This window comes from Prionailurus viverrinus, unplaced genomic scaffold (assembly GCF_022837055.1).
Source record: "Prionailurus viverrinus isolate Anna unplaced genomic scaffold, UM_Priviv_1.0 scaffold_40, whole genome shotgun sequence".
Lineage (NCBI taxonomy): Eukaryota > Metazoa > Chordata > Mammalia > Carnivora > Felidae > Prionailurus > Prionailurus viverrinus.
In genome coordinates, this window is record NW_025927608.1 from 3732527 (window position 1) to 3870498 (window position 137972).

Here is a 137972-nt window from a genome sequence, read left to right on the forward strand (position 1 = left end):
GTGCATAGCACGGCCATCCAGGAGTGACAGGCGGGTGCCGACATGGGCCTCCCATCCACCCCGGGGTAGCCACGCAGAGGAAGTGACCTCCCTGGAAATCTAGTATAATATGTACCCGTGTTTCAAACGCACGTTCCTTAACCCAGAAATACCACTTTCAGGAATGTGGCCGCAGGGAGGGAAATGTATACACAAAGATATTAACTGCAGTGTTATTTCCAAAAACTACGAACGGAAAAACAGCAGAAATGCCTAAGCATGAAGAATCTGTTCATCAAATTCACGGTAACATGAAAACTTGTCCCCACACACTGTGAAGTGAAGGGAGCGAGCGAGATGGAGATTTTAAATAGCCTGTGTTTGCGGAAGCCCATTTCGGTAAATATATTAGCGTAGAAAAAAGTCAAGAAAATTAGCGAAAAAAAGAACACAAAGAACGGTGGAAGAGTTGTCCTTTTATTTTCCATGTTCATGTTTGACAAAGAGCCTTACTACATCTACCATCAGACAGAATAACACGGTTATCGTCCCCGGCTGGGGAGTGAAGGCGAGAAGCCCTTGTGTCCGCACGCGGGTGCCTGGCAGAACCGACCCGTGGGCCCCAGCGCTAGAGCAGCAAACCCTCCCGGCCAGACCTCCATTTCCAAAAACGCTTCCGAGTCCACATACTTACTTCTGCATTTCCTTTAGGTGACGTGGAAGCTGTGCTTTTTTTTTTTTTTTAATTTTTTTTTCAACGTTTATTTATTTTTGGGGGGACAGAGAGAGACAAAGCATGAACGGGGGAGGGGCAGAGAGAGAGGGAGACACAGAATCGGAAACAGGCTCCAGGCTCTGAGCCATCAGCCCAGAGCCTGACACGGGGCTCGAACTCACGGACCGCGAGATCGTGACCTGGCTGAAGTCGGACGCTTAACCGACTGCGCCACCCAGGCGCCCCAAAGCTGTGCTTTTTTAACACAGTGCCAGAAAAGCAAAGCTTCTCCAAATGCTACACCTACCCGCTCACCACTCGCAGGGCATACGTGTGTGCACACAGACGCACACATACAGCAGCACCCAGAAGCTCCCACGCACACAGCGGAGGGCGCACGCAGGCCCCAGGAGTCCTTGGGCACCCAGGCCCGAAGCCGGGCGGACCCACAGACCAGCCAGACCCACAGACCACCCATCGCAAGCGACGCGCAAGCTGACTTCGTGCAAAGTGCAATAGAAAACTTGCGGGGAGGACTTCGCGGGGGTCTGGCCAGGCCGAAGTCCCTGTCATCTGCTAGCCATTTCTATGTGGGGCCATCAAACCTGCCAAAATGCTCCTTAATGCTCCTTCATGCGTCCTCGTCTACAGAGACGTGTCCCCAGACTCAGGGGAAGGTGTTTCCCCCCCCCCCCCCCGGGGGCACACTGAGCGCGCTGTGGGAGAGGAGCACTGGAGGCCTGAATGCCAGGGCACAGGGGCTGTGGTCTGTGGATCCCTGCGTCCCCAGCGGCCCAGCGGCCCAGGCTGGGGGCTCAGTGAGCGCTGCCAGGACAGGTGTGCATGAGGGAATGAACGAATGAATGGGTGGATGAATGAATGAACACCTCCAAAGGCGATCTGCGGTCCAGCCGGGTCACATCACCAGCGAGCTCACTCACACGCAGGCTCTCAGACCCTGCCCGCAAGGAGGGCCCGTATTTTAACAAGACCCCTGGCGATTCCGGTGCCCACGACAGAATCGCTGGGTCTGCCACATGCTGGTGGGTGTCTAACTTTGCTGCACATTAAAACCACCCGGGAGAGCACGTAAACCACTCACAGCCTTTTGTGGCTGCTTGTCACACACCCCAGGTGATTCCTGTGTGCAGTCTCAGGTGCCTTAGGGTCTCTGTCACAGTGGCTGCCCTGCAGGCCCAACCTGGGCTCTGGCCCACCTGAGAGGTCCTGCCCCATCTTAGGATAAAAGCCCCACCCCCCAACCCAGGGACTACCCCCTCGGCTGTACACAGACCCTGGGGACAGACGACGCATTTCAAACCCCAGCTCTGCCCTCAGAGCCTCATTTTCCCCAACTGGACGACAGAGCTGGTGGGGGTGGGGCCACCTACCCCACAGGGTGGCCGAAGGGTTAAACGACTTGACCTATCTGTGGAGTGCCCTGACCAGACTGCCCCTTCCCTGGAGTTTTGTGGGCCTCAGTATCAACAGGCCCAACGAAGGAGTTTAGATGAGAGCTGGGGTTAAGAACCTCACTCCTGGAAACTGCTTCCCCAAAGAGGGCGAGAAAGTAGCAAAGGCGGTCACAGCGGAGGGTCCCTCTGGGGAAAATGAAGACTGAACCGGGAGGCTTAGCCATCTCGCCTCTTTTGTTTTTATTATTCGTGAAGAGAACGGGCTCCTTGCAGAGTCCGCGCGCGAGGAGCGTGGATGCTAAGAGGGCGCATTAAGGTTAACACGGTCTCGCTCCCCAGCGCTTTCTCTGGAGGAGGGCAGGCCGGAGCCTGGTGCCCAGGACCGCGCGCGACGTCTCCTCTGCGCGGAGTCGGCGGGCCTCCTCCCCACGGCTACCTGATTCCTGGGCCCCTTCCCTGCGCCAGCCCAGGGCGGTGTGAGCGTGTGTGTGAGCGTGTGAGCGTGTGTGTGAGCGTGTGAGCGTGTGTGTATGTGTGTGCGCGCGCGCGCGCGCCGGCGGGGAGGGGTGCTCGCAGGTTCGGTGCTGTAAGATGGTGTTCCTCCCTCCTTCCTTCCTTCCTTCCCTCCCTCCCTCCCTCCTTCCTTCCCTCCCTCTTCAGGGCCGCGCGGCAGCCCTCCGCCGCCGCCAGCGCGCTGGGCCGGGCCGGGCGCCCCCCTGGGTCCCTCTGCGGCAGCCGGCGGTGCGCGCTCCCCGCCCCGGCGCCCCTCTCGCCCGGCGGACCGCGCGCCCTGCCGGTGCAGCATGCGGGCGCGGTGACGTTCCCGGATAAATGCCGTGTAACTGTGTAGGCGAATGGGAGCTAAAAATAAGAACGGAAAATCTATCATTAAGGTATCATTGCGCCAGCGCAGCTATTTGAAGGCTCCCATGGTCCCCGGCGCCTGCGTTTGAAGCCCGCCTTTAGGCTTTGGGGGGGTATTTGCAGAAAACTCCCGGCGGCGGCTCGCCAGCTAGACCTCGGGGGCGCAGGGGAGGGGGGTGGCGCCGGTAAATATGGCAACGCGCAAAATGAAACAAAATAAAATGAGCGCTCACCTAACCCCTCCCCCACCGCACCCCCTGTGCCGTCCTCAGGTCGCTGGGGAAGCTGCCGGGAGTGCGGCTGGACCCTGAAATGAATGTGACCCGGCCGTTTACGCAAAGAATAGGACCGAAAGCTCCTTCAGAGCTATTTCGCCAACCACCACCCTCTTCCATGCACATCGGATTAGAAAAATAAAGTACCGGGAGGGAGCCTTTGGAAGAGAAAATGAAAACTGGGACTTAACCCCGGGTCGCCAGTGCGCCGCGGTGGGGCGCAGAGAGGCAGACTCCCAGGATGGCAAGCCTCCGGGGTTCCATGGGGTTAAACGAAAATTGATCTGATTTGGTTTTCAGCACCCGAAGGGGTGCAGGGGAGACCGCGGGGACAGGGGCAGGGTTTGCGCGTGTGCTTGTGTGTGCGTCCGCGTCCGGGGAGGGGGAGGGGGCGCCAAGGTGCAGCCTGCGCGCCGCTCTGCGCCTCGGCGGGCTGCGTGCGTGTCTCTGTCCGCGCTGCTCACACGGGCTCTTCGAGGGATCGGCGTCACATGACTCCGCCTGCCCCTCGCCCGCGCGCAGCTCGCCAGTCCCTCAGTTTGCCTGGCGCCGGGGGAGGGTCGGGCGGCCTCTCCGGGGCCCGGGGGCGCCGCGGGGCGGAGAAGAAGTTCCGGCGGGGAATGGTACATCTCTCTTCCAGAAGCCGCGGCCCGGCGCCAGCTCCCGGAGTGTAGATATTTGGGGGGAGGGGAGAGCGACCAGGAGCGAGCGAGCGAGCGCCGGAGAGAGGCAGCGCGCCGCGCGCACGGACGGGGGGCCGCGGGGTGTCGCGCGGAGAAGATGTAAGCGCGTGGGGTCTCGCTGGCCTCCGAGCACCATGCAGAAGGGGATCCGGCTGAACGATGGCCACGTCGCGTCCCTGGGACTGCTGGCGCGCAAGGACGGCACGCGCAAAGGCTACCTGAGCAAGCGGAGTTCGGACAACACAAAATGGCAAACCAAGTGGTTCGCGCTGCTGCAGAACCTTCTCTTCTACTTCGAGAGCGACTCGAGCTCGCGGCCCTCGGGGCTCTACCTGCTGGAGGGCTGCGTCTGCGACCGCGCGCCCTCCCCCAAGCCTGCGCTCTCGGCCAAGGAGCCGCTGGAGAAACAGGTGAGGCCGCCGCCGCGTCTGACCTCCCAGCGCCCCCGCCGCGGCCACCCTCGGCACCCCGGGGCCTTCCGCCGGCCTGCGGCGCCCGAACTTTGGTCCCTCCCCTCTGGGCGCCTTCGGTGCGAGCGGAGGCTGGGCCCTGGCGGGCGGGTGACCCCGCGGCGGGCAGAGGGGGCAGGGACTGCGGGCAGGGAGTAGGCGCGGGCTGCGGCTGCCCTTCACCCGGAGAGCTCCGTGGGAGGCGGGGACACAGGGGCCGAGACGCGGAGGCGCTGGGGGGCGACGGGGTGCGGGAGGAGACGGGGTTCCGGAGGACCGGGGATAGACGATGAATGAGGACCGACATCGAGCCAGAAATGGTGCTCCCCACCCCCACTGCCACCCCGCGGCCCCCGACAGCTCCGACAGTCTGCTCCAGGCCTGGAGAGGGCGAGACGGAGGCGTCCGAGCGCCTGGATCCCCTGCTCCACCGCCGCTCGGAGTGGAGAGCCCGCCCTAGCTCTGCCGAGTTGGGGGGTGCGGGCCGCTGGGGTTGTTCGGTGCCATCGGGCGCGATGAGCTCCCGGCCGGCCCCAGGCCCGAGCACCAGACCCGGGTGTGCCAGGAACCCCCTCTGGCGCGCGGGGACCAGGGCCAGGGTTGCTGCGGAGGCCGCGGGACAGGCGGGCGCTGCTCTCCTCCCCCTCCCGCTGCGACTCCGCCACCGCCGCAGTCCCGCTGCCCTCGCGTTTCCAGAGCTGCAGGACTACGGGGCCGGGCCTGGATTTGCCGAGGGCCAGGGCGGGGTGGGGGTGCGCCTCTGGCGTGGAGGGAAGGAGGAGCGACCGAGAGCGAGGGCAATTTTTAAGCTCGATGCGCTCTCCAGAGGCGACTGCTCCGTTTCCATGCCTCTGGGAAGGGAAAGTCAAAGATAGTGGTTCCTAAAATGTCATCGCTGGAAGGGACCCGAGATCCGTGGGGGCTCCAACCAGCTAGCTGTTGCCTGGAGGAGGACGCTGAGGCCCACAGGGAGAAATTTACTTGTCCAGTGTCATACCACCAGTCGGCCGCTCAGGCTCAGGAAAGAGCACTGGGGTCTCAAAGCCACTGCTGCATGGAGACCAGTGGTGATGGAAGTGGCCCAAGTGTCGGGAATAAAAACCCTGCTCGAACCGGCCCACCGTGTTGTGGGGACGGGTCTGAGCCTGGCGTCTGCAATACGCCCCTTCCTTCCTTGCCCTTGTCTGCTGGCGTTGGATGATTTCTGGGGACTGGGAAATGTGGACAAGAATATTCGAGGGCCCATCTCTGGGGACGGCAGGCCACACGGCAGGGAGAGGCTCGCCGATGGCAAAGCTGAGCAGAAAGCAGGCAGCTCCTGGGCTCCAAGCACAGACGGGGCCTAGAGGACTCACCTGGGAGAGCCAGACCCAGGCTGGGCCAAAGACGCCGCTCTCAGCCCTCGATAGGCTGTCTTCACGGGCCTTCCGGAACATTGCCAACCTTTGCCAGCCCAAGTCCACCTGCGCCTGCCGGCAGCCTGCAGCCCCAGGCCCAGCTGGAGCCCACCTGCATCCCCCACACCAGAGCAGAGTGCTGGACAGGGGGGTGGGGGAAGCTGACTGGCTGTGAGGCTCCCAGCCTCTGTTCTCAGCCCTCGGAAGCCGGAGGCAGGCCTGAGACTGAATCTCCACGCCACGACCCCAGCGGACATGCTCAACTTCTCTGAGCCTCTGTTTTGTAATCTAGCTAATGGAGATAATAGCACCTACTTTTCTGAGATTTCTAGAACGCGGGCAAATCACGTATATGAAAGCATGCTCACAACACGTTTTAGCTGGATCTAAATAAATTGTAGTCGGATCTCCATTACCCACTTGGGCAGGGAATAAAGGCCAGACACAGAATGTTAAAGCTGAAAGGCAGCTCAGAGAGAGTTCACACATAGCCAAACGGGACCAGAGAGTGGGGGGTCACCTATCCCCACAGAGTAAGTCAGGGCAGAATCAGACCTAGAATTCATCCCGTGTCTAAGAATTCCTGAAAAGGAGATCTTGTGTTGATCCCAAATCAGTCTTGGCTCAGGTAACGAATCATGCTAGCAGCAGATTTTGGACGGGACAGGAGTGCAAAACCCAGAGATGATATGCTCACATGTTAAGGGCTGTGTCCCCAGAATGCCACCGATCGGGCATCCCCAGATGTGTTCAGAGAGCGGGCTCGTGGCGTGAGAAGATTAGGAGGTGACGATCTGATGCGGCCCAGCTCAGGTGCAGATTCCGTTAGGGACATGTGCTTTGGTCTCAGGCACTTGCGTTAGATGTCCCTTCTGTCCCGCTCCGGAGCGGGAAAAGTCCACTCGCCTTCTCTGGCCTGTGCGTGTTTATGAGAATTTGTAACGTTTCGGTTCTAAATTTCAGAGTAAAACCGATAGTCTCAGCAGCTGACCTGTATCTCTCATCGGGTTGGGTGCCCCATGGCACCCCCTGGGGCCCCAGCGTGCGAGCCTGGCTCCGAGCCAATCCCGTCACCGGGCCTGCCTGGCATTTGGGCCCACAGGAAGCCCGGACTCGGAACCGGCTGGGCGTGTGGTGGGGTGCCCTGGTCAGGGCCTCGGAGGTGCCCAGGCTGACCGGACCGGCCGGTATCTGTGAAGCCGCCGTGTTACCAGGATGTCTTTGTGTTGGGTCGAAGCAGGTGGCTTCCCCCCGGACAGGCAGGAATGCGTCAGGAACAGAGCACATAGTAGGTGCACAGGGAGTGCCTATAGAGCCGAACTCGGGGTCTCTCGTGTTAATTCAACGCTTCGTGCCCTGGGGCCTGCCGCGTGCTAGTGTCGCTGTGTCGAGGGCCTAGGAAGCTGGATGGTCACGGCCCCAGACCCTAAATACGGGCACTCGCCTGGTGCAGATTCTCCAGCAGGACGGAATGCAGGTGCTCTGGGAGCCCAGACCCCAGCACCAGGCTCAGCCTCGGGGGATGCCCTGGCCTCTGGCTGCTTCCGTGCGGGTCTGACCGCACCTCATGCAGCCCCGGTGTGCTGGAGCCCTGACCTGGGACCCCACACCTCATGAAGGCGGACTGGCACGGCCGCCGTCACCTCCTGCCCCTGCTCACTCAGTGCTGACTTCCTCTCCTCCCAACCCCGATGCCCTGGACTTCGGGTTTGGAATCAGCCTCCCTACAGGCTGACTCTTGGTGTGGGAGCCGTGCTCTGGCCTTGAGCGCCCCACCCTCGTGCTGAGCCCCCTGAAATACAGCTTCCGGCCTCAGCTTCTCACCAGGCAACCCTGCCCATCCAACCCCAGCCCCTTCCTCGCCCCACCGACCACAGGGGGTCCAGCTGCGGACCCCAGGCTCTTCCCGATTCACTTAGGACAGACGGGAAGGGACACAGACCCCTTCCACGGGAACCTCAGCACTGATGTGGGTGGAGGCTCCAGAGGCCGGGGGGGGGGGGGGGGGAGCCCAGAGCACCGATTGTCCCCCCTCCCCCCAACCGGGTGCCTTTCCCCGGAGATAAGGTGGAGCCCCATTGCCGCTCCTCACGGGACGTGTTCCTGGTCGGCCTGGAGCGTTCACATCAACAACTGTCCTGAAGCTGCAAGCGTGCCCGATTTACAGATGAGGAAACTGGCTGGCGGTGCCACCGGCAAGGCGGGGGCCGAGCTGAGACTCCTCGGGCTCTCCCGGTCCGCAGCTACGGCACCGTCTTCGCCACGAAGCTTGCCCTCCCGTTGCTCTAGCACATTCAGCTTCTCGGCCAATCAGAAAACTGCAAACCTGGAGGGAGGGGGTGAGGTTGTGCCGGAAGCAGCCCCCTGAGACGCAGAACCGGGGCTCGGGCTGCGGACGCTGGCACCTGCAGAAGGGACCACGGCGCTCCCCCCCCCCCCCCCGAGACCCGGCAGGTGTGGGGCCCCAGGGTTAACTGTGTGGGGTGCCCGTTCCATCCCCCCTACGTCTCTAGAGCTGAAACGAGGTTGAAGAGGCTCGGTAATTATACCTTAACTGGGACAAGGAAATGCCAGGTCACTGCTCGTCTGCTTGGTGACAGTGGGGTGATGGGACCGGACCAGAGGACACACAGCTGCACTAAAATACACTACCATTTGGGGCGCCTGGGTGGCGCAGTCGGTTAAGCGTCCGACTTCAGCCAGGTCACGATCTCGCGGTCCGTGAGTTCACGATCTCGCGAGATCTCGCGTGATCTCGCGTGAGTTCGAGCCCCGCGTCGGGCTCGGGCTGATGGCTCAGAGCCTGGAGCCTGTTTCCGAGTCTGTGTCTCCCTCTCTCTCTGCCCCTCCCCCGTTCATGCTCTGTCTCTCTCTGTCCCAAAAATAAATAAACGTTGAAAAAAAAATTTAAAAAAAAAAAAATAATAAAATAAAATACACTACCATTTGTGTAACAAACATTCGGGCTCGAGGCGCCAGACCAGGGCTCAGTCCTGCGGCTACAGAGAAAAATAAAGCTTAATGTTGGTCTTCAAAGAGCTCGCGGTGGGGTGGGGAGCCCTCCCCGGGCTCACTCCCATAGTTACGGCCAAGTGTTGGGAGCTCTCCCTCCCCTGCTTCGTGCCCAGCTGGGGTCACCGAACACCCTCACTCACGCTGTCCCCCTCACCCCCCCTCCACACAGCCCCCACCAGGGTGGTCTAACCGCATGTCAGGTCGCGGCACCAACCTGTGAGGCCATCAGTGGCTTCCGTTGCCTTTAGGAAAAAATGCGAACTCCCAGCCATGACCCGGGACACCCTCGGGACCCAGCCTCTGCCCCCACCCCAGCCCTGTCCTACCGTCCACATTTTGCCCTCCACACCTTGCACCAGCCTCTGCTTTCCTGCCTTAGCAGATACTTCCTCCGCCTGGAATGACCTCCCAGCCCAGGCCCTTCAGTGACCAAGTCCTGCCTCCGAGGTCTCAGCGTAGAAGCCACCTCCTTAGGGTTCTCTCACCACACACCGGGGCTTTCCTCCATCCACGCCATTGTCACGGTCTGCAAAGACCGTGTGTTTGGCGGGTGGTTTGTGAGTGGACACCACCCCCAGAACGCAGGTGCAGGAGATCGGGGGACACCCCCCCCCAGAACACAGGTGCAGGAGATCGGGGCCAGCCAGGGCAGAGCCCGATGGGGCTGTCGTAGCTAGTAGTTGGGGGGCTTGCTGAACCCCGGGCAGCAGCCGGGTCTTTACAACAGACACTGTTGACAGACACTGAGGTGCCCCTGGCAGGACCTGCGGTCCAGCTGGACAGGGTGGAACCTGACGTCCGACTGCCGACCTCAGTCTCCCCAGCAGAGGGAGACGTGAGAGGGGAGCAGACCCGGGGTGGGGGGTGGTGGAGGATGATGGCGAGTCCATCCCTGGAGGCCAAGGGTCAAATGTGAGGTGACCCCAGGTGTGGGGAGGCTACTCACAGAGACAGAGGCCGCCAGGCAAGCAGGTAGGCGCCGACGGGCTGGACTGCTAGAAGGGAGCGCTCGGAGGGTCTGGCTGGACCGACACGCGCCCGGCCTGGCCCGTCCGCTGTCCCTGCCCCCTCCGCAAAGGCAGCCGGCACCGTGGACGCCGACTTGCCGGGGTGCCCGCACCCACAGCTCAGTTCCTGACGCTTCCAAGAGAGTTCTGTCACTGCACCCTTGTGGAAGGAGGACCGGGGCCCGGAGCGTTTGCCAAGGTCCGAGAGCGGAGGTCGGGTTTGAGCCTCCCGTCCACCCGGTGACTGTGACGCAACACACAGGCCCCTCTCCTTGGCCCCTAACCTACGGCTTCCCTGCCATCCGAGGAGCCCTGGGGCTTCTGCAGGGACCCTCGGTGACCACCATCAGGGCCGTGGAGTGGGGGCCGCAGCCCTCATCAGAGGGAGCAGCCCCACTTTTAACCACTGTCCGTAGTAGGGGCCCACGTGAGACGTCATCTTTACTAGTGGCTTCAGGAAGTTTCATCTTCACCCAAAGGCAGCGCTCTGCAGCCTGAGCTCTCGCGTAGAGTGAAGGTGGACTCGGCCGCAGGTGACCTTGTCGCCGAGTGCTTCGCGACGCTAGACCAGTGAGCACAGGAGAGTGGGGAACGCGGTTCGCGGAGCACCTCTGATCTGTGCCGGGCACCAGGGTGCGGTTTCACGTCCGGCCCCTGCTGAGTCCTCTCAGCAGCCACTGCTAACCCATTCTCGAGACGACAAAACCGAGGCTCAGAGACGTCAGGGACTCCCTCGGGATTACAGAGAGCGTGCGGCAGAGCCGGCAGGCGGACCCGGGCCCCTCCTCGCCCGCCTGCCTCCGGGACCTGAGCCCTCCGCCACGCTCAGCACACAGGCCTGGGCCGGGGGCGGTGGTGGAGTTTACCATCCTCTGCCAAGAAAAAGAATCAGCAGCAAGTGAAAATATGTCACTGTCGCTCCGGTGACTTCTACGAAGCAGCTTCTGTTTCTGCTTGGGTGGGAGCCTCGCAATTCGAATCCCATGAGCGTCAAGGCCAAGACAGGCATCCACATCCCACGGTCCGGTCTCCCCGGAACCCGTGGGAGCCTGGAGCCGGCGCCCATGTGCACACAGCCAAGAACAGGACTCAGCCCCCTGAAGTGTATGCGGGAGCACCGGGGACACGTGGACCCGGGAGGGGCCCAGACGCCTCCGCGTGGGCACCTGTGGTGCAGTGGGCATGCCCACCCCCTCCCCAGAGAGGGGCACACGGCCCCTCAGATGCAGAGCCCGGTCGTCAGCTCGCTCACTGAGGACGAGCCACCCCGCCCAGGCAGGGAGGCAGCATTAGGTGGTAGCCACGGGCTTCGAGCCACGCAGACCGGCGTTCCTGCGGGTTCTGCCCCCTCGTAGCTGGGGGGTGGTCACGCTCCCTGAGCCCCGGCCTGCCTGCTTGTGAGGTGGAGGCCGTGGTGGAGCCTCCCTCGACCCCCTGCTCCGAGGCTTCAACCAGTGGCTCTTTGAAAAGCGCTGGCACAGCCCAGTGGGTCTCGTCAGTAAGCGGTGGCTGCTGCGGCTTCGGGTTCCGCCTGCGTGACCAGCCTCTCACTCAGTGGAGCAGCGACCCCGGAGCCTGGCGGCTCTGACGGGCTTGCAGCCAATGACAGCAGGCCCTGAGCCCGGATATTAAGATGGGTGGTAATTCTTCATCCGGAGAACCTGGGCCCTTCTGGAAAGGTCTCGGCAAGTCTGTCCCCGGCGCGGGGACGGGGAGCGATGCCCCCAGGAGCTCATTCCGTCCCTGCTGGCCACCCCAGCCCCGTCCGTCTTGCCCCCTGCATGTCTCACACCCACCCACTTGGCGTCTGCCTCCCCCCAGCTCTGGTCCAGGCTGCCGTCCCCCCTCACCGGGACGTGGGGGTGGCCTCCGGGCCATGCACTAGTCAGGACGGGCCGCGCTCAGCTGCTGTAACAACCGCCATCTGCGTGAACGCGGGAACGTGTGTCTCTTGTCGGTGCCTCTCCCGCCCCATGCACCTGGCGCCGTGATCACTGGGGGCCCAGGCTGATGGAGATTCGTGCTGACACCTGCCTCCGTGGCCACCCTCCCCCCAGGAGTGACCCGCTCTGGCCTCAGCTCAGTGGACGAGGCCAGTCACGTGGCTTCAGCCCAGTGGCAGCAGGCAAGTGCCGGCCTCCTGTGCCTGCGGGCCGAGCTCCGGTGTCCCCGCCGTCTGCCTCCAGCCGCTGTGTCCCGCAGGCCATCTGCCTGGGTGCAGCCAGAGCATCTGCGACACGCAGTTCCCCCTCACACACATTCCCAGCAGCGGGGGGAAGGCCAGGCGCCTCACGGCGGGTGTAACGGCAGGAGGCAGAAGCCGGGCTCAGCCCAGTGGGTTCACACTTGCAGGGGCAGGTCCGGGCCAGGCCTCCCCTTTTCCTGATGCTCAGTGACCGTCATCCCTAGGCAGGTGCCAGGAGAAGCACTTTGGCCACCGGGTTTCCCCTGAAGTAATGAGGAAGAGAATTCTAGAAGCAGAAGTGGCATTCTGTTCCGCAGAGTTGCTGGTGCCTCTTGGGAGCCAGGCCTGTGCTGCCCGGGGCCAGGAGGACGGGACAGAAGGAAGGGCCTGCCCTGGAGGGGCTCGCCGTCCAGCGAGGAGCCCCCCCCCGTGAGGAGCCCCCCCCCCCCCCGCCTCCGGTAGACAGAGGCAGCACAGGGGGGCCAGTGCCGGTGCAAAGCAGAGCCCGGGGCTGTGGGAGCCCAGCCGGGGGGCAGCAGGGCAGCTCGGGCAGGAAGGGACCCGTGGGACATCGCATGGGGGCCGTAGGGGCCCGCTGAGGCCCGTGTGCCCAGCTACTGAGCCGGCCCTTCCCCCCAAGAAGTTTCCCACCGGGTTCCTGACGGAGGCCGACGCCACACTGGAGCCTGTTCCTGAATTCGGCAAACGTCCTGAGATCTGGTCGGTGGCAGGGCCAGGCCGGGACGGGTCTGCGGGGGGGTGGCGATGGACTGAAAGATGTTCGTGCCGGACCAGCCACGCAGGACCTCCGTGGCCCTGGCTCCTCGGGCAGGAGTAGCTTCAGATAGAGACCACCCGGCAGTAGAGGCTCGTCGAGGCTGACACGGGTCCCAGGCCTCGGGCTGAGCACCGCCTAGTTCAAGGCTGACTCTGAGGGGGGCCGGCCCTGTAGCCACTCATCCCCGTTCTGGCCAGGCCGGCAGTGAGCCATGAGGTGTCGGCAGCAGCGGGGCTCAGTCCCGGCCGGGGAGGGCCGCAGGGACACACAGCCCAAGCCCCATGGGAGGCGGGAGCTGGATGGGGCCTGAGACAGACATGTGGCCCGGGGACGGGGCAGAGCCCGGTGCGGTAACCAGGCCCTGGGAGGATTCCAGCTGGAGACCTCCGAGGCCCCTCGGGGCAGGGGCAGGATCCAGACCCCTCTCGAGCCGTATGGGACGGGGCGGGGCATCAGGAGCGGGACAGCTGGTCGGTCCAAGGAGTGACGCGGGAGCACCGCCGGCCCGGGGAGGCCAGTCCTTCCAGCGAGCAGGCCCGCTCGGGAAAGCTGTACTAGTGGAGTGCCATGTGGCGGGCACGAGACTGGCGTGGCTGGGGCAGCAGCCAGCATTTGAGGAGCGAGTTCTGTGCTGCAGAAGCAGTGGGGGCGGGGGGAAGCCGAGGACACTCCGGGGTGACCTGGCCCGGGTGGGACGGGACCCTTCCCTGCAGGGGCCGGGGAACAGGGCGGCCTCCCTGGGAAGTCTGACCGTGAGAGGTATGGAAGGGACCTGAGGGGGAGCCTGGATTGACGGCCCTTATGCAGCGGTGGGGGGGGGGGGGGGGGGGGATCCAGGCCAGGGCATGTCCACACACGCACACACACATGTGCACGAGAACATTCGGGGTTCTCCGGCACAGCCCCCTCTGGACCGGGAAAAGCAGCATCCAGCAGAGAGGTCCGGCCGAGGCCCGGGGCCAGCTGGACCACAATCCCGAAGGAGGAGCGGGAGGGAAGAGCCAGGGCCTGTTGGGGGACAGGGCAGCAGAGTTGAGCAGGAGCGGTGCCTCCGTCGCTCAGCTAGAAGCAGGGGGCAAGCAGTGGGTCTGGGCTCTGGCCAAGCAGGATGGAGACCGGGGCCAGGGGGAGCACAGGGGGCCGTTCAGGGGTCCACGTGGGCGGAGCTGAAGCCTCGAAGCAGGGCGTGGCACGGGATGGGGGAAGGCACAGCCTCCGGAGATTCCAGAGTGAGACCCTTGCTGGCCAGCTGAATATCAGGAATGAGAAGAGATGGGAAGTGGAGTGTTGCACGGGCCGCCAGCCATTGCCTGCTCGACCTTGGCACAGCTGCGACCCCTGGGTTCGTGACCCCCAAGCCTCTCGAGTACGCACTCGCGCAGGGGGGGTTTGGGGTCAGGGTGGGCATTTATTGTTTTGAAACAACAGTTGTGGGCTCTCAGGGCTCTGGAGGCCAGCGGTCTGAAGTTGGGGCCGTGCTCCCTCGGACGTCCCAGGGAAGAACTTCCCCGAACTCCTCCAGCTTCTGATGGCTTCTGGCAACCCCCGCTGCTCCTTGACCCACAGACGCAGCTCTCTGACCTCTGCCCGTCTCTTCACTTGGCTTTCTCCCTGTGTGTCTTTGCCCAGCTGTCAGCGCAGAGCCCGACGCGGGGCTCGAACTCAAACCGTGAGACCATGACCTGAGGCGAAGCCAGACACTTAACCGACTGAGCCGCCCAGGCGCCCCAAGACCTTATTGTCAAATAAGGTCACAGTCACAGATTCCAGGGGGTTTTGGAGGCTGCTGTTGCACAGCTCGCGAACGCACACGCGCGTGTGTTTCCTGGGAACTTGCCACCAGTAGTTTGATTAGACCCCCCGCTTAGACTTGCAAAGGATTTGATTGGTTCGAAACCCGTTATGAAGCACTTTTATGAACCACGAACTCTCACATTATCTCTGTGAGGTGGGCGATAACCTTCCCCGTTTTGTGAAAGAGAAAACGATCTGATAGATCTTCAGAATCTGAAAACCAAAGGGTTCCGTGGTGGCGTAAGTTCCAGGAAATATCCTTCGTCGCAGGACTGCGCGGGGCCTTTACGATGTGAGTAGGCCTCCGGGGGTCCCCGAGAACCAAGGACTTCCATCGTGAAAGGCCAGTGCACCCCCCTCACGGCCAGCCCCGCTGCCCAAGCCTGGGGAGCACAGTGTCACCCGCCTTGTGGCTTTGCTGTTAATTAATAAGCCTGGCTTCTGTGCCACGCTGACAGATGTGTGACAGATGTGTTCAGTCACCCATTCAGCAAATGGAGGCTGCTCCGTGCCAAGGCCAAGGCACAATGCCGAGCTCCAGGGGCATGTCTTGGTCAGGAATCGTTTAGCGGAAACGGGAGCTTGTTCAGATCAGCTTAAGCAAAGGGAAGGACTTTGTTGGAAGAGCCGCGGTGGTGCCGCATGGAGCCTCGGAGAAAACCTGTGTGCGGCCTCCGTGGCCTGGACCGGGAACACGCCTCTGCCCCGCCCCCTCGCTACCCAGTCCCCGTCCCTGCTTCTCTCTGAGACACTTGTTTCCTTCTGTGCCTTCTCTCTGGCTCTTGGTGGTCACCAGGCACAGCTCCTCAGCTGCCTCTCCACGTCGCCGTTGCAAACACCTGACACCCTGGGTGTGACCGCTGGGGCACCTGCCCACGGCCGCCCCAGGGCTGCGCTCCCGGTGGGCGAGGGGCGGGCAGCGGGGAAGTGCTTCTGCCCGGGCATTGCCCCCTCGGGGTTCCCAGCACTGGGTGGACATCGAGACTAGCCGCCCCAAGCCCATCCCCCTGCCCGGACCCTCTGCCCCTGGTCCTGCTTTAACAGGTCTCAGGAGGGGCCTGAGTGTGCGGGGCCCAGAATGAGCCTCTCCGCTCTCCCGGAAAGACCACTACCAAGCCATCACAGGGGTGCCCGGGGGGCTCAGTTGGTTAAGCGGCCAACTTGATTTCAGCTCAAGTCATGATCTCTTGGTTCGTGAGTTTGAGTCCGGGTCGGGCTCCACGCTGATGGTGCAGAGTCTGCTTGGGAGTCCCTCTCTCTCTCTCTCTCTTTCTCTGCTCCTTCCCCTCTCTCTCTCTCAAAAATAAACAAACTTAAAAAAAAAAAAAAAGACAAGCCCTCACAGTGCAAGCTGATAATGGCTTTGCGGGGGGAGAAGAGGGATTGTGGGAGCGCCTGGCAGTGCAGAATGAGCAGGAAAGAGACGAGCTAAGCTCTGGGTCCAAAGAGCAGCAGGCCTTCTGAAGGCCTTTCACGTTTGTCATCGATAGCCGTGAGGTGACCAGTGTGCGGGCAGAGAGTGAACGCGGGAGAACTTTGTTTCCCACGATGGATACCACCTGTGTGCCCCTGTGGCGCCTGTGTCCCCGTGAGAGAGAAGAGGCTGCCCGGTGTCCCCCTGGCTCTGAGGACCGCCAGACGCGCCCGGCCCTGCCATCTGGGGGGGGTGACCCTCCGTCCTGCTTGGCCCAGGACTCCCGTGGTCGGCACTGGAGGTCTGTCCTTCGGGAGCCCCTTGGTCGGGGGCAGCGTGGGGCAGTGGTCACCCTGCCCGCCAGCTGGGCGTCCTGGACGGTGGAGAAAGCAGGAGGCGGGGGCCCTGCCAGCCACCCCACCCCCAGCTGCCGGGGGCTCCTGTCTGCTCAGCCGCCCTGGATGGTAGAAGCTTGTGACCCGAGCCTGAGGACCCCAGGAACACCGTGCCAGGGCAGGACGTGCCTGCCACCAGCAGACAGTGGGAGCCGTTGGGTGGGCAAAGCCCCTGGACGTGGTAAGGCCCCTGAAAGAATCCTGGAGCTGTTGTAACGGTCTGGCTTTGAGGCTCAGAGTGTTTCTGGATCCATCGCAACCTTCAAGTCAAGGTGCCCACCTCTTCAGGTCTAGGGACGCTCTGGTCTGTCCTGGATGTGGAGGCCCCCGCGTGGACTTCTGGGCCCTTCCCTGCAGCCCTGGACGCTCCCGGGGTCGCTCATCGAGCCTGCTTCCGTAACAAGGTCAAGTGTGGTCCAGTGGGAGGTTCGCCTCCATGGCACCTGTGGGTCTGTTCCGGCAACTCCCGTGAGACCTGTTAAGATTCTGTACAGAATCCTCCTCCCAGAGGAGGCCCCAGCTTTGTGTCTGGGTTTATCCCATATCCTCGATGACGTGTAACGTGTGAGTACTGACCCCTCCCCACACGGCGTCCCTGGGAAGCCACACGTGTGGCCCTGCATCGCACCGGAAAGCTTTGGGGTGTCCCCACCGCTGATTCCAGAACGATGCTGCTGTTCTCTAGAGGGATCCGTCCCACGTGGTCACCACACTCGTGGTAGGTGTGACGCGGGTCCTGCCCTGTGGTCATGTTGAGGCCCACGTATTATTCTGGTTGAGTTCAGACTTTGGGAAGCCCCAGAGTGGTCCTGCTTGGTCGGGCACCACTCTGAGTGTGCCTGACGTGTGGTCCTGGTCACGTCCCAGTGGGCCCCTGGCCCCAGTACGTGTGCCGTCCACCCTGCAACTCTGTGGGGCCCACCTCTGGCCTCCGCTCGGCCTTGTCTCTCTGGGGAGGCCCAGGGGTGGTTCAAGCTGTCAGGGCCGACCTGAGGTCTGTCTGAGCTTGGATCTGACACCATCTGAGGCTGTGGGACCATCTTAAGAGCTCCTGTGGTCCCCGGGGTCACTGTTCCTCCCTAGAAAAGGCTGATGTTGGCAGTGTTTATCCAGAACCCCAGAAACACCCAGCTCCCTTCTAGACTGCCAGCCGCGTGAAGTCCTCAGGTAGTTGGGGATAGGACATCCTGGTCCTGGAAGACTCCGGTGAGCTGGGCTGGTCCCACTGACGCCGTGGATCCTGGGACCTGAGCCAGAGCAGGTCGGCGAACCCTCCTCCCTCGCCCAGCCCGTGCCCTAACCGCAGACCATACTGCTCCGGGATCCGGAAAGCCTGTCCCAAACCCACCTGAACGAGCCAGAAAGGAGCTGAGGGAGCAGAGAGTGAGGCAGAGGCAGAGCGCATGGGTCCAGACTTCTGCACCAGGAGGAGAGAAACGGGGAGCCCCTGATCTGACTGCAGCCTGTCACCAGCCTGAGAGGGAGGAACTGACCAAGAGGGGAGCTGTGCGGGGTGCTCCTTCCTGCAGCCCCGGCCAGCCGACCTCACCTTCCCTGCGGAAGGAGGCCGAGAGGTGTGGGAGAGGGACCTGGGGAGGGTGGAGACCCAAGGGGCAGGAACCGACCCAGCGAGAAAGGGGCAGAGAGGTGCACGGATAGGACAATAGAGGCGGAGAAACGGAGAGAAGATCACAGAACAGCAGGGAGGTGATGGCTTCCCAGCCCCGCGAGCGACGAGGCGGGCTCCTCCTGGAACATGCCGGCGGGACGCAGCCCGGCTCCCTGTCCAGGCTGCTGCGGTGGAACCGGGATGGGCCCCCAGACCACCCACCCCCACCCCCGGCACCTCTGGTGACCACCAGTCCGTTCTCTACTTTTCTGGGAGTTTGGTTTGGCTTGGTTGGTTTTTTAGGTTCCGCTTTTCTTTATCCGTTCATCCTTTGATGGACACCGACGTGGCTTCCGTGTCTTGCCCACCGTACATGACGTTGCCGTGAATGTGGGGGTGCGGGTGGGTTTTGGAATCAGCGACTTTGTCTCCTTCCGATAAGTACTCGGAAGTGCAGTTGCCGGATGGTAGGGTCGTTGTTTCTCCAACCCGAGGACCCTCCACACCGTTCTCCGCGGCGGCCGCACCGGTCTGCGTTCCCACCCACGGTGCGCGAGCGCTCCCTTTCTGCGCGTCCTCGCCAACACCTGTTGTTCCCTGTGTTGTTGATGTTCGCCATTCTGACAGGTGTGAGGTGGTATCCCCTTGTGGTTTTGGTTTGCGTTTCCCCGCTGACGAGTGACATGGAGCATCTCTTCGTGGATCTGTTGGCCGTGTGTGTCGTCTTTGGAGAAATGTCTATTCGGGTCCTCTGCCCATTTTTTAACTGGAATGTTGCGTTTTTTGTTATTGAGTTATATGAACTCTTTCCATATGTTTTATATCAGCTCTGTATCAGATATATGATTTGCAAATATCTGCTCCCATTCCGTAGGCTGCCTTTTTGTTTTGTTGGCGGTTTCCTTTGCCGTGCAGAAGCTTTTTTGTTTTGTTTTGTTTTGTTTTTGAGAGACAGAGAGAAAGAGAATGAGCAGGGGAGGGGCAGAGAGAGGGAGAGAGGGAATCTTAAGTAGGGTCTGTGCTGTTGGCACAGAGCCTGACACAGGGGACTCGATCCCACAAATGACAAGATCGTGACCTGAGCCGAAATCAAGAGTCTGACGCCTAACGGACGGAGCCCCAGGCGCCCATGTGCAGAAGCTTTTTATTGTGATGAAGTTCCATTCGTTTATTTATTTTTGCCTTTATTCCCGTTGCCTTTGGAGTCAGATCCAAAAACACTGCCGAGAGTGCAGTCAAGAGCTTCATGACTACATTTTCGTCTAGGATTTTTTCTTTTCTTTTTTTTTTTCCACGTTTTTTTTTAAAATTTATTTTTGGGACAGAGAGAGACAGAGCATGAACGGGGGAGGGGCAGAGAGAGAGGGAGACACAGAATCGGAAACAGGCTCCAGGCTCTGGGCTGTCAGCAGAGAGCCCAACGCGGGGCTCGAACTCACGGACCGCGAGATCGTGACCTGGCTGAAGTCGGACGCTTAACCGACTGCACCACCCAGGCGCCCCACGTCTAGGATTTTTATGGTTTCTGGTCTCACGTGTAGATCTTTAATCCATTTTGAGCTTATTTTTGTGTGTGGTGTAAGAAAGTGGTCCAGTGTCATTCTTTTGCACGTGGCCGTCCGGTTCTCCCAGAACCGTTTGGAGAGGCTTTTTCTCATTGCACATTCTGCCTCCTTTGTGGTAGATCAGTTGACCGCGTAAGCATGGGTTTCCTTCTGCTCCCTTCTGTTTCCATTGATCCGCGTGTCCGCCTTCATGCCGATAGCGTAGTGTTGGGAACACCACAGCTTTCTAATACAGTTTGGAATCAGCCAGCGTGATGCTCCCAGCTTCCTTTTTCTCAAGACCGCTTCGGCTACTTGTGATCTTTCGTGGTTCCACACGAATTTAAGGATTGGTTGTTCCGTTTCTGCGAAAAATGGCATCGCAGTTTTGAGAGGAATTGCATTGAATCTGTAGATTGCTTTGGGTATGTGGACATTTTAACAGTATTAAGTCTCCCATCCGAGAGCGCGGAACATCTTTCCATTTCCTTGTGTCGTCCTCAGTTTTTTTCTTCAGCGTTTTATACTTTCCAGAATATGGGTCTTCGCCTCTTTGGTCAGGTTTATTCCTGGGTATTTTGTTATTTTTGGTGCAATTGTAAATGGGGTTGTTTTCTTAATTTCTCTTTCTGCTGTTTTAATATCTCTGTGCAGAAATGCAACAGATTTCTGTACGTTGATTTTGTATCCTATGACTCTGCTGAGTTCATTTATCAGTTCTAGTAATTTTTTGGTGAAATCTTTAGTGTTTTCTAAATAGAGTATTATGTTATCTGCAAATAGTGAACGTTTTATATTTTTTCATATCAACTCGGATGCCTTTTACTTCTTTTCCTTGTGTGGTTGCTGAGGCTGAGACTTCCAACATCGTGTAGACTAAAAGTGGTGAGTGGACATCAGTCTCATTCCTGACCCTCGGGGAAAGCTTTTTTTCACCACTGAGGATGATGTTAGCTGCGGGTTTTCCACATGTGGCTTGTGTCATGTGGAGATATAGCCCCTCTAACCCTGCTTTGTTAAGAGTTTTTATCATAGATGGATATTGAATTTCTTCAAGTGTTTTTTCTACATCTATTGAGATGATCATGTAATTTCTATTCCTCATTTTGCTAACATGGTCTATCACACTGATTGACTTGTGGATGTCAAACCATCCTTGCATCCCTGGAATGAATCGCACTCAGTCGCAGTACATGATCCTTTCAATGTGTTGTTCACTCAGCTTGCTAATGTTTTGTTGTGGATTTTTGTATGTATGCTCATCAAGGATATTGCCTGTGACTTTCTTTTTTCGATGGCGTCCTTGTCTGCTTTTGGCATCAGGGTAATAATGCTGGCTTGGGAAAATGAGTTTGGAAGCATTCACGCCTCTTCAATTCTTTGGTAAGACTTGGAGAAGGATAGGTGTTAAAACCTCTTTGAATGTTTGGTGGAATGCACCAGTGAAGCCTTCTGGTCCCAACTTTTGCCTGTTGGGGGGTTTTGATTCCTGATTCAATCTCCTTCCTGTAACTGACCCATTCAGATTTTCTGTTTCTTCATGATTCAGTCTTAGAAGATTATGTTTCTCGTAATTTACACAATTTTCTAAGTTGTTGATTTGTTGGTGTCTAATTGTTCATAGTAGTCTCTTATGATCCCTCGTATTTCTTTGGTATCAGTTGTAACTTCCCTCTTTTGAAAGTTCCAGGTTTTATTTGAGTCCTCTCTCCTTTGTTCTTACTGAGTCTAAACGTTGATCAGTCTTATTTGTCTTTTCAAAGAACCAACTCTTCTTTTCATGGATCTTTGCTATTGTTTTTTTGGTCTCAATTTCGTTTATTTCTGCTCTGATCTTTATTTCCTTTCTCCTACAACTGCTGGGTTTTGTTACTCTTTTTCTAGTTCCTTTACGTGTAAAGTTAGATTGTTTACTTGAGCTTTTTCTTATTTCTTGCATCGCTACGAACTTCCCTCCCAAAACTGCTTTTGCTGGATCCTGTAGATTCTGATATGTTGCATTTTCGCTTCTATTCACCTCAAGGGTTTGTTTTTTTTTTTAATTTCTTCATTGAAACATTTGTCGTTCAGCATTGCGTTTAATCTCCACACGTTTGTGGTTTTTTCCCGTTTTCTTTTTGCAAGCGATTTCCAGTTTCGTACCATTATGGTCTGAGAAGATGCTTGACGTGATTTTAGTCTTAAATTCATTGACGCTTGTTTTGTGGCCTAACATATGGTCTCTCTTGGAGAATGTTCTGTGTGCACTTGACCAGAATGTGTGTTCCGCTGTTTGGGGACGGACTGTTCTGTGTAGAGCTATCAGATCCATTTGGTCTAATGTGTCCTTTAAGGCCACTGTTTCCTTGTTGATTTTCTGTCTGGATGATGTATCCATTGATCCAAGTGGGGTGTTCATGTTCCCTACTGTTAACTGCATTGCTGTGCATTTCTCTTTTTAAGTCTCTAGTATTTGCTTCATGTGTTTATGAAGCGTATGTTGCATACATAAATATTTAAAATGTTGTCTCTTCTTGCTGGATTGACCCGTTTATCATCAGTAATGCCCATCTGTGTCTGTAATTACGGGCTTTGTTTCCAAGTTTCTTCTGTCTTAGGTAAGTGTAGCTACCCCAGCTTTCTTTTGGTTTCCATTTGCGTGAAGCATCTCTTTCCATCCTTTCGTTTCCAGTCTTTGTGTCCTTACATCTGTCTGTCCTTACATGTTATAGAGAGCACATAGGTGGGTCTTTTTTTTTTTAATTGATTCAGCCACTCTGTGTCCTCTGATTGGAGAATTTAGTCCATTTTTGTTTGTGGTACTTACAGATAGGTATGTACCTGTTGCCATTTTGTTCATTATTTTCTGCACATCTCATATTTCCTCTCTGTTCCTTCTTCTCTTCTTGCTCCCTTCCCTTGTGGTCTGATGCCTTTCTATAGTGTTACATTATGTGGTTACCATGTGACCTACATACATCAGCCTACAGACACACCTTGGAGATGCTGCGTGTGCGGTTCCGGACCGTGGCGATAAAGTGAATGTTGCGATAAAGCGAGTCAAATGCATTTTTTGGTTTTCCAGGGCACGTTAAGGTTACGTCCACGCCGTCCTGTAGTTTTATTATTTCTTGGACATGTGCGATGGCACGATGTCTGAGAAAACAATGTGCTTACATAAATTTTGAAGTATTTCTAACCAATGTTAACTCTCTCCTGAGCTTTCAGTGAGTCATAATCGCAGATCCCCGTAATAAAATTAATAGTAGCGAACGAACTTGAAATACCGCAAGAATGACTAACAGGTGACACAGAGACCCAAGGTGAGCAAATGCCGTTGGGAGAATGGCACCACCGACGGACTTGTCTGATGTGGGCTTGTCGCAGACCTGTAGTGTGCAAGAGTGCAAAATGCAGTAAGCAGAGCACAGTGAAATGAGGTGTGCCCGTGTGTGTGTGTGTGTGTGTGTGTGTGTGTGCACCCCAGTCTAGTTTAAGTAGCTAGCAATTTAAGTTTGAACACATCCTAAAACTTAACATTTTTACACCCTCTCCCCCACGTGTTAGGCTTTTCATGTCACGTTTCACATCTTTTTTATTTTTACCCCTTCCCTCGTTGTTGTGGTTGTAGTTATTTTTACTGCTTTTGCCTTTAACCTTCATTCCAGCTTTGTAAGGGATTGAGCCGCTGTCTTTACTACACGTCTGCCTTTACGGTGAGATTTGCGCTCCCACGTGTGCTCTCATTCCCCGCTAGCACCCTTGCTTTTCAGCCCAAAGAAGTCCCCCGAGTGCCTCTTGCTCGGCCAGTTCCGCGGCGGTGAGCCCCTGTGGCTTCTGCCAGTGTGGAGAACGTTCTCTCCCCTCAGTTCTGAATGACGACCTTGCCGGCCGGCGTGTCCTTGGCGGAAGGTTTTTCCCTCGGCACGTCGACTATACCCCGCCACTCCCGCTGGCCTGCGAAGTTTCTGCTGAAAAATCTGTTCATAGTCTTGTGAGGTTTCCCTTGTACATAAGAAGCTGATTTTTCTTGCTGCTTTGAGGACCCTTTTTCTCTTTAACTTCTGACGTTTCTGTCATAGTGTGTCCCGGTATGGGGCTCCTTTGGTCACCTTCCTTCGGACTCTCTGGGCTTCCCGGACCCAGATGTGTGTTTCCTCCCCCAGGTCAGGGTCGTTCACAGCCGTTATGTCTTCAAATGACTTTTCTGTCCCTTTCTCTCTTCTTCCGGGCGGCTTACTACCCAAACACTGTCCCCCGCGTGTTATCCCCTGGGTCCCTGAGCAATCTTCCTGCTGCTCTTTTCCAGTGTGTGCCTGGCTTCCAGATGACCTGTCCTGTCTTCTGCTTCATCCGCCGTGTTGTTGAACCCCTCGTGTGTTGTCCAGAGTTACTGTATCCTTCTCTCCGTGACTCCTGTTTGGTGCCTTCTTGTGTTTTCTCTCTGTTGAGGCTCCCGCTGTGTCCCTCCACTCTTCCCCAAGATCAGTGAGCCTCTCCGGGACTGTTACTCTGAGCCCTCTATCAGGTAAATTAGCTGTCTTAGTCTCACGAAGGTTTTTTCACTGGAGTTTCATCTTGTTCTTTCTTTGGGAACATATTCCTCTGTGTTCTCATTTCGCCTGGCTCTCCGGGTTGGTTTCCATGTGTTAGGCAGAAGTGCTCTCTCCTCATCCTGAAGGGGCGGTCATGGGAAGCCCGGGGTGGGTGTCAGTCTGCTGTCTGCACAGTGCCCCAGGGAGGTGGCCTGCCAGGAACGTCTCTCCGATTGTTTCAGTCCCGTGGGGCCCAGAGCTGCAAGCCCCCCGGCCACCAGAGCCACACGTCCAGGGGACACCCCCGTGGAGACTGGGCACAGATCTGTGGTGGGGGCGTGGGGGCAGAACACGTCGGGGCAGAACACATCAAGCCTACCTGCTGGGTTCAGTGGAGTGGGGGCCACGGCCTCCCCTCACTTCAAAAACCCCCGGGCATTCCTAACTTCGGCTGTTCTCACCCCATCACCGAGATCTCTTCTCCCAACCTTGCTGCTACTGTGAGGTCTGCTTCCCCTGGAGAAGCGGCCCCGTCTCTCCATGCTGGCAGGGGAGGTGGAGAAGAGTGGGAAGTAGGCGGGCACAGGGACAGTTGTACCACCCACAGTGCCCACCCCGGGGTCTTGCCTTCCCCACCAGGGCCCGGACCCCTGAGAAATGCAGCCACGCCAGGCAGAATGGCTGGCACAGAGCAGGTGCTCAGGGGGCATATTGGCAGTATTATCGGGAATAGTTTTTAAAATTTTTTTGATGTTTATTTTTGAGAGGAGAGAGAGGGAGAGAGACAGAGCATGAGCAGGGGAGGGGCAGAGAGAGGGAGACACAGAATCTGAAGCAAGCTCCAGGCTCAGAGCTGTCAGCACAGAGCCCGACGCTGGGCTCAAACTCACGGACTGTGAGATCATGACCTGAGCCGAAGTCGGATGGATGGTCACCCAACTGAGCCACCCGGGCGCCCCTATCGTGAATATTAATAAGAGTAAGGGGATGAGGACCACAGACCGCAGGGTGCCTTGTGGAGACATCATCAGAGCCCTGGAGCGGGATGTCGCTTTCAGGTGTCTGTTCATCCTTTCCTTTTTCAGCCATTCGTCGGCACTTACTCGGTACCAGACTCTGTGTGGGGCTCCGGAGTACCCAGAGGAAGGTAGCCAACCCCGGCCCTGGCCTTGAGCAGTGCACGGCCCGTGAGTCAGTCAGGCGTGAGACCCCCTGGAAGGAGGGGCCTCGGGGGGACGTGATGCTCAGCGACAGAAGGACGGGGGCCTAGCAGACACCCCCACCCCGGCCAGGCCGAGATCCAGACAAGCACCTGGCGCTCTGTGTGTGTCGTGGCAGACACGAGGCCACACCTAGGGCCCCAGGCCACACCCGGGCCACACACCTGAGCGGGACAGAAGGGCGCCAGGCCAGAGCCTCCCCAGGGCCTCCCACGGGCTGTACGGGGAGACCGGGAGCCGGCCCAGGCCTGTCCTGAGCTCCAGGAAAGATGCAGAACACTCACCTCCAGCCGGGCTGTGCCCTCCTCCCCCCCACCCAGCAGATGGGCAGGCACATGTCCATGAGGACAGAGACATAGATGGTGCAGGTGTACAGGGAGGTCACGGAACTCAGAGACACAGACGGCCCAGCTCGTCCACCCAGCACCCCGCCCCCCATCGCGGATGAGAGCCCGAGCAGGACAGAGGAAGGGACCCAGCGGCCCCGAGCCGCACGGTGGGTCAGACTCCATGTCCGGTGCCCATTCTCTCCCAGGAGGCCACTTGTCCCTTAACTTGGGGCGTGTCCCTCCCAACCCTGGAGAGAATGCCAGGTGACGGGGGAGCCCTGGACTGCGGCCCTGCGCCCCCCTGCGGGAGCCACATCACACCTCCCACCGCAGCCCCTCCGAGGGAGGGCGATCAACGTGTCGCAGGCGCCTGCACACCCACGGGCCACCTTGGCCGCACCTGCCTGGGACGGGCCGCCTTCCCGGCACCACACGGCCGGCGGTTTACTGGGTCTGTCTGCGCGCGGCCTAGGCCCTCGTTCAGCCTTGCTCAGTTCTCCAGATTCCTTTCTTACTAGCATCTTCCCGGAACCTGGAGCTCACCAGCGTGGGGGCTTCGTTCTTTCCCAGCGGATTTTACTGCCTCTGTCCGCTTTGTGTCTCTGTCCCTGCCTCCCTTCTCCGTCTCCCTCCATCGCTGTCTCCACTCTGTCCCCATCCTTGTCTGTGTCCCCCGCCCCCCAGGCCCCACGTGGAGCACAGTCTGGTTCCTGAGCCGCCCAGAGTCAGGACTGGTGATGACTCAGGTGGCTGGGAGCAAGTTTACTGTCCCCTGGTGAGCACTGGCTGCTGGTCACCGGGGCCACATGGCCGCGTAAGCCAATGTCAGGGGGAAGGCTGGCGGGCACACGGGACCGCACTGCTCTCCCGTCCCCTGGGCCACTTACTCTGCAGCCGGGGCCGCAGAAGCATCGCCGGCCGAGAGCAGCCGTGTCCCGGAGGGGGCCTCGGGCAAGCCCCGCTCCCTGTGACATGGGGGCGGTGTGCTTTACTCCAGGGGCTGTGGTCCAGGGAGGCCGTGCTCTCCGCTGGCTCTCCCTCCTCCAGCTGAGGCTCCCAGGCTGCCCACGCAGCAGGCCCTTCGGCCTCTGCCCTGAAAGCACCCCGGGCCTGCTTGTTAGGAGACACGGTGAAGATTCTGGGCTGTGCCCGCCCCTGAGGCCCCCACGCCCAGCCCTCCACCGGCCGCTGCTCGGTCACTCAGGGTCTAGACAGGGTCTCCAAAGACAAGACGCACGGGACCCGTGTTAGGAGACTGGCCACGGCCACGCGGCTTCACCCGGAGCAGGGGTGACAGAGGCGAGGCCTCGCAGAGGCGGAGTACATGAGGGGTGCGGTAGACCCTTGCTGTGGAGGTGACGGGACAGCGTGGGGAGGAAGTCTCTGGGGACAGACCCTCCTCCGAGGGGCAGAGAGTTGAGCGTCCGCGTGGCTCCAGAGGCGTCTGTGGTGGCCTGGGTTCAGGCCCGGGAGCTTCCTCGCGGCTAACTCCCTGCTGAGGGGGGTGGCGGGGGTCACGGTACCCAGGCTGGCAAGCGGCCGAGTGTTCTCAAAGCTGGGCCGATCGGGAAGAGGCCTCTGTTAAGGGAGAGGGGCCTCAGCCAAACCCCTCACTGCCCGCAGCTCTGGGGGCCCGGCTCCCGGGGCTTTGCCAACCCGGCCCCTCCCTGGGCAGGTCCACAACCACCCCCCCCCCCCAGCGGCTTGGTGGGGAAGGAGACCACTCTTGCCCTGGGAACAGGGCCTGGTCCCATCGGTGGGCCCATCCAGCTCCAGGACATCCCCCCTGGGGACCCAAGGAGACCCACCCTGTCCGTCCCCTGTTTCTGAGTTAGGACCCGAGTCTCACCCGCCTATAAGCTCCGTAGCTTTTCCGTCTCTACACCCAGTGCCAGTCCCCAGCTTGTGTGTCCTCCTGGCTTTTCTGCTTTCCAGCTGTGTGGCCTTGAGCAAGTGGCTTGAGTTCTCTGTGCCTCAGGTTCACCCCCCTTGGTGAGTGTGGGACTCCGTGAGATCGTGGGGGGACAACCTGGGGGTGCTCACCGTCTCTCGAGAACCACCCGCGGCTGCCTTCCTTCTTCACCTGCTTCTCCCTGGGGGCAGGTGGGGGGCGTGCCCACCCTTCCGAATTCAGTTATTCGAGGCTGCAGCTGACAGTTCCTTCCACAGCCCCAGTTGTCTGTTTCCTAGGAAACAAGTGAGAGACATGGAGTGTGCAACAACACGCACACACACACGCACGCGCACAGGCACGCACGCACAGGCACACCCTGGCTGCCACCCAGACTGACCCTTAACAGAAATACAGGAAATGTCAGCAGAGGCTAAAAATAGTTTGCGCACCGCACCTTGGTTGCGTGTCCCCCCCCAGCCCGACCCCCCAAACCTGCCCCTTATCCTGCCCCTCCCCCTCTGTGGCCCCCCCCACCTCTAGTCGCTCCAGCCAAAGACCTGAGTGTTGTCCTGAGGACGTCCTCCCAGCCTGTCCCCCTGCTGGGCACCGCCACCGGGACCCTGCCGCCTGCCCCCCTTGCCTCCGGCATCCCTGTTCCTGCCGCCCCTCCCGCCCCAGCACACCAGGTGCAGACGTCTGTGCCGTCCCCGCACTCCGCGTCTAGCGACCGTCACTCCTGGACCAGGGCCCCAGCGCTGGGCAGCCCTCCTGCTGTCTCTCGACTGATCAAGGGGTGGCTTTCTCTGCCCCGACAGCCCCTTGTCACCTCCATACGGCAGTGAGTGTGGCTGTGGCAGTTGTGCTCGCGAGGGTCCCGGGCATTGTTCTGGGGGTTCACGCACTTTAGCTTGTCCAACAACATAACAGACATGCGTCCGCTGTTGGTTCCTCCGCTTCCCAGGAGCCCAGGGACGGGCCGCGAGCTTGATTCGCCTCCAAGTCCCCTACACCCGACAGAGGTGCTTCCTGGGGCCGCTCCTGTCTGTCCACCGCTATAACCCCAGCACCAGAAGAGTGCTCAGTACACTTCCGTGCAGTGAACCGAGGCACGCTGCACCCAGCGGGCACCCACTTCCCGGGGGATGCTCTCGTGGGTTTCCTCTGCCGTCCTCCCAGCATACCTGGCGGTTGAAAAGTGGCTTTTCTGCAGTTTGTTGGCAAACGGGACTTTGGGGGCCCCGCTTGCTTCTCACAATATCCAAAGCATGGGCTCTGTTAACATCATGAGTCTGGGCCCGGCTGATGTGGCAGCAGGCACTTTGCGAAACAGCTAGACTGATAGCAGCAGACGCGGCTGCTTCTGTGGACACCTGGTAATCAGAGATATCTTCTTCTCGGTGCAGCATTATTTCACGGTCAACTTCAGCCACGAGAACCAGAAAGCCCTGGAGCTGAGGACAGAGGACGCCAAGGATTGTGACGAGTGGGTGGCAGCCATCGCTCATGCCAGGTATGTCTCGCCCGCCCCACGGTCCTGGCAGAAGAGGCTGAGCCCAGGGGCCCCGTCTAGAGCAAACCCAGGCCCTGGAGTGGGAGGGCGCGGAAAGGAGGGGCACAGAGAAGGAGCCGTAAGGGAAGGCCTCTTGGGAGGGGGCGCCCTCAGAGCCCCAAGGCTCCGGGTCTGTAGCTCCCTCGGGTGCCCCAGGAGCCAGATGGGGACAAAAGCAAAGGGCTCTAGTATATGCTGCAGAGAAAGTGGGGCTCCACGCTGGATTGAATCTTTTGGGTCCTGGAGAGGTGACAGGCTTGTAGTCTGGGGTGTGGCTCCACAGCCGACAGTCCCCTGGCAGAGCTGAGTACTATCCGAGGGCAGGGACACCCGGATTCACCCCTCCCAACAGGTGATTTTTATGGCTCAGTAGAGAGAGGTGTGTTTCTGCGTCTGTCTGCCTGTTACATGCAAGGTCCTGAAGGCAGAGACCAAAAGCGATCCAACATCCCCAAGACTTATAGAGGCCTGAGCAAGTGCTCAGCAAGGTAGATTGGAAGAAGGCAGGGATGAACGAATGGATAGAGGGTGGATGGGAGATTGGATGTTGAGTTTGTGAAAGATGAATGGAGGGTGGATGGGTGATTAGCAGATGTGTTTACAGTATGAGTGATGGTGGATCCATAGACAGTTGTGGGTGGATGGGTGGGTGGTGGGTGGATGGATGGATAGATGGGTAGATGTAAGGATGATTGGATGGACGGATGGATGGATGGATGGATGGACGGTGGGTGGGTAGAGGGATGATTGGGTAGGTGGGTGGGTATATGAGTGGGTGGATGGATATGTGGATGGATGGGTGGATGGATGGTGGGTGGGTGGATGGATAGATGAGTGGATGGAAGGATGGATAGGTGGGTAGATGTAAGGATGATTAGATGGACGGACGGATGGATGGATGGATGGACGGTGGGTGGGTGGAGGGGTGATTGGGTAGATGGGTGGGTATATGGGTGGATGGATGGATACGTGGATGGATGGATGGATGGATGGTGGGTGGGTGGATGGATAGATGAGTGGATGGAAGGATGGATAGGTGGGTAGATGTAAGGATGATTGGATGGATGGATGGATGGATGGATGGATGGACGGTGGGTGGGTGGAGGGGTGATTGGGTAGGTGGGTGGGTATATGGGTGGATGGATGGATACGTGGATGGATGGATGGATGGTGGGTGGGTGGGTGGATGGATAGATGAGTGGATGGAAGGATGGATAGGTGGGTAGATGTAAGAATGATTGGATGGATGGATGGATGGATGGATGGATGGACGGATGGTGGGTGGGTGGATGGATGAATGGGTAGGTGGGTGGGTATATGGGTGGGTGGATGGATGGATGGTGGGTGGGTGGATGGATAGATGAGTGGATGGAAGGATGGATAGGTGGGTAGATGTAAGGAAGATTGGATGGATGGATGGATGGATGGATGGATGGACGGTGGGTGGGTGGAGGGGTGATTGGGTAGGTGGGTGGGTATATGGGTGGATGGATGGATACCAGAGCCCTTCCTTGAGCTCTGGAACAAGTGAGCTGACCAGAAACCCTTTATTATGGCCACAGCATTGACGTTGACTTTGGGGTCAGGCCATCTCCAGCCCTGTCCTCAAGGAGTGTCCAGCAGTGGAGACCAGGTTCTCACACATGAACTTGTAGAGTCAGGCTCCGAGTGTGGTGCTGGGCAGACAGGTGTCCCCCAGGGATGTCATGGTTCAGTCAGGAAGACATTAGACACATTCACAACTAGCTCTGGTATCTGACAGCTGTGGTAGGGACCAGGCACCACGCAAAAGAGATGTTACTTCTATTTGCAGGGGTTGGAGGAAGCTGGAAATAGGGTGACACGTGACCTGAGCTGGAGGACTAGGGTCGTATCTAATGGGTTTAACTGTGAGGACTTTGGCCCCCAGCCCCATCGCCAAGACACTGTTGTAGGAGACTTCCAGAAACAGTAAAGAGACCGAGTGCGGGTGTTGGAAGGTGGACAGTCATACCCAGTCTTGGAGACCCAGCCGAAGTTTTTGGCTTTTACTCCGTGAACAGTGGGAGCTATGGAAGGTGTTACACCAGGGGAGTAACACGATTAGAGCTACGGATTTGAGTGGAAATTGCCAGTGTTGGGAAGGACGGATTCATGTGGGAAGAAGCCAGACTCAGGGGGGACGTTAGTCTCCCCGACACTGACCTGGAACCAAGAGCAGGGTTTCTAAGTGTTGAAGGGTTAGAGAATTCTGATTCGTTGTACATTCTGATGACCAGGATTACGCTGACTTAGAAAATCAATTAATATAGAAGTGTTTTGGAGACAGGGGGACACTGCTGTGTGTGGAGTCCGGCCTGGAAGAAACGACAGCCTGAGGTGGCAGGTGCCGGACCAGGGTGGGGCCCCATCATTCACACACACGGGCAGGCGTGGGAAATGGCTCAACCACTTTAGAGAATTGGAAGGCCATTGCCTAAAAATTAGCAACTTAGAAATTGTCAGGCCTGTTGTATGGCCAGCAATGCCACCTTCTGGTACTGGTCCGGGAGGAACAGAAGTGCCCACGAGAAGTCTCCCGTGCTAATGTCCTTAGCGGCTTTGTGCATCATGGTCCCCAGACTAGAAATAGCCGGGGTGTCCATCAGCAGACAGACATACAGACACGCCCTGGAGCATGCACGAGACGGAATACCGCTCCGCGTTGGAAAGGAAGCCACCACAAATCCGCGTAACAAAACAGATCAACGTCAAACTCAAAGGAAACAGAGCCAGACACAAAATAATACACACCGTGTGATTCCAGTTATGTGAGCTTCTAAATTTTTTTAATGTTTTTATTTATTTTTGAGAGACAGAGAGCTTGAGAAGGGGAGAGGCAGAAAGAGAGGGAGACACAGAATCAGAAGCAGGCTCCAGGCCCCGAGCTGTCAGGACAGAGCCCGACGTGGGGCTCAAACTCACGGACCGTGAGATCATGACCTGAGCCGAAGTCGATGCTCAACCAACTGAGCCCCCCAGGCACCCCAAGTTACGTGAACTCCTAAAACGGGCAGAGCTAACGTGTGGTGAAGGAATCTGGACAGTAGTTGGGGGTGGGGGGGTGGCTGGGAAGGGACGTGAGGGAACTTCCCGGGTGATGGGAACGTTCTTTTATCCCAGGTCAGGCACGCACTGATCAAAACCACTCAGACCTCGCACTTAGGGTCTGCGGTCTCCGTTCTATGCATGTTAAACCTCAAATTTTAATTATGCAGTCCCTTGGGGCGCCTGGGGGGCTCAGTCGGTTAAGTGTCCGACTTCAGCTCAGGTCACGATCTCGAGGCCCGTGAGTTCGAGCCCCGCGTCAGGCTCTGGGCTGATGGCTCGGAGCCTGGAGCCTGCTTCCGATTCTGTCTCCCTCTCTCTCTGCCCCTCCCCCGTTCATGCTCTGTCTCTCTGTGTCCCAAAAATAAATAAAAGTTCAAAAAAAAGAAAATTTTAAAATAAAAAAAAAAATAATAATTATGCAGTCCCAAATCTCTGACCTGCCTTTTCTGTGACCAGCAGAGAAAACTCCCTTTTAAATGGTTCAAGTGATTAGGTCAGGCCCACCTGGACACCCTCCCCATCTTCCCGCCAGCAGTGTCGTGTGTCGGTTAACGTGACCAAGGGAGAGGGGTAGTGGCCCATCCGATTTATGGGCCTGGGGCTTAGGAGGGCTTGCGCACCAGGCCTGACTTGCTTCTCTGCTGTGTAACTAGGGGGAGACTACAGACCCTGAGCCGTAGTTAGCTCCAAGTCTAATACATTGTGTGTGTGTGTGTGTGTGTGTGTGTGTGTGTGTGTGAGAGGGAGCCTGACGGCCTCCCGCAGCTATATCTGGTAGTAAGTGTTTCTGCCGGTATTTTGTTTATATTTTATTTGTTTACATAGCAGATACATTCTACACACAAAAATAAGCACTGGGACGTATGAACGGCATCCAGGGACACTGTGTACTCTCCTGCATATGTGACGTCCCAGCGTCGGGCGGGGGGGCCACCTCTGAGCTGTGCGCGAACAGCCGCATGTGGAATGTTACACCCGCGTGTGCATCACCCACAGGTCGGGAGGGGAGCTGTGTGCCGCCGACGGCCGCGCGGGCACGTGCAGACCCGCGTGGTCGGGGGCTGCAGACCTCGTCTAGCTCCAGCCTCCACGCTAAGTGACTGTCGTTTGGCGCGAGTCCCGTCCCTTCTCCGGGCCTCAGTTTCTTCGTTTATAAAATGAGACGGTTGGTCTTTCCTGCTTCCCGAGCCCCCTTGCAGCCCTGAGTCTGGGTCCGTAAGGACGGTGCTGCACAAAGAGACACTCAGTACCTCGTCTCTGGAGGAGGTGGGGGGAGGCGGGAATAAGGGAGGAAGGGAGGCAGAAGCCGCCCAGACAGTCCTGCAGATGAGACCTCGCTCGGCTCTGAAGCGGAATAACTCTTTGGATCGTGTCTCCCTGGAATGGGGAGGCCCCTCCGTGCTCCCGGCCCAATTCCCCTTGCGAGTAAAGTCGACTGAGCCTCTCGGGAAGTGGGAGAAACTTTAAAACCGAATATTCTGGCTAACGTTCATGCTTGGAGTGGAGGCACAGAATCATTGGAATCAAATAGTTCCGCAAACCAGAGACGCCCCTCACACAGCGTTTACCTTGAGACGGGGCGGGCCGGCGAGGGCGCAGCTGTGCTTTCTGGATCAGGGTGTCCCCCAGGCCCGCTGCCCCCTGCCCCCCAACACCCTCCCGCCTTCGGGCTCAGCTGAGGGAGCCTCCTCGGACACAGTCAGGGGACCAGGTGTGCCCCACCACCCCCGACACAGCCCGTTTTGCAGAGCTGTTCCCCACCCACGGCCTCTTGGGGTCCTCCTGTCTCTCGGGGCTTGTGGGGAAGCTGTCATTGTCCCATTTCGGTGTCAGAGCACCTGTGTGTGGCTCCTGAGTCGGTGACAGCAGCCAGCACCCACCCCGCCGAACAGCCACACCCAGGGCAGCCGGAAAGTCACATCAGAAGATGCCAGATGGAAAGGCGTCCCCTCGATTGGGCAAGTGGGAGCCAGCTGGTGACCCCCGAGAGGGACCCAGGTCCTGTGGGCGCTGGTGGCCGACCCAGGCCGGCCTGGGCTCGGAGCGAGGGCAGGAGAGACCGCGGGGACGATGGGGGAGGGCAGGCCACTCTTTCCACAAGCCTGCAGAGGTGGGAGGGGGCTTGGTCTGTGCTCCGTGTGGAGGACAAAGCCCATGGAACAGGGGCCGCTGCTACTACAGAGGGAAAGGCAGGGTCTGGGGCACGGACACTCGGGGTCCAGATGGGACTTGGGCTTGGGCAGGGATGCCAGGGGAGGGAGGAGCTGGGGACCCAGCACAGGAAGCAGGGAGGGGAAGATGGGGACCCAGCACAGGAAGGGGGAGGGGAAGATGGGGATGGGGCTTGGCGGGGGACCCAAGACCCCAGACCTTCTCTCGGAGTCGACGTCTGGCTTTCCAGTTCCCTGCCCTTCTGCCCTGTGAGGCTGCACCCCTTTCCTGGAATGGGGTCTCTCCCCAGCTCTGACACCTGCAGATGGCCGTGATTGTGCTGTGGGGAGTCAGGGAGAGCTGGCCCAGACGCAGGTGACCTGGCCCATGACCTTGGGTGTTCCAGGCTCCCCACCGCCCCTCCTGCCCCCGGTTGCGATGCTCCGCAAATGTGAGGTGACGCCTGTTAATCTGCACAAATGCTGGGCTGTCTCTTCCGCCCCCTGCTTATCCTTTGGGGGGCCCTCTGACCTGTCCCCACTAACTTTCCGGCTTTGTTGCCAATCACCCCCACACAAGCCTCCCGGCCAAGGCTGCCCTCGGATGGGCGCGTGCCCAGAGCACCGGGTTCGTCATCAGAGGCCTGGGCTGCGGGGACATAGTCCGGGTTGGAGACGGCATTTCAGCTGGACCCGGGGCTAGCCTAGAAAAGAGGACGGGGCTAGCACAGGGAGGGCAGGGGAGGTGGATTCCAGACAGGAGGTCTGTCCCGTGCAAAGGCCTAGAGCTCCTGGCGGGAGAGCGGGACCCGTCAGACCCAGAGGTTGGAGCGTGAGACGGGGGCTGGGGAGGAGGCGGCCAGGCCGGGGCCCCGGGCGCTGTGTCCTGAGTGTGGGGGGGAGGCCCCCCTTGGGCTGGATCTCTAGGGGTGCTGGGGGCTAACCTGCGGCGTCCATCTGTCCATAGCTACCGGACCCTGGCCACGGAGCACGAAGCGCTGATGCAGAAGTACCTGCACCTGCTGCAGATTGTGGAGACGGAGAAGACGGTGGCCACGCAGCTACGGCGGCAGATCGAGGATGGGGAGGTTGAGATCGAGCGGCTGAAGGCAGAGGTGACCGCTGGCTGGGCGCGGAGGGGGCCGGCGGGGGTCCAGGCCCCAGACCGGCACCTCAGAGCACCCTGGGCTCCTGCAGGTGGGGCGGGGCGGGGGGCGGCGGGCCGGTCTCCAGATGTAGACGCAGCAATGCAGGCGGCGCGGGAGGGGCGCGTGGCCGGATCTGGGTTCGGATCCCACCTCTGCCACTGAAAACGGGCAACTGGAGCAGGCGCCCTAGGCTCTGTGCCTCAGTTTCTTCATCTGTAAGGTGGGCGTTTCGCCAGCACCCAGCGAGGTTGTGCGGATGGTGCGAGGTCACGAGTGCATTGGGGGTACTACGCCGAGGACCACGCTGAGCACTCGGCGGGGGCACGGGCCCGGTCATCGGAGCGTGCGCTCCCGTGTCAGCACCACAGCAGCCCCTTCCCCTGCCCGTTGCGGGGAGCACTCTCATGGGGTCGTCGGGCAGCCGTCTGGAGGCTGCGCTGCTGCTGGACTGAGCCCACTAGGCTTTGATCCCGAGTGTCGTCTGCGAAGCAGTTTCTCGTCAGAAACACGGAACCGGGGCCTCCAGCATCGGAACCTGCGCTCCCACAGCCTCCCAAGCAAGCCCCTCTTGCGTGAAAGCGTGGGAGACACTCTTGGCCCTTAGACACCCTGCCAGCCGTCTGCCCACCCTAGAAGTATCTGACCCCTCACCCCACAGCACACTTGGAACCATTTGGCCCCATCGCACAAGAGCCGCGGACTCGGAGCGGAGGAGGGGACGTGAATGCACAGACTCTTGCAGCCAGAATCCGCTGCATAATTTCCAGGGCCCAGTGCAAAGGAAATAGGCAAGGCCGTGGCTAGGGCTGGGGGAGTCCGCCCCCATCCCACGGCCCACCACCCCAACCCAGGTGACCCCCAACTTCAGCCTCCACCTCCCCCAGCCTCTGCACCATAATGCACTATGTTCCCAGATTAGGGGGTCACCCACCTGGTGCACTGGCTGCTGTCTCCCTGAGACACCATGGGCCACGCCCTCTGCACCTGCACCCAGGCCCCTGCAGGTGGCACAGGGTCTCCAGTGTCCCCTGCTCCTGCCACCCGTTGCCTCCAGGGCACAGGGTAGCCATGGTCGTGGGTCCCAGGGTGCCAGGCTGTGGGGAGGGGGCAGCTGAGAACCTGTCCCGGGGAGGCAGGAACATACGTGAGCCGAGGCCCTAAGCACCTGGGGTGTGCTGCACTGTCCCATCTGATGTCACCATAAAGCACAGATTCCAGAAGGAAATTACTAAGAATTTCAAGATGGCAGCTGCACGGGTCCCACCGTGTGCCCGCGAAGCCAGCTCTGCCTGGGAAGTTCACAGACTGAAGGTCACCACTTCCGCCTTGGTGCTCGGCAGCCAAGCTGTCCGGTGCCCTTGGAAGTTGAAATTCAACGAAGTTTCAGGTTCAATATTCCTTTTCCCATCCTGCACCAGGCACCTGCAGAGGCGCCTTCTCAGTCCCTCCGTGACCAGCCACTCAAGGAACCAGGTGCAGAGACAAGTCACGTGCCTGAGCTCACATAGCTGGGACCAGGGCCCAGGGCCGCCTGTCCACTTGCCAGTGTGTCCACCCTGCCCGGAGCCCCTTCCCACATGGCTCTGGGATAGGAGCTGGTCCTGTGTCTCAGCACCTGGTTCGATCTGGGATCGGCCGCACCCTGGAGGCCACTCCCCGGAGCTCCCCAGCCTGGCACACATCCCCGAATTGGGGCTCCACCCAGTGAGGAACCAGAGGCCTGGCCCCAGTCCAATGTCACTAGATTCACAAGCAGGGGTGTCCAGGTGCCACTCACTCACTCACTGACATGTGCCTGCAGCCACCTGACCACGGCTGTGGCCTCGGCTCTTCCCCCAGGCCCCCTTTCCAGTCAGCCAGGACTCTGGCACCTCTTGGCCACGGCACATGCTGGTGCTCCTGTTGGAATGGCCCTGTCATCCCACCTGTCCTGCCTCATGGAATCCTACCCAGTCCAGCACCCCTCCCAGGGAACACCCCCTAGTCCAGCACCCCCTCCCAGGGAACACCCCCAGTCCAGCACCCCCTCCCAGGGAACACCCCCAGTCCAGCATACCCTCCCAAGGACCACCCCCAGTCCAGCACCCCTTCCCAAGGAACACCCCCAGTCCAGCACCCCTTCCCAAGGAACACCCCCAGTCCAGCACCTCCTCCCAGGGACCCCCTGGCTCACCACCCCTGCTCCCCGACATCCCCACACCCAACCTACTGGGGACTTGTAGGGCCAGGCTGTCTTTTGTCACTCTCCCTCACACCTGGCACATAGTAGGTGCTCAGTGAATAAATGTGCGTCACACTCCACTGGGCCCTGGAGGTATGGAAGTGTCCACCCCTGGGGTCTAACTGTGGTACCATGAAATCGGCATTGTGATAGAGCTTGCGGTGTGAACCAGGCAGAAAGTGAGTTATTTTACATCCAGAGAGAGTATGGGTCCATGTTGCATATGGTGTTAGAAGGATTTGCACACCAGAGAAGGCGAGGGTGCAAAGGGCGGGGTCCCCTCTGTGGCTGGGGAGCAGCAAGCAGGTCAGGTGTGTGTGTGTGTGTGTGTGTGTGTGTGTGTGTGTGTGTCAGAGGCAGCAGAGGCCCCACATGGTGCGAATTTGGAGCAGAGCTTCCTCTGCCCCCTAGTTTTCTGGGGCAAAACGTTCTTCTGAAGGGACTTTGAAAGAAAGGCCGTCCTGGTAAAGCTCTCAGGCTGTGGTCTCTCTGTGTCTCACGCACACGTCCTGCAGGTCAGGGGGATGCAGCCTGTTTGCAGGAAGTAGGCCGTGAGGGAGGCCGGAGGCACCGAGAAGCCGAGCGAGTGATGAGTGACCCCCCGGGAGGAAGACAGACCTCGGAACTTGAGAGCTGGAGGGATCTGAAGACGCTGAGCCCACAGAAGAGGAAGGGACTTAGCCAAGGTGGCTCCAAGGTCACCCGAGTGATGGAGTCCCAGCTCGGACTTGGCTCTCCTGGTTCCGGACCCCTGGCCTGCGTCTGCCAGAAACTTCCTCCTCCTGAGGAGCCGGGCCTGCAGGAAGGGTGTACGTTCACCCACCACGGTGTCGCCTGCGTGGCCCCAAGCCTCCAGGGTCCCCCTGACCTCCCACGGCCAAACAAACCCCGGCGCCCTGTCTTGCACGTCCCGAGGGCCTGCAGGGCCTCGCCTTCTCCTGGCCACCTCTTGGTTCCAGCCGGCTCCCCCGTCCACAGCAGCGGCCCAAAGGCAGCCCTCGGTGGCCACCACGCACCCCTGTCAGGGTGGCCCAAGTACCTCGGCGGCCACAACCCCTCATCGCGGGGGCTTCAAGCAGCGAGCGCTGCCCCTTCACGCACCCAGGGTCCAGCGTGGGCCCTGCTCCCGCGCTCTCACCAGAGTCGGGGCCACGGCCCACGGGCCCCGGGCTCATGCGTGGGAAGGGGAACACCTCACACTTCCGGGGACAGAGGTGCATCCCAGGACCACGCCCACCGTCGGGTGGCAGAGGACCGAGAAGCCCGGTCCTGCGTCGTCGAGCAGGAGACCCAGAGTCTAACGACTGCCCGACTGCTTCCCCCTTCGGTCCCCAAACCCCGATGCGGCTGGTGTGCAAAATACGGAACAGACTGTGCGAAAGGTTGGACACAGCGGCGGGGGAGGGGGGCTTCCACGGCCATCGAAAACCGCTCCCAAACAGGTAGAAGACACGGCTGCCCTCACAACCTCTGCCCTTCCGGTCACGGGGGTCTCTCACCCACCTCTCCCCTGCAGCTACCAAGCCCGTCGCCCGCCCCGTGGCGCGTGTGCACCGGCTCTTGCCAGCTTGCGGGAACTTGCTGTTTCACCTTCCAGAGGCACTCAGGCTGGTTTCCCGACTTTGGCAGCTTAAGACGGGCCACGGTGGGCGTGTTTCCCCCGTGGAACTTGGCACGTGCTGCCTGTCACAGCTTTTCTTTCAGAGAGCTGGTCATCAAACGTTTACCAGCACACCAGTGTCTCATTTTGTCTCGGGGCCAGCTACATAATTTGTGGGGCCCGAGGCAAAATGAAAACGTGGGGCCATCAGGAACTTCCAGACAGCGACAGCAGAGCCTTGAACCAAACCTGGGGCCCTTAGGGTCCGGGGCGCTGCACCGGTCACACACCGGGAAACCAGCCCTGAGGCCGTGCGCACTCCCCCCTCCAGCCCCGCAGCCGTGTTTCCCTGCAGATCACGCCCAGACAGAGCTCCGCACCGTGCTGTGTACCTCTGCTGGGTCTCTGGGCTCCCCGGAGCACCTGTCAGGCCACAGAGCTCTGAGGACCTTCTACGACAGAGGGGCATCTCTGGGATGCTCAGCTTGGCTCCGTTTCCTTGCTTCGGTAGCTGTCTTCCCTCCATTTATGGTTGGAAGTAAATTTGGAGCGCTAACATAGGGCCTGTGGGGCAGGGTAGGAGTTTAGAGGCTGTCGCCATATTTTACTAGCCCGGAGCACTCAGGATCCTGGAGTCTGACTCTGGAAGAAACCGCTGAGATCTTTGGTTCAGGGATTCGTTCGGAACCAGTCTTCCAAACAGACTTTGACGTGGACCCCCACCACGTGAGACGGGTCGGCGAGGACACCGCTCTGGGGGAGCAGGACAGTGCCGTGTGACCCCTCCCTGCACAGGCCCACCTCCCTGCCTGCAGGCTCGCTCCTCGCCTCCCCTGCTGCCCCGTGCCCTTGTTCACACCGCCCCCTCTGCTGGACGGGCTCCGTCCCATCGCCCTCCTGTCGGACTTCGACTTGTCCTTCAAAACCTCTTTTGGATGGCCCCTTGCTATTTCCCTGGTGAGACCCCCCCCCCCCCCCCACTGCAGGAGCTGCACGCCTCCGTTCTCACCTTGTCCTGTCGGACAGTGAGTGACCTCTGGGGGCGTCTGACCCCCTTGTTAGGCTGGGAGCCCCCAGGGGGATCTGACTCACCCACTTCCAGCTGTGTCTCACCAGAGCCCAGCACAGAGACATCCCCAGGACGTGCTGATGGGCTTGGCCCGGGAGGACCAAGATGGACGCCTGTGTGGCTTAGAAGAGGCCAGAGGGAGTCGAGAGGGGAAGAGAGCTGGGCTGTGCGGCAGCTGTTTGAAAAGCAAGAAATACAGAAATCGTTAGCAAAACCTTGGCTGTTTAGCAAAAAGCAACACCGTGGGCTCATTCCGCCGTCAGTTGCCGCGCTGACTAAATGCACTCTGCACCGAAGACCCCATCTTGGAGGCGCGGTGGGGCGGGCGCCGATGCTCAGGGCCCCAGAGTGTGTGGCAAGCGAGGGATTGCCCCCCCGACGGGCCAAGCAAGCCAGGCCGCAGGGTCGCAAGTGGGCAGGGCGAGCGAGACGCCGGCGTGAGCCCGGCCGGGCAGGAGCGGGGTGCGAGCCAGCGGGTTGGGGTAGGAGCCAAGGTGCCAGCTCTCTGTGGCCATCGCTGACGAGGGTCAGCCGAGCAGGCCCTGGGTGCCCACCAAGCCATCCCCAGAGGGACCGGCCCGGTGGGGAGAAAGGCTGCCTCTGTGGGCCCACTGGGGCCGCCAGCTCCTGGCAGGGAGAAGCCACTGCCCAAGACCCCTGCGGGGTCCCTGGGCTCGCGGTTCCCCAGAGTCCGCCCCCCAGGGCTTTCCAGTGCCTCTGTGAGCGACACAGCGCCTGACCTAATTGCGTCCATTTTTCGCCCTGGCCCCTGCGGAGGAGCCGTCCTGGAAAGCGTCTCTCCGAGAAGAGCACCATCAGTTTTAAGAACAGGCTACTTACACGCGTGCGTGCACACACACAGACGCACGTCACCGCTGTACAGAGAAAAGGGTACCGTGTGCAGACGGCCGCTGGGAAGCGATAATGTCGGGCCAGAGGTGGGGGTCTTGACCGGGCATCCCCATGTTTCTGAGCTAAGAGCCTGTGTGTGCGTGCGTGTGCGCGTGCGTGTGTCCTCAGCCCTCTGGCGTATGGATCAAAGAGTCCGCCTCTGCCAACGTGCAGATGTTTGCAGAGAGCTGACAACAAGCCGGGAGGGGTGGGGGGAGGGGGAACGAGAGGAAGAAGGGTCCGCGCCGGCCGGAATGCTCCTCGGATATTTTCAGCCACTCCGCAAGCAGAGGCTGGGGTAATTTTAGCAACCGGGGCGTGGAGAGGGGGTGACTGCTCCGTTTTGCTCCAAAAGTGCTCAGTTGTGAGAGCCCATTCATCCCGCGGCGCGGCTCGCGGCCTCGATGGGACAGAGCCACACGCCCTGCAGAGGGCGCTGTGGCCCGCAGCGTTTGTAGGTTCCCCTGCGCGGCTGCCCTGCGTTCCTGTGCCTGCCGTTTGTTTGGTGGCTGCCGGTCCGATTCCCTCGCGTGGACGTAGCCCGCAGGCGTGTGCTGAGCGCCGGGAGCGCTCTGATGAGAGTGGCAGGCAGAGACGGGGGATGCCAGCTCTTGAATGGGGGTCCACAGCCCCCGTGAAAGGCGCCCCGGAGTGGCGGGAAGGAGGCTGGAGGGGCTGGGTCCCCGAGGCACCCCCTGTCCCGGGCCCCGCCCCTCAGTTCTGTTCTTGCAGCTCTGCTGACATCGGCCGGCCGGATGGAGGTGCTGACGCACGATCCCCAAATCGGCCGGATGGAGGCTTTTTAGGGCAGCTCGGACGTTCCTTCCGCGGGGCTGTCCTGTGTTTCCAGGCCGGCAGTTTCCACAGAGGCTCCCGGTCGGAGAAGTGCTTCAGGGCTGCCAGGGGAGGGGACAGCCAGCGGCTTTGCCTCCGCCACCTGCTTTTCTCTGACGGCAGCAGGGTTTTGTCGGAAAAACCAAGGGGACCACCGAAGTGTCCGCTTATGCGTGAGTGCATTGCCAAGTTCGGTGTGCAGACAGCACGGAACCCTATCCAGCCTTAAAGAGGAAGAAGAAGGAAGGGGTCTGCTGACCCCTGCGGCAGCGTGGACGAACCCTGACGACGTCGCAGCAGGTGGACTAAGCCAGACGCAAAAGTTCTGTAGGGTTCCACTTCCACTCGTGACAGGAGGTCCCTAGAGGAGTCAAGTTCACGGAAGACAGGACCTAGACGGTGGGGCCAGAGGAGGGGGAAACATGGTTTAATGGGGTCAGAGTTTCAGTGTGGGAAGGTGGAAAGCCCTGGAGATGGACGGTGGGGACGGCGGCACACTGTGCTTCATGCCAGTGACCCCTGCACCTGAAACTGGTTTAAATAGTTGTTCTATGCTGTTTTGCCACAACAAAAATTCAGAAATAAAGGGGCTGGTGGTTTGGGCTGTGGGGAGGAGAATCACAGATTGAGGCCAAAGCTGCCACATTGCACTGGGGTGCCCGCTGCCCGGAGAGTGCGGGGGCCTCTCGCCAGGAGCTGGGGCCTGGGTGTGCAGGTGGGCAGCTGCACACAGAGCAGGGGACAGGAGCCCTCGGTGGGGTGGGGAGTGGCGGGGGCCCCCACTCACCACCGCGCCCTCGTCTCTTACAGATCGCGACTCTGCTCAGGGACAACGAACGCATCCAGTCCACCCAGACTGTCACCCCCAACGATGAGGACAGTGACATCAAGAAGATTAAGAAGGTGTGTACCGTGCTCTTTTGAGAGCTTCCCGGCCCTGCCCGGGGTGGGCACTGCCACCGACTGTCTTTCCACCCCCAGGGCCGGCCACCCCCTCCTCGGCCCCGGCCTTGGACTGGATGCACTCTATTTATAGGTGGGGAGGGCAGGTTCCAGAGCGGAGGGAGTGGGGGGGGGGGCGGGATGGGAACCCAGGCCGAGAGGCTGTCGGCCAGGAGCTTCTCCCACAACACGGGACAGCCTCCTAAGGCCACAGTCCCCTCCCCATGCAGAGCCTTCTCCTCATGGCTTTGGTCCCCAGCACCCCCCAGATTGGAAGTCCACGGGGCCCCAAAGCTGACCCTGCTGCTGTGATCTGTGGGAGCCCAGACGGCATGGGGACCCGCCCAGTGGCTCTGGGTACTGACCCAGCAGCCTGGGGCAGCCATGGGAGCAGGTGCAGGGGGAAGTGTGTGTGTTTGGGGTCTTCAACCCACACGGCGAGGGGGGCTTTTTTCTTTTTAGTTTGTTGCCAGTGCTTTAGAAGCTAAACGATCTGGATTTTGTTTCTCAAAAATAGAAGTAGCCAACATTCATTAAGCATTTTCTATGCGTCAGACCCTTCACGCAGAGCCCTCTAGGGTTTTGCCATCATCCGCATTTCACATGGGGGGCAGCTGAGGTGCAGAGAGGCAAAGCCATTTGCCCAAGTCACACAGCTGCTTGCGGGTGACATTGAAACTCCAGCCTCCAAGCTCCAGAGCTGCCACCTCTGTCCCCGGGACACACTGCTGCCCACGCAAGCCCCATTAGTCCCCACCAGCTAGCCTCCTGCGTCGTCGGCGGGACCTGCCAGGCCCCCTCAGGCACTGGGCTTTGCCACCAGGTCTGAGCCGAACCCCACCAGGCAGGGCTCCCCTTTGCTGAGGCTCCCCTGGGCTTCTCTGCCCGTTTGGAGAAGCATTCTGGGTGGAACATCTCCCTGTGCCTGCCGAAATCCCCCTCCCTCCATCTCCACCCTCCTGGAGCCTCAGGCGGGCCCCTCCCTCGTGGAGAGAGCCTCCGAGTCTAGAAGGGGGCAGTCCGGACTCAGGGCCGGCCGCCTCTCCAGGGCAGATGCCCCCCAGCCACACATCCACATCCTGACTGTCCGCGCACCTTTCCACTGAGGTTGTGATGAGCACCTGTGCCTGGCCCCCAACAGGCGGTCCCCAGGTCCCCAACCCTGCGGCAGGAGCCGGGTGGTGCCTGGCCTGGAGGCAGGTGCATCGGAAAACAGTCGTCTCCGTGGCCATGAGTCAAGGTCCTCTCCCAAGCTCTTGCCAAAGTGGCTGCGCCCAGCGGCCCAACTACACGCCCGCCAAGTATCTGTGCCCATCTCACCGCAGAGGCCAGAGGAGGGCTCCAGGCAGGCCCTGCTGAGGCCCCAAGCACCAGATTAACCAATCTGCCACATTCTGTTCAATTTGCCAATCACTCTCTATCCCGATGAGTGTTAATTGAGGTTTCTAGGCTTCCAGGCCAGTCGTTAGACGAGGTAAGGAGTGAGGGAGGCCCAACACGGCCTGGCAGACGTCTGCCCCCAGCCCCTCCCGTGACAGAGACTCAGGGCCACACGTCCCCTGCCTCTGAGGCGAGCTGGGGGTCTGGGGAACATGCAGAGGTCGGGGCGGGGCCTGGCACCTACATTTCCAGCAAAGCTCCTGGGGCAACACGTGGAGTCCAGGCGCCCCCTCCTTAGCCCCTTCATGCAGATGGGAAAGCGGCTTATGGGACCCGGTGACTCGCCCAGGGTCTCGCGGGCAGGCCAGGCCCTGGTCCCAGCTTACCTCCCTGCACACCCCACCGCGGAGGAGGCAGTGAGACGAGGCGCCCCACCCTGCCTTGCCCACCGATGGAGCCCCCCTGCCCTGGGGCCCTCGCGGTCGAGCCCCCCCCCCCCCGACAGACCCCAACACTGCCCCCCCCCCCGGACCCTCGCGGAAGAGCCTCCCCCCACGCCGGGTCCCTGGCGGCAAAGCCCCCCACTGACGGACCCCCAACCCTCCCTACCGGGGCCCTCGCGGCTGAGCCACCCCTGATGGCCCCCTCCCCCCCGGCCGTCCCCCAGGTCCAGAGCTTCCTGCGCGGCTGGCTGTGCAGGCGCAAGTGGAAGACCATCATCCAGGACTACATCCGCTCGCCGCACGCCGACAGCATGCGAAAGCGGAACCAGGTGGTGTTCAGCATGCTGGAGGCCGAGGCCGAGTACGTTCAGCAGCTGCACATCCTGGTCAACAACTTCCTGCGGCCGCTGCGCATGGCTGCCAGCTCCAAGAAGCCGCCCATCACGCACGACGACGTCAGCAGCATCTTCCTGAACAGGTGAGGCGGCCCCGGAGGCGGAGGGCCCCTGAGCCGCCGTCAGCCCGTCACCGTCACCGGCGGCGGAAGTCGCCCCGAAAAGCGTGGGCGCGGGGCGCGGGCGGGTGGAGGCACGCCGCCGGGACGGCGCGTCCGGAGACGCCTCTGATGGGCAGAGCCTGGGGGCGGGGTGCTGTCGGCATCGAGCGGGCACCTGCCGGGGCGCCGGACGCCTCCCCACGGCGCCCGCCAGGCCCTCGGCTAAGAATCGTTCGGCGCAGACCTCGGCAGAGCGGCCACCGAGCGCGTTTCGAATCGGCCTCCGGACGCGGCCGTAACTGCCTGGAGGCCGGGCTCCGAGCCAGCGGCCGTCTCTCCCGGAAGGGGACTCTGGCGCCCGCGTGGGGTTGGCGGCGCCCCGGGGGCGGGCCAGCAGCGGCTCTTGTGCCGTCAACCGCGTGGTCGGGGGAGTTTCTGGAGAAATGGTTTAGATGCACTTCTCAGTGGGTAGTAAAGTTGAGTGAAGGGGATAAAAACGGGGAAAAAAACCAGACCGCAGTTTATAAGCGATTACCGCCCCCCCCCCAGGAATTACAGCGGGTCGCCGTGTGGCCCCTAGATGTTCATACAGCTGTGACCCGCCCGAAATACGCCCGGCGCAGCTGTGTCACTGGCGGAAACCGGCTCTCCACGGGCGGTCAGGACCCGGGGTCCCCAGGGGCACAGGGCCCGTGGGGCGGCCAGGGTTGAGGGAGAGACGCAGATGGGGGTCAGAGGTCCAGCTGGAGAGGCCCAGAGTCACTGGAGTGGGTGGGCCTGAGGCCGAGGATGTGGCCGCAGCACCACAGCGGGGGCGGGAAAGAGACCATCCGGGAGGGGAACAGACTTCAGCCTCCTAAGACCTTCCAGAAACCGAGCCACTGGGCCTCACGAGGTTGCTTTTGAACCTGGTAATGTTGAACACGAGTTTTAAGCATTGCGTAAATGCTTCTGTTCATTTCTTGAGACAGAGAAAATCAGTTACTATCTTTTTGTGAAATCGGGTAACACTGCAAAACCTACAGCTGGATCTTTCAGGCGGGGTGGCTTTTGCCAGGTGTCCCGGGCAGCACGGCACGGTCCGCGGACACGCGCCGTGAGTGCCTGCGCGTCTCCATCTCGAGGTCTGGGGTGGAGCCCAGGGAGCTGCCTCTCCAGCAGGGTGACAGGTGCCGTGGGTCACGGGCCACGCTGCGGCGGGGAGCTTCAGGTAACTGCGGGTGGCTCGCTGTCCTGGAGGCTCCAGGAGGCACCAGGTGACCTCCCCGAACAACTCGGGGGGTTGGGGCGCACACCCCGAAATCCACATATGACTTTGGACTCCCCGAATCTTAACTACTAGGAGGCTGCCATTGACCCGAATTCTTGCTGGAAAAGTAGTCTATCTACGTGTATCTCGTACACCACACGTATCACATATCGTATCGTCACAACGAACAAGCTAGAGAAAAGAGGACAGTGTTGGGAACGTCACCAGGAAGAGAAAATACCTTTGCGGCCGGACCGTGTTTATCAGAGAAGTCGCACAAAGTGGGTCTGCAGCCCACGGGTCAGCCGGGCCTGGAGGCGTCGTTACATCCGTGTCTCTCGCGGTTTCGGCCCAGATTGCAAGTCTTTGGTGAGCGTTCATCACAATCACTGAGAGAAGGGTGTGCTTTGGTACTTCCTTCACCTTCCCGTGATTTTGTCACACTTCACCTGTCTTTAACGGCGCCCGTTTAGCCTGGAATCTTCCGTCAAGAGTATTCGCATCAGCTCGCAGCCTTTGTTCAGAAGTCGTTTGAAAAAAATATCCTATGGTTTTATAGTTTTATCATTTAATGACTGCACGGATCAGGCCGGGTGCCTTTACCTGAGAACAGACAGGAAGGAAGGAGCCCCCTCGTCTCCCGGTGCCAGGAGGTCCCTGCAGGCCCTGTGCCCCCCGGTCGGCAGCGGGCCCCAGGCTGACAGGCACTCGCCTTCCAAGTCTCACTGATCTGCTCCAAACAGCAGCAGCCTGATCAATTCCTAAGGCCTCCAGAGCGCCGACCTGATCGTCAGCAGGGGCTGGTGGAGGAGCATACGGGTGTCGGGGGGTCCAGTGAGAGGTCCGTACAGGGCACCCAGCACAGAGCCCCCGCTCAGGTTGCTCAGTGGGAGTTAGACGTCGAGGTCACAGTAAAGCCCCCCCATGACGCCCCTGCGGACAATGGAACCCACGTCGAACGGGGAGGGGGCACGTCCCCCCTCCTCCTGGAGGCCAGTGTCATTCTAGCACCCAAAACAGGCAAAGCCTCTCTCCCACCAGATCTCATAGATACAGAACATTCCAGGTTGAATCCAGAATTACATAAAAAGAACGGTACGTCATTACGCTGAGAAGGCAGGGCTGGTTCAATATTGAGTCGGTCAACGTAGTCTGTATTTCTGTACTGTTTTCAGTAGGAAAAACCAGTGAGCCTCGGGCCCCTGCCTCCCACCACAGCGCAGAGGTCGGTGTCTCACAGGCCAAGGGCAGAGGCCGCCCACTTACCAGAAGACATTTTGCGCGTCACTTTCTGCTGGAGTTTCAGGCTCAAATGCACAGCCCCGTTAGAACCCCGCTGCTGACTGGGTAGCGTCGTCGGCCGGAGCTTGGGAAGAGAGCGCCCCTGGGCACGCAGGTGGGCGATCGGGAGGATGCCGCAGAGCGGGGAGGGGCTCGCTGTGCCTCTCCGCCAGGGAGGAGAGATCTTTGACATGAAGTGTGCGGCGGGTTTGTTCAGCCAGACCACAAGCTTGCAGACTGGCGCTGTTTCTCCGTGGTGAAAGCCACGCCCGGCCCCCGGTGCCGGGCACCACAGGCGATGCCGGTGAGCAGGGGCATCCCACCAGGTGACAGATGGCTTGTCACCGAGGCTGCTGTGACTGGTGAGCAGGGCTGCCTGCAGTTCCGGGTCAAGGAGATTGGGGGGTCGGGGCGTGTGCACCATCAATGAGCCACATCTGCGTGGGAGGGTCGTGCTGGACAGAGGCAGCTAACTGGCCATGAATGGGCAGAGGGCAGGGTGGGGGTGCAGGGGCCAGGCCACGCCCACTTACCTTGCATCAGCCTTGGGTGAGTCACGCCTTCTGGGCTCCGGTGGGGCGCCGGGTACCAGGAGCTCTTCCCAGGTGTATCCTGCAGACAGGTCACTGCCTCTTCCTTGAACACGCCTCCTACCCTGTGTCCTGGACGGGTGTCTCCACTCTGCCTCCATGTCTTTCCTTGGCTCGCGTCCCCATATCCCTTGCCACCATCGGCTTGTGTCCCTGCTTATGTGTCCCCAGGGTCCTGTGCTGCCCTCGGTGGCAGCCATCACACTTAAATAATGACTTACTCCGTGTCTGAGTCCCGCTTGCTGTGGGTGAGTTCAGGGCCATAGCGTACAGCTGTACCAGCTACGCACTGCACAGCTCAAGGACACTATTCACGTGGACCAGGGATCAGCACACCTTTTCTGTAGAGGACCAGACAGATAGTTTAGACCGTGTGGGCCATGCGGTCTGTGCGGAAACTAGGCAGTCATGGGCGATCCACGAATGAATGGACGTGGCTGTGTTCCCCTAAGTCTCCGTTTATGGACACTAAACTGTGAGTGTCACGTATGTTCCCATACTGTGAGATACTATTTTGTTTCTTTCCAGACCACTTAAAAATGTAAAAATCCTCCTAAGCTTGAAGGCTATACAACAGAGAGTGGGCCACCCTTGGATGGAAAGGTTTTGTGTCGTAAAGTTGCCGCGTTCACCCAAGATACTCTGTAAATGCAACGTAATTCCAGCCAGTGCAGGATAGCAAGCCAGTCTTCAAGTTCAAATGAAGACGTACACACATATAAGTAACAGCATTTTATTTTATTTTTTTTTTTTAATTTTTTTTTCAACGTTTATTTATTTTTTGGGACAGAGAGAGACAGAGCATGAACGGGGGAGGGGCAGAGAGAGAGGGAGACACAGAATCGGAAACAGGCTCCAGGCTCTGAGCCATCAGCCCAGAGCCCGACGCGGGGCTCGAACTCACAGACCGCGAGATCGTGACCTGGCTGAAGTCGGACGCTTAACCGACTGCGCCATCCAGGCGCCCCTAAGTAACAGCATTTTAAAACAAGAACAATGAGGGGCGCCTGGGTGGCTCAGTCGGTTGGGAGTCTGACTTCGGCTCGGGTCACGATCTCGCGGTCCGTGAGTTCAAGCCCCGCGTCGGGCTCTCTGCTGACAGCCCGGAGCCTGTTTCCGATTCTGTGTTTCAGATTCTGTGTCTCTCTCTCTCTGCCCCTCCCCCGTTCATGCTCTGTCTCTCTCTGTCTCAAAAAAAAATACACGTTAAACAAAATTAGTAAGAGAAAAGAGTCATTGGACACGGCTGGGCCATTCCCAAAAGAAGGAATTCAGATGGCCGATACACAGGAAAAGTGTTTGCTGAACGTAACAAGGCTTTTTTTTAAAGCAAATCAAAGCACAATGAGATCATTTTGTTTTCCTGTCAGATGGGAAACGATGGTAATTTCTAGGTAATAAGATTACAGGTGAAATTCTCACAGTGTGTACTTTTAAAATGGATGCTTTGTCAGCTATATTTTTATAGTCCCAGCTTATGACGTTCCCAGCATGCTACTACAGCGGTCTGTGCAGTACTGGACATTCAGAAGGTGCGTTTCCTTTTCGGTGCAGCCTGAGCAGTTGTCGGCGGGAGGTGCCTGGGGGTGGCTCCCCCGAGGGTTGCTGTGGCAACTCCAGGTAGTCCAGAGCCCCCGGGCTCCCTCAAGATCCCCTGAAAGTCCCCTAACACCCACTCTTCTGTCTCAGATCAGACAGTCTTCCCTTCGTGCATTCTCACACACCCTTGGGTCAGTCTCTTGGTTTTGAACTGCCCGAAGGGTCTTCACATGTGGCCTGAAGGTTCTCGGAATTGGTATTTGTACACTCAACAGACTAGTTCAGGGGCCACAAAGAGACAGAAACCAGCCCTGTCAAAAGTCACTGTAGGGATTTGCCTAAAAATAAAAAATGACTTCAGACCAGGGTGTGGCCCCTGGCCGGAGATCCATGTGTTCCCACAGCTGGGGGTGTCTCTCATCGGGGGGTTCATGTGTCCACACACATTGGGGATGTCCCTGGTCGGGGATCCGTGTGTCCACACCTAGGTGTGTCCCTGGTTGGGGATCCATGTGTCCCCACATGTGGGGGTGTCCCTGGTCAGGGATCCGTGTGTCCATACCTGAGGGTGTCTCTGGTCGGGGATCCGTGTGTCCCCACACCTGGGGGCCATTCTCGTGGGACTTCAGGGAGATGACAGTCAGGTCTCCCTAATGACCACGCTCGGAATGAGAACTCAGGTGTCCTCTACGTGGATTCTTGATACGTTCCCCCGGTGCCACGTTTCCCTTCCAGTGTGTGTGTCTCGTGGGAATAATGGGGTCCTGGGCTTTGCTGCTCAGCCTGAAGGCGGTGTCTGTCTCTGTCCCCGACTCCCCCACCCCACCTGCCCCCGCTGTCTCTGCACTTCCCTCCCAGCCCTCCTTCTCCCCGCTGGGGTCACAGAGCCCCCTGCCTATCAGAGCCCCTCTGTACATGAGGGGTACCCCACGTTCTGCTCCCCACATCCCTGCGCCCCTCAGCACCCTCCACCCCGGAGCGAGACCCCAGGGCACGTGGTGCTGGGAGAGGGGACAGCTCCTGCACCAGCCCGCCCCCCCCCCCGGGGGAAAATACCCGGTGCCTGGAACAGCAGAACAAGGGGGCGGGGGCGAGAGGAGAGCACAGACACAGAGAACATTCCGGGGAGAGGGAAAGCGGGGCTCAGAGGCTCCGGCTGCCCCAACTCTTCCTCTCTGGGCCTCTGCTTTCCGGTCCAAGAATAGGGTGTACGACCTTAGCATCCTACGGGACTCCCCGTCTGGTTCAGCACAAGCCCCAGACGCTCTGGGGAGACCCTCCACGTCTCCCGGGGGGAGGGGGAGGGGAGGAATGGTTGGGGGGAGGGGCTGCAGGAGGAAGCAGGAGTCTGTCCCCGAGGAGACAAGCTGTGAGGACAGACTGGGCTGTGTTCTGGGGCCGGCTGCCTGCAGAGCCGTGGGCGGGGAGGGGGTGCCGGAGGGAAGCCAGGGCCAGTGTGGCTGCCTGGAGAGCACCAAGCTGCCAGCACAGCGCACATCCCCCGGCACGTCAGGGGGCGACGGAGCTGGTGCTTGGGGACACTGGGTCTTTTGCTCCCTTAACTTTGCCCCAGAGGGTGGTGGAGAGTGAGCGGTGACTGAGTGCCCCCCTCCCCACACTGAAATAGTCCCGTTAGTGGCAGGTGCGTCCCGTCGCACCTCCACGTTTTGTGTGAAAGACCTGAGGATCAGAGACGTTCGGCGTCTCGCTCGAGGTCACACAGCCAGGGAAGGGGCCTAGGCAGAGTGCAGCCCTGCTTCCTGTGGGTCTGAGGCCACAGCCTGTTCTGTACATCCCTCCGTGGCCTTTACTCCACCAGAGCCCCCGTGTGACTCTGGGCTCCTCCAGGGGGCGCTCCCAGCAGGTGAGAACTTGGGGGCACAGGGAGGCCGGGAGCCAGTGCAGCGTTCAGGCTCCCGGGGCGCGGCCCCCACTTGAGGCCGAAATTCTCGGGTTGCTTTTTAACAAGGGTCCTGGTGTTCGTCCCACACCGGGCCCCACAGGTGACGCTGTCCGTGCTGACGGTGTTTGCGCTGAGGTCTCAGGGGAGAAAGGGGCTCGCTTCCAGAGCCCCGCAGGGTCCTCGGGGGGCTGGCTTGGGGCGGGGGCGCGGCGCCCTGGAGGGGCAGGGACCACCCCCCCCCGGGGCGGGCCTCACCCCACGCTTTCCCCTTCCAGCGAGACCATCATGTTCCTGCACCAGATTTTCTACCAGGGCCTGAAGGCCCGCATCTCCAGCTGGCCCACGCTGGTCCTGGGTGAGTAGCTGGCCCTCGCCGGGGCCCCTGGCCACCCACCTCCCCCCAGGGCCCTCGCCGGGGCCGCCGTCCGGGCCGGTGGTGCTTCCGTCCTGGAGCAGCCCCCCCAGAAACCCACCGAAGCCCCCAGAGGGAGAAGAGAACACACGTGTTGGCAAAAACTGCATTTCTAGGAGGAAACGGCGTATTTTTAGGTACTTCTGTACTTTTCCCTTTCAAAAATAATATCTATATACCCATTTGAGAAAATTTGAGAATCTAGAAAAGAAGAAAAGGTTTAAAAATATCAATCATCGTTCTCCTTCCAAAGATAAGTGCTAGAAACATCTCAGTGTGTTTTCTTCCAGTTTTTTTTCTATGCAGAGATCTTGGGTTTTTCTCCCCCATCTTACATAATTGCAAACATACTGAATTTAGATTCTGAATCTTGCTGTTGTTTTATTTATTTTTATTTTTTTTATTGATTTATTTTGCCTAACTTCACAGCACCAGTGTTTCCTTACTTCGGAAGCATCCTTTTTGCTGGGTGCGTAATGCTTCGGTGCCCATTGCTGGCTCAGAAGTAATGATCTCTGCCAGTAACGACTTCTCCTCACTATCAGTTTCCGAAAGCAGAATTACTGACCCAAAGCTTCCCCGCCCTCGGGCCATGGACGCCTCTGACCGGGCAAGCGCTTTCTCTTGTGTTCTCAAGTCAGAGACCCCCACTGTCCCCAAGGTCAAAATCAGAGCGGCCTGGACAGACGGGGGCCACCCCTCCTGTCCTTCCCAGTCGAGGATGCCGTCCACTGGGCAGAGGAATGCCCCATCCAGCAGCCCCTGCCCAGAGTTTATGACCAGGACGCATGCTTTTCTTTCTTAACGGGGTTGAGCAGCGGTTTCGGCGGGTCTATCCCACCCGGCAAGTGTTGAGATCTAGGGAGAGCGGTTGGGCTTTGGGGGGCTGGGAGGGCAGGAGGCCGGCGGGGGACCCACCTCACCGAAGCGGGTCTGGAAAGACGGGAACGGAGGGACACGTGGAGGAAGGGACGGGCTCGGGTGGGTGTGTGGTGTGGCAGGAAGCCGTGGAACATGCGGTCAGGAGACCTGCTTCCACGTCTGCCACAGAGTCCCCGCGTGACCTCGGCCATCACTTGTGTCACAGGTGGGACAGGCTAGGAGGGAGGCCTCCTGGGAGCCCTCGTGTGACACGGTGAGGGAGCCAGGGCAGGGGGCAGTTACAGCGGAGGCTTCGGCCGACCCCACAGAAACTCCAGAGCTGGGGTGATTAGAGATGTCACAGACTGAGGCGGGGGCCCCCCCCCTTCACACCCCACCCGGGCCCGCCGTCGGGTCGAGCATGACTTGGGCGAGGCCGCGTCCCTCCGCAGAGAGCACTTCCAGGCAGGCCTCCCAGCTGGGAGCCGTCAGGGTGTGCCGCGTCCCGAAGGGGTGGGGGCCCCCGCTGCAGCCCGCTGCTGGCCCTCTGGCCCACGGGGGCCACGCCAGACCGGCCGTCTCCACGAGTCTGCGGTTCGGAGGTGGCCCCGGCGCCCCTCCGTCCGGCCCCGGATAGGGCGGCGGCACCCCGAGGCGGGACCCCCGGGCTGGGGTCTGAGCCGGGCCCCGGCCCCCCGCCCCCCGCTGAGCCCGCCTTCCCCGCAGCCGACCTGTTCGACATCCTGCTGCCCATGCTGAACATCTACCAGGAGTTCGTGCGGAACCACCAGTACAGCCTGCAGATCCTGGCCCACTGCAAACAGAACCGGGACTTCGACAAGCTGCTGAAGCACTACGAGGCCAAGCCAGACTGCGAGGAGAGGACGCTGGAGACCTTCCTCACCTACCCCATGTTCCAGGTGCGGGACGCCTTCCCCTCCTCCCCCGTGGTCCAGGTCACCTCCCCCATCTTCCAGGTGCTGGATACCTTCCTCACCTACCTCGTGGTCCAAGTGGTGCCTGGGGGATGTGGCCGAGTGCGGCCACAGTGAGGAGGGGGCCTGGCCCTGCAGGGCGTGGGGGCTGCCCGGGGCAGGCGATGGGGAGCTGGCCCTGACCCTGGCCGCGCCCCCCATCCAGCGCCGCAGAGCGGGCTCTCTGGGCGGGTGCAGGCCCTGGCACGGGGCCCGAGCCCGCCAGCCTCCGTGGGACGCTGCAAGGGACAGAGTGCAGCCAGTTCCCTCCCCAGCCCTGCTCCTGGGAGTCCTCCCAGCTGAGGGCCCTTCTTTCCTCCTCTCTCTGTCCTTCTGTGCTACTGCTCTGTGTCTCCCTGTCCCTGTCTCCCCATCCCTGCCTCTGCCCCCTGCCCCTTCCCGCCACAGATTCCCAGGTACATCCTGACGCTGCACGAGCTCCTGGCCCACACCCCTCATGAGCACGTGGAGCGGAACAGCCTGGACTATGCCAAATCCAAGCTGGAGGAGCTGTCCAGGTGAGCCGGGCTCTGGGCGCCCCCAGCAGGAACTTCCAGCCCCAGGTGGTAAAAGCTGGTGGTCAGGGTCAGGGTCAGGGTCAGGTCAGGGTTGGGAGGAAGGGGCTCAGCCTACGCCAGCGGGAGGCAGAGCCCCTCGAGCAGACTGACGGTTCGACGCTCGCGCCTGAGCGGGCACCGGGCAGGATGGCGTGGCCCGTGTGTGCCCGGCGTGGATGGTCCGGGGAAGGGCACCCACAGGGGCCGTTGGCTCTGTCCTCCAGCGTAAATGTGTCAGCCCCGTGGCTTCACGTGCCCGAGACTCTGGTCAGCGACCCCACACCTGGCCCTCCCCGCCCCTCCCCCTGCGCCCCATCTCCAAAGCCGGGGAGCCCGCCTTCTGCTCGGGCAGAAGCCAAGGGGCCAGTGTGGAGGAGCGGGCTGACCCCTCTCCCGGGACCCTGGGCGTCGGTCTCAGGCCAAACGCCTTGGCTCCCGTATGCCCCCTGCACCCAGGCAGGAGGTGATGGTGGCCGGTGGCAGATGGTGGCCGTGGGGGTGGGGGTGAGGCTCAGATTCCAGGTGCATTTTGAAGGCGGAACCAGCAGGTGTCTCTGGCGAGTTAGGCGCAGCCGTAAGGACTGGAGGCCGGGGCTTCCGGTGGCCAGGACGGAGACTGCGGGGGTGCGGTTTGGAGGGGAGTCCTTCCTGTTCCTTGGAATCTCCCTGGGGCTGGGCTGGACCTGAGACAGACGGATGGCACAGAGGCAGGCACAGGAGGGGGCAGGGCACTTGGGTCTGGGGGTCAGAGGTCGCCAGCTCAGAGACGGGCCTGTCAGGAGGCTGGTGAGACCACCAGAGATGAGGGCTGAGCCCCAGGGGCTGCACCACGTGGAGCCCAGACCGAAGGGGCCCTGAACCCTGCAAAGGAGGCTCGGCCCGCAGGGTGTGGAGCCCCCGTCCTGCCTGGGCCCCATCAACCACTCGTGCCCTGAGAGGCTTCCCCAGGCTGACGAGGGGCTGCCGGCCGGGCCACAGCTCCCACCTGGCCAGAGGGAGGACAGGCTGGTCCAGGGCGGGGTGAGGGTGTCCTCAGGGCGTGATTTCAGACAGACAAAACCACTGGGGAGTGGGCACCCCATCCTATCAAGTCCCAGGGAGCTGTCCCTGCACATTCCTCCCCCAGGAAAAGCCTTGGGGCCCCCGTGAGGCAGTGAGGCTCCTTGTCACTGCTGGGCACCCCGGCCTGTGCAGGCAGGGGTCCAGGGGGCACATGCAGGTCGAGGTGTTTGGCCCGAGACCCCGACTCCCTTCCCCCGGCGTCCTGAGCACTTGGCCGGCTCTTCCTCTGTCCCAGCCAGTGACCTGCACCTGGGCCCTGAGTGAGGCCCTAACCGCACAGGAGGGAGCTTTCCTGTCTCCATGGCAACAGACCTGTCACCCCCCACCCTGCCTGGGGCCCTGAGGAGAGCTTCCAACCCCCCTGAGCTGTGCTCACAGACCCCTCCCCAGGACTGGCCCTGCCCTCACTGGCTGGGCTCACAGAGAAGCAGGCACCACCTCCAGCCGTGTGCAGCCTGCGCCCGGACGCAGACCCCGGCCCTTCCCCAAGCGGCCCCTGCGCCCGGATGCAGACCCCGGCCCCGGGCTGGCACGGTCCGATCAGCTGCACCTCGCGTTTATCTGACGACAAAACCAGTTTCGCTACTTGGTTATCACCCCTTATTTTTCACTAAATACAGCCCTCTCCCAGGAGAATCCGCACCTTCAGCAAAAAAAAAAAAAAAAAAAAAAACAGGTTCCTGTTACCCTTGGCTGCTGAATCCCTTCCGGGGCGCCGGCACAGCCCCACCGGTCCCCCCCGGAGGAGGGCTGGGGCCTGGGCTCTGAGGACAGCATCGCGGGGACACCGAGGCCCAGGCCACATGCCCCGTCTGATAACCAGAAGATGAAACGGATAGAAATACGCGTTCAGGGACCTGTGGTCAGTGACCGCTGCCCTTTGCTGAAGTGCGGGCCGTGCGGCAGACGCAGGGTCAGCGCGTGGAGTGCATCATCCCCCGTCCTCGCCCCAGGGTCCTCCCCTCCGGCCGGCTCAGGACAGAGGCGTGGACTCACCACTCAGCACCGTGCAGCTTCCATGGGCCGCCCCTCCCGCTGTCTTGGGTTCGGACTTTGTAAACCACACGCACTGACCTTCCCTCTTGGCTTCCTAGTTGTGGAACCAGACAAAACGGGGCTTTGTGCCTCTTTTGGAGTACGTGGGCGCTTTTCCAAGACCCCTCCCCAAACTTACCCGTCACCTTCCTGACCCCCCCAGAAACTCACGGCCCCCTTTTCTGCCAAGCTTATTTAAAAGCAGGTAAATGGCGCCACCTCCTGGAGAGGATGGGTGCCACCGCGGTCAGAACAGGACAAAGAAGAGAGACACCCAGAGTCTCAGAATAATGGCCGGCTTGTCCTGCTTCCCTCCCCGATGGGCTGGAGCCTGTGGACTCAAGTCAGGCTTCCCCTGAGCCAGCTGGGTTGCTGGCACCCCAAAACTAAGTCCAGAACCCAAATAACATTAAGGAAACAACCATATAAAGAGCATTAAAGGAAAGACTAGCAAGTGCAAAGGCCCTGAGGCAGAGGTGAACATGGTTTGTCCTGTGGATGGAAATAAGGCCAGCAGGGGCACATGGGCCAGAACAGTGAACAAGGGACGTTTGCTATGCTCCCATCTTCCTCCACAGTCTGCCGTCTGTTCCACATGGGTCAGACTTTTAGATCAGACACACTTGCTTCCTAATTGTTAATCTCCATTTCCTTTTCTCTGAAATAAGAACATTTGCCTCCTTGGGTTTCCAGAAGAATAAAATGAGATCGTGCCTGTCGAGCGTCCTGCACACAGCGGGCACTTGATAAATGCATGCCCTCTCCCCCTTCGTGACTGCGGGCTCAGAGAATCCAGGGGCCGGGCTTTCCTGCTAGGACTGCCAAAGGCCTGGCCATTCCCTCCTTGTGCCTCTGACTTATTTCCTGTCCCTGCAGGATAATGCATGACGAAGTGAGCGAGACAGAGAACATCCGGAAAAACCTAGCCATCGAGCGCATGATTATCGAAGGCTGTGAAATCCTGCTGGACACCAGCCAGACTTTCGTGAGACAAGGTACGTCCCCTGTGCCCTGCCCTCCCCCGCCCCAGGCAGCCCCGGGGACACCTCCGAATGGCATGTCTGCTGAGTGTCTCGGGGCCGCCGGAGGCCTGTGGACGTCGTACCCACACCTGCAGACGCAGACACCGTTGGCCTCCGGGTTCCTTTTCGCCAGAGAGGAACACACTCCTTCCCAGGCGGCCCGGTCTGTCGTGTGTCCCCGTGAACACGGACACCACGTTCTGGGGAGAGTAGGGAGCAGAGGACAAGGGCAGGTGCGGACAGGCCTGAATCTAGCGTTCCCAGCCCCGAGGAAGGCGGTGTGGCTCAGTGCCCGTGTCCCCCGGGGACGGTCACGTTCACAGTGGCTCTCTTTCCTCGCCTGGGAGGTGCACCCCCACTGAGGGCTGGCGGGGCGGGGGGCTGGCTGCTGGTGCCAGGACGTTGGGGCCTCGGTGCTTCTGAGGGTTGTCCCATCCAGAGCCCACGTCCCGTGGGGACCGGCTTGTGCTCACCCGAGTCAGAGGTCCCTCTGTCCGGCCCTGGGCCTCTCTGGCCAGAGGGAGAGCTGCCCACACCTCCTGCAGCCTGGGCAGCTGGCACTGCAGGTGTCTCAGCTTGGAGTTTTACTCTAAGCCCCCCGTGTGACCCCCGTGCCCTTCCCCCGTCCACCCTGCCTGAGTTGGGCGGCACCGGGCCCACGCTGCGGTGGCCAAAGAACGGCCCCTCTTGGCACGGGCAGCGTCCCCGCAGACCAGGAATCTGCTCTGTTCCCCGAGCAAAGCGCTTCCTCCTCTCCCGTGGGGCTGTGCTGGGCCTGGAACCAGGCGGGGGGGGGGGGGGGGGGGGACCAGAAGCCGTTTCTCACTCGTTCATCACGCATCTTGCACCGTTGCCTGCCTCGTTCATGCCGGGCCAACGCTGGGCTCCAGGGACACCCAGAGAGCAGGCCGGTCCCCCCTCCAGAAGCGGACAGTGCAGGGGTTCCTGAGACAGACGCAGGACGGGGCTCCAGGCAGTGCCGGACGGGGCGGGAGGCAGGGTGAGGGGAGTCGGGCAGGCCTTCCTGGGAGGGAAGCACAAATAGGAGTTCACGAGGTGGAAAGGAGGGGCTTTCCCGCCAAGGAGCGGCACTCGGAGCCACAGGTAACAAGCTGAGCGAGGAGGGAGCACAGAAGAGTGCCGGGCAGGTGCCTGACGACAGCCCAGGGGGAGGAGGGGGAGGAGGGGGAGGAGGGACGTGTGGGGCGGGAGCAGGGGCAGCAGGGGGCTTCTTCCCCCGGATGGCCCTGCCCGGGAGTGGCCTCCCGCACACGGTGTCAGGGACGGGGCCGGCGTGCTGTGCCTGAGCAGTCGTGTCTGCCGTGGCCGCAGGGCCGTGCCTGGTGCTGACCCTTCTGCTCTAGAGCCGGCTCCCCACGTGTGCTGCCCCCACCCCCACCCAGCCCTGCATTCCCGCCCCGGGGGACCTGTCCTGGAGGCTCCTCCACTTGCCGGGGCCCCGGCAGGGGGCCGAGGGGTCCTGCAGGGACGGGCTGACGGGGCTGAGAGAGCGTCCGGGGTGCACCTGCTACCAGGACCCTTGACTCCCCCCTCCCGGCATCGTGACCCACCTGAGAGCTGGCCGGCGGCGGGCGTGGCTCTGGGAGGTGGGCTCAGGGTCTGCCCTCTACCCACAGGCTCCCTCATCCAGGTGCCCATGTCTGAGAAGGGCAAGATCACCAGGGGCCGCCTGGGGTCTCTGTCCCTGAAGAAAGAGGGCGAGCGACAGTGTTTCCTGTTCTCCAAGCATCTCATCATCTGCACCAGGGGCTCTGGCGGGAAACTGCACCTGACCAAGGTGAGGGCTGCGGGGGCTGCAGAGGCTCGTGGCGGGCACCACCACGGGGGCCCGGCTGACCCTGACCTGGGGCCCAGACGGCGGGCCGGGGATCGGACACATGAGAGTGCACACGTGTGTGCTGGTCTGACGAGCGGGTCGGAGAGAGCTGGACACAGCCGGGTTTTCTGCTGGAGAAATCATGGGGAACACGGGAGCGCGTGTCAGGACCCCCAGAGGAGTCCCCGACCGCTGGTGCCAGGGCAGAGGGCCCAGGGGTCTAGACAAACCGCTGAGAGGCGTGCGTGTGTGTGCGCGTGTGTGCGTGTGCATGCGTCTGCCAGTGTGTGTGCGTGTGTGCGTGTGAGGGGCCGGGTGGAGGACGGCACCTGCTGAGGCCGGAGCAGCGCCCAGAGCCTCCTCTCAGGAGGAGCTCGCACAGCGGCACGCGGGGCATCCCAGGCACGACGTGCCAGCAGGAGAGCAGACACGAAGGGCCGTCCTCGGGACCCCACGGCCCTGCAGGAGACCGCACGTGCTCTGCTGATCGGCCTGTCCCCAAAGCAAGGGGGAACGCTCGCTGGCAGGGGGATGCCGTGATCACGGAGGTGGTTTTCCCAGGGGGAGACTTACCCGCCACACGGATGTGCTGACCCTGCAATTTCCCCAAACGAGGGGAACTCGACAGTGTGGTCGTGGGGGACTGCACTCTGCCTCCCTGGGACAATTAAGTAGTCACAGAGGGCAAAGGTGACGGGGAATCAGCACCTTAAACGCCTCCTGCTCCTTCACAGACCACAGGGCCTTGGCTCATACTGTCCCCTTGTTTCTCCCCTGGAAGACCGCCTTCCTGTCCTTCGTGGCTACTCAGGTGCCACCTGCTGTCAGCCTGCACCCAGCTTGGCACATTGCTTATCTCACTGCCCCGAGTTTAGGACCTGGCCCCGACTCAGTCTCTCACACGCACGAGAGCCTGGAACAGCCCAGAACTGCCCCTGCCCGTCTCTCCCTCAGTTCCCTGTCTGCAAAGCAGGGGTGACCATCCTCACCAGAGGCCCTGCAGAGGCGCAAGCAGCTGGCGGTGGGGGCGCATCTTCCCGGTTGAGGCAGAGCACCTGTGAACCACGGTCTCCCAGCGAAGCGCGCTTCGGAGGGTCTTGAGTCCGAACACGCTGCGGCGGCCTAGAAAAGGCCGGAAGGTGCCCTCGATTAAGCCAGAGCCTCGGACAAGCCGCTCTTCCAGACCCGGGATGCCTGGCCCAGAACGCACAGAGACAACACGAGACGCTGTTACTGCGGGGAACGCACCGCTTATGTTGACACGTGCACAAATCGGCCTTTTGGCTCCATGAGGGGAAGTCCGCTTACGGTGAACGCTCCGGTTTCGACCGAATTCCGGGTCAGGGAGAGCTGTCCGTATTCATTAGCTCCAGAGTCTCGGCTGAGGATCTCTGTCGGGCTGGGGGGACGTTTCCTGCAGGCGGGGGGTCAGCGGGGCAGGTCGAACTGGAGACGCTGCCTGAAAGCACATGTCTTTCTTTGTCGTATCTTTGTTGGGGGTGTTTGTTCAGGCTTTTAAAGTTTTTCTCATAAGGAACACGGAGATGCTCGTCAAGTCCCAGCACCCGGTCCTGCCAGCAGGTGCCTCACCAGGCCTCGGTTAATCCATCTGCGCGATGGGGGTGAAAACGCGTCCCTCGGGGATGCCGTGAGCGTGAAGCAAGGGCGTGGCGTGGTGCCTGGGACACAGTACCTGCTCGGCGGGTAACCGTCGTCGTCGTCACTTTCAGTTACGTGGTCGTGAACTTGTAACGATACTCGCGGTAGCGAGCCCTGGCGTAAGCGTTACCGCGGGCCAGGCACTCCCCCAAGTGCGCACACTCAACTCCTGGAACGACCCGCCGAAGCCGATACGGTTACTTCCCCGATTTACGGATAAAGGACCTGGGGCGTCTAGAAGCCCGCAAGCGGCAGAGCGGGGTTTGGTCCCGGGCCGGCAGTCTGGCTCCAGAGTCTGTGTCCTTGAAGTACAGGCTCAAAGTCAAGCTGTAAAACTACCCTAAGGTCTTCCAGAAGGAAGAGCGCGTCAGAGCTAGGTGGGGCTTTACAGATGATCAAGCCCGGGGCTCGCCCGAGGCCACCGAGCAGCAAAGCGAGAAGCAGAACCCAGGATTGGGGACGCCCCGATGCCCCCTCCGGTCCCGCTGGCCCCCGGGCTGCCGTCCCTGCAAACACCTGCGTGGAGATTGAATGTGTGGCCAGCGTCTCTGTCGCCATCAGTTATTACGTTACTTACCCACTTACCCGCCCCGTGGGACGAATTACCCACATCCAAGGTCTCAGCTTCTGAGTGAGGAGGCCTGGAGCCCCCGGCTGGGCGGGTGGGGCCCGGGGTCTCTCGAGCTGGCGTCCAGGCTGAGCTCTCCCGCTGTACCAGCCTTCCTGCTGTGGCTCCCCCAGAACACGTGGTCCCAGGGACCCCTGCAGAGCAAGCAGGGGGCTGTGGCTCCCACAGGCGCACAGCATCTGAGACACAGGTGACCGAGTCCGGCCCGCACTTGGCAGGGAGGGGAGTGGACCTCAGCTCTGGGGGGGGCGTCGGCATCCTGCACCCGCGGCTGTGGTCCCTGTTCACCACGGTGCCGGGGCAGCTGATGCCCGGAGGTGCTCCCACTCTCAAGGACCCAGATGCCCCCGATAACGGGCAACCAGTAGGTTGCGACCCCAGCTCTAAGGGTCCGGGTGACCTCAGGCGTGATCCCCGTCTCCGATCTCGTCTCCTCATCTGTAAAATCAGAACGAGACATGTGCGGAGTCCGGTAAACCCGTGTCCAGGCTGCAGACGTGGAGTCTCAGCCCGGAATCGGGGATTCCGCAGCCCCCGCCCCACCCACCCTTGACCCTCGTCCCTGGAAAGCCCCCGAGACAGTCCCGCCTGATCTGCTTCGTGGGGGCCCCGATGCGAAGAGCACGTCCTTCCACGTGGGAACCAGAGTGCCCGCGCGGAACGTGACGCACACAGCCTCGCGCTTGTATGGCCGTGCCACGCCCCAGTCCCGGCCTTTCACCGGCCCGTGTCCTGGTGACTCGAGGTGGCCCTGCTGTCTTTCAGAACGGGGTCATCTCCCTCATCGACTGCACCTTGCTGGAGGACCCAGAGAGCACGGAGGAAGAAGGTAGGGCTGGGGGCCGCACGCGTGCCCGTGCGCACGGCCGCCCCCACAGACTCTCACCCACCCCAGACCCGCCATGTCGTGGGGAACGTCCCGCTCTTGAACCCAGGGAAGCCGGGCCCGCAGTGGGAGGGCCTTGGTCCGCTTCCCTGTTCCTCCCACACTCTTCGGGCCCCCTGAGTGGTTGGCACACCGTTCAGTCTGGGGTCACTGCACTCCACCGAGCATGTCCACGGGTGCCACGTACGGGTCCACTGAGCACCCCCACGCACAGGTCCTGGGCGCCACGCACGAGAGGCCGGAAGGCCCTGGGCCTGCTCTGTCCTCCAGTGGGAAGTGTGGGGACATGTGACACCAGCAGGGGGGGACACAAGGGGGGTTGCCCGGCTGTGGGGGGAGGGCTCTGTGGGATTTCCCTCCCCGGCTCCCTGGGGGACGGGGTCATTGTTTTCGGTTATGGGGTGGGGTCACTAGTGTCACTTGATTGGGCTAAGGTTGGTCCTCGTGTCCCTTCTTCACTGCCCCGCCCCGGGGCACAGGACCCTGTGTCTTCACCCTTCCCCAGACTGGGGTGCCCTGGAACAGGGCTGAGCCACCTTGGATCCTGGTCCGGGCCCGGGGCTCGGGCTGAGGGGTCTGCCAGGCGCCGGGAGCCTCGTCCACACACACTCAGGCCCGTGCCCCCGGTCAGCCCCGGTGGCAGGGCTCTGTGCCTTCCCTGCACGTCCACTGGAGCCAAGCCAGGCAACCCCCACGGGAAGCATAGGCTCAGTCTGTCTGGAGCGTCCTTTGCCGCAGAACCTTCTCCAGTTGTGGCCTCGGCTGGGCCACGGGAAAGCCCAGGCTTCAGTGCAGTGGTCAGGCCCCAAAGCCACTTTCCCTCCGGGGCCAAGGGAGGTAGAGGCCCTGCGCTGTGCAGCCCCCCTCAGCACCTTGCTCACAGGCAGGCACCCCGCTTCTCAGAGGACCCGCCAGCATCCCCTCTCCGCGTCACCACACGGAACAGGCTCCCCTGTGCCCAGCAGGAAACCCTGAAATCCTGGAGGGTCCCAACTGGAAGGGGCGGGGGCCCCAGAGACGCCACACAGTCTCTGGACGTGCGCGGGGGCGTCCGCGTCTGGGGCGGGAAGGGCGCCCCCCACGGCCGCGTAGCGACCGCAGGACAGAGCCGGGCTTCTGCGTCGTTCCACCAAGTGGTTCCCCGGTTCACGAGGGCACAGTGAAGGCATCCTAAACTGTGAGCTCGGTCTTCCAGCTCCCAAGACTTGAAGGAAGCTCCCAGGTGGAGAACAGTAACGAAAATGCAGAGAAGCCGCTTTGCTCTTGGGGAGGTCTACACTGAGCTCAGTGTCTGGTCGGGGCCGCGAAAGTGGCCCATCCAGCTGAAGTTCCCCATCCAGCCCCGCCTGGTACCACCCTGGGATGGCGGGAGGGCCCGGCCCCGAGGCCGTTCTTGTCCTGGCCTCGCTGCCGCCCTGCGGGGGGTCTCCAGGACGTTATCACTCGTGACCTCAGCTACCCCGAGATGTGACAAGGGCAGGGGGGTGCCCACGGCTCTGTTGCCGGACCGCCCACGTGTTGTAAGCTGCTTCTCAGCCCAGGTCCTTGCTTTGTCCGTCTCGAGGGGGCTCCCCTCCCTCCGGGAGTGCAGGGGAGAATGTCTGATACAGCAAGTGGCCAGGTGCCCACTCCCTCCACCACCACTGTCCTCCAGGGGGTAAGACAGACAGGGCCTTGTCAGAGGTTTCCCGACTCAGAGAGACCCCACTCATGCTGACTCTGTGTTTTGCCAACCGGAAGCCAAAGGGTCCAGCCAAGACATAGACCACTTGGATTTTAAGATCGGAGTGGAGCCCAAGGATTCCCCGCCTTTCACGGTCATCCTGGTGGCCTCGTCCAGACAGGAGAAGGCGGCGTGGACCAGTGACATCAGCCAGGTGAGCAGGGTCACCTGTTCCTGGGAGTGGCAGGGGAGGAGGGGGGGGGGGACGGGCTCCATGTGCTCAAGGAAAAGACTCAAGTTCCCTCCAAGTGCTGCCCTCACGTTGGCAGAGTGGGAGGAGAACCCTTGGCACCTGGATCTCATGCCACAGTGGTTTCTAAAAGTCCAGGTTTCTGAGCTGCCCCCAGGCCCCAGCAGACTTACCGATGCAAGTGCATTTTAGCACCTGCCGCGGGCCATTGGTAAGCACAGAAAAGTCTGAGCATCCTAAGCCCAGGGGTGCTGGAGACCAAAGGCCCCACACGGCCTCGGGTCAGCTACACAGAGCGCCTCGGCCTCCATCGGGCCTGCCCAAGCGTTAGGGCCGTGAGCACAGCTTTCCAGGGAGGGGTGAGCAGAGCCGGCAAGCCACGGACTCCTGTGAGACCAGGCAGAGTCTGTCTGGAAGTCAGACAGGGAGTCTGGGACATGGGAGTCTGGAAGAGGCTGTCAGCGCACCGGGCTCCAGGACAGGCGGCGGGTTAGTACAGCCCCTCCCCGCAGCCAGGAACCCCTCCCCGGCCGTCTGCCTGCGGCCTGCCCTCCGCGGGGTGAGGGAGCAGCGGACGCCAAAGCTGGGGATCCGCTCTCTTTAATGCTGGGCCCCCCGCCCCCGACCGCCCGCTCCCCCAGCTCCCTGGCCTGCTGCCCGTCTGGAAAGGCCAGAAGAACGAGGCACGACAGGGTACCGTGTGGTAGATGTGTGCTCTTTCTGGGAGCCCAGTGTGCCCCAGAGAAACCCGGAAAACCAGACACTAGGAAAGAGTGCTGATCCCAGCAGGCGTCAGGGCCCCCAGCCCATCCCCGGGCCCCCTCATGCCTCTGGGGAGCTCTGTCCACAGCCGGGCGCCCTGAGTTCTGGTGTTGCTGGTAGAGGCAGAGCTGAAGACAGCCTAAGAGCAGCGGGGTGGAGACACTGGGCTGGGCAGTGCGGGGAACAGGAACCTTCCTCTGAAAGTCCCGCCCCCCCCCCCACCTCCCGGGGCACAATTAGTTCGGCTCAGGTCACGATCTCACAGTTCATGGGTTCGAGCCCCACGTCCGGCTCTGTGCTGACAGCTCAGAGCCTGGAGCCTGCTTCGGATTCTGTGTCTCCCTCTCTCTCTGCCCCTCGCCTGCTCACACACTGTTCTCTCTCTCTCAAAAATAAATAAGTATTTAAAACTTTTAAAAATAAAAGCCCCCCCCCCAAAGATCTGGGGGCCCAGCCTTGACCGGACGCTGGTCCCCAGCACAGGGGGCAGGGCCGTCCCTGCTGTGCCAGCCTCTCCCAACTTCCTGGTGACTTTGAGCCCCCTCCACACACACATCCTCAAAACCAGGAGATTCTGAACCGAGAGGAAACCCTCCCATGGCAAAGATGTGAAGGTTTCGGGGAGGGGGGCAGTGAGAAGGGAAAAAGTCCTCCCCGCCCCCCGTCCCCTGGAAAAAAAGGTATTTTCATTTGGGTGGGGGCTGCTGCTTCGAAACAGAATATGGATTTGAATTTTCCGGAGGCTGAAAGGTCAGTGCGTCTTCCCCTGTGCAGGCAGCCTAACCACCCCCCGCCCGAGGTGGGAGCTTGGCCACGGGACCGCCCGCGGCCTCAGAGCATTGGCCGAGGGTGGATGGAGGACCCGGGGGGCAGGACAGCACGCGCACTCAGGGGCGTAGGGGGCCAGCCTCCGGCAGGGGGACCCCGACAACCGTGGCTCTGACCTCGCCCTTCACGCTAGACCCCCAGAGGTCAGCGACAGACCCCCCAGGTCAGGCGCCTCCTCTTGTGAACAATCTGGCTGCGTAGGAGTCATTGTCCCCGCTTTGAAGTCAGGGACAGGAGGCCCAGCGAGGTCAGGCAATCCCCCAAAGGTCACGGAAGGGGAGCTGACCTCCAGACACGGCGAAGGAAGGCTGTGCCCCACCCGCCCGTGCCTGGACGACACCCTCAGGTGCGCGAGGCCCCCGCGTCAGGCTGGGCACGCCGGCCGCCCCCTCGGCAGCGGCCGGGCTCTGACCCTGGGCCTCCCTGATTCCAGTGTGTGGACAACATCCGCTGCAACGGCCTCATGATGAACGCGTTTGAGGAGAATTCCAAGGTCACCGTGCCGCAGATGATCAAGTAAGTGCCCGCCGGAGCCTGCTCGCGGCCCGGACAGCAGCAGGGGCACCGGGCCGGCCGGCCGCTGGGCCTCCCCGGGGTGCTGGGCCGCGTCTGTGCGGTTTGGGGGTGTCTGCCTGTTTGTCGGTGTTGACTTAACGTCTGTTTGGACGATGGCTTTGGCTTAGTTTCTGTTTCATAAAACGTGGATTTTCGCGGCAGGCTGTTTAAACGATGGCACAGGTGAAGCTTCGTGCTGCCTTTTTTTTTCTCAAGTGGCTATTTTTCTTCTTCTAATTACGAAACGAGAACACTGCAGAAACACGGGCCGCGGAGCCGCAGTGTTTGTCTCAGCAGGTGCAGGGGCGAGGGGGCTGCAGGCCACCCCGTCCGACCTCCCTGGCCACTGGGCCTGCTCCTCCCCCGGCCCCTGGCCTCACCCTCCTCCTGCCCCGTCCTGGCAGCGGCCCGCGGGTCCCTGACACTCTGGGGGCCTCGGGCGCACGCTTCAGCCCTGGCGTGAAGGCGTCTCTGTGCACACAGGGCCGGGGAAGCCCAGGCAGGGTCGTGCGCGCAAGGTGTGCTGAGCGTCCCGGCGACCCCGGGAGGTGGCGTTCGGCTCCGTGACGGCACAGCGGGGGCCAGCGGAGCCTGAGGAAGGTGTGAACGTGAGGGCAGCATCCCGGTCCCCAGCCCTGGCTCCGTGTGTCACGACGGACGGTGACGTCACGTTTCCGAGCTCGGGCTTTGCGCGAGATGGCGGGAGATGGCGATACCTCCTGGATTTGTGTTGCTGGGGGTCCGAGGACGTGCGTGTTTATCCTTTACGTGCAGAGAGCTGGTGGTGGTCCTGCAGTGAGCGTAGACGCCTCCGACGGCCCGCTCGGGGAAGCTCAGGTGTGCCTGAACCTGCGTCCTGAGCCGCGTTCCCCGTCAGCCCGCTCTCGGAGGGCCCAGCGCAGCAGCTTGCTGACCCAATCTGTGCTCTCTGATGCGACGAGACAAAAGGGAGGGCTGTTTTCACGAGCAAATTAAAATCACGCGGAATTAAGGCTGAACATAGAGCAGAAGCCCACTCGTCTGCCCAGGACGCCTCTTGAGGCTGCAGAAGTGAGCGAGGTGTCACCTGTGAAGGTGAAAATAGTGACAGAGTGCAGGGAACGTCCAAACGGAAGGGACGTGCCGAGGGCACACAGCCCCCAGGCTCCAGGGGGAGCGGCCACGGTGGGCGGTCCTGCGAGAACGTGGGAGCAGCGGCGATCGGACGTGCTCTGTGCTCACCCTGCAGTGAGAGACGTGCGCGGGAAGTGATGAAACACCGTCGTGAGTCAGAGACGGAGTCGGGGGGGCGCTGGAGGGACCAGACATCTAGTGGCGATGTCACCTGGTGCAGTGGGCAAGATGCCCTTGAGAGGGGACATCAGAGCTGACCATGAGGGTGGTGGCGGGGAAGGGCGCTCTGGGAGGAGGGAACAGCATGAGCGAAGGTGCAGAGGCAGGAAGGCCCGTGTGTGTTGGTGACGATGAAGCGCCCCGTGGGGCTGAGTGGGGGGGAGAGGGCGCGTCGTGGAGGTGGCAGCCTGCACGGGAGCGGCGGCTGTGTTCACAGCCAGTCGAATGGTGCAGCGCGTCTGTTCTAAGCCCAGTGAGACACAGGGGCACCTGGGGTCTCCGTCAGTGAAGCGTCTGACTTTGGCTCAGGTCACGATCTCGAGGCTCGTGGGTTCGAGCCCTGCGCCGGGCTCTGTGCTGACGGCTTGGAGCCTGGAGCTGCTTCAGATTCTGCGTCTCCCTCTCTCCCTGCCCCTCCTTTGCTCACACTCTGTCTCTAAACATTTACTTTTAATTTTCTAAATGAAAAAACACATGAACACGGTGAGACACTGGTGTGGCACCTGGTTTACAGGGTGTCACCGTCCTGCCCTGGCCCCAGCAGCCTTCCCTGCCGACGGGTCGGCGACAAGCCGGCCCAGGTGGCCCCACAGCGGGGTCCTGGGCCAGCAGAGCGCGAGCTGTGTCCGGCACCCTGTGTTTCCAGGCCGGGGGGGTGGGGGTGGGGGGGTGGGGAAGAGCCAGAGTGGGCGTGGCCAGGCGTTCACACTGAGTGTTCCCGTGCCTCGTGCCGACTGTGTTGTGAGCGTCTGGTGCCCGCTCGGTCCTTCCATCCTCAGCGAGCGTATGTCCACTGTGTTGCACGCTGTTTGCTCGTTCGCCTGCCCTCCTCGTGTGTTTTCTCATGTTTTCTAGCACAGGTGGGCTTTCGTAAACAACACGGTGCCGTGTGCCATGAAGGGGGGGCGAGGGGACAGGCGGAGCCGGGATTTCCTCTGTGGCTCTTAGGGCTGCCCCGGGTGGGGACGGGCTCCCCCAGCTGCCACTCTGGCAGGAAGCGAGTGGGGATCCGTGGTGGCCAGGGGACAGTCCCCGTGTATGTCCCACACAAGCCTGAGTTTCTGGCACGGTCCCCACATCGGACTGTGAGTCAGGAGGGTCCTGACTTGGGGTCTGCGGGACAAAGAGGCAGGAAGTTCGGGCCCTCTGGTTGTGTGGCTGCTGGTGGACACGGGAGAGGGGGGTCCACAGCCACGCAGAGAGCTGAGGGGTCCCACTGCTTCGGCCCCGACTCCCGGGCACTACAGCTCGGCCCCAGCAGGGGGCCTCCAGGATGGGTAGACTCAAGGTGAGCGCCCTCCCGGGAAGGGGGGTGATGCACTGGGGTCTCACCAAGAGGTGTGGGGTGCGAGGTCAGGACGTGCTCACGCTGGGAGGGGCTGAAGACCCCTTCTCACAGGGGCAGACATCTGGCACATGGCCTGCGAGGGAATCATCAGAATCGGTGCGTCTTTCCTGGACTCGCCCACTTTACAGATGGGGAGCTGAAGTCAGGGTGAACAGAGACCCTGTAACCAGCAGTGATGGCCAGTTTCAGAGGAGAAGGGGGAAGGGAGGGGGCTTCTAGCCTTCTCTACCCATCCAGTGGCAGAAGGAGCCCAAAAAGAAAGTGCTAGAAGCAAACAGCTGCCCGAGGGGCCCGGCAGCCCCCGTTAGGGTGCCAGGCCTGTGCTAGGCACTCCGGGACACGTGAGGTATCGTCCAGCTGTGCAGGAGCCCCCCAGCCCCAGGCTGAGCCCTTCCCACCTGCAGACACGGTCTCCTGTCCGCATCTTCCCTCCTTCCGAGCCGGGTGCCTCTCTGTCCCCTCGTGTGCCTGACACCCTCTCTCGCCGCTTTAGCCCTTAGCAGCGGTCTGAGCTGGGGGAGACCGAGCGCATCGCTCGGCTGATTTCCGAGCACCCAGTCTCTTGGACTCAGCAGTCTTCTCTCTTGCTTCCAGGAAATCTTTCTCATCTTAGATTATCATGCATTTTCCTGAGTCGTGGCGAAACCCCACCCAAGATTTTATAAAGCGTCTGCCTTTCGGCAAAGTTTCCTTGGAGGGTCCCCTTCGTGCGTCTTCAGGAAGGTCTCCAAACCACGTTGCCTTTCCAGGCTCTGTGGGCTTCCCATGTTTTCTCGTCCTGAGAAGCAGTCCCCACTCGATAAAGGTGGTTTGCTTACCCATGGATATTTCCAACCCCAGGGGCATTTCCAAAGAAGGCCCTTAAAGGACAGCGTCTGCACCCCTGACAGAAAGGCCCCCAGAAGTGCCCGTGACATCCATGGGGGGGACGCTCGATTACCTCCCGAATGAGCTGGGCACCGCACAGCATTCTGGGCCCACGAGGCACGGACTTCATTGAATATTTGCAAAAGCGCTGTGAGGTGAACCTTGATATTTCCAGTTTACAGCTGATGAGACCGAGTACCTGGTCTGGTGCCACACAGGAAACAGGGCTGACAGGTGTCATTTGATTCCAAGCCTCGTGTCCTCCCCTGTTGTGCGACGTGTTCTGGCCGTGACAGCCTCTATGAGCTGCATTCGTATTTCCTTAGATTTCTTTTCCGTGGAAGCCCATTTCGCTGATTCCCAGGCTTATCCTTTTAGCAACGTCACGTATGAATTTGCTCGTTCAGGTACCCTTCTGATCATATCCCACCAGAACACAGGCCACTTAGGCAGCCTGCTCCCCGTGTGTAAGAGCGACCAGAGAAGGTACGGTCACCAGTGCGGAAGGACTTAGGGCAAACAAAACGTGAGGAAGGAAACCTAGGAGGCCCGGCGGTAAATGCACTTGCTGTGTCCCTGCTGGAGCGAGCAGTACGCCTGATCCCAGGCGTCTCGCGGCCTCGACAGAAAGGAAAGTGTGGGTACAGAGGTTCGCGGTGTCCAGAAGTGGGAGCCACCGCTGCCCCGGGGCCGTCGTGATGGAAATTCACTGCAAGCGCGAGAGAGCGCCCTCCTGTGGCCTCGGCACCCAAGGGCGCTGCTGGCTCCCACCGCCCCGGGAGAGGCCGCTGACCTCCGGCCTCCGCCGCCCCAACCTCAGGTCCCTGCCCTCAGGCCCCCACGGCCTGGTCGGCTGCACCTGACGCCTGCCCGAGGACTGAGCCGTGCTGCCTCCAGATCCAATGCGGAAGGTCCCAGAAGAAGAGTGGAATTGCTTCAACTCAGGTTCCCTGCCAAGCAGAAATCGCTTCAGCCAGGGGTGCAGGACTCGGGAAGGTCTGGTCCAGGACACCTGCCCAGCGCTGCGGGTCTTACTTTTAGGGAAGTACCTGAAGTCCAGCCATCTGCTGCTGGCTAGGGACTGACCTTGATACTTTGATAGGCAGCCGGGTGGGAAGTCAGGGAGGGTGTGACCTGCCCCGAGAGAGCTGCTAAGAAGCCCCCAGGCTGGGGTTCAGGCTTCATCCTTCGTGGCTCTCAGGAGCCAAGGGGGGAGAGAGCGGCCGTGCCGGCTGCCCGGAGAGATCACTGGTAGGAAAAGAAGTAGCATTTTCAGACAGAAAAAAATCAGACTCTTGGGGACATAATCAGTGGTTTGTTTACGTGTGTGGACTCTGGCTCACGGGGGCTCATTAGGGGCCGTACGGCCCCTGATTTTGATTTGTGAGTTCATTTTCTGGAGGGATGCATCTGTGAAGATCTCGTAGGGCCTGGTGGAGAACCACAGCCTGTGGCAGCTCTGTATCCCCTGTCTGGGGTCCCCAGGCCACAGCGGTGGCACTTGCTTGCGTGCCGGAGCCCCTTGGAGAGCAAGCAGTGTGTTCTCGGGGGTGCTGAGCTCCCCTCCCGCAGAGCCTGGGCTAAAACGGGGAACCGCCCTTCGATAGATTTTGGGTAGATTTTTCGAGGCCACCTTCCAGGGTCTCAGCCTTCGTGGGGGTCTCACTCCGGCTCCCTTCCCTACAGAAACCCAAGACGCTCGGTATCTACGAGCAGCTGATGCCCCAAAGGCACATAAACCATCAGCTGGTTTCCAGATTTCTCTGCAGTTTTGACCTCTGGGAATCCCCCGTTCTAGCTTTTTTGTGCTTATTTGGTTTTTACGGAGATGTAATCCACGTAACACACAAGTCAGCATCTCCGCCCTGCAGTTCAGCGGGTTTTGGTGCATTCACTAAGTTGCGCGAGCTTCAGTACCGCCTCATCGCCGAATGTGCCCGTCACCCCTCAGCAAACCCCACGCGTGCTGAGGGCCGCTCCGGTCTCTGCCGCCCCCACCCCTGGCGGCCAGCAACCTGTGCCCCGTGTCTGGACGTGGCCATCTGGCACACTTCCCATAAACGAAGCCCTACAACACGCGGACTTTGTTTCTGGATTCGTGCACTCGGCCTGTCCCGACCCCGCCGCACAGGAGCACCTGTCAGGACGCCACTCCCTCTCGCAGCCGAGGGATGCTCCGTGCGGACGGACTCCACCGGCTTGTTCCGTCACCGGCTGGCAGACCGCGTGTTGTTTCCCCTCGGGTCGGTCTGAAGAGCGGAGCCGTGAACGCTGGTGGACGGGTTTCTGTGCGAACAGATTTCCCTTTTATCTTGTGAGCTCAGCGACACGTGCTTCGTAAGCTGGCCACGGGTCGTCCAGTGCGTCTGGGGGTTTTCTGACGTCGGGCATGTGGGATGCCGTCCGGAGGAGGCAGCATCTGGCGGGGGGTCGTCCTCCGCACAGGAGGCCCGCGGCCCTTCGGCGCCCCGTCTGTCCGTCCGCCCTCGGCCGTTGCGCGTCGGGGAGACGGTGCCGGGTGGGCTCCTGAGCTCAGACCCCGTCTCCCCGCGGTCCTCCCTCGCCCCGCAGGTCGGACGCCTCCCTGTACTGCGATGACGTGGACATCCGCTTCAGCAAGACCATGAACTCCTGCAAAGTGCTGCAGATCCGCTACGCCAGCGTGGGCCGGCTGCTCGAGAGGCTGACGGACCTGCGCTTCCTGAGCATCGACTTCCTCAACACCTTCCTGCACTCCTACCGCGTCTTCACCACCGCCGTCGTGGTCCTGGACAAGCTCATCACCATCTACAGAAAGCCCATCAGCGCCATCCCCGCCAGGTGCGTAGGCCGCCCCCGGGGACGTCGGGGGGACCGCAGACGTGACATGTTGAGTGCACGTGGGCACCTCCCGGGGCCGGGGGGCTGTCTCTCCCTCACCCTGGGGGGCTGACCGGCCCCCCCAGCTGTCTCTCCCCTGCCCTGGGGGGCCGACCGCCCCCCCCAGCTGTCTCTCCCCCGCCCTGGGGGGCTGACCGCCCCCCCCAGCTGTCTCTCCCTCACCCTGGGGGGCTGACCGGCCCCAGCTGTGTCTCCCCCACCCTGAGGGGCTGACCGCCCCCCCAGCTGTCTCTCCCCCGAACTGTGGGGGCTGACCGGCCCCCCTCAGCTGTCTCTCCCCCACCCTGGGGGGCTGACCGCCCCCCCCCCAGCTGTCTCTCCCCCGAACTGGGGGGCTGACCGCCCCCCCAGCTGTCTCTCCCCTGAACTGGGGGGCTGACCGGCCCCCCCCAGCTGTCTCTCCCTCACCCTGGGGGGCTGACCGGCCCCAGCTGTCTCTCCCCTGAACTGGGGGGCTGATCGGCCCCCCCCAGCTGTCTCTCCCCCGCCCTGGGGGGCTGACCGCCCCCCCCAGCTGTCTCTCCCCTGCCCTGGGGGGCCGACCGCCCCCCCCAGCTGTCTCTCCCCCGCCCTGGGGGGCTGACCGCCCCCCCCAGCTGTCTCTCCCTCACCCTGGGGGGCTGACCGGCCCCAGCTGTGTCTCCCCCACCCTGAGGGGCTGACCGCCCCCCCAGCTGTCTCTCCCCCGAACTGTGGGGGCTGACCGGCCCCCCTCAGCTGTCTCTCCCCCACCCTGGGGGGCTGACCGCCCCCCCCCAGCTGTCTCTCCCCCGAACTGGGGGGCTGACCGCCCCCCCCAGCTGTCTCTCCCCCGCCCTGGGGGGCTGACCGCCCCCCCAGCTGTCTCTCCCCTGAACTGGGGGGCTGACCGGCCCCCCCCAGCTGTCTCTCCCTCACCCTGGGGGGCTGACCGGCCCCAGCTGTCTCTCCCCTGAACTGGGGGGCTGACCGGCACCCCCTAGCTGTCTCTCCCTCACCGTGGGGGGCTGACCGGCCCCAGCTGTCTCTCCCCCGCCCTGAGGGGCTGACCGCCCCCCCCAGCTGTCTCTCCCCTGAACTGGGGGGCTGATCGGCCCCCCCCAGCTGTCTCTCCCCCGCCCTGGGGGGCTGACCGCCCCCCCCAGCTGTCTCTCCCCCGCCCTGGGGAGACTCAAGGGCACACGTTGCTCTCTGCTCCCTGCCCGCACCTCTGCACTGCCCTCCTGGAAGCACAGGGCCGCCTCTCTGGAAAAGTCGGTGCTCCCCACCTTCCCGTTTCAGAAAGAAGGGGAACGGGAAGAATAACGAGGGTCAGGGCAGCGGAAGGAGGCGGACAGGCAGAGACTCCCGGCCCGCCCCTGCCAGGACCTGCTCTGGAGGGAGGGGCACACCTGGGCTGGCGCAGCACGCGGAAGGCAGGCCACCCTCCCGCCCCCAGCTCAGCCCGCCGGGACCCAGAGAGGCCAGGAGACTCGCCCCAGAGCCCCTAGAAGTGCAGGGCTGAGTGAGGGCCCGAACCCAGGGCCCTGGGCTTGTCGGGGACGCCCGTGACCGTGCCTGTGTGAGTCTGTGTAGCAGGCAGGGGGCCTGCCTTTCCCTCCTCTGCCCTGCCCTGCCCTGCTCCACCCGCTGGCACCGTGAGCCCCGGGTCCCTGCCGGGGGAGGACCCTGAGGGCAGGCACAGCCCGGGTCACAGGGTCAGCACTTGCCGGAAGAGCCAGCCTCGGAACCTCGGTCACGGGGCTTCGCTGACAGGCAAACCGGTCCTGCTGCTGGACACCCGGCCTCTTAGCTGAACGGAAACCTCCACTCCCACGTCGCCGAAGGGTTACCGGTCCGGGGCAGTACTGGGCGGGGCAGTACGCCTGCGGCCCAGAAGGGGGTGCGTGGGGAAGGTAGCTAGCAGTCTTCATGCAACACAGGGAAACCGAGGCAGAGTGATGGGCCTGCCCTGCCATAGACCGAGTTCAGGGACCGGACCCGGGCCCCTGAGGGACCTCACTGGTTCAGGGGGACCCGTCAGGAAATGGGAGGGACCAGCAGGCCCCTCTGAATGCCCCTCACCCCCTGGGTGACACTTGGGGCCAGAGCCTCAACTCTGGGCAGATGCTGTGTCCCACCAACTTCCCAGGGCCACCGGGAGGTCCAGCCGGTCCCAAATGAGAGCCCAGGACGTGAGGAGGGGCCGTGAGGCCTGGAGGCCCTACCCATCCCCCCGCCACCCCACACGTCTGCCGCCAGGGCAGCCGACCTCCCAGAGAGCACCCGCGCCCCCAGTGCCTGTGCTGCCCGCACCCTCCTCACTGACCACCTGCCCCTGCCCTCAGGGCTGGGCTCGCCTCTCCGCTCTGAACTTCCAGAACCCCAGCAGTCAGCTTCCAGGGGCCCCGGGAAAGCCGGACAAGCTACCCATCCAGGCTGAGACACGTCCGCGAGCTGAGGGGGTCATTCCTGGGGGCCCGGAGGTCTGTCCTGTGCAGAGCACAGAGCAGATACGTCCTACGCGTGTGTCACCCGCTTCCAGCCTGGCCCTGAGGCGTAGAGGCACGACCAGGGTTGCCGGGAGACCCGCTTTCCACGCCCCGCCCCGGGTTTGCCCCAAGGCTGGCCGAGCGCCCTGGTGGGGCACAGAGGACACGGGGCTTGGAGCCTCATCCTGTCTCTGAGTCTCAGCCTCTCCATCCCTAACCCCCTCAGGACCTGTGTGAGGGTGAGGTCAGAGCACGAGGGGTCACCAGGCCCGGGTGGACAGCGCCTCGCCTCAGACCCTGCTGCTGACCGGAGGGAAGGCGCAGGGGCGCCCGTAGACCCACCGTGCCATGGTGGGCACACCCCGGCCCAGACCACGAGACGGGACGCTTGCACACGCACATGTCCGTCCACAGCCCGTTTCGGCACACCGCCCCTTGGCCCGTGTCCATGCAAGTGCACCTGCTCGGGGGATTGGCCCGGGTGTCAGGGGTCCCGAGGGTGTCTCCCGAAACTGGCTTCGCCTCTGGGGGCCTGAGCCAAAGGACACACGCAGCCAAGGAGCGAGAACAGCAAGGGTGTGTCCCAACGCTGTGTGCCCCCCACAAAAATACTGGGAAGTTTTAGGCCGAGGGCACACGCACGTTCACGGGGCGGGGCTCGCCTGGGGCACACTTGAGCACCGAACCGGGGCAAAGTTGTTGGGAGCCACCAGAGCCCAGGCCAGAGCTGAGTGACGTCCCAAGGACGGCAGGGCCTGGCACCCTCGATTCCGCTCCTGGTGATCCTGGCGTGGGTGCTCCCGGGGGCTTAAATCCTGCAAACACAAGTCAGGAACGTGCGTCAGGCCCATCCCTCCGTCCGAACGAGCACCGGGAGTTGTACCAGCGACTTACCGTCCCTGAGACGACACTGTCCCCGGCCCGGCGGCGTCTGTCTGTCCCTCCCTTCTCCTCCCTTGAAATCGTGACGTCCCAGGGTGTGCCCCGCCATCGCGGTGCCTCGCACGTGGTTCTGGGAGGAGTGTCCCCAGAAGAGAGGTGCCGGGCGCCCCGGAGGCCGGGAGACCCCAGGCCTGGGAAGGCGGCCGGGCCCGCTCTGACCGTCTGCTTCCGTCCCCCGCCCGCCCAGGTCCCTGGAGCTCTTGTTTGCCAGCGGCCAGAACAGCAAGCTTCTGTACGGCGACCCCCCCAAGTCCCCGCGCGCCACGCGCAAGTTCTCCTCGCCGCCCCCCCTGTCCATCGCGAAGACGTCGTCGCCCGGCCGCCGGCGGAAGCTGTCCCTGAACATCCCCATCATCACGGGTGGCAAGGCCCTGGACCTGGCCGCCCTCAGCTGCAACTCCAATGGCTACAGCAGCCTGTACTCGGCCGTGTCGCCCTTCAGCAAGGCCTCGCTGGACACCAGCAAGCTCTACGTGTCCAGCGGCTTCGCCAACAAGATTCCGGACGAAGGCGACACGGCCGCTGAGAAGCCCGAAGAGCCCTCGGCTCTCAGCAAGCAGAGTGAGTGGGCGTGCGGGCTCCCCCAGGGCGGGAGGGACTTGGGGGTCCCGGCCAGATGCTGGAGGCGGGCAGAGTCTGGGCAGGAGGAAGCCAGCAGACGGACAGGCAGAGACCCCCAGGGCGTGGCTTCATCCTGCGTCTGTCTGTCTGAGGGCGGGTCCCGGATCCCGGACCTCCGTCAGGGCCCGGTAAGGAAGGGGTCACCGGACCCGGCTCCCGTCCCCTGGGGTCCACAGCGAGCTGAGGAACAGGACCCCACGCGGAGATGTGTGCACCTGATGTGTTGTGCTGGAGAGATATTCGAGGGGCACAGGGAGTGGGCTGGGAACGCCGTCTGGAGAGTCAGAGAAGGCTTTCTGGAAGGCCCACGATGTCTAGACTTTGACCAGGAGGCAGGGGCACGGTCTAGGCAAGGGAATGCAGTGGGCAGGACTAAGCGAGGAAAAGCATTGTGTGCTCAGGAACAGCCTGAGCCCAGCACAGCTGGGACGCTGGGTGTGGGGGCAGCATAGAGACCAGGGGCACAGGCTGGCAGCCCCCTCCCCTTAGAGCCCTCCGGACCATTCTGGAAGGCATCTGTTTGGGTGGCCGGTCCGGCTCAGCTCAGCGCCCCCAGCGCTGTCTTGGTTAGCATGTTTGTGCCTGTCACATTTGGAAATTTGACATAAAACAGGCATGCACGCGCACACCCCTGGGCCGGCCGGTCCCTAGGCCCTGAGGAAGGGGCCTTCGAGAAAGACTTTGAGGGTGGTCCGGATTCCTCTCCTGTGCATCAAGACGGGGGAGGCAGGGAGCGGCCCCGGCAGGGACACAGCTGGGGAGGGAAGCTCCCGGAAGGCTCTGTCACCAAGTGACATTTACCGTGATACATACAGTAAATGGCTGATGGGTGCGTCCGAAGGTCTGTAACCGAGGGACAGCCCGCTAGAAAGCCCCAGATGCCATCCTGTGGGGGCAGAGGACAGGGTGACCATCTGACATCAACCCTCAGTGAGTCCAGGCCTCTCGCATTTGGAAGCTTGACATAAAACAGTCCTGAAAGGTGATCTCATTCCTGACCAGTGACGGAGGGGCCCCAGAACCTAAGTGCGTACCAAAGTGTGTGTGTGTGTGTGTGTGTGGACGTTTTCTTAGGGTCTGTAGCTGACTCGGTGTCTCCAGGGCCTCCCCTCCCCCCCAAGGTCTCGCTCACTGCAGCTGGGGAGACCGAGGACCAGAGAGGCGAGGGTACTTACCGCGATGGCTGTTCCTCAGCTGGACTTTAATACACTTCATCCCTTTTCCCCAAAGTGTGTAACCCTGGAGCGTCCTGAGTCTTGGGAGACGAACTTTGCACCAAACCGGGACGCTTTGATAGTGAACAAAGGCGTGGGACGACAGGGGCCAAGCAGGGCTTTCTGGGCAACGCAGGGTGGATGATGTCCCCAAGATGCTTCACACGCACACACGTGTGCTCACGCACATGCACACACACGCACGCGCACAAGGCTGGGACGCGGCACCTCGATGCTCGGCGTGGTCCGTGACCAGCCACGGGGCATCGCCCTGGAGCATGTTAACGGGGCGACCCACCGGGCCCACCCTGACCTCCGGGTCAGCACCGGCTCCGTCGTGAGGCCCCCGGGCGTGGGTGTCAGGGTCTGAGAAGCCCACTCGGAAGGCCATGGTGGAGACCCGCGACCCCGCTGGCGCAGGGAAAGGTCCTCGGCGGGTAAATGCAGACCTGCGCAGCTCCGCTTTGGTGCCTGGAGGCCCAAAGCTGATGGTGGACGACTGTGGGAGAAACGCGGCCTCGTCCCCCCTCTCCCCAGGCTCAGAAGTCTCCGTGAGGGAAGAGTCGGATAACGAGGAGGACCAGAGTGAGGACGGGGACACGGAGGCGTCGCCGACCAAATCCCCAACGACGCCAAAGTCGGTCAAAAGCAAAAACCCCTCAGGTACCGTTGAGCATTCCGGAGCCACGGACGGCAGCCCAGGTGGGGAGGGGACGGCAGGTCATGCCGGGCACAGCGAGCGGGCCTCCTCTCCACGAGACACACGACCCGAGTGTCTGCCGCCGTGTCGCAGCCCCCGGGGCCGCTGCAGGGCGGGGACACGGGCTGCTCCTCCCCGTCTTCACGGTCACCCTGACACGGGCGGGCAGGAGGGGCCAGCACCGGTGCGTTCACGGGGGACCCAGGTTCGGGTGTCAGTCGAGCCGTGGGCCGGGTCCTGTCGCGGTCGGGCAGCCTCGTGCATCGAGGTCGTGCCCAGTTACCGGACGAGGGAGCAGAGTCCCCGCAGGTGTGACCGCCCCGCCCGAGCCTCAAGGACCCACAATCCCGAGGGCCTCCCGTCCCCATGAGGCACTCACTGCCCACGAGGCACTCCCACCTCACCTCCCCTCCCGCCTCCAGCCCCGCTATGGGGTGAGCCTGAGCCCCGAGCACCCCAACCGTCCGGGCCTCCCCCGAGTCTCAGAGCCGCTGGGTCGTGGATGCCACGGCCCCAGCAGATTCGCCAGAGCGCACATCTCAGAAATAAGCTTTTTGGGTTTTCGAGATAAAGCACGTGCCCCACAGGGCAGGAGCTCCGTGCTCTGTCCCGAAGACGGGGTGCCGTCCCGAGACCTGGAGGAGTTTCCAGAGTCACGGTTGCTGCTGTCGCGGCTAAAACCTGAGCGCCAAGTTTCGCTGGCACACACATAGCATTTCACCCAAAACCACGGACTTGCACACGTTCTCTCCTCTACCCTTGACCGCTGTTTGAAGTAGGGACTATTGGCCTTATTGTCCGGAGATCACTGAGACCCAGAGAGGTTAAGCAGTTCACCGAGGCCACACAGCTGGCAGGACAAGGACTCAGAGCACAGGGCTCGCCACACCCCACCAGTGAGCCCATCAGTATGAACGACTGATGTCAGACTTGGGACGGGTGACGCGTTCATCCTAAATAGCCTGCGATGGTGAGAATGCTGACGACACAGTCCTCCAGCGGCCTGGGCCCTGCTGAGCCTGAGAGGTGACAGAGCAGCAGAGAGGAGGGCCGGGCAGCTGGCGGGGCCTTTCCCATCCCAAGCCGGCCCTGAGGGTGGCCTGCCCCCTCCTCCGGGGATGTCAGCAGCCGGACCCCCACCAGCACCTGCTCGGGGGCCGTGAAGGCAGCCCGCCCGTCCCGAGGCTGCTCCGGCTGGGGACCCTGGTTTTCTAACCGCCGAGAGCTGGACCGTCAAAGGCTGAGGACTGGCCTTCTTCCCTCCACAGAGTTCCCCCTCTTTTCCTACAACAACGGGGTGGTCATGACCTCGTGTCGGGAACTGGACAACAGCCGCAGTGCCCTGTCCGCGGCCTCTGCCTTTGCCATAGCAACGGCGGGAGCCAACGAGGGCGCCCCCAGCAAGGACAAGTACCGCAGGATGTCCCTGGCCAGCGCAGGTGCGTGGGGGCGGCTCTGGGGGCAGCAGTGGCCACCACGGCCCCGGGAGCTGTCCCCCTTTGCCTGTGCGCGGCTCGCCGCCCCGGGGCCTTGGCTGGGGCCGACCTTCCTGGCTCCCGGCTCGGATAGCCCTGGCTCCGCCCATCTGGCCCCGCCCCCTGGGAGACTTGGCCCCAGTAAAGCCGATGCCCGTGGGAACCCGCCCCCCACCCTCACGGCACTGGTCCCGTGGCAGAGGTGGAGCGCGGCCGGGAGATCAGAGCTTCCAGCAGCCCGGGCAGAGGTGGGTGTGTGCCCTGTATCCACTGAGACTGCGTGGGCTCCAGTCTCGCTGGCCACAAACCCGGCGGGATGTTCGATGTCTTCCTGCCCCTGCCCCCACGCCGTCCACCCACCAGCCACGGAGCGGCCCGGCTTAGCCACACGTGGCTGTTGAACCCAGACGAGAGCCAAGCTGTGCGTCTTGTCTTCACGTCCCCTCTGACCCTCCACCACGCCTGCCACCAGGGTTTCCCCCTGACCAGCGGAACGGAGACAAGGAGTTTGTGATCCGCAGAGCGGCCACCAACCGGGTCCTGAACGTGCTCCGCCACTGGGTCTCCAAACACTCTCAGGTGGGGGAGGGGGGCCCCGGCACTGGCCTCTGCGAGCAGCGGGGAGGGCAGCAAGGACACCAGGGGACGGGGACCTGGGTCGCCCCACCTGTGTCTGCAGCAGGGATACCAAGTGGGTCTGCACCCCAGGGTCCCGGCCCCGGGGTGCAGCCGCCAGGGAAAACAGAGACGGGGCAGAAACACAGCTCGGGCTGGTCAGGGGCCATGGCAGGGCAGCGCTAGAGTAGTGGCCAGCGCCGTGGCCCGTCTCCCCCCACAGGACTTTGAGACCAACAATGAGCTCAGAGGCAAGGTGATCAGCTTCCTGGAGGAGGTCATGCATGACCCCGAGCTCCTGACCCAGGAGAGGAAGGCCGCGGCCAACATCATCAGGTAGGGCGGTCGCGGCCCCGGCCGAGCACCGCCTGCACGCGGCGGCAGGGGGATGGGGGGCCGGGCGGGGCCCTTCCCGGGCGCGGTGGCCTCCGTCCGGTGTGCAGGGGAGCATCCTTGGGCTGCTGGGGGGAGGCACCCGGCTTCTGCATCCAGGCCCCCCGGGGTCCGTGTGTCCTTGCGCCCCTCTCCCGCCAGGCCCGGGATCCCCTTGTGGCGGGAGCCGGGCCGCTCTGCATCCACACCTGCCAGGTCCTGTCTGGTCTGAGCTCCCTTTTACGGCAGCCCCTGGGGGCACCGGGCTGTGAAGTCTTAGTCAAGGTCAAACAGAGTTTTGCCCTCGCCACCCGCCCCCCCCCCCCCCCCCCCCGCCTCTCCTGCTGGGCAGTCGGGAGTCAGGTAGCCTGTCTGAGCCAGCGAAGCCGGTGACTCGCTGTGGCCTCGACGGACCCCTCCCTCAGCCTCGTTTCCTTCCTGTGAAATGGGTGAGCAGCACGCACTCCAAGGGCTGTGGTGAGGCGGGGGTGAGGTCACGCTATCACTTCTGCACCTCACCGGTGGGTGTCATGCTGCTCGTCTGGCTGACCTGGTCCGCCCCCAGCCCTGCCCGGGGGCCAGGGCTCAGGGCCCGGGGTCAGGTTCCTCCTCCCCACTTCCTGCCTTCTCTGCCTGAGGCCTCGGTCTCTGATCCCCACTTGCAGCCACTTGCCTGTGGCCGGAGTCTCCTGCCCCCCTCCTCCCACACCATCCACCTTGCTTGCCCGGGGCCGTGCCGTCGCTTCCCGGGGTTTGAAGTCCCTCCGTGTCTCTCAGGCTTCTCTCACCCTCAGCAGCCCCTGCATCCGCATCCGCACCTACGCCACACCTGCACCCGTGTCACCCACACCCGCGCGGCCGGCCCCCAGGCTCTTGGTCTCCCTTCTGCGCGGGAGCGTGCTGGGCCCCCGAGCCCGCTGACCAGAGCCCCCTCCGCCTCGGGTGCAGCGAGAAGACCTGGCCGGCGTCGGGGGCCCTGCTGGGAACGGCGCGTGCACAGGCCCCGCGTTCTCTGTGCGATGGCCTCCCGGGCTAGAAGTTTACGTAAAATGCCTCCTGTGGGGCGGACATCCAGTCGGCCCGAGTCTGCCTGCCCACGGCCCGCGAGTCCCTGGCGTCACCCTCTGCCCCCACCAGGGCCCGATGCCCACTCCGCCATCCCCCGCCGCCTCTGTCCCTCCGTCCGAAGGGCTCCGCAGCTCTCCTGCCCGCTCTGCCCTCGGGGCCTGGAGCTCCTTCCCCACGTTCATCCTGTCATTCCACGGCTCTCCGCGAGAGCCCGGCTGCAGGCCTGCCCTGGGCCGGGGCCGGGGCCAGAGCTGCGGGGTGGACACATCAGACATCACCCCGCCCTCGGGCTCCTGGCCGGGGGTGGCCCGCAGCCTTCCCAACACCAGGACACCGGGGGCTGAGAGCACAGGGGCCTGGGGCTGATGGAGCCCGGGAGGGTCAGACAACGGAGTCCTGGAGGACAGGCCATCAGGGGAGGTTGTGACATGGGAATGGGCGGTGGGCTCACAGCACAGGAACCACAGAGCAGAGGCAGGTGGGGGGGGGGGGGGGGCAGGTAAAATAGGGGATCTAGGGGGCGCTCACCCCGTGGGGATGGGGTGGGGCGCCCCAGAGGTGAGGGGGGTAGGGGCCGCACGGGGCTCACCGCGCCGTCTCGCCCCCTAGGACTCTGACCCAGGACGACCCGGGTGACAACCAGGTCACGCTGGAGGAGATCACACAGATGGTGAGCCGGGCCCCCTGATGGTGCCCAGTCCCGTCCTGTGCCGGCTCCCCAGGGCGGGCGTCCCAGAGCACACAGGCAGATGACTCGGGGCAGCAGAGACCGGTTCTCAGAGTTCTGGGGGCCAGGAGCCCGCGAGGAAGGTGGCGGCTGGGGCCCGGGGGACAGTCCTGCCCGCCTCTTCCGGCTCCTGGTAGCCCCACGGTCCTCGGCTTGTGGCCGTGAGTCTCTGATGCCTGCCTCCTCCCTGTCTTTCCTCCACACGACTGTCCCTGTGTCCACACTGCTCCCTCTTACAGATGCCAGTGCTGTTGGATCAGCCCCCCACCCCGTGTCCTCATCTCACCCGGGCACATCTACGAAGACCTTGTGTCCAAATGAGGTCGCGTCCCAGATGCCAGGGGTTAGCAGCACCTCTGTTTCGGAGGGAGGAAATTCGGCCCGTGACACTCCCGCCCCTCCTGTCTTCACCTCTGCCCCCACCCCAGCCCCTCAGCTCCTTCTCTGCTCACCTGTCCCTGGAGGGGGCAGGTCAGAGGTCAGGCAGTGGTCGGTGCGTGCTAGACTGAGACGCGAGGTGCTCTTCCCTACGGCAGCGAGTTCACGTCCTCACCGCGTTCACGACGAGGCGGCTGAGGGTGGGGGAGGTGACGGGCCTCACCTGAGGTCACGGTGTCAGCTCAGGGGGAACTCCAAAGTGGGCGCTGGTTCACACACCTCACCGCCTCATCCCTGAGAGGCAGGTGCAACTCGCCCTGCCCGGAAACGGGGGAGCCCAGGGGAGCTCGGTGCTTCCCACAAGGAATAGGGGGCTGACGGTGTTCCACGCCATGGAGGGGAATGATGGTCTCACGTGCTCCCAGGGCCTGGCCGGGCCCACTGCCTTCTCCGGGTCAGGGATGTGCCCCTTGTGCCCCCCAGCATGCCACCGTGAGCCACCCCAGAGTCCCGGGCCCCTGCCACCACGGTGGCCAAGGAAGCTCAAGGCAGACTGGTTTTGACCCCCCTCAGGTACAGGCGGCCCCCCCCCCAATGCTTCCTCACCTCTCAAACCGGCTGACTGACCTGTGCTTTCTGCACTCAGTGTGGGGACTCAGGACTCGGGGCTCTGGGCCCACGGCTCCCCCCCTCCTCCTGACTCCAGGCCCTGGGCATGGGTGAGGCCCCCTATGAGGGATCACCTGCCTACGTGGGGCCCACGTCCTGCCCCCCGAGCGCACTCCGGCTGGTGCCCCCGGGCAGGGAAGTTGTTCATGTACAGTCACCAGATCGACCCTTGGGGCCAGGATGCTGGGTGGACCCTGGGAGACACTGGCTCCTTCCTGGAGCCTCTCTGCAGGGGCTAGACCGCACTCGTCCTGTTTCCCACCCGACCAGAATGTTTGCCTTCGGGAGCGGGAGAGCCCTTGTTCCCGGCGAGCAGCCTGCAGCTCTTGGGAACAGAGCACCGCTGAGCCGCCCTCAGCCCCGCCCTGACTTGTTCCCAGTGCCCTGAGAGCTTGTGGGGGCACAGCCTGTGTGGACGAGGCCCCCGTGGCCTCACCAGAGAGCCCAAGAACTTTTGCAGTGAAACTTTGACAGGCCCCGTGACAGGTGGAGGAAGGTGGAGGTCTGAGCTCTGGTTCAGGGTCCCCTTCTTTCCTAGGTGACCAAGAGGGAGCAGGGTCCACTTGCTGAGCAAATCTTCTGGCCAAGTCTCTCTGCCCCTGGGCCGACCCCCACAGGCCTCTCCCCAGCCGAGGCCAGCCACTGGCCCTCAGCCCTGACGGATCAGCTATCCTGGGCCCTCGGAAGTGGGCTGGGCTGCCCACCTGCCTGCCGGGGGCTCCGCCCCATGAGGGTCCTTACCCCAAAACACCCCACCCTGGGTGGCATCTACGGCTGCTGTCCCCGAGTCCCCATCGCCTTCCTGAGGACTTGTCATCCCTGATGGCTTCATGTCCCCACACTCCTGCACCCAGGCTTCTGGCCTGGGGTGACTGTGCCAGGGGGACGCGTGGCTATCCCAGCACGCACACGTGCACACGCACACACACGTGCACACGCAGACGAGAGAGTGAGTTCCTCTGCCTCCCTGCATTCTGTCTCTGCCTGGTCCTGTGTCTCTGGTCCTTCTGTCCCAGTGTCTGGCAAGGACCTGGCAGTATGACCCTCAGTGACGCTGCTCAGGGAGTGGGAAAGAGGGAGGGAGGGAGACCGTCTCGCAGGGATGGCTTCCCCCCTTGAAACGGGATGGACCCCATGCCCTTGTGATGAGTGCAGCTCGGGGGGCTCAGCCCAGCCCCGGGGGCCCCTGGGGAGAGTAGCTGGCCCCTTCGTCCCACGCGGCCTAGTTGGAGGTCGGGGTGATCCTTGTTGCTGGTTCTTCTGCCAGTGGACACAGGCCCCTCCCAAGGCCAGCAGACTCCCTCCCCTCCCTTCCACTGCCACCGCCCCCCCGGAGCCAGCAGACCTTCCGTGAGGCCTCCCCATGTCCACCTCTTATCAAATCCCTGCCACGGGGTCCTTGGACCCCTCGCAAGTGTTTCCTGTGGCCAAGGGGCCCAGGTGGTGGCACCTGTAAGGGTAGTGTCCATGGAAGCCCCCAGAGACGTGAGAACCCCAAGACGAAGGCCAGACAGCCACCTTCTGGGCCCAGGACAGGAACACCGCCCCAGGAGGCTGTCACACCTGTGAGCCCACACCTGCTGATGAGTTTTAAAAGGAAAGGTTACAGAGGCGGGTGTGGGTGCAGACAGAATCTGAAGGAGGAGACGGGTCGCTGGGAGGCCCCAGGCCCCAGGCCCAGCCAGTGACCCAGTCGTGATCCTCGGGAGCCTCTCTTGTCTCACTCATGCTCTGGGGCAAGGTGGACCCATTGCAGGGGAAGCGGTGACTCAGGAGCACGGGTGCACACTCGGGGCACCGCGAGGTCCCGGCTCCCTTTGCCCTTTCCTCCTCCCCCTCCCTGCACACGCCAGCCACCCGCTCACCAGGGGTCACAGTGGGGACGTGTCCAGAAATCGGGAAGGGCCTGACTCAGGACTTGCTCCCTCAGGCAGAGGGCGTGAAGGCAGAGCCCTTTGAAAACCACTCAGCCCTGGAGATCGCCGAGCAGCTGACCTTGCTGGACCACCTCGTCTTCAAGAAGATCCCTTACGAGTGAGTGGGTGCGGGTGCGGGTGCGGGCCCTCCCTCCTCCTCCCTGGGAGTCGGCTTTGGCTGTGCCCCGGGAGCACGTGCAGGAGGCTCCCAGAGCCGCGTGAGTTCTCCGCAGGAGGAACAGAAATGTGTAAATGCGCGTGTCTGTCGGCAGGCACGAGGGAGGGTCCTCTTTGCCGGCCCCAAGGGCCCACCTTACTGTGAGCTGCACGCGCACACACATGCGTGCTTTTCCAGAAGCATCTCCGGCTCCGCATTCCTACTCTGCAGGTCTGGGAAAGGAGTGTGTGTGTGTTCCCCCCCTGGGAGCAGAGCGTGGGGACAGCCCCGTGGTCTGGTGCACCTGCCCTGGTTCTCAGTTTTCACGTTTATGTCTGAACTGGGGGCAAAGCTCCTTGTGAGTCACTGTTGCCGTGAGTTCCTGCCAAGGGCCTGAGAAGAGCTTCCCGAGATTGGTGTCTCTGGGTCTGAGGCTTCTGGTCCCTGCTTTCCAGAAAGGCGGCCCCGCCTGAAACTCCCCAAGGCCCTCGCTCGCGAGCATGGAGGGTGGAAACCCGCCCCTTCCCCCAGATGCGAAGCAGGTGTCACTGCCGACAGGCTCCTTGTGGGAGAAGAACCAGATTTCTGGAACACAGCTCACTCCCCTCCTGCCCACGGTGCCCTGCCTGGGTCCCCCACGGTCACAGCCAAGCCCGGAGCTTCCCTGGGAGGCTGGGGCCGTGTGGGGGGGTGCCGTGAGGTCGCCGTCCCGGAACACAGCCGGCTTGGCCTGCAGGCCCCTCTGTCCTTCCGCTCGGCCCGTGTTGCGCCTCTGTCCCTGTCCTGCAGACAGCTTCTGCACAGACACGCGGAGATACGAGTTCTCCGTCACAAGCAGGGTGCAGAGCGGACTCGGCCGTGACCGCGCGCTCACTGCCACTTCTCTCCTCGTGTCGGCCTCACGACAGCCCCGGGAACAAAATAGTCACTGATCCCATTTCACAGATGAGGGAACTGAGGCCGCGAGCCCAGGGTCCTGTCCTCTCCGGGGCTCTACAGAAAGTTGCTCCCTGAGAAATTAGAGCCTCCAAAGGCAGAGAAAGCAACGCCATCATCCGTGCAAACCTCACCCGCCCGGTGCCCTTCCTTCCCGCAGGGAGTTCTTCGGACAGGGCTGGATGAAGCTGGAGAAGAATGAGCGGACCCCTTATATCATGAAAACCACGAAGCATTTCAACGACGTGAGTACGGTGGGGGGGGGGGGGGGGGAGGGCGGTACCCTTCTGTCCCGGGTTTTCCTTCCGCAGGCCCCTCGGGGTGCCAGGTGGAGGACAGGTTCCCCGCGAGGCTAGCGCCCGACCGTCTGCGGTTTGTGTGCACCGTGACCTCACGAGCCCTAGAGGATGGGGGCTGTTACCCCACGTTGGTCTAAGGAAAGCCGGGCTCTCAGGGCCCTTGCCCTGGGGGCTCCTGAGTCATGTCCGGGAGGCAAGGAAAAGTCCTCCCCCGGCACGAAGCCCGGCCCCGGCCCCTGAACCACAGGCCCTCGCGCCCAGCCTGGAAAGAGCCCCGAGGGCACCTGCGCTGGCCTCTAAGTTCCCCTGAGCTGAGTCATCCCCCCCAAGGGAAGGCCCTTGAGGAAGGAGCTGCACACGATTCCACTTGTCCTGACCTCCTGGCCAGGCTCCCTGGTCAACACCCACATCAGGGAGGGTCTGCGGCAGCGGGAGGAAAAGAGAGACACGGCCACGCTGCAGCTTGGGGTCAGGACCCCCGTAGGGCACCCAGCAACAGACAGAACCCAGGCCACATGTCCAGTTAGAGACAGTGCGCGAAGCAGGTGGGCAGGTCCTGGGAACGCGCAGCAGCCCCGGGCGGCAAAACCCGGTCCCTCGCCCTCCCCCCGACTCCCGTGTGCGCCCAGGACCGAAGTGAGCCAAGGGCATGAAACCAGTGTTTGCTGCCCGTGTGCGGCATGCCAGGCACTGTGCCCAGGGCTTTGCAAGCATGGTCTCATTTACCCCTGTTATTCCCACTTTGTGAATGGGGAAACTGAGGCCCAAGGGGGGTCAGTTTCATCCCCAACATCACACGGCAAGACAGCCTGCCTCCGAGGGCCGCCCTCATCACCACCTGGCGTCTGGCCATCTCTCTTAGAATCCGCCCTGTCCCTCAGACACAGAATGTGCACCTCCGTGGTGGTGACCATCACGGCCCGTGGCTATTTCTAGATCTCTCCCCGGCTGGGTCTGCAGCTTCCCACGCCATTGTCTTACTGAGCGGCACTGACCAGGCTCTCCGGGATCAGGGCGAGGGCAGAGTGGGGGGGCACCCCTGCTGCCCACAGCCCCCGTGCGGCAGACTTGAGTGCAAACATCGATGGTGAATCTTGGTGTTGGTTCCGAAGAGAAAGCTTCTCATCTTTCCCCGTTGAGGATAATGTTTGTTTCTTTATCAAGTTAAAGAAATTCTTCTCTTCTTGTTTGCTGACGGTATTTGCCACAGATCGGTACTGAATGTTATCAAAATTGTGCGCATCTATTGAGATGGTCATGGCTTACCTCTTTTAAACTGTTGATGTGGTGAACGACGGTTACAGATTTTTCTCTAATGTTCACCCTTCCTTTCGTTCCGGGGACAGACCTAACCTGGTCGTGGCACGGCAGACAGGTGGATGTGTGATTTGCGTTCTTGTATCGTCTGCATTTGCTTTGGGTATCAAGGTTATACTGGCTTCATAGAGTACGTTGTAAGATACTCCCTTTTTTTTTTCTATTTTCTGGAAGGTTTCACAGAGATATTCCTTTTAAAAATTAGTATAACTTGGGGCACCTGGGCAGCTCAGTTGGTTAAGCGTCCGACTTCAGCTCAGGTCATGGTTTGTGGGTTCGAGATGCACGTCGGTCTCCGTGCTGACAGCTCGGAGCCTGGAACCTGCTTCGGATTCTGTGTCTCCCTCTCTCTCTGCCCCTCCCCCGCTCTCTTTTTCTATCTCTATTCCTCTCTCTTTCTCTTTCTCTCTCAAAATTAGTAAATTTTAGAATTGTTTTCAAGAGTTACAACATATGTACCATTTCATGTTTTCATTCCTCCCTAATTCTCTTCAGTGGTTTTCCATTCTTAAATAGTTTTACAAGCCATCCTTTGGACATACATCCTTCAGAAATTATATTTGAGAAGATTTCTTGGCAGTAAAGGCCTACAGTTTTCATTCACCTGCACATGTCCTTTTCTTAATTGTTTATAACAAGTAGTCTTCTTTTTTACTTTTTTTTAATAATTATAAATTCATAGGAAGTTTCAGAGAAGAGCACAGGGTGAGCCAGCTGCTGCCCCAGCTCCGTGTGTTTCTTGCTCCCTGACTCCCCAGGTCCCGCCCACATCTGATTTGTGCGTGTGTGTGTGTGTGTGTGTGTGTGTGTGTTCACTGAGGGCAGGGGGACCTCTGCCACTTTATATGTGAGCCCAGTGATGACACAAGGTATGGGTCCCCTCCAAGCCCCAGACGTGTGGGGGAGATGGTCTCGGAGCTGGGCTCCTCCTGATCCTTCCAGGCGAACCGTGGGATCAGTTTGTCAAGCCCTCAAGAGAGCTCTCATTGTGTGTTTTATTGGGTCACGTTGAAGTCACGTATTAGTTTAGAAAAATGGCATATTTATATTCTCCTTTGGGAATTGGATCTTGTTCTTCGTAATCCAAACCTTTTATAACCTTTGGTCAATTGTTTTCATGCAGCGTCTTCGGAAATCCTCAGATATTTAAGTTCTTAGGTAGTTTACACATTCCCATTGGAATTTTGAGAATATTTTCCATGGTGTTTTCTAGTTGGTATTGCCAGTGTATAGGAAAACTCGTTATTACGTGTCGAATGTTTAACCAGCCACCCTCATGAGCTCTATTAGTCGTCCTGGTAGTTTTCCAGTGTATCCTTTTGGGATTTTCAAACGGGCAGTCATATCATCTGCAAGCAATGGTGATTTATCATCTCTGCAATACTTAGCCTCTTATTTTTTCTTGTCTCATTGCATGGGCTTAAAGATCAGTAACTTGATTGCTTCAGAGATCATCCGCAACGAGGACATCAACGCGAGAGTGAGCGCCATCGAGAAGTGGGTGGCCGTGGCCGACATATGCCGCTGTCTGCACAACTACAACGCCGTCCTGGAGATCACCTCGTCCATGAACCGCAGCGCAATATTCCGGCTGAAAAAGACGTGGCTCAAAGTCTCCAAGCAGGTGCGGCGGGAAGCCGGCGCCATCGCCTGCCTGGGGCCGGGCTGGGGCCGGGGCGCCAGAGTGCTGGCCTCCGGACATCCGGAGGTGGGCAGAGGACAGGGTGGAGGCCAGCGCTTCCTTGTAAGCCCTCTTCCGGGAGAACCTCTTCTCCTGTATCACCTGAGACCAGGTATCAGGCCCGCATATGTGGTGCTGGGACCCATGAGACTTTAATTCCCACTTGAGAATTAATACTCCAAAGACGAAGGCGGAAGAGTGATTACTGGTCCCGATACTCTTGTCCTTGGGTTGGGACAGAAGGGTGGACGCCACTCTGGATCTGCAGGGTCGCCGGGACGGGGCCGGACGAACTTGTAGATCCCTTCCCAGGTCTCTGATTTCTCTGGTCCTTCTGGCCGCCAGGGAGTCCGCTGGTCCCTGTTACCCATGGGTAGTTGGTGACCTTAAATGGGGGCTTGATCTTTATTCACTCAGAACATGATTCTTCCCCGGGAATGAAGTTCCCTACACTGAGGTCCCGAGGAGGTCACCGAGGCCCTAAGAGGAGGGTCAGTGGGGCACTTGGGCCACCTCCTTGGTGCGCATGGTGTATGCCCGGACCCCAGCCTGCGCGTGTGCAGGAGGCTGGATGGGTGCCACCGAGGGCAGGGTAAGCCTCTAAAGGTACCAGTGGCGTGGCCACAGCGTCTGGTCCTACGACTGGGTGGGCTGTGTGGAGCCCAGGGTCTCCAGGGCGCCTGTCTCCTCTGGATTTACATACGGTGCCCGCCTCGCTGTTCTCTTTATTGCCTGCCCCCTTACCATCCTCACGCCAACGACAGGTCATGATTCCGCCCCCACAAGCAGGCATCGGGTCCATACATCCCTCCTCCCTAGAAAAGCGGCCAAACTCAGGAAGCCCTGGGATGCTGCCCTCCCTGCAGTGCGGTCACTCTGGCCCCAGATGACGGCGTGACTGCAGGGTGCCTCCTGCCCCCCCGTGACACCAGACTTCTTGCCTCCTAACACACAGAGATGCCAGGGCTGGGACAGGGGCAGCGGAAGGTGCCAGCTTGCTAGCGGGCTGCTGGAAGGAACAGAGCCTGGACGCACAGGGACTCAGGCCGCAGGCACATCTGGCCACAGTGCTGTGAATTCCTGAGCGGGCCGCTGCAGAACCCCCAACTCATCCGAGCCGACTCGGCCTGTCAGGGAGCAGACGGGTCTGTCGGCGGGTCTGATGGCCATTCCAGGCCCGTGTCTTTCTTCTGCCCTGGGGCTGTCAGAACGGTGCTGTCTTCTCCGGAGGCTCCCACCACAGTGGGGGCTCCGTAACTCTTGGCCTCATTCTTCAGCATCACCCTTATTGTAGAGTTGGGAGGGAACCGCCTTAACCATCCCGAAGTCTCCCGCTCTCTCAAGAGGGTGCACAGGGAGGGCAGTTAGAGATCAAGACTAACGGCCAGGCCTGCGTTCTCGGATGTCATTCAGGACCCGGGCATCGGCGATGCCTCGGAAAGCACATCGGGCGCACACGCCCTGTGGCGGCCTCGCCCAGCCCTCAGCTTGCACGTCTGCGCGGCGCCTGGCCCGCACCGGCCCGGGAAGGATTGCTGCGTCTCTGCAGGTATCCCGTGGATACTTGTGACCACCCCCCCAGGCCCCTGGAACGGCCACGTGTCTTAGAGGCGTGAGGTGCAGCCCCAGCAGATAGTTGTTATCATTTGCTCGAATGTGCCCGAAGCAGAAAAGCATTCTGTCCGGTCCAGGCCAGCCAGCCCTTGGCTGGAGCCGAGCAGTCAGGCTCAGTCAGGGACTTCTGGCTCCGTTTCCCTGTTCTCCCCTTCCCTCCCCCAGCCTCTCTGAAAGGGTGTTCCCCTCCAGGAGAGGACAGATGGCACCCCTCCATGGGGCGGCTCAGGTGACTGCCGGATCTGCGTGTCTCCTCTCTGGAGGACAGTTGAGTCACAGTAGGGACAGAAATCTCTCCTCGGCTGCCAGTACTCTGGGGCTCCTCTGGGAGGGAGCAGCCTTGGCCGTCAGGAAGCATTCTGTTTGGTGAAGAGGGAAGATGGGATCTTCCTTCAGGAGGTTCTGTGACCACCTTCCTTCTCAACACAACAAGGCCGGCCCCTTGCTCGGTCTCTGGTTTCAGTGACATGTTCCAAGGGCTCCCTTGTTTCCACCCTCCCGGCAGAGATGCCCAGAATCCCAGGGGCCTGGGTCCCATTGAGCACCAAAGGACGGAAACTCTTGGCCCGGCCGCTTCAAGCTGGAACTCACTTTGTAAGTGGCGGCGGCGGGAATATCCAGGGGCCTCCCAGGCTGCAAAGCTCCTTCCTGGACAGAAGGACACCCCAGAGGAGCACAGATGTGGAAGCAGTCTAAGTGTGCCCATCTCAGAGCCACAGATCGGTCCCAAGTGTCTACCCAGCCCCCCGCACACATCAGAATATCCCCCATGTATCCTCAGGACTGCTAGCATGGTGATACTTCATCCGGAGCTAAGTGGCCAGCGGGGCCTACCCTCCCATTTTCCAGATGTGAAAGTGGAGGCCAGCCATGGAACAGGAGTGGTGTGTGTGGGCTTGCGGAGGGTGTGTGCAGAGCTGCTGAGGCCCCAGGGCCAGGACACTGGGCCCCCACATCTGGTCTCCGGCTGCCTCGGGGCCATTCCTCTGCAGGCGAGTGGGGAGGAGGAGGGGACGGGCCCAGCTCTGGAGAGAGAAGTCTAGAAAGTACGGGAGAAGCGGAGGCCCGGGGCCGCGGTTGGCGTCGGCACCAGGCTGCGGGCCGGTACCTGAGGGCGGCTGCATCAGGGGCACAGAATCACGGCCCATGGCTGTGTCTCCGCCACCAGGTCCACACGCATTTCTGCTTTGAGCGGGGCTGGTCAGGACCAGGTGACGGCTCCCCATCCAGGAGGAAGCAGACCGGATGGGCCCCTCGAGGACCGCACCCCGGTCTCTTCTCCCATCTGAATCAAGTCTCAGCGTCGCTTTCTGCAGGCAGATTTCTCAGGAACATCTGGCCCAAAGCTGAGGGGTGTGCTCGGCCCGTGTGACCAGCATCCCCTCCAGGCCACGTGCACGCAGCTGGCCCCCAGCGCCCGTTCTCGGCCACGGCCTGGATTTTGAGGGCGGGAGCTGGAGAGGTGGGGTCGCTAAGCCACGTCGCTGTTGCATAAGTGAGGGACCCGGGGACCGCCAAGGCCAAGGGGCCCCCAGCCGGCAGGGAAAGGACCACAAAGCCAGACCCTGGGCAGCCTCCGTGGCTCCCGTCTGCCCCCTGCAGACAAACGGGACCCTCAGCTGGGGGCTCACTCTTCCCCATCACGGTCTTTTCTTCTAGGTGATCAGTTCACCTGCCATCTTTTCTCCTGATTCTTACGTTAGTGCGGCGTCCTGAGATACACAGGTGTGGTTCTGTGCCCGCACCCTTGGCCGCATCCCTGGGGTTCAGGGCGCAGGAAAGGCCACGGAAGTGAAGCCACGGCCACGGCCGCGCTCTGCTCCGGAGGGCCCCTTGCAGTTACCAGGTCCCACCCCCACCCCGGTGTCCGGGTCCGTGTTTGCAGGGGTGAGACCGGCACTTAGATGCCCTGCATCACCGCCCTTGTGCTTCTGAAGGGTGAGAGGACAAGGGTCCGTGGCTGACTCTTCAGGAGTTGGGGGGCGGTCCCCGGAAACGCCCTGCCCTGCAAGGAGGCAGAGCAAGGGTGGCCCCGGAGCCCGAGGGCGGCCCGTGGACCGTGGGCCGGTGCCTCGGGCCCCTGTGAGCCGCGCATTAGTAAATGCTTCTGATTCTTTCTAGACAAAAGCTTTGATTGACAAGCTCCAAAAGCTTGTGTCATCAGAGGGCAGATTTAAGAATCTCAGAGAAGCTCTGAAAAAGTAAGTGTGTGCCATTTTGTCACTGTTATTTTTCAAATCGTAGAACCGCATTGCAGAGGCCTCCACGTGCCCCGTCTGGCTGGAGCAGGAGGTCCGTGTGTCTGTCTGTCCGTCTGTCTACCCACGCGGCCCCTGGGCTCCCCAGACCTCTAGGGTGGGTCAGCTTTGTCCTCCGCTGTCTGCTAAAGCCATCCCAGTCTCCACGGCAGTTCCCGGCGAGGGGAGGGGCAGCACGCCCGAGTCCCAGCACGCGGGACGGCTGTGGCCCGAGACGCCTCGACGCTGACGCACACACATCCCCACAGTTCAGTGTTTCTGACATCAGGGAAGGTCGTGAAGTCAAGGTGTTTACTTAATGGGATCGCGTTTTCTCGTTTTCGTTGAGAATTAGTCATGGGAACAGGTGCGGTTTGCACAAACGGCATCTGGCAATCGGAGAACACAGATTTGCCGATGTCGCACCTGACCGCTGGCAAGGCGGGCAGGTCGTCACTAGAGCAGGACCACGCCACGCTGAGGGCCGTCTCGTGCCACGTGGGCTGTTCAGCGGCAGCCCCGGCCCCTGCCCACCAGATGCCAGTGCCTTCCCCAAGTCGTGACGACCAGAGATGCCCCCAGACGTTGCCAAGCCCCCCGGAGAGGCAGTCGCCCCGAGGAGGCCCGCCACCGTGAGGCGGGTCCTCCCGTCCCGTTCCTCCAGACAAGGACAATGAGGCGCTAGTGGCCGTCGCAGAGCCGTGGTGTGGCCGCGGTGACAGAGCCAGACCCTGGCCCAGGCGGCCTGTAAGGCCAGTGCTCTGCGGTTCGCCCGAGGGTCCGGGCCCTCCCAGCGCATCGGCCTCAGCCCCTTGGGGCGCACGGCGGCCACAGGCTCACGTGCGAGGGCTCTGGGGTCACCCCCGCTCGCTCGCTCGCTCGCTCGCTCGCTGTGCGCCCGCGGCCTCTGCGTGACTCCCTGCCGTCCTTGGCCAGACCCCGGGGCCGCCCCCAGTCCCGGCTCCCTGCAGGGCGCCTCTCCCGCCTGCCGTGCGGCATCACGCGGCCGCTGCCCCCGGGGCCCGGGGACCGCGTCCAGCCCTTGGCACACCCGCGCCCCGCCCGCATGCCCCCATTTCTCTCCCGCCGCACGCGGGCCGTCCTCCGCCACCTCCGTGTGCCATTGCTGCGTTCATCTCCACCGTGTTCGTCCTCAGATGCCCCGCCATCTGTGCCGTCTCTGTCACGCCTGGGCCCCCCGGAGCCCGTGGGCTGTGCTTGTGGGGGCCGCCTCACCGCGCATTCACCCACCTGTCCGTCTGCCGGGCGCCCTTCCATCCGCCTCCCGCCCATGGCTTCCTTGTCTGCCGTCGCCTCCGTGGCCTGGGTCTGTCTCGGTAACCGACCCCCCGTCTTCCCTCTTTCCCGGGGGCTCCGGTCAGCCTGTCCCAGACGCCTCTGCTCCGGGCTGCAAGGGGGTGGGGGAGCTCGGGCACTCAGGAGCTGAGACCTTCATGCAAACCGGGTTCTCGCTTTATGCACACGGAGGCCACGCCCTGGAGGGGAAGGAGAGACAGGGGACGTGGGGCAAATGTGTCCTGCACCCCTTCTCCAGAGGCACCGTAGAGCCGTGCTGTGTGAACCCCGGGGTCTTGTCTCAGCAGAGGGGGATAGTGGTCACAGGAAGGAAGGGAGAGGTCAGTCTTGAACACAGCCGGTGGCCTGCCCGGACGGGGCCTCCTGTGTAGCCCGTCACTGAAAAGGTTTCGTGCCCGCACGCGGGCTGGTGAATGGCCTTTCCCGGCCGAGACTTCACCCCTACGTCCTACTCCCCTCCCCTCAGCCACACTCTTAAATCCCCCCGGGCCCACCGACAGCGCGTGCCCTGTGCACCCCCAGTCCCCTGCCCAGGGCCCCCGAGCGTGCCCCCGTCTGCCCTCCTCCTTCCCCGAGCCCAGAGACCACCCTTCCGGTTCCGTGCAGCAAAACGTGGCCAGGAAGTCAAGTCCTCAGTAGCATTTGGTCACCAGCCCCGCTGGGGTCAATTCTGGGATTGCCCACCCACCTAATCTGAACCCAGCACACATTGGCAAATCTGTACTCGGGCTCTGCTTCGATGGGAAGCCCTCATTTGGAGGAACGCGGGGCCACGCTCCCCGCAGGCTGCGGCCGCCCTGAGCAGAGGGCTGTGGGGGACCCAGGCGGCTCGCTGACCACCAGCCCGTCGCCACCCGCCCTTCACAGGGGACAAAATCCATCCGTGTGGATGCGAGGGGCCCAGGGGTGCCACCAGGCCACACACTCATTTCCACCTGTATTTTTTGCTCGTGACCACACAGCAGAGCCCAGTCTCCTGCCGAGACCACAGAGCAGTGGGTGCCCTGGTGGCAAAACAAGAGTGGAGTGCGACCCCCACCCCCACTCCTGGCCCCACCGCAATTCTTCCCCCAAAATCTGAGCACCTTATTTCTCCCACCGCATGCCAAAACCGGGGACCCTGAGCCCGGGGGCTCCAGCCCACGTGGCCCAGCCCGAGTGCCCCTCACACCCTCTTGGGAGGGAGAGGAGATCCCTCAGCAGGGGCAGCGAGGCGTGTGAGAGAGAGGGCCACTCCCCAGGCTGGGGCAGGGCCGAGGGGGGAGAGCTGAACTCCCCAGGCTGGGGCAGGGCGGAGGAGGAAGGGCCGACCCCTTGGTGGCCAGCCCATCAGGCAGCCACACGGAGTTTTCAGCTGCTGGGACCCCGTGATCTCCCCTCCCACATGACGTCATCAAGAATTTCTTGGAAGATGGTGCGGGACCCCAGACAATCCCAGGCAAGGCCTAGATGCCAGCGTCACCAGGAGGCGGCTTCCTGCATCCAGGCGCTGCCTGGAAAACCAGAGGCCGTGTTTAGAATGGAAAGCGAGGCACTTTTATCTCTTCCCTAGAACAGCAGGTTACAGGCGGGTGAGGGGTCTGTGAGGAGAGGAAGCCGCCCCGCATCTGCCCGGAGCCAGGGCAAGGCCGGACCCCGCCCGAGGGGGATGAAAATGCCCACACGGGGAGTTCAGAGCCAGCCAGGGGTCACAGGGGCGTGGCCTACAAGGAGCTCTCCGCGTGTGTCCCTTTCGTTCAGGCGCTCCCACTGGGTCCCCAGACAGTGGCAGCCTTCCGGGACCCTCCACAGCCCCGTGCTCCCCACGCCTGCCCCCAGCGCCACGTCGGCAGCCCCACACGCTGACCAGCCCGGCTCTGGGTCCGGGCCGGTTGTTTGGTTACGCGGATGGACTTGCCGTGTGCACGTGCGTGCACGCGCGTGCACACGTCACTGGACTAACGGTGTGTGCGCTTCCCTGGGCCCCTCCTTCCAGGCGCCTCACCCGGGAGGCGGTGACCAGGGACAGAGCGGTAATGGGGCTGTGACTCCACGTGCCCACCCGCCACCGTCCTACAGCGGGCTCCTGAGCCCAGTAAACGCATCAGGGGAATACACGTCCACGATCAGAGGAACCCCTGACTTCCCACCGCTCTGGGCAGTCAGAGACCCTGTAAGGCCTTCGGGAACACTCTGCGGTTCCTTCCCTGTGGCCCTGGTCCCCCCTCCCCCCAAGACGGGGTCCTTCCCGCCCTCCGCGTTCCTAGTCACCGTCAAGAGCAGAATTAGCGGGCGAGCTGGGAAGCCCCTCTCAGAAGCCGCTGGCCAGCGAGCCCCCCTTCCCCCCCACCCAGTGCTGGCTACAGAGTTGCTTCTCCATCTCCCGACTAAGTCCCACCTGCCGCCCAGACTTGGAGGATGATGGGCGGGGTCAGAAAGCCTGACCTGTGACAGTCACAGACCGTGTGGTCCGGCAGGACCCGCGAGTCTTGTTTGTTTGTTTGTTTTTTTAAATCACAACCCAGTAAGAACACTTTTTTTCCCCCACAAATACATACATGCAAACAGCAACAAAAGTTTCACAAAACAACGTGTGCTTTTGGCCCGTGCAACCAACTCAGATATTTTCTTTTATTCTACTTCTGGGTTGTTTTCGTTCTTTTAAAAGCTGATCGCTTATCGTATTTCCACCACCCAAGAAAGAGTCAAGACCCACAGGTCAGAAGACAACTCTGGCCACGGTCTCCCTCACCCCCGGGGCCCACCTCCTTCCCGGCTTCGCTGCCCGTGTGCCGGCGGGATCCGCTCTCCGTAGCTTCCTTATAATTAACTCACGTTTTCCCCGAGGTAGATTGAAGTGGGAAGGAAAAGCGTGTCAGAACAGTAAACGGGGAGCCACGAATACAAGGTTGCCACGATAAACAGACCCGGTGAAAACAAAGCGGTTTCTCGCTTCTGGTATTTGCCAACACCCGTCCTGAGACCTGTTGCCGTTTGTCCAAAAGAGAAAGCAACAGGGGAGGACAATGGCCAGTGTCAGAAGGCGTCAAAGCCGTACGACCGCCGGACGGAAACCGGATGTGTTTTTCCCCGCGTGCATCCATGCTGCTTCGTGTAGCGTGGGCGCATCACCTAATCTGACCTCCTAGACCTGTCTGGGCAATCAGCCCCATCGTGTGAGGGCGGCCTTGGCCCTCGGGTCAAGGGTCACACGCCTAGCAGGCGAGGGGCAGAGGCTGGGTTTCTGTTTGCCCCACCGACCTCCCTGCCTCCCCTTCTTCCGGAGTGGCGGGTTGCCGCGTGGCCTCAAGGAGACAAGGTCAGAGGTCGAGGAGCGGGGGTCACCTGCCCCCGCAAGTGCGCGCGGCCAGGCTGGCCGTGTCTGCGTGCTGCGCTGCGCTTAGAGGAGGCTGCGGGGCACCGTCAGGGGTCCCCTGAGGGCACGACCCGGAGCTCTACCAGAGCACGGTGGCCGCAGGACCCACACAAAACCGGCCCCTTTCTGGGGCCCCGCCCAGAGGCTCCAGGGCGATACCCTGTGATGAAGATGTTAACAGCAGCCCCCCAGGTCGGAGCGGCGTGGTCTACCACTGCTGGGTCCTGTCTCCCAAAACGCTCCCTCCCCAAGAGGTCACTTGTTGGGGACGCTGTCCCACAGCCCCCTGCTTAGAAGCCACTTGTAGGAGGGACCTCAAGGGCCAGGGTTTCCTGCTCCGGGACCCCAGTGCTCAGGTGGGCAGGAGATCCTGTGGGGCAAGCGGCCGGTCGAGGCAGAGGAGGAGTGTCAAGGAGCAGACGACACCGGGGGGGCTGGGTAGCATGGCTGGCAGAAATGGGGGGTGGGGGGCTGGCAGGTCCCCTGGGGGGTGGGTCTAGAGCAGGGCTGGGTGGAGAGTTTCACGGGGGAGTCAGGCGAGGGGGCTGGGAGGGGGCCGGCCGTGGAGCCCAAAGCCTGCATCCGGGACGGAGAGCGGATGGGTGGGGGAGGGCTTTCTGTCCCGCTGGTCCGTGGCCCGTCGCCCCAGAGGACCGACCCTGAGGCGGCTGGCAACCCCAGGCCTCCAGCACGTGCATGCAGGGTGTTCTGGTTCCGTAGACGCTCGTGTTTTCAAATGAAAAACGTTTGTCTGATGCCGTTTGCTTCGAAGTTGTGACCCACCCTGTGTCCCTTACCTGGGGATGTACCTCACCGACCTGGCCTTTATCGAAGAGGGGACACCCAATTACACGGAGGACGGCCTGGTCAACTTCTCCAAGATGAGGATGGTACGTGTCCCGGGGCAGGGCCGGGGGGGCGTCAAAACCCGGGCCGAGCCCCGGGACCGCCTGGCCTGCGATCGAGCACGCGCACCCGGCAGCCTGGAGCCGGCTTCTCCGACGAGAGCCGCCGCGGGTCCCCGAGAGGCAGAGAGGCAGACAGCATCGGGCGGGCCCCCAGCCAGCCTCACCGCGCTCCCTCGGACGGAGCCTGCTGAGGGGTCGCCCCCGCTCACAGAGGAGCAGCCTGGTGCTCGCGGGGCTCCGTGGCCCACCCGAGGTCACCCCGCGGGGGAGGGGCAGAGCCGGCCACGTGAAGCCAGTGGCAGACGGAATCCGTAGGCAGCCCCCCCAGAGTGGAAGGAGAGAGCCGGGCCGGTGTCGTGGCTCCCCCGCCCTTTCTCACGACACCCTCGCATGGGTTCCGTGTGATGCGGTTTCCAGTCGACACGGGGCTCCCTAGGAGGGCTTCTCTGTCACCCGCAAGCCAGAAGCACCGTCCTGGTGACAGGACGGGGCCCCGGCACCCACGCACAGTGGGCACGCAGAACGTGGCAGGTGCCTGGCTTTTGCTGAGACGTGGGCACCGTTTTGGGATGTTGGACAGCCTGCCCTCTCCCACCGAATGATGCTTTTTCTGTCACGTAATCGACCCGTAGACTTTTTACTAGTGTCCCCCTGGACACAGATCGCTGGGGCGAAGGAGGCCACGTGCCTCCGTGGGGGCTCTCAGGAGGCGGTGTGTGTGTGAGCTAAGAGACCGACTTCGGGTTCAGCTGTCGGTGCCCCGTCTGTGCCGTGGAGCGGAGGGGCTGGGGGAGCCCGAGAGAGCAAACTGTCTTCTTAAACGGTCCTCGTCCTCGTAGATATCTCACATCATCCGAGAGATTCGCCAGTTCCAGCAAACTGCCTATAAAATAGAACACCAGGTGAAGGTAAGCCGGAGGCACTTTCCCCGTCACCTGGGCTGTCACGGGGGCACGCACTCCGTCCGTCAGTCCGTACCCCTCCCTGCACACCCAGCCAGCCCCTCTCATCCCCCGACCCCCCGGGCCCCGCTCAAACGCCAGCTTTTCCAAGAAGCCTTCCCCCTGCCCCGACCAGCGGTGAGTTGTCCCCGCTCCACGGCTGGTGCTAACCTTGCTGCTCCCGTCTGATTTTCACCTGCCCTGGGACGGCTGCAGGTCACGTCTGGGCCCCCTCCCAGCCAAGAGAGGCAGCGTTTACAACATCTTTTTGGAAAGTGACGCCCCCTAGTTACAAAGTTCAGAGCTGGGAAGGGCGCACGGTGGAAAGTCCCCCGGCCGAGTGCAGCCGTTTGTGGTGTGGTTTCCTTCTGCCCTGGGTTTCGGAGCAAAGTAATAATAATAATAATAATGAAGCTTTGGTTCCAAGCAAGCGACAACCGAAAGAGCCTTGAGGAGAACTTGGTGAAGCGGGGCTGCCCGTGCGGCTTGGGCACTGCCCCTCGAAGCACCTTTACTTGTAGGAACCCAGCAGGTGACGCGGGAGGGCGGACGGAAGGGTGATTCTGTCCACTCCGCGATCTCGCCCCGGAGCGAGCCGTGCGAGGCCGGAAGCGCGGCCTCGGTTTCCCCTTTCTCCTCTCGGGGTGAATGTCGCTCAGCCTGATGCGTATTCGGCATAAACGCTGAAAGAACACGTGACCCACTCGCCACCTAGGTTCTACGACTGACATCTTAGGGGGATTTTTCCAAAGTGCGAGCCCAAAATGCTTCACCTAGAGTTCAGCCAAGGGTGACGTTGGCCACACATGACTTCATATCCCTGTCAGGCGGCGGTCAGTAAAAATAGCCGGCCCACGTGAAGAGGGAGCGCTGGCTCAGACGCGTTCGCCCCACCCCCGCGGGGGCCCCGTGTCCCCACCGCCTGCCACTTGCCCCGCGCCTTCCTCTCGCCAGGTGACCCAGTACCTGCTGGACCAGTCCTTCGTCATGGACGAGGAGAGCCTCTATGAGTCTTCCCTGCGAATGGAGCCCAAACTCCCCACCTGAAGCCGGCCCGGCCCGGCCCCGGCGCCCCACGGACACACGCGGTGTGATGTGTACATAATTGTCTGGTTCCTGGATTCTCCTCTCTAGTATGTGCTTCTCCAAGAATACAGATCCGTTCTCGTTCTTAGATCCCCGTAGAACCGGAACAGGAGCCTCCGCTCCGTGTGAGACTTCGCCCCCCACCCAGCCCCCGCCCCCCCGCAGCGCCTGTTTCTTTCCAGCCGCGTCCGTAGCCTTCCCAGCCCCCCACTCTCTCGGACGGGGAGACGGAGCCCGTGCAGACGCCAGCCTGGGCGCCACCCCGCTTCTGTCCTTCCGCGGCCCAGGCCTCCCCCCCCACCCCGGGCTGAGGCGGCCCCCCCCCCCGGGCGCCCTCCCAGCATGTTCCATGTAGTCGTCGTAACGGGGGGGGGGGGGTGGGGGGTGGGGGGAGGCGGGCGGGGACCGCACCCTGAAGTCCAGTCATCCACGGATCTTCCCACTGACGGCGATGCCAGTTTCCAAAGCAGCTTTTTCAGCCAAAATCACAGGGGTCAGAACTCTCCGTCTCCCGGTAACCTGGACGGAGGGGGTCCTCTCCGCTGAGAACCACGCCCCGCGACACCAGCGCACCACCCTGTGCAGGCCCCACGTGCTCCCTGCTCTGGGAACCACACCAGGGTCTCCGTGAACCCGGACGAGGCCCCGGAGCGTCCCCAGGGGAGCGGAGTCACGACACAGAGTCGCATCGACTTCTGCCGGCCGCTGCCCGGCATCCGCCGCAAGTCGGGGACCCAGAGAATGTCACTCGTCTCGTAGCCGCCTAACGGTCACCGCCAGCTTACGTTGAGATGCTCCGAGTCTGTTCGCTTTGTGAAAATAGTGCCACGCCGTAGAGCTAGGAAATCAGTGAGTGTCTGTGTTGCACACACCGCAGTCCCGTCCGAGCGCCTTCCAGCAGGAGTCCGGCAGCGCCCGCTCCGCGAATCCCCCCACGTGCTGTGACGCCGCGCGGCGGGGAGAGCACGGTCAGCTCCGCGCGGCTGGCACGCCCCAGGACGGCACGCAGGCTGCTCCTGCTGTAAGCAATACCTTAGTGGTATGAGAATTCTATTCCTAGTCCTAAAATATTTCCACTTACAGCTTGTTTGGAAAAGAGAAATTTCCATTTTTGTAAAAATATATGTTTCCTGATTACCTCTTGCTAATAAATTTCTTCTATCTCAGGGTGAACAGCGAGTCTCGACGGGTTTCATTTGTGCACTCGAGGGGAATCTGAGGAGCGCTCGGTCCTCACTGGAGCCCGGGCCGGGACCGGAGGGACAGGGACACAAGCCCTGCCCTCGGGGACACGCGGTCTGTAGTCCAGTTATCCGCTGCCCCGGAACAATCGCGCCGAAACTTAATGGCTTGAAACAGTTTCTGTTACATTTCAGAGACTGGGGGGCCGACGGGGTCCAGCTGGAGTCTCTCTCGTGAGGCCACGGTCACGGCAGCTGTGGCTGGGGGGGTGGGTCATCTGAAGGCTCGACTGGACGCGGGGTCCGGGACGGCGCTCTCCGTGGCGGGAAGGTGGTGCTGGCTGGGGGCCGAGCTGGGCTGTCCCCCTGCCCCCGCCACCCACACCGGGCCTCTGCGTGTGGCTGGGTTCCTCCCGGTCCCAGAGCCACCTTCCAGGAGGCTGGGGAAAAGCTGAAGGGCTACTTGCGACCCAGCCTCAGAGCTCCCGCAGCGTTCTGTTGATCCCACGCCGTCCCCAAGGCCCGCTGGGTCACCAGGGGATCGAGCTGCGGGAGCACAGGACTTGCAGCTTCTTCAAGTCACTAGAGAGACAGGCCACTTGAGCCGTCACAGGAGGGGACAGGAAGGGCCTCGGGGCCAGCGGAGGAGAGGACGTGGGGGAGGGTTCAGAGAAGCCCCCCAGAGATGGAGGGGGCGGCGAGCAGGGGCGACCCGCCAGGCAGGCAGGGAGGTTAGCGAAAGCCCAGAAGCGTGAGCGCGTGTCCTCGTCCGGGCAGCGGCTGGCATGAGGGGCGGCACAGAGGTGGAGGCGATGCCGGGGAAAGCAGAGGGTGGGAAGCCGGGAGAAAAGAATTCCCGGAGGGGGGGCAGCTCCCGGGTGGGGCCAGTTGAGGCCTAGGGCCTGCCCTGTGGCTGGTGTGGCTGGGACATGACCCCGCCCCCCCACCAGCGCCTCCAAGGGCGACAGGAAGGTGAGCGGGAGTGCACCCCGCCCCGGGTCCACCCCCGATGCCTCCTCACGGTCACTCGTGGAACCTGGGCCCAGAACGCTGCCCTCGGGTACAGGCATGGAGCCCGAGGTAAGGCGGGACCCACTTCCGGAACCTCCCAGGGCCACGGCCCCTGGGACCTGCTCTCCAGATCCCCCGGACCCTTTTATCCCACTTCTACTGTGACCCAAGCGGGGGCGCCTCTACAGGGACAGGGCCTCGTTTGGACAGCCAGCTTCACCACTCGCCTGCGGGGGGCCCAGCAAGTGACTGAACCACAGGGGTGGGGATAGTTCATCACAGAATAGAATTAAATGAGCTAATACAGCCAAAGCGCTCGGCACGGAAGCAACGGCTGATGGTGGGGGCAGCACATGACGGGGTCCCAGAAAGATCTCTCGTGGTAAGCCACGGCAGCAGCTGTTACCGTCTGGTGTAAAGCCCGAGCTGGGGCTCCGTGGGCCCGGCCCACCAGCCCAATCCCCGAGGCCCAGGCGTGTGCTGAGTGCTGTCCCCTCCTCTGAGGTCCTGGAGGGAAGGAGGAAACCACAACTGGGTGTCCGCATCCTTCAGGATGGGGACCCCACGCCCTTTTCCCCACCGCGAGCAGACCCCGAGGCGGCAGGTGCACCAGACCGGAGCTCAACGTGTTTCTTCCTCTGTTCCCGATGGGAGGCAGCATTGTGGCTACTTTGCTCCCTCCCCAGGGGACGTCTGCGGGTCATCACGATTGGTCAGGGAGACAGGTGGACGTGGGACAGCAGCTAAGAGTGCACGGGCTGGCCCCAAATGTCCCGCTCTGAGCCAGGCGGCCCAGCGTCCGCTCCCCGCTTCGCGGCTCACCTGCTGTAGGGCCTTAGGCAACTTCTACGTCTGCCCTTTGGCTCAGTGTCCCCTTCTGTGAAACGGGGTCTACAACGACAGTGAAGGTTCCCGTGAAGATCGGCCGGGGGACTGGCGCACGGCGAGCACTAGATGACCGCTGGCTGTTGTTCCTTCATGACGCATTTACAGGAGGCTCAGCGTCAGGCCACCCCGGCCACTGCGGACTCGGTTACGAGCCACGCCGTCAGGGTCCCTGTCCCTACAAAGCCGCCTTCTGCTGGACAGCGGGCAGCGGGCAATTTTTGCAACTACCGGGGGCAGGGTCGTGGTGTGCAGGCCACCTGAGGCTGGCACGTCTGAGCTGAAACCCGGAGAATGCAAAACCGTGATGTCACCATTACAGAGGCCACCGGTCACCTGAACGCGGGCACACGTGCTGCGGATCGGGTGAGGTGCCAGGCAGCTCTCAGGCTTTTCCAGGACAGGAAAAGCGAGGCCAGAGAAACACACACCACCCCCATGTCAAATTTAAGAGGCTGCCAAAAGATGTCTGTCATTCAGGTGACATTCTAATGCTTTTAAAAAGCCAAAATTGGGGGCACCTGGGTGGCTCAGTTAGCTAAGGGTCCAACTTGGCTCAGGTCGTGATCTCACCGTCAGAGCCCCTGCATCGGGCTCTGTGCTGACAGCTCGGAGCCTGGAGCCTGGAGCCTGGAGCCTGCTTCGGGTTCTGTGTCTCCTCTCTCTGCCCCTCCCCCACTCACGCTCTGTCTCTCTCTCTCTCAAAAGTAAATAAACTTAATTTATTTTATTTTATGTTTAATTAATATTTTGTATTTATAAAATAAAAAGTAAAAATTCAAAATTAACGGAAGCATGCATGGTGACCAAAACATGAGCATTCGTGGTACAGACAGGTCAGTGGTACTGATTTTTCCTTTGGCCTCGGGCTCGTGTGCAGCTGGGCACGGCTTCTGGCTCCTTTTGTAGGTAGGCGACAGCAGAGCTGGCTCAAGAAGGGACACGGCTTTGCCTCGGGTGGGTTGCAGGTGGGCTCGAGGAGCTGTGGGGGGCGGGTTGCCGGGGAGCCCATGGGGCTGTGGGCGGGGCCATGGGGGGGGGCTCTTGGGGCTGTGAGCGGGGCTGTGGGCGGGGCTGTAAGCGGTCTCCTGGGGCTCTGTGCCCCCAAGCCCATGAGCTTGTTAAGGTCAGTAGGCGCGAGGAAGGCTGCCCTGGTCCTTGAGGGTCCTGTGTTGTAAGTGGGTCTCACCAAGGCGAACAGAGCTGCCCGGGCGCCTGGCCGCCCCAGCAGCCACTCCCACCACCCTGTGCTTCACGACCTTGGCCTCCTTCCCAACAGGGGCCGGTTGTTGCCACAAGGTTATGGCGGTGTCACCCGGACCCACACGCCCTCCAGGTATTGATGGGGCTCCCGCCTGTGCAGGTAATGTGCATCCCACCCCGTCCCTGGCCTCCTGGAACTCCAGACCCAGCTGGGGACAGGAGACCCACCCGGCTAATGACCCCTGAGTTTCTAGCTACAGCCACCCCTCCTTCTAGGCTCCAGACCCTATGGCCAAACATCTAGAAGCCATCTCCATGGGGGTGCCCCACGGTCACCTCGACTCCACTGGACCAGACCGATCTCCGCACCCCACCCGATTGTGCCAGCCAGAAGCCAGGGGTCACCCCTGACCCACCTGCAGGGGGTCGCAGGTCCGTGTCAACCTCCTGAGTCCGTTCCCAGGCAGGTGGCAGCTTCTCACCTGGGGCCAGCCGTTCCCCAAGTACAGGTGCCCTCTGCAAGCTTGCAAGCTGTTGAGGACTCCCCCAAAAACCCACATAAGTGTGTTAGATCAGCCACTATAATGGTACTTACTGATGAGTGTATTCAAAACTAAAACTTCGGGGAAGTGTTTAAACAATTACGTCCATTCTTTTAAAAACAGCAGTAACATCAGCATCTTACTTCCGGCCACGCACCCAGGGAGCAGAGAGCAGGTTCCCCAAGGGTTAGCTGTGCACCAATGTTCACAGCAGCATCCTTCACACAGCCAGAAGGAGAAGGCCACCCGAGTGCCCACTGATGGACGGACAGATAGACGTGTGCGGTCTGCACACACAATTCAGCCTTAAAGAGGAAGTGTAGGGGCCCCCGGCTGGATCCATCGGTGGACTGGAGGGAGTTTGGTGCGTGGGGGTGGGCCGGGGGCTGAGGTGGGGAGGCTGGGGGCGGGGGGGTGGCGGGGACTGGGGGGGTTCAGTGCATGGGGGCTGGGCCGGGCGTGGGAGCGGGGGAGCTGGTGTTCGGTGGGGACAGAGCCCCAGCGTCACAAGATGAAGAGAGTCCAGGGGACAGACAGCAGGGCCGGCTACAGACGGCGTGCGTGTACTTAAACCACTGAGCTCTCGAGAGTTAGGACGGCAAATTCTGCGTTTGTACATGTCTTACCACAGTTTATAAGATCTCATCAGACAGCAACAAATGTATTACGTGCGGATGTGTTAAAACAGAAACAAGGCCAAATCGTCACCCCCGAGGCTTGACTCCCTTCCATCCTTTCCCGAGAACTTCACCTTTGGTTTCGACTTGAACAACAGAAAGGGACTAGCCCACACATTAACGCTGGAGCCCGAGCCCCAGGCAAGTCTGTTGGGTTCCAGGGGCCAGGCCCTGGTGTCTTTTGGGGACCGTGACCCCGCCCCCTGCGACCTCTGTCTCCCTGGATCGCTCAAGGCGCGTGGGACCGTGCTCCCGACATACGGACGCGCCCTTGTCTTTGCTCCAGACAGATGAGCCTTATTCTCAAAAGTATTTGTCCTCATAACCTAACAACACAGCCATGCTGTTACAAAGGAGCGGCCTGACGTGACAGGCTCTCACTGGGTGGTAACACCATCTCACGGAGTGACGTCGTATGAGCCCCAGGCCAAGCGAGCGTTGGTCATCTTGTTTAGACTCAAAGGCTCTCTGTGCCGTGGTAATAAGCATCACTGAGCTTGCCATCCCGCTAACACGGCGGTGCCCTTGTACTCTAAGTCACACGCCCTGATCACACGGAACTCGGAATTTGACCCGAAACACCGTTGAGGTACAAGCCTGACCTTCACCGGCACTCGGAGCTGTTTTGTCCAAACGATGTACACTCAGGAACATTTCCCCGAACCTTCTGTTTCCACCTGGCTAAAGGAACTGAGAAATGAACAACCCGGGGTCTAACGCCAGGGGTGGCGCCTGGCGGGCTGCAAAACCCGGGGCGAGACGCTGGGGGTGGGGGGGACAGAGAGACAGAGGCGGGGAGACATGGGCTGTCCCCAGACTGTCACCAGAGCCACTGGGGGTGGGGGGACAGAGAGACAGAGGCGGGGAGACATGGGCTGTCCCCAGACTGTCACCAGAGCCACAGGGAGATGGAGAGACAGAAACGGACTGCAGCACAGTGACAACCAGCTTTCTGTCAAGGGGTTGCAGGCCACCTGTGGAGTGAGGTTCTGGGGACACGAAACGAGGGCCAGTTTACCAGTGGGGGGCAGTGGTGCCCCAAATCACCTGTGTCCAGGCAGGGCGGGGCCTTTCCGCGTTTCTGTCCCCTCGACTCGCTTTCTTACGGGCTCGCTGCTTACTTCTCAGACAAGAATGTCACCTTATAAGCGGCTGAAATTCCCAGACCAGCGCTGCGGGGGTCATGTGGGTGACCCCCTGCCAGGCCCTGGACATCCGTCCCTCCCTTGGGGACTTCCCGCCTCCTTCCTGTAAAACCTCCCAGTGGGGACAACACTCTGCTTGCGGCCCTATCCGTGAATCGTTTCATAAAACCAATTCCATCTCCACATTTACTCGGTTGACTGTCGTTTCTCAACAGACATAGAGAGCTCGTTTGTTAATGAAAACTCACTGAATTTCCACCCCCCCCCCAAAATAATTCAGTGAGAAAAATGGCATTGTTTCACATTTTTGCAAATCTCTTTCGTGTCTGGCCGAAGCAAAAAAGGCTGAATTCCCGCGTCTGCTTCCGCGTTCGATCTGTCACACGCGATGTGGCGTCTGGAAAACTCTACGCTCATGAAAACCAGAGAACGGCCAGTGCGCCAGCGTTCGTCTGACAGTCGTCTCTCCCTTCATTACACAGTTGTCAGTGTGCAAGAGGGTGGAAACGCGGTCCTGCATCAGCCACCACCGCCCAGCGCGGTCCGCAGGGCTGCTTGCTGAGTAAATGGACCGCATCCTGCCATTCAAAACGTGCCCCCTAAACCCGCAACGTCAGCATCGCCTGGGACCTGGTCACGAACGCGGGATCTGGGTCCGCCCCGGGCCTCCTGAATCAGGGTCGAGTTTCAACACCTCCAGGAGGGTTGTTTCAGAAGCCGGGCCCGGGGAATAACGCGCCCAAGCCTCACAAGGCACACGTGAGCAGAGGTCCACCCGGCCCCTGGACACGGCCACGTTCACTTCCGTGACCTCGTCACCCCCTAGCCCTGCATGTGCCAACCGGGCCGCGCCGTTGGCTGGCCTCAGTTATGGGACGGTGGCGGGCAGATGTGCCCCCGAAGGTGTCCACGCCCCAACCCCTGGATCCTGTGAAAATAGTATGTTGGCCAGAGGGGCTTTGCAGAGTTAATTAAGGCTATAGGCTTTAAAATAGGAAGATTAGCCTTATCACGTGGCCCAGTCTAATCCCACACGTCCCTAAAGGTAGAGCACTTTCAGGGACACCCGGGCGGGTGGCTCAGTCAGTTGAACGCCCAACTCTGGATTTCGACTCAGGCCATGATCTCACAGTGTGGGGTCCAGCCCTGTGTCGGGCTCCGGGGGATGCTCTCTCTCCCTCTCTCTCTGCCCCTTCCCTGCTCCTGCTGTCTTTCTCTCTCAGAATAAAAAGAAAACAAGTAGAGAGCTTTCTCCAGCTGGAGGCAGAGAGACGGTGCAGAGGTGAAGTCAGAGAGTTGTAAGTGTGAGAAGGAGGACTCCCCGCCCCCACTGGCTGGAAGACGGTGACGGAGACGCAGGTGGCCTTGTGCTGACGGCCAGCAAGGACCCGGGGCCCTCGGCCCCACAACTGCAGGAAGTCAATTCTGCCCGAGTCTGAATGAGTTGGGGGAAGATTCTCCCCCAGAACCTCTAGATAAAAGCCCAGGTTCACAGACCCCCGACTCTGGTCTTGAGACCTGCCCAGGGGGATCGGCCACGTCCCCCAGAGCCACGGACCTCCAGGATGGGAGAAGATACGTTTGTGCTGTTTTCAGCCCCTAAGGGCGTGATAAGTTGCAGCAGCGAAGGGAAGCTTCTACAAGCACCCTCCACGCCCGACCCGCTGTGCGAGTCCCAGGGGCGCCACCACCCCCGCTGCACAGGGGAGGAACCCCGACTGTCCCACGGCAGTGTGCCCCGGGTATACAGTGACTGCCAGCGCGGGGTCTGATGTCAGCCCTGCAGCCCTCGGCCCTGGCCCACCTCCCGGCCCCCGTCCCGCTGCCCCCTCCTCCTGGAGCACCACCCTTGTCGTCCCCTTCCTGCCTCCCCAGACCCCACCCTCTGGCAATGCCCTTCTCTCCGGGAAATCTTCCTTAATTCTCTCCAGTCCCGGGCTTCATCTGTCCCGTCTCGGGGTGACCTCTTTGTCATGCCGCAGACCTGTGTCACCACCTCCCACGAGACCCCACCCGGGGTCCCCACCCAGAACCCGCTTGGGATTCTCCCTCTCCCTCTCTCTCTGTCCCTCCCCGCCCTCAAATAAAATTTAAAAAAAAAAAAAAGCCGGACGGACGGCCACCGAGCACCTGAGACAATGCTCGACAGACCGAGTCGTGAAGGAAATGCAAATCACAACCGCCACGCGGCTTCACGCCCACCGCGAGGTCTGCGGTCACATCCCAAACTCCCAGAAGATCACGAGTTCCTGCAAGACAAGTGCAGACCCGCGTTCACCGCTGGTGGGACTGAAACATGACACACAGCCTCTGTGGGGAAAACGGTCTGGCGGGTCCTCGGGGAGTCAAACAGCACTACCCCGTGATGCCCCTGCCAGGGCCCCACCCCCGGGGGAAAAAAAACACGTGTTCGCGCAGAAACCTGTGCACGGACGTCGCCAGCAGCAGCCTCCACGATAACCCCGAAGCGAGGACCACGCACGTGTCCACGGGCGGACGGTGGAACAGACGAAGCGTGGCGTCTCCACACAGGGACCGTCCCTCGGCCTCAAACAAACATCGGGGCCCCCGGCCGGCTCTTGATCTCAGGGTGGGGAGTTCCAGCCCCGCGCTGGGGGTAGAGGTGACCCGAAAAGGCATCGATCGATACAGGCTACGGTTCGGATGGACCTCGAGACCATGATGCTAAGCCAAAGAAGGCAGTTATGAAACGTCACCCGGTAAAGGTCACACGGCATAGAATTCCTTTTATGCCAAGTGTCCAGAGCAGGCAAATGTTTGCAGGCAGAAAACAGGTTAGTGGCTGCTGGGGAATTTGGGGTGGCGGAAGCCGGGTGTGGTTACTTAATGGGCGTGGGCTGTTCCGTGGAGATAACAAAGTTTTGAAACTCGGCCCACGTGGTGGTTGCGTAACCCTGTGAACTCCCAAGTGCCACTGAAATGGCTCGCTTCATTTTATTTGAATTTCGGTCCAAACAAAAGAGAGACACACAAAGAAACCGAGCGCCGGTGTCGGGAGAAAACCACTGTGGCCAAGGTCAGAAGCGGTTCAGATCTGTTCGTGGCCTGCCTCTGCGTGGTCCCTCGAAAACGGTGGGTCGTGTGCTGCACAGACCTCACGGTGCTTAGAAAACGGAGCAAGAGGAAGGGGTCGGGCCAGAGAGAGCTCTCGGGGGGGCTGTGTCTCCCACGGGACCTCCGAGGGGTAGAAACCCCAGGTTTCTGGCTGAGAGAGGAGGGGCCGGGTGTCAGAGGAGGAAGGGTCTGAGCGACTGCTGGTGGGACGGGGACCAGGCAGGGGCAGGAGAGGCGCCTGGCTCCCCCCACCCCATGAGGCTGGCCAGGGGTCGCCCGGGTGCACCAAGCACGGCTACCGTCTCGCGGTCCCGGGACCCAGCCGGCTCCCTGTCGGCCCCCATCTCGCCACCTGTGACCGCGAGTGTTTGCCGCGTAACTGTCGCCCACGCTCAGGCCCAGTGACTCACGCCCGCCACGAGGCAAGGCCACTCCTCCTTGCCGGGAAGGGAGGTCGGGAATGTCCCGCTCGCACGGCCGGGGCAGGGCAAAGCTACTGGTCCTCTTCTGGGTCGGGGGCCCCCGCACGGCCCCACCTGCGGCTTCCTGCCCCCTGGTTCCCGATGAGCCTCGCGCCCGACCACAAACCCTGACGTCCGTGCCTGTTCCTCTCACGGCAAGGGCAAGCCGCATCGGGGGGTGGGCACAGCACCTCCAAACCCCCCTCAGCCAGACGCCCCTCAGGTGTCACCTGTAACGCCCGAGCCTGTCACCATCTGACCCCGAATAAATGAGGTCAACTCTTTCTACGGCTGCATTCGTGCTGTGCTTGCTGTATGCCGGGCCCTGGGCCTGAGCTCCAACACCCCAGCATTTTTATCTTCATTTCACCGTGGAGGGCAAGATACAGGAAACCCGACTTTCAAAATATTTAGCCACCAGGACGGCTTGGGCACTGACCCTTCAGACTAACAGCCAAACAGGTGCAAACCGGCTGAAAATCGCTCAGTTCCGCAAGGCACTCTCACGAACGGTGAAGGATGCAGACTATTAATTGGGGGGTTCTGGAAGGGGAAGTTTCTGTAGGGGAGAGAGGACAAGCCAGGAGAGTAGGGAGGGAGCTGGGGGACGTGCGGGACGGGGAGCTCCCCTGTGCATGGTGCAGAGTGCGGTGTGGGCGGACGGACGTATCACGGGAGGTCTTGCATGACAGGGTCGACGGTGAGAATCTGTGCACAACAGGAGACTGAAGGGGGCTCTGGAGGAGAGATGAGTGGAGGCAGACATGCTCTGGGCTCTGGCCCCCCAGCTCCTGCCTCCCCCAGACGCAAGAGCAAAACGAACTAAGCAGGAGTAAGTTGCACAGAAGTGTGGGGCTTGCGGAAGATTCCAGAAACTGCTGGTTCCCTCAAGGGGCCAAGATGAGGGCGAATGAAGCGACACATACCCCTCAGGCACAAAATGTAACCGAGCACCAAAAATTGGAGTAACCAAGATAAATAATATTTTAGGGCAATGTTTTTAAAAATCAAATATTAATGCAAAAAGAAAAAAAAACCCGTGAACAAAGTGTCAAATTTTAATAACTAAAATAATGATGGATTCTAACTCTTCCCTTGTATATGACATACTGCCTTCATCCCAGTCCTGGCGGCCTTGATGAAACGCGGCTTCCGGACTTTTCTGGAAGCCTTTGCCCTTCTTCTGGCTGCAGATGCAGCATCTTCACCAAGGGTGCTCGCTAACTTCTTGGGACACTAACTTGTGGCCTCTCTCGTAGTTGGAGGTCATCTCCAGGACAACTTCTCTGATCCACAGCACAGGAAGGGACCGAGTTGACAGAGTGTCTCCTGGTGGATGACAGAGCCAGCACAAGACCCGAGTTCCTATGAATCTCCCAGATGCAGACTTACTCCCTCCTGCATTCCTTACCTTTCCCGTTTGACAAGCTCTTCAGTCACTCACCTCTGTATCTACCCACCATCCACCCATCTCCTTCCTCCCTCCCTCCCTCCCATCCATCCATCGATCCATCCTTCCTTCCTTCCTTCTATCCACTCATCTATCCATCCATCCATTCATCCACACATCCATCCATCCATCCATCCATCCAACCATCCATCCATCTCCTCCCTCCCATCCATCCATCCATCCATCCATCCTTCCTTCTATCCACTCATCTATCCATCCATCCATTCATCCACACATCCATCCATCCATCCATCCATCCATCCATCCTTCCATCCACTCATCTATCCATCCATCCAATCAACCATCCATCCATCCAACCATCCACCCATCTCCTTCCTCCCTCCCTCCCTCCCATCCATCCATCGATCCATCCTTCCTTCCTTCCTTCTATCCACTCATCTATCCACCCATCCATCCATCCATCCATCCATCCTTCCTTCTTTCCTTTCATCCACTCATCTATCCATCCATCCAATCAACCATCCATCCATTCATCCATCCAACCATCCATCCATCCAACCATCCACCCATCTCCTTCCTCCCTCCCTCCCTCCCTCCCATCCATCCATCGATCCATCCTTCCTTCCTTCCTTCCTTCTATCCACTCATCTATCCACCCATCCATCCATCCATCCATCCATCCATCCATCCTTCCTTCCTTCCTTTCATCCACTCATCTATCCATCCATCCAATCAACCATCCATCCATTCATCCATCCAACCATCCATCCATCCTTCCTTCCTTTCATCCACTCATCTATCCATCCATCCAATCAACCATCCATCCATTCATCCATCCAACCATCCATCCATCCAACCATCCATCCATCTCCTCCCTCCCTCCCTCCCTCCCATCCACCCATCCATCCAACCATCCATCCATCCAACCATCCATCCATCCTTCCTTCTATCCACTCATCTATCCATCCATCCATTCATCCATCCATCCATCCATCCATCCTTCCTTCCTTCCTTTCATCCACTCATCTATCCATCCATCCAATCAACCATCCATCCATTCATCCATCCAACCATTCATCCATCCAACCATCCATCCATCCAACCATCCATCCATCTCCTCCCTCCCTCCCTCCCATCCACCCATCCATCCAACCATCCATCCATCCATCCATCCATCCATCCATCCTTCCTTCTATCCACTCATCTATCCATCCATCCATTCATCCACCCATCCATCCATCCATCCATCCATCCATCCTTCCTTCCTTTCATCCACTCATCTATCCATCCATCCAATCAACCATCCATCCATTCATCCATCCAACCATTCATCCATCCAACCATCCATCCATCCAACCATCCATCCATCTTCTCCCTTCCTTCCTTCCTTCCTTCCTTCCTTTCTTCCTTCTATCCACTCATCTATCCATTCATCCAGTCAACCATCCATCCATTCATCCATCCATCCAACCATCCATGCATCCTTCCATACTTCCATCCCCTCCCTCCCTCCTTTCCTACCCTTCTTCCCTCCCTCCAGCCAGCCATTGCTCCTTCTATCCACTCTACCATAAAGGACCCTCTACAGACAGTCGTCCACCCGACCACTTAACCAACGCCCTATCTTCCCGCTACACAAAGTCAGCACGTAGCTGTGGAAAAAGCTCCATCACTTGCCAGCAGGCCTACTGAACTTCCCCACGTCTCAGCTGCTTTATCTGAGAAGTGGGTACATGTATGCTCCTACAAACCTCACAGGATTTATGGGCATTAAATAAGCAAATCCACGTCGGTGGCACTTACTATGTCATATTACATTGTTAATGCAGTTCCTACTATCACAAGACGCCAGAGGCGGGGTGCAAAAATGAATCTGGCGAGCCCTCAGCTTGTCTGCTAAGAGGTGGACTCTGACAGGTGACCACAGCCGGGGAGATGGGGCAGGCTGCGGGTGATCCCCGAGGAATCAGGAGCTGAGGTTTGGTTGCTGCCCGACCCCTGCTGATGGCTAATTAGAAAGGAGGGCAGGCCTGGGGCTCGCTGTCATTGACCTGCTCCCGAGGGGACGATATCTACTTCGTAGAATTGTGGGTTCAGCTGGCCAGCGGTTCGAACCCCAGCTCCATCACTTATCTGTGTGGCCTTAGGCGATCGCTTAAGTGCCTCGATCATTTCATCTGTAAAGTGGGGACCAATAGCGAGGATGAGAAAGTTTGTTCACGTAAAGCCCTCGGAACTGGGTCTAACACATCCATAAAGGAGGTAACGACTCCTCTCTTAGCCCCCAGACCCCAGAAGCGCAAACGAGTGCCAGCCTCTGCATGCCTGGGAACCTGAGAACGTGCCCACCACCTGCCACCAGAGGCACCAGTTAATCTGAACGTCTCACCTGCTGGGTGAGTTTCCTCCTGCTGCGTGACGAATCACCGCACAGGTAGGGGCTCAGGACAACACAGACATCATCTCATAGTTCTCAAGGTCAGAAGTCCATGTGGAGGTGACGGGCTCCCCTGTTCCCCATCCCACATGGCCAACATCAAGGGGTCACCCACACGGTCTTCCTTTCTGGAGGCCCTGAGAATGAACCTGCTCCCCACCCCCACCCCCCAGCAAACTCAGGAGCCCCATGGGGTGGCTGTCGGCTGGGTCATTCGCACTTTCTGGAGTCCGCCACTCAAAGCCAGCGACGGTGGGCCGTCTCTCTTGGGATTCAAGCTCTCTGACCTCCTCGGGCACATCTCTCTGCCTCTTCCTCTTCTGCTTTGAAGGGCGCACGTGATTGTCCTGGGGCCCTTGGACAATCCGTTAACGTCAGCTGGCTGAAAGCCTTGATTTCGTCTGCAAAGTCCCTTCACAGCAGTGCCTGGACTGTGTCTGAACAAATAACCCAGGACGGAACTTTCTGGCCGCCGCCTGCGGGCCCAGCAGGGCTGTGCTGCCAGTGCCACCTCTGTAGAGGTACAGAGGGCCGGAAGCACGGAGAGGCCGTCCCAGAGGTGATTCCCAGCGGGAGCCAGACGTGCAGACAAACCCACCACGAAAACGAGTACGGGCAGCAAAGGACACAGGGCACACGACTGAGCCCATATCTGGGGCGAGTCACTTTTACGGTGCAAACCACTTGCCCGGGTCACACCGTGAATCCTCAGTGGGACCAGACCCAGACACCGGTCTCCAGCTGACCAAGCCACCGCCTTCCTCACTGCATCTCACACCCTCCTGATCCACACCACAGGGTCACCGGGGCCCCAGCCCAGGGGGCAGGTCTGGGGTCAGAGGTCAGAGGCGCCTGGGATGGGCAGGTGTGGTGTTTCCTGCTGCGGGAGAGGCCAGCCGTGCGTCCTCCCGAGGCCGGGGACTTACCAAACCTCACTGCAGGGCATTATCCGAGATCTTTGCCTCAAAGTGCACCAGGGGGACATCCAGACGGGAGCAAAGTCACAAACTGACAAAGATCCGCTTTATCTTCCAGGACAGAGTCTGCGGGCACCGATGCCGGTTCTCCTGCAGAGTCGGCGTCCACACGCCGCAAGAGATCACCCTTAGGCCCCTTCCGTGCACGTTCCTGGGCCCCTACCCACCAGCCAGATCCTAGGAGACAACCCTCATCCCCCCCCCTCCCAACCTGCTCCCCTGGGGCCTCAGAGCACAGCCTGGGCTGAGAACTTTGGGAGAAAAAAGCCCTGGGGAGAGAGGTGGGAGCTGAGACAGAACGGCCCCACAGGCCCTGACCGCACCTCAAATTGCCTCTGGCTGCAAAAATGGAGAATGACAGACTGCAGTAGATCAAACCTGGGTTCAGATTCCCAACACACGCTTCCTGGGACAGTTACCACAAACTCTGGGACCTCAGTTTCCCCATCCATAAAATGGGAGTGTGGGTGGGGGGTGAACAACCTGTGGCGAGTTCAAAGGTGAAGAACATGGCCCCCAACGTGGGCGGGGGCGGGGGGAGCCTCACAAAACAAGTCCTATTAGCAGCTTCAGGGCCATTTTCCGTATTTGGGAAATCTGCAGAAAGAAGGAAGACTATACATGACTTGTAAGTTCATTCCAACGTGGTTAATGAGGACCAGAGATGGGAGTTCAGGGGGCGGGGGCGGGCGGGGGAGATGGGGGGCTGCAGGGCAGGGGGCCAGGCAGGGAGATGAGGGGCTGCAGGGGGTGGGGGCCGGTGGGGGAGATGGGAGGTTGCGGGGGGTGGGGGCGGACGGTGGAGATAGGGGCATCCGGGGGTGGAGGCGGGCAGGGAGACGAGGTCACGCTGTGACTGCCCCGCAGCAACCCCTGCCCGCGAAGGCCTTCCTTGCACCGTAGGAGGAAGAGGCGGCAGAGCGCGCACTTCAGGTGCGTCTCCTCATCGGGCGCAGCGGGGTGCCGGAGCCCCGCCCCCGGTGCCCCGCCCCCGCCTGGAGCCCCGCCCCGCCGCCCCGCCCCATCCCCGGTGCCCCTCCCCCGTGGAGCCCCGCCCCCCGGTGCCCCCGCCCCCGCCTGGAGCCCCGCCCCCCGGTGCCCCCGCCCCCGGAGCCCCGCCCCATCCCGGTGCCCCCGCCCCCGCCCCGGAGCCGCCTCCGCCGCGCTCCTGGGCCCTCGGAGCCAGTCCGCGGGTCAAGCCGCTACGATGTGGGCCGTGTTGTCGCTGCTCTGCGCGGGCGCGGGGCTCCTGGGACCCCCGGCCTGCGGCGCCGCCGACCTCTACGTGAGCTCCTTAGGTACGGGGAGGGGGCGCCGCGGGAGAGGGCCCAGGCCGGGCCGGCTCGGGCGGGGGTGGGGAGCACCTGGCTGGGGGCGGTGAGGCAGGGCCTCTCCCCGGCCCCAGGACCCGGGAGGGGTGAACTGTGTTAGGGGAGGGGGCCGGGAGGAGGGGGAGGCTGAGAGGGCGTCTTGCGTGACCAGAGGAGCGGGTGGGCTGGGCGTCCAAGGCCCCACTGGCCCAGGCGCCTGCAGGGCCTGGAGCCCCGGAGAAGCCGCTGCCTCCACGTCCCGCGGGGGGACGTAGAGGATTGGCTGTGCCCCTGCGGGGATGAGCAGGGACTTTCCAGCCTTTCTGGCAACTTCCTGGGGATCTCCACAGTTGCCCTGAGAGTCCTGTAGAATGGGCTTTGCAGGAGCGACCTATTCTAGCCCTTGAAGCCTGAGGGCGCTGCTCCAAGCGCTTTGGTGGACGGTCAGGCCCCAGGGCTGCCCTTTAGGCCGGGGGCACTCTGTTCTTGCACCCCTTCTGCTGCTGCTGCGGCCCTGGGCACCTCCCCGGGCTGAGGGCTCTTCCCTGCGAGCCTGCCGCCCTCCCTGCTGCTGCCCTGCTCGCCCTGTACCCAGAGGATTGCCAAGGGACAGCCTTGGGACGGGACAGAGATCACGGAGGCTGAATCTTGTTGGCTCAGAATCTTGCCTCGTTCCTCTGTACACATTTGTGCTAGAAAGCCCCCCCGGTCTTGCAAACCTGGGTGGGGGCGAGGGGGCCAGCTGCAGGTCAGCCCCAAGCTGAGGAGAACCCAGTTCCCCCGGGGGCCAGGGCTGTGCTCTGCCCCGGCTGTGTGGCTGTGTGGACGGTCGCACAGGCACCCGTACTAACTCCAGAGCCGGGCCCCGCAAGCTCTTTCTGTAAGGGCCAGATGGGAAATATTTTAGGCTTTGTGGGTCACACCGTGTGTAGCGACTACTTAACTCTGCTGGTGAGGGTAACCGTAGACGGTGTGTATGTGAGTGAGCGGGGCTGTGTTCCCATAAACCTTTATTTCTGGACTGTGAAATTTGAACTCAGATGATTCTCAGGTCTTACAAAATGTTGTATATGTTTTTCAATCCTTCGAAAGTGTAAAACAAACATTTTCCAGCTTGCCATAGTTTGCTGACCCCTGCTCTTGCTGTCCCGTGCACAGTCTCCCAGACAGGGCAGATGTGAAGATGCCCCCTCCAAAAGTCACAGTGGGTTTGAAATGGGTCTGTCCGAGGTTGGGACTCTGGGCTCACCAGCAGGTCCTTCCGGCCCCAAGAGCATCTCTGGCTTTTTCTCCCACTGACCTCCAGCGAATGAGGAATAGGCCAGGCTCGTCACACCTGCTTGCTGATTTTGAAATCGCCCAGAGGCAAAGAGGCCAGTCAGTTGTCCTAAACTCCGTCTGGCCTCAAACCCTGGTCCTGAGTTGAGGTCTGTCTTCTTCTGAAACCACCTGCTGCACAGGGCCCTAAAACCAGGACTGGGAACCCTCTGAAACCTTTCACCGGATTGTACTGGAGAAACGGGCGTTTCTTTCCCAGGGAAAGTGGCAACAGCTTGGTTTCTGAATAGGCGTGTGACCCACACAGGAAGCCAGGATGCTGAGAAGCAGTGCTCTTTAACCGGGGGAATTTCAAGGTGGGGGTGAGGGGCGGGGAGGGACGGGGAGGGATGGCAGTCCCTGGAGGAACACAGAGAAATTCCCAGTGACTGGGGCACAGATAAGGGGTCAGCGTCCAGCCCCTTTACTTCCAAACATCCTTTTTGCTAACACTGATCTTCCGGGAGAGAGCGCCTCTCACTTGCCCTAAGTCTGGGCCTTGTGGTCATAAACACCTCGGAGGCAGCAAAGACAGATGGTAACAAATCCTTCTTCAAGACTGTTGCTGGTTCTTCAAGGAAACAGAGGTGGAAGAGAGGGCCTCACAGAGGTATCAGCTGACGGGGTTGTAGAGCATCATGTGATTAGGAACAGAGGAATTGAGAGCCTTTGCTCTAAAAATTGCCTTCCATTCCCAGAAGCAATCGGCAGTTAAGATCTGCTTACTTAGCAGGATTTCTTAGTCCTTTGATTTATTCCTAGAATTAATGCTGACCCGTTCGAAAACATAGGAAATATTCACTCATGAATCTATAAATCCACGAGCGGGTGTTGTTAGTAAAGTCCTGTTTATCTCATGAGGGGGTGCACTTCTGATACAAGTTTGTTTTTCGTGTTTAACGATTATTTTTCATAGCGTATATTTGGAATACTTTTTAAATCTTTTTTAATGTTTATTTTTGAGAGAGAGGGAGAGAGTGCAAGCAGGGGAGGGTCAGAGAGAGAGGGAGACACAGAATCCGAAGCAGGCTCCAGGCTCTGAGCTGTTGGCACAGAGCCCGACGCGGGGCTTGAACTCGTGGACCACGAGATCACGACCTGAGCCGAAGTCAGACACTTAACCGACTGAGCCGCCCAGGCGCCCCTGAAATAGTTTAATTAGTTGGGGTGTTAATGATGATTATTCAATCCAGAATACATTTGTATAATGTTCAGGGATGTGTGAGTCACAGGAAGTAAAAATAACTTAAATGCATACTTTCCGTCCTCGTCGTCTGAAAGGACCGTCGGGCATCGAGGGTGAACACGTGCCCCGCTCCCTTCTGTTGCGGATGGCGACTTTCCCACCGCGGTGTTGTACATGGATTCCCTGGCTAACTCTGAGAGAACGATGTGGCCGTCTCATTTTATTTTTTTTTTAATTTTTTTTTTTTCTTTTTCAACGTTTTATTTATTTTTGAGACAGAGAGAGACAGAGCATGAACGGGGGAGGGGCAGAGAGAGAGGGAGACACAGAATCGGAAACAGGCTCCAGGCTCCGAGCCATCAGCCCAGAGCCCGACGCGGGGCTCGAACTCCCGGACTGCGAGATCGTGACCTGGCTGAAGTCGGTCGCTTAACCGACTGCACCACCCAGGCGCCCCATTAAAATGCCAGTATTTACAATAAGCTGTAATGCGTCCTTCGCAGCCACTGAAATATAACGCGAAATTGCAGACAACACAAAACCCCGCGTACGGGCACTGCGGGGCAGCGTTTGTGACTCGCGTTTTACCGGAGGGTGGTCACATGGCAGGGGCAGAGCGGGGTGGTGGTGATGGAGACCACGGGACCCTGCAGAGACCGAGCTATCTGTTATCTGTCCCTTGAAGAAGAAATCTGTTGGCCCTTGGGGTCCACATAAACACAGATGCACAGCCGGCACCCACATGGGGTAAAAGAGTACCGGGGGCCCCGTCTGTCGTCTGGGCGCCGCCCCGAGGACACCCACCGGCCGTTTCCGCTCCCGCAGCAGCGGTGAGAGTTTGAGGGCTTTTTGGCATTCTGTGCGACACAACACCATTTTCGGTGCTTTGAATGTAGCCTAGTTTCCTGAGATGCAAATCAGTTCTAAAGTGCCCTGCCTGGCTGCGGGCCAGCATCATGGCCAGGAACCCGGGGCCTAATCTGTTTGTTTTTTTTTTCCTTTCTACAGAGAAAGTTCACTTTAAGTCATGGATGGTCCAGGTCAGTGCCCAACTTCTTTCCGCCGCTCTTCCCCTCTCTGTTGCCTGCTCTCACGCCCTGCTGTGCCCGATTTGAGGCGACGGGGAGGGATTTTCCAGCCCCCTGCCCCTGGGGCCTTCCGGACAGGGAGCTGGCCAAAGCGGGAAAGATTCAGCGACGCGAGCGCGTTCACCTCCAAGGTGTGTGTTCCGCTCCAATCGCCGTGCGACGCCTGCCGGCCGCGGGGCAGTTTGGGGGACACGAGTGCAGGTGCTTCCGAGAGACGGTGGTGTCTGACAGGCACCTGACCCGGCAGCGGCCGTGCGTCCGCGGAGGACCTGCACGTGGCCCGTCTCTTCCGGGGCCTCCGGGACTCGGCCCCTCGCCGTCGCTCCGGCCACAGGTCCCCGGAGGCAGGGCCGCGCTTGGCCACCTCCTGACTTCCTCAGCAGACGCCTCAGCGGCGCCCGCCCACTAGCACGGCTCCCTCGAGGGTGGAGGCGGAAAGGACAGCTCCAGCCCTCCTCTTAGGAAACGAACCGTCTCCTTCTGGCGAGCCGCCGCTCGTCTCCGTGACTTACGCCCGATGTGTTTTGTTCCAGCACCAAAAGAGATACAGCTCAGAGGAGTACCAGCGCAGGCTGCAGACCTTTGTCGGCAACTGGAGGAGGATAAGCACCCACAACGCCGGGAACCACACCTTTAAAAGTACCGCGGGGCCGCGTCTCAGGGCCGGACACACGCGCGCTAGGGGCGCCCGAGGGTGGAAGGCGCGCCGGGAGTTAGCGTGCGGGCACGTCCCGAGCCCGGCTCTGCAGCTGTACTTAGCGGACCCCGGATTCCGGCTCTGCTGGGCTCCGAGAGTCTCTGTGATGCAGGACGGTACCGCCCCCCCCCCCCCCCCCCCCGCGGGTCGTGAGGTCTATAGGAGACCGTGTAGGAGCCCTGCCCTCTCCTGCCCGCTCCTGCCCGCCGAGGGTCCGTCCCGATGCTGAGCCCGGCCCTTGGAGTGCTGGCCAGCAGCACCCCCCCGGCGCTCTGCACTCAGGAGCAGCCTCTAGGGACGTCCGCCTTCCCTCCGGGGTGGCGTCGCGAGAAGTCACTAGAAGCGCGTGCACACGGTGTATCCAGGGCCTCAGAAACCACGGCAGGGCCAGCTGACCGTAGTGTGGGCAGCAGGCGTAATACGGGAAAGCCGTGCGTGGCTCTCGTTTCTGCCCACACTGGCCGTGCTGTCCTGGGGGAGCTCGTCGACGCCTCTGATGCTTCACTGGGCTGTGGGGGGAGATGGGAGTGCTCCCCGCCCCGTGCGGCGGTGACGGCCGGTGGAAGGCTCTTCACCCGGATGGCCATCGGGCTCTCCGGCCGGGTGTCAGGCGCCGGGTGCCCAGGCCCCCCCCCCCCCACGCTAACCGCACCCACATCCCTGCCACGCAGCCCACGCGCGCACAGCTGAGGCGCTCCCCGGGCGGTTCGGAGGCACAGGCACGCCTGACCTTGGCGTGTTAGGTCACGTCACGTTCAGAACACGTGAGGGCACCGGCTGCTGCAGACTTGGGACGCAGGTTAACGTGGGTCTCTTTGTTTTTTCTGTTTCTTAGAGGCTTAGGAGCCCCTCTTTCTTTGGGTTTTTTGTTTTTCCTTCTCCTTTTCAGTGGGACTGAACCAGTTTTCGGACATGAGCTTTGCCGAAATAAAACACAAGTATCTTTGGTCGGAGCCTCAGGTAGGTGTTGTGTGTTGTCACCAGATGGGACTGCTTCCGCTCAGACCTTTGCCCTCCTTTCTCAGCAGAGCCCGCCCCACCCCCTCACCGGGGTTCTTGGGGAGTCAGAGAGGCCGCTCGGAGCAGTTCCTCCATCCACACCTGTGGCCTCAGCCTCGTGGACCCCAGACTTAGGGTTGCCCCAGAAAATACAGATGCGCAGTTAAAACTCAGTTTCATGCAAACAGCATGTAACTTTTGGTGTAAATATGGCGTAAACGTGCACAGGGCATACTTAGGCTGAATAACAGACTTATTCAACGTTCACGTCAGGTTCAAATTTAACTGCAGGAACTGCATTTTTATTTGCCGAACCTGGTTCTCCGGCCGGGGCTCTGAAAGGCACGCGTCTGTTAGCGTTTGGACCCAGTCGCTGGGGGCGGGATGGTTCTTTCTCCTTCTCTGTCGGTGATGCTGTTTTAACTGCACGCTTTTCCCCTGAAAACACTGTGTTTGGCTGTTGCAGAACTGCTCAGCCACCAGAGGTAACTACCTGCGGGGCACTGGTCCCTACCCACCGTTTGTGGACTGGCGCACAAAGGGGAAGTATGTCTCGCCAGTGAAAAATCAGGTATGCGCGGCAGCCCCCCCTTCCCCTCCAAATCGCCACATTCACAGACAGTATTCCCAGAAGAACCTAGAGCATGGCAGGTGTCCCCAGATCTGTGTCTGTCCCCCGTCCCCCCGCCTCTAGGAGGCTGTGAGGTGATGCTGGGGGCTGCTCTGGAGGGAGACAAAATCCCTCCTTGTTAGACTGAAGCTCGGCTGTGCCCCCCACGCCCAGGGTTCCCCATGCGTCCCAGGTCTCCTACAAAGTCCCTCTGAACATCGCATTCTCTGCGCCCTTCGGAGATGGGACCCCAGGACCCCGTTCCTGCTGCCCCGTGTCGTTTCTTCCCCCCCTCCATCCGCCCAGCGAGGCCCGGCCAGCCTCTCCCGCTGGGTGGCTGCAGGCGGTCAGCTCGCGGCGTGGAGCCCGCCCACCAGGCACACTCCGGCCGGCCGCCGCCTGCAGTGGTCTGGCCTCCTGCCCTCACAAAGCTGTGAGGCAGTCGGCCGTGTTCCGGGGAGTCTGCCCCTGCCCCCTGCTGTCCCCTCTGCCCACGATGTCCCTCCCCCAGAAGTCACAGTGCAGCGGCCTTCGGTGGCCTTCTCCAGAACGACACCATCCCCTCCCCTCCAGAGAGTATGGGGGGAAGTCCCCACCCCCCGAGGAACACTGGCCTTCCGTTGAGACTCTTGCTGAGAAACATTTTCTCCTTGTCCATGACAAGGTCTTCTTGACCGGATGGGGTCCTCCCCGAACGGAGGGAGGAAGAGGCCAGCAGGAAGGCCCTCTGCGGGACGGCCAGGCCGGAGGACTGACCCCTGGGCGGTGAGGGGTGATGAGAGGGGCGCTCAGGGGCCGACCAGTCAGGGAGGAAGAGGCATGAGGCCCGAGCCACAGGACCCCGTCTGCACCTCGCACAGCCCCGCGAGGCAGGTGCGCCGGCCCCGTCTTACGGTTGACGGGACAGAGGTGACCCCCGGCTGGCACAGCGGTGACACACAGGCAGCCAAGCTGTGGCGCCTGACCCGCATGGCGCCCCGAGGCGGGCCGTGACTGGCAGGTGGGCGAGGTGGAGTGGGACCGTCTGGGCCCCGGTGCAGGTCAGGGCTGACACAGGGTTTGGGGAGTTGTTAGTTTGCTCGTGAGGACAGTGGGTGGAGTGAGGTTGGAGGTGGAGAGGTGACAGAGAAGGTTCTGGAAACAAGACTTGGGCGAGTCCTGCTGAGAAACCATGGGGAGTGGAGGAGGAGCATAAGATTCAGAAGGAGGAGGAAATCCAGAGACGGTGGCTTCGGCCCTCGCTGGGCCGTGGGGCCTGGTCAGCGAGGGGCCGGGGCTAGGAGGCACCCGTGGCTGGCAGCCGCTCCTGCTCCTCTGCAGGCCTCGGGCACCCCACCTGTAACAGGAGGGACCCCGCAAGGGCCCGAGGGCACGGGAGCCTGCCTCCTGGGGTCCCTGTGACTGACCCCCGCCCCGGCCTCTCTAGGGCGGCTGTGGCAGTTGCTGGACCTTCTCCACCACGGGGGCCCTGGAGTCCGCCATCGCCATCAAAACCGGGAAACTGCTGTCTTTGGTAAGCAGCCCGCCCCTGGGGCCACCCACGGAGGTCGTGGCTTGGCCCCAGGGCCTGGCAGGAGGGCCAGGTGGGCCTTCAGGCTCCTTCGGGGCTCGGTGGCGATGTTGCCCCAGCTGGCACCGGGCCCCCAGCCTTGTGGACGTTCGGCCTGGGAGTCTCCACGGACATTTTGCCGGAAAGGAATGAGGTTTCCCCAGGACACAGCCAAGGGCCCGTTCCGTGTGGTGTCCAGGTGGCGCTGGTCTTGGCGGCCTGAGGGGACTTCAGAAAGCAGCGCCTGCGGGGTGGGGCACGTCTGGGAGCCATGCTCTTCCGACTGCCGCGGCTGTCAACAGGAGGGAAGAGCGGGGCCTGTGTGTGCGACTGCTGACCCCGTGACCCCAGGGCAAGCGGGGCGAGGGGCAGGGCCCGGAGGGCGGAGCGGGGTCTCCAGTGAGGCCTGCCACCGTGGGCACACGAGCCTCGCCGTGCACACCTACGGGCAGCACCCAGCCGCCACCCGCCCTCGCCCGCCGGCCCTGGCGTGCCCCCGCACACCTGCTGTCCCCACCCTGGGTGCTTGTAACCGGCCTTGACACAGTGCCGATGAGGCCACAGGGGTGTGCGCCAGCCCTCGCTCACCGCGCTCGCTCACCGCGCTCGCCCCTTCCTGCAGGCGGAACAGCAGCTGGTCGACTGTGCCCAGAACTTCAACAATCATGGCTGCCAAGGGTGCGTCCCTGCCCGGGGGGGCCCAGAGCCCGCCTCGTTTCCCACGACCGCTTCTGTTGGGTCAGCGGTGGGAGGAGACCGTCCCGGCTTCATGGAGGGGACGGTCATATGCCCAAGGTCCCTTAGCCGGAATTCGGCAGAGCTGGGATCCGAGCCCAGGCCTGTCTGGTTCCACCATCCGCTCTCTTTCCATGGCTGTGGCTGAGGGGTCCCTGGGAGGTTGTTCAGCGTCTTTGAGCCCCAAGAAATAACGGTATGGGCCACACGGGGTTCACAGCAGGAGCTGGGCGGTCATGTTTGCAAAGCGCCTTGCGCTTGGGGGCCCAGCGGGCACGGCGGCGGCCCGAGCAGGCCGTGGGCGGGTCCCTTCTGCCGTCCGGTGGGACTGCTTGCTCTTCCTGGCAGAAGGGCCTGGGCCCGGGGTCCCTGAGACCCCCAAGGGCTCTCTGTGCCCCTGACACATGTTTGACCGTCCTCGGACTCCGGGTGTCTGTCCCGGGGCCAGGGAGCTGGGGCGGCCCTGCCAGCCCCTCCCGCGCCCAGAGAGCTCCCCTGCGCCTGGGCCCTGCCCCGGTCGAGGTCCAGCGCCTGCAGGGGCCGCCGGGGGCGGGGCCGGCTCAGGCAGACACCTCCGCTCGTGCTTCTCACAGGGGCCTCCCCAGCCAGGCGTTCGAGTACATCCGATACAACCAAGGCATCATGGGTGAAGACACCTACCCCTACAAGGGCCAGGTAACCCTGGGTGGCACGGCCTCGTGGCCTGGGCTGCGCGCCGCCGACCCCTCAGCCTCGGGGAGCGCCTCCTCCTCCCCTCCAGGCTGCAGCACTGCCCTCCCGCCGCTCCGGGTCCCCCCCCCACCCGGCGCCAGCCTCGGCTGCTCCCCCCGTCTGCCGTGGGTACCAGAGCACGCCCTCCAGCACCCGCACCCTCTTTGCCCAAGGCCTGCTGAACACGCCACGGGTCACCGGGCCACGTCCTCCCCGCCCACAGCCCTGTCCTTCCCCCAGACCTGTGGCTCCGCCTGCCACCGGTGTCCCCTCACCGGTGAGCGGCACCAGCCCCCTGAAAACCTGCCGGCCACCGGTGGGCTGTCTGGGGACCGGCCCCACCCTAGACCCTCACTCGAGTCCGCCTTCCGGCCGTCGGAGGTCACACAGCTGCTCCTTCTGTCCACCCGCTGAGTCGTCCCTCCCTTCCCCGGCCGGGCAGGCTCTCGCTCACCTCCGTCCCGCCGAGTGCCCGTGAGCCCACCTCTGCCGAAGCCAGAGCCGGGCCGTCCCGCCCCTGTGAGCTCCTTGAGAACAAGGATGCCTCTGACTCCCTTTTAAGGGACCCCATCACCCGGCCCCGGCGCACGGGGCGTTGGCTCCGCAGACGTCATCAGCCGGCTCGGGGGAGGCCTGAAGTCCCAGCCTGGGGTCGAGCCTCCCTCACCCGTGTTCCACACCGTTTGCCTGAACAGGACGGGGACTGCAAATTCCAGCCCAGCAAGGCCATTGCCTTCGTGAAGGACGTAGCCAACATCACGATCGTGAGTACCGGATCCTTCCCTCTGACGGGGACTGTGTTCTCACGAGGGGGCCGGGGCGCAGCACGCAGCCTCCTCTCCTAGCACTTTGCCTAGAAGGTCTTATCATTGTGCCCAGTCACCGTGGTGGGAGGGAGGCGGGAGGGGCAGAGCGTGGGACTAGCATCAGGCGCGGGGGCTCTGACCTGGGTCTGTGCAGGGCTCCAGCCTTGTCTCCGTGTCCTCCTCCGTAGGTTGCAGGCAGAGACTCCCGTCCCGCAACACGGGGTGTGTGTGTGTGAGTGCCATCAGCGTGTGCGCGAGAGAGTGAATGCAGATTCACCGAGTATGAATGTACATCAGTCAGGATAAGCCAGGTTATGCTGCCGTAACAAACAACCCCACAACGTGAAGTGCCCGCGGCTGGCTTCACGCCAGGACACAGGCAGAGGGAGAGGTGGTTGATTTTGCTGGCTTTGTGAGGGCAGGGGTCCCGTGGGCAGGGGAGGGGGAGTCATGGAGGGACTGTAGGGGGACCGCAGTGACAGAACGAGCCGGCCCGCCTGCACCCATGGCCCCCACCCTGAGGGTTTCCTTATTAGGAAGAGAGATCGCCAGCAGACCGGCCCAGCGAAGGGAAGGAGGGTCACAGGGGAGCCAAGGTTTCAGGGGAGCGGCCCGTAAGCCAAATAAAAAAGGGCAGGAACCGGGCCATTCAGGCAAAACCCCCACCGTCTGCTGGGTGGAGGGTGCAGCCTCCGCCCCTTAGTGGCTTTTTGGCCCAACGCAGTCTTCTCTTCCTTCCTCGTGCACCCACCCAGCCCCCAGCCTCCGTCCCTACCCTGGGACGAAGGAGCACGTTTTGAACGGGGTCAGAGGTGACAGAGACTGTGTGTCCACAGAATGACGAGGAGGCGATGGTGGAGGCGGTGGCCCTGTACAACCCCGTGAGCTTTGCCTTCGAGGTCACCGACGACTTCATGATGTACAGAAAGGGCGTCTACTCCAGGTGAGCGGGCCCGCAGCCACAGGCCCGGGGCCGGGCGGGCGTCCCCCACTCCTGGCCAGGCCGTTGCTCGAGGGCGCCGCGGGCTTGGCGTTTCCCACGGCCCACTCGGGCCCCGCGGCTCCGGGCGTGGAGTCTGGCGTGGCGAGGAGCGGGGAGAAGGACAGACTGGGCCGCTCGCTGACAGTGCTTCCTCTGTGTCGGTGGAAGAATCGCCCGTGGCCGAAAACACCCGCGTTCAGGGTGGGAAGCTGTGAGAGAGGGAGGAGAAAGCGGCCGCCCTCGGGACCCCGCGCCGGGAGTCTCCCGACACCGCTCTTCAGAAAACCGAGCGTTTCTGGGACGGGGCTCACCTCACCCTTGCCTCTGGCCACCCGCCTGTCCCACGTCATGAGCAGGCCCACGGGACCCACGGCCGTCCGGCCAGCTGAAGCGGGTGCCCTGTGGGGACCTCAGATCGGACACGTCTCCTCCCCACCCTCATAACGCTGCCCAGAAATGTGCTCTGACCCACGTGTCCTTGTGCCCCACCGGCGGGCCGCCCTCCGCTCAGAGCCAGAGTCTGCCTTGTGGAGCACTCTCCAGCCACGCCAGCCTCTGCCTCCTCAGTGTCCCCGTCCACGGTCCAGGGTCGGCTGGGCTGGGGGACCCCGGTGATCTGGCCCTTCTTTCTCTGAGCTCATCTGCCGCGTGGTCCCCATTCGGCCCTCGCGCCCCACCCCAGCCACACTGAGGGTTTGTGGTTTCAGGCCTGCCTTTCTCGGGCTCCTCAGCCCCGGGTCGCCACCCGGCAGGGGCCTCCTGCCGAGCGAAGCTTCCCTGGGACGGGAGCAGAGCTGCGGGCCCTGCAGGTGCACCGCCACCTGCCCCGGCCTGTCCCAGAGCAGGAACCCAGTCAGGCGTCAGCCCAGTGACGAGTCAGCACCGCCTCTTGTCCTCTTGAGTTTCTTAGGATTTCCTTGTGGAAACTGGTTCCCCGTTGTCCACGGAAAACCTGTGCGTTTGCCCCAAGTACAGGTAGTCTTAAAAATGAATTCAGTGGCAACATAGCAACACCCCAGATACTGCTGCGTGCACGGGTGTGGGAGGTGCACAGGTGCGCAGTGCGGGAGGGGGGCGGGTGCGCAGGTGCGCGGGTGCAGCAGAAACGGCAGGTGCAGCTGGAGGGTGGTCTCTTCTTGCTGTGAATTAGGCGTCAGAGAGCGTCCGGGCTTGCAGCTGGGCCAGCGCCCCTCGTGAGCTCCTTTGTGTGAAGGGAACCGAGAGGACCGGAGGGACTACGTGTCTCGCGCCGTGAGCGGAGTTCGGTCTCCTTACGTGGCTCCGGTGCCCGCACTGAGGAACACTGCTTTGGAGCCTCCGAGGACCGCCGTGGGACGGGGGTGATGCTTTCGTCCTTCCCGTGTGTTCCAACCTTTTTTATTTTCGTTCTCCAGCACTTCCTGTCATAAAACTCCAGATAAAGTAAACCACGCGGTACTGGCTGTTGGGTATGGAGAAAAAGATGGGATTCCCTACTGGATCGTGAAAAACTCTTGGGGTCCCCAGTGGGGGATGAAAGGGTAAGCAGCTGGGAAGGGCGTGATTGCTCGGGTCTGGGGGCCCTGGAGGGGTCGCCGCCCCGTCGAGTGTGTGGCTTCTGAGCAGGGGCCAGTTGGCCGAGACCCCGTGCAGGCCCCCGGGGAGGGGCCCGAGACTGTGACCCACGCACCCCGGAGACGTCCCTGGCAGCCCCCGCCTGCCCTGAGCCCCAGATCTTAACAGTCGTGTGTCAGGAACGGGAACATTGTCTCAGGGGGATCTGTGGCCGGAACCAGAACCAGCATAGAGCCCTGCTGGGAGGGAACCGGGCTGGGAGGGCAGGTTACCAAGGCAACGAGCTTATTCCCTGACCGTTAACAGCCAGGGGCTGGCACCAGGTGCCCTGGGTGCATGCCCTGAGGGGACTCTGTCCTGTCCCCCACCAGAGTCTGCGTCCTAGGGCAGGGTGGGGCGGGGACAGAGACCATACATAACTATGTGAGGGCCTAGGTCAGGGCTGAGAAGGAGCCCCGGAAAATTCTGGGGAAGGTGGGGTGTGGACCCAATATGTCAGCCGAAGAGAGACAAGGAAAAGGTCTTCGCAAAGTCAGGTCAGGTTTTCTGACCATGAAGTAAGCCCAGCACTCCTGCTTTATGAGTAAATTCAGACGCCCTCACCCCCGGAGCCAGATCTTGGTGAGCGGTAAAACCTTCCAGAAAGGTCTGTGGTGAGGAAGCTCCAGCCAGGCCCCCGCCCACCCTGTCTGCCCAGGTACTTCCTCATCGAGCGCGGAAAGAACATGTGTGGGCTGGCGGCCTGTGCCTCCTACCCTATCCCGCTGGTGTGAGCCTGGACGGACGGACAGACGGACTGACGGAGGGAGTCCTGCCCTGGGCGAGGTGGCAGGGACACCGCCTGGGGCCTGGCCCCCGGGCCCGGCCTGCAGGCCTGAGGAGGAGGAGTCCCACCCATGTCGTCTGACGCAAAGGTGGCCGCCAGCCCTGTGCCTGTAACAGACTCCAACCCACGCGGCTGCGAACAGTCTTTATCTCCCACAGGGCCGCTTCTCACGTGTGGAGAGCGCCCGTGACGGTCTTCCCTGCGGTCTTTGTTCAATAAACACTTGGCGAAGCCTCCCCGTGCGGGCTTGTGCTGTGTGCTGGGGCCACACGCGGCGTGGCCCCGGTCTGTCCTCCAGGCACACGTCCCCCCAGAGGGAGGCCCCGAGGGGCTGCCTGGCCGGGAGGACGGTGAGGGCACTGGTGTCACCGTCACAGGCTGGCTTTGAGGCAGGTTGTCCCCGGCGGGGAGGTGCGAAAACGTGCCGGGCTTGGCAGAGTCGGCACTCGGATGCCCGGCGCTGGCCCGGAAGCCTGCCTGTCTCTCTCAGTGGCCTCTCTCTCAGTGGCCTCCCTCCCCAGCCACTGGCCTCCCCCCAGGACTGTCCCACCTCCCCACCCCCAGCCCTGCCCCTCAACCTGCCTGACCCTCCTGCCAGCCCCACACCACCCCTTCCCCGTTGAGAGCTCCTGGTCTCCGTTCAGAAGGCGGCCACGGACTCACTGCTGTGGCCCTTGGCCTCAGGGAGCCGGGTCCACGGGAGGAGCTGGGGCTCTGCTCTCTGTCCTGCGGTTTATGGTTTCCTTACCGTGAAGCCTTTCGCGTCATTTGGGCCTCCTGGAGAGCTAAAGGCTTGAGGATATTTTGGGGGGAAGTGGGAGGGGGGTTGACAACAAGGCTTATTTAGAAGATACCAGTATGGGGGCACCTGGGTGGCTCAGTGGGTTAAGCATCCGACGTCGGCTCAGGTCACGAGGTCAGGGTTTGTGGGTTCGAGCCCCGCGTCCGGCTCCGTGCTGACGACTCGGAGCCTGGAGCCCGCTTCGGATTCCGTGTCTCCCTCTCTCCCTCTCAAAAATAAAGATTAAAAAAAAGTAACAGAAGCTCTAGATACAAGAAAGTGACAAAATTATTAGAAGCAAAAGTAGGGCTTGGGCAAACTGAGCAGTAACCACCTTCTCCATCAACATAAATGAGCGAACTCTTGCCCAAAATAAAAACACGGATTTGGTACGTTTCCAACTAAACTTTCCATAAAACTGCTTGACACTTTTCTATTCACCTGAAGGGAACAAGGCCGAGACGTGCTAAGATTTTATGAATGAGTGAAGGGAATGCACGTCAACACTGGAAGGTGCACCAGCCAAGAACAAACAGATGTGCCACCCAGAGTGTCCAGAAGGAGAATTCGGTCCGTGAGTAGCACATGGACACGTTAATTTTTACTACTCGATAAAAGGTGCCAGATTGGACACCTAGTTGGAAAAACAATTTAACCTAAATCTCCACCCAGAACGTAGTCTTTTTTAATAAACCTTTTTTTAAACGTTTATTTTTGAGACGGAGCACAGGCAGGGGAGGGGCAGAGAGAGGGAGAGAGAATCCCACGCAGGCTCCACGCTGTCAGCGCAGAGCCCGATGCGGGGCTCAAACTCACAAACCGCGAGATCACGACCTGAGCTGAAATCAAGAGTCGGACGCTTAACCCACTGAGCCCGCCAGGCGCCCCTGCGTGGTACAGTTTGAAAGTGGGAATTTTATGGTATGTGAGTTGTACCTAAAAAAAAACAAAAAAAAGTCCAGGGTGAGCCCCTTGCGGGTTCGCGCGGACGCCACCGGGCTGTGTGCCCAGGAGACGGGGCCCCACAGGCGGAGGCCGTTGGAGCTGAGCTCTGAGGGACGAGTGAGCCTCGCTAAAGGACAGTTAAGGGAGAGGCGTGTTGGAAGGCGTGGGGGGCGCCGCGACGTCCGCAGAGGAAGCTGAGGCAGGGGGCCCGTGGTCCAGCGGGTGGTCGCGGGAGAGGAACCAGGGTGATGCGCCCACTCTGCCCGCCGGGCGCCGTGGGAAGGGCCGCACCCGCCAGCCCAGGAACGTCCCCTTCAGGCCAAGCGCCACCTGCACCAGCGCTCGGGCTCCTGGGCGAGGACACCCCTCCCTCCAGAGTGGGGGGGGGGGGTGCCCCTCCTCTGGGTCCAGGCGCCTCCGGAGAGCAGCGTCCACACACGCAAGCCACCCTTCTGGGGACAGGCATGAAGCCCTTCGGCAGCCCCCAAACCTGAAAACGTCAAGCCTCTCCCCTACTCAGATGCGGTGTGCGTGGGCAGGAAAGGGCAGGCTCCTGTTCTGTGAAGTGTCACAAATGTGCGTGTGCACAGAAGTACAAGCAGCTTTCTGCCTGCGACACCCAAGAACTCGGGCCAGGCTTGCCCTGCCCCGCCCGGCACTCGGGCTCCTCCCGAGACTGGGGATGTTTAGTGCTGAAGTTGCGGCATTCCCCGGAGAACGGGCGGGCGGGTCTGGCTTGCCGAGCGTGTGATCAGGGAGACCCCGTCTGAGTCCCCATGCTTTGCGAGTGCCCCGAATTCCAGCCCGGCCTCTGTTTACCTGACGCCTCGGGCGGGAAGGGACGCCTACAGCTGTGTGCCGCGCCAGACGGAGCTGTGTCACACTCGTGGCCCGACGCTCACAGCCGCCCCACGAGGGCGGCAGGTGAGGCCGAGCTCCCAAGGCCTACTGGGGCAGCAGAGTGTAAGTGCCCCCTCGAGTTTCGGCTGGAGGCCACGTCTGTCACAGGGACTGATGGAGCAGCTCAGGGCCAGAGGGCCAGGGGCCCCTGGGGAACGGCCACCGAGGGGGACCGGCAGGGAGAGAGTCCACTACCGCGGGCGAGTCCTGGTGGAGCCCCTGGCCCCGCACGTCCGGCGGGAGGACGAGTGACCCTGCCCCTATAGCCCCCGCGGGGCCCTGAGGGCCGCGCCAAGGGTGGGGGCTCCCTTCCGGGGACGGGCAGCTTAGCTCGACGCCCCGGCACGCTCTACTACCACTGTCACCGGCCAGACTGCCCCTCCCAACGAAGGGCACCCCGTGAGCTGGACGCGGTTATGACCCCATTTTCAGAGGAGGAAACTGAGGAGCCGCCTGGTTGAGCAACACGCCCCAAATGACAGAGTCGGGAGGCGACACAGCGCGGCTGTCACGCCAGCTCTCGGTGCCCCCCCTCCCCCGCCTCCGCAGACCATCCTCGGGAATCTCCCAACCTTGGGGAGGAATCCGGAGCGATGGAAGGTGCCCTCAGGGCCGGTCAGTCGGTCGCGGGCACCACCGACCCGGCTCCTCCCCTTGTCTGAGGTTCTGGACCCGCGTGTCCTTCCCCTGCTGGGTCCCTGGCTGCCACCGGGGCGTGGCTGGGGGGGAACATTAGCGGGTGCCTATTTTGCCCAGTCCCTGGCGTGTTTTGAAGAAGTGGAGAACTTACGGCGGGTCTGGGGACAAAGAACACACAGACGGTGGACAGTCGGGGAAAGGCCCTGGGGCAGCCTCCCACGCTTTCTGCGCTGGGGCCGTGGGTAGACGAGACTTGCCGTGTGTGGGCCTCGGAGGGCCTCGCCAGGTGACGGTGGGCCAGAGGATGGAGGCAGGGATGGCCATTGAGGTGGCCCGGCTGGCCCTGAGGCAGGCTCACAGGGGAAAGCAGGGGCCCCCCCAGGGGAAGGGAAGAGGTGCTGGCAGCTGACCCAAGTTCAAAGTCTAAGGGCTCCCGGGACAGTCCCCACACCAGGAAAGACTGACTGATGAGGGCTGAACACATGGTAGCCGAGAAGGAGCCATTCAGGCAAGTTGGGGTGCAGGCGTCCCCAGAGTGGGCCCGGCCCCGTGCTCCGCGGGGACCTGTGGTCGCCACAACCCGTCAGCGCACATGCTGACTTTGGGGCCCCGCAGTCCGGCCTCGGAGGGAGGACGGACCTCTGGAATTCTTGGATGGCCCGGAGGCTGGTCTCGGGAAAACGCCCCCTCCCTCGTGGGAGCAGAGGCGGGAGCGGCCACTGGGACAGCAGGCCCCACGCTGGTGACACGGGCCAGCCTCCCTCAGGGGCTTTCCCCCTTCCCTCGCACCCTCGGAGGCTTGTCCCCCGGCGCCCACGCCCGCCCGCTCAGGGCTGCCTTGCAAAGCTGATCCGCTCTCCTGAAACCATCCGCCCCACGTCTCACATCTCCTTTCTCATTTTCAATTCCCTTTTCCTTCTTAAGATTTTATTTTTTGTCACCTCACAACCCGAGGTCGAGAGCCGCACGCTCCGCCGACCGAGCCATCCAGGTGCCTGGGTTCCTGTTTTTCTCTGCCAGCATCCTCAGGGTCACGATGCAGACGGGCCACAGAGCCACAGGCACGAGGGCCGCTTGACTCTGGTTTCGTTTCCGCAGCCGCCCCACCCCCACCGTCCCAGAGGCGCCGGGACCCAGGGGCGCGGGTCCTTGCCCTGCACACAACCGGGCGCGCCCGCGCCACAGCACCCGTCCGTGCTCGCGCGCACGCCCTGGCTGTGCTCCGGCTCCGGGCTCTCCCCTGCCGGGCCCCAGTGGGACTCCAGCGGCGGTGTCCGCTGGAAAGTTCTGGAAGGACCTGCGCCACCACTGGCAGTAACTGGAGCGGGTGCGAGGAAGAGGAGCTAACAGACTTGCGGGCTCGCTCTCTCCGTGGCTGCCGCTCGCTACCCGCCCGCCCCCTGCACGCAGAGCCCCTGGACTCCCACATGGGTCACAGGACACAGGACCTGCCCCCGAAGGCCCTGCCGGTCCGAGTGGGCACGGGGAACACGCAGGCGTCTGGGGGATGCCTCCTGCCGCACACGGTGGGGGGGGGGGGGGTCAGGGGGGGTGCAGAGGGGCAGACACCTCCTTCTGGCTAAGTGCAACTGCCCGCCTGCTCCCGGCCGGCTCAGCAGGAGGGGAGGATGGAACCTTCCAGAGCTGTTGCCTCATCACATTACACATGTCGACAGCCTGTGACGACCGTCCCTGTGTGACACTCCTCCTGCGGCCCTCGCTCCTCCAACGGGGAGACTGAGGCTCACAGGGGTGAAGCCGCGGCCGGGGAAGGGCCGAGCCCAGCTCTCCAGGCCTCGTGGCCCAGGGCGTGCCCCTACACCCCTTCCTGAGACCGCGGTCGGCCAGGGGAGCCACACGGGAGCCACAGCGGACCTCACAGAGCCCCGCCGGCCAGTCCCCCTGGGCCTCTGAGGCCCCTTCCAGCAGAGGGCGCCACGACCTCGGCTGACAAGGGTCTGGACCCCTGTTACCCTGCACCGATGCCCCTGTCCCCACACCCACACCTCCGGATCAGCACACACCCCTCCCCTCCCTCTTCCCCAAGCTGACACGTGCCACTGCTGGACCCCCCACGCCCCTCCCCATACGCCCCTTGAACCACCACCCCTCCTCCAGGCCCACTGCTCACCCTGCCTGCAGAGGAAACTGCTCAGGGTACGAGTCCGATCACGCGCCCTCCCTGCCTCCGCTCACCTAAGTCGCCCGGTCCTCCCCAGCTCCTGGAATGAACAGAACACAAGGTCCTGCACTCCCCTCCCAGCCGGGCCCCTCGGTCCTCTCCGCGCCCGCCGGGTTCTGAGACCCCAGATGCCCGCACTCCCTCCTGCTCTGGAGCCTGTGCTGTGCGTGCTCAGACACCGCTGCGCTTTAGACTAGGGTGGAGATGTCCTCCGGGCAGCCTGTCTCTCCCACCTGCCTCCGGTTTCCGTCGGAGGGGCCACACCTGCGTTTGTGTCCACAACCCCTGCCTAACGCCTGGCACGCAGCGGCCTGCCACAGACGTTCTGAAATCAACCAACACCCAGTAAGCGAGCTCATTTCTCAGCCTGGGACCAGGAGCCCAGCCTACACCGACTCCCTGTTGACAGGCCTGAGGGCTTCTTTGCTGTCACTGGGCCCCCCTTTCGCTGAGCCCACGGTTCAGATTCGGACAGAAAGGTCACTGCCGTGGGTCAGCCTCGAGGCACGAACGGTCCCACGCCTGCTCAGAGACGGCACCAAGGGGAGCCACGCACCTGCCGGGCTCCAGCCTCCCACAGCGCGGGCGCTCACGTGTCACACGCTCTGGATAAAGTTCCCCGGATCGGCAGGACCCAGGGCTGCGGGAATGGGGGGCGCAGACACCGGGCACGTGGTGTGAGAGGCCCCTTGGCTCCCACAGCGGAGACGCAGGCCCGGGCAGGCCGCGAGCACGCGGTGCTTAACGCAGGGACAGGAGACCCAGGTCTCTGAGTCCACCGGCCACACGCTGTCAAAAGGGCGGCAGGGAAGGCCAGCCCAGGTCTCGGTATCCAGCACGGACAGACTGGTGTCCCCTCGATGACGGGAGGGACCCAGGTCGGTCACCAGGTGCCCAGACGACACCCG

At 61.5% G+C, this 137972-nt stretch overlaps 2 protein-coding genes, 1 long non-coding RNA gene and 1 pseudogene across 5 annotated transcripts; 3 read left to right on the top strand and 1 right to left on the bottom strand.

The window, feature by feature from the left end:
* The first annotated feature begins 3942 nt into the window (after positions 1–3942).
* RASGRF1 (Ras protein specific guanine nucleotide releasing factor 1) lies at positions 3943–104231 on the top strand. Of its 2 annotated transcripts, XM_047846822.1 has the most exons (27): positions 3943–4341; positions 28879–28985; positions 35211–35358; positions 42817–42909; positions 44996–45249; positions 52105–52184; positions 53829–54022; positions 54485–54594; positions 57607–57725; positions 59390–59550; positions 62642–62705; positions 64503–64639; positions 66699–66781; positions 72939–73187; positions 76827–77200; positions 79012–79137; positions 80443–80613; positions 81122–81228; positions 81488–81600; positions 83314–83374; positions 86409–86512; positions 87648–87732; positions 90530–90727; positions 94520–94599; positions 100080–100197; positions 101055–101123; positions 102111–104231. In XM_047846822.1, the coding sequence occupies exons 1-27, from the start codon at positions 4066–4068 to the stop codon at positions 102201–102203; spliced, it is 3774 nt and encodes a 1257-aa protein (XP_047702778.1). In that variant the 5' UTR covers positions 3943–4065; the 3' UTR covers positions 102204–104231. The 2 variants fall into 2 exon arrangements, with proteins under 2 accessions (XP_047702778.1, XP_047702779.1); XM_047846823.1 differs by lacking the exons at positions 94520–94599; positions 100080–100197; positions 101055–101123; positions 102111–104231 and having other exon boundaries at positions 90552–90716.
* On the top strand, positions 60103–60249 carry LOC125159036 (uncharacterized; annotated as a pseudogene).
* Positions 104232–104440: 209 nt separating the features above from the next.
* On the bottom strand, positions 104441–108907 carry LOC125158997 (uncharacterized). The gene is made up of 3 exons (XR_007149636.1): positions 106939–108907; positions 105257–105325; positions 104441–104941 (listed from the first exon to the last, which is right to left on the bottom strand). It is a non-coding gene; the product is annotated as an uncharacterized LOC125158997 (long non-coding RNA).
* A 9470-nt stretch (positions 108908–118377) lies between these two features.
* On the top strand, positions 118378–131853 carry CTSH (cathepsin H). Of its 2 annotated transcripts, XM_047846709.1 has the most exons (12): positions 118388–118545; positions 122069–122100; positions 122682–122787; positions 123735–123805; positions 124311–124415; positions 125881–125967; positions 126626–126681; positions 127332–127413; positions 128145–128213; positions 129092–129198; positions 130632–130757; positions 131489–131853. In XM_047846709.1, the coding sequence occupies exons 1-12, from the start codon at positions 118455–118457 to the stop codon at positions 131562–131564; spliced, it is 1008 nt and encodes a 335-aa protein (XP_047702665.1). In that variant the 5' UTR covers positions 118388–118454; the 3' UTR covers positions 131565–131853. The 2 variants fall into 2 exon arrangements, with proteins under 2 accessions (XP_047702666.1, XP_047702665.1); XM_047846710.1 differs by lacking the exons at positions 130632–130757; positions 131489–131853 and adding an exon at positions 129406–130624 and having other exon boundaries at positions 118378–118545.
* Positions 131854–137972: the final 6119 nt, after the last annotated feature.

What these genes read in the sequence shown, in the direction of transcription:
- RASGRF1 (XM_047846822.1), top strand. Translation starts at nt 4,066, where the DNA reads ATGCAGAAGGGGATCCGGCTGAACGATGGCCACGTCGCGTCCCTGGGA. An exon ending in AGGAGCCGCTGGAGAAACAG is followed by an intron (nt 4,342 to 28,878) that starts GTGAGGCCGCCG and finishes TTCTCGGTGCAG; the next exon opens with CATTATTTCACGGTCAACTT. An exon ending in AAATAGAACACCAGGTGAAG is followed by an intron (nt 101,124 to 102,110) that starts GTAAGCCGGAGG and finishes TCCTCTCGCCAG; the next exon opens with GTGACCCAGTACCTGCTGGA.
- CTSH (XM_047846709.1), top strand. Translation starts at nt 118,455, where the DNA reads ATGTGGGCCGTGTTGTCGCTGCTCTGCGCGGGCGCGGGGCTCCTGGGA. An exon ending in CCTCTACGTGAGCTCCTTAG is followed by an intron (nt 118,546 to 122,068) that starts GTACGGGGAGGG and finishes TCCTTTCTACAG; the next exon opens with AGAAAGTTCACTTTAAGTCA. An exon ending in CCGGGAAACTGCTGTCTTTG is followed by an intron (nt 125,968 to 126,625) that starts GTAAGCAGCCCG and finishes CCCTTCCTGCAG; the next exon opens with GCGGAACAGCAGCTGGTCGA.